This window comes from Somniosus microcephalus, chromosome 16 (genome assembly GCF_052327205.1).
Source record: "Somniosus microcephalus isolate GS21.2 chromosome 16, FLI_Smic_1.0, whole genome shotgun sequence".
NCBI lineage: Eukaryota > Metazoa > Chordata > Chondrichthyes > Squaliformes > Somniosidae > Somniosus > Somniosus microcephalus.
Genome location: NC_141002.1, coordinates 64,017,435 through 64,161,613, shown reverse-complemented (window position 1 = coordinate 64,161,613; position 144,179 = coordinate 64,017,435). Strand labels below are relative to the sequence as shown.

General features: G+C 44.0%; 1 protein-coding gene across 4 annotated transcripts; it reads right to left on the bottom strand.

The window, feature by feature from the left end:
* Positions 1–46,238: 46,238 nt before the first annotated feature.
* On the bottom strand, positions 46,239–107,961 carry mdfic (MyoD family inhibitor domain containing). 4 transcript variants are annotated; one of them, XM_086009161.1, is made up of 6 exons: positions 107,319–107,949; positions 106,888–107,022; positions 98,049–98,186; positions 60,532–60,807; positions 49,275–49,561; positions 47,496–47,582 (listed from the first exon to the last, which is right to left on the bottom strand). In XM_086009161.1, the coding sequence occupies exons 2-5, from the start codon at positions 106,970–106,972 to the stop codon at positions 49,296–49,298; spliced, it is 765 nt and encodes a 254-aa protein (XP_085865287.1). In that variant the 5' UTR covers positions 106,973–107,022; positions 107,319–107,949; the 3' UTR covers positions 47,496–47,582; positions 49,275–49,295. The 4 variants fall into 4 exon arrangements, with proteins under 4 accessions (XP_085865289.1, XP_085865287.1, XP_085865290.1 ...); XM_086009164.1 differs by lacking the exon at positions 107,319–107,949 and adding an exon at positions 101,810–101,911 and having other exon boundaries at positions 106,888–106,973; XM_086009163.1 differs by lacking the exon at positions 49,275–49,561 and having other exon boundaries at positions 46,239–47,582; positions 107,319–107,939.
* Between the last annotated feature and the right edge of the window lie 36,218 nt (positions 107,962–144,179).

Below are 144,179 nucleotides of genomic sequence, written 5' to 3'. Positions count from 1 at the left end.
ACTGAGCTTATGGCTGCAGTGGGGAGGATGCCTCAGTCGATAGAAACACTGGCAAAGAGTGTGCTGGACTTTGGCGCTGCAATGGAGAGGACTGTCCAGGGCTTCGAGGCCGCTATGGAAAGGACTGTTCAGAGCTTCGGACAATCCCTGGAAAGGTCTGTCCAGGGCTTGTCCGAGGCAGTGGAACAGACTGCTCCGGCCTTGTCCGAAGCAATGGAGAACTGTCCAGGGCTTCTCCGAAGCACTGGCACCTGCCACACAGGTCCTCACTGCTGCCACGCAGTCACTTGCTGGCCTCGTCCAGACCCAGATTGAGACAACGCGAACTCTCACTGCTGCCACCCTATCTGTATCAGCTAGGATCACCCCGGGCCCTTCCAGTACCACACGAGGCCAGGAATCAGTGGAGCAGTCGCTTGTGGCGGTGGAGCCGAGCCGGTCCCCTCCGAGAGCTAGTGTGTCGTCCGACCATGGTGCAGGTGTCCTCTCTCGGCAGGTGACCATTACTCATGCCACCGCTGGAACGTCTGCAGTGCAGCTGCCACCACCTGCAGTGCACACTGCTTCCAGCCAGATCAAGCAGCCAGCCTCCGCACCCTCCAAGCCCAGAGGTCGTCCAGGCCGTCCATCAGGGGCTTCTGCGATTCCAGACAGTCACCAGGCGTCCCCCAGCCTTGACCCCGCCACTGGGGTTCAATTACGTAGGAGCAGCAGGGAGGGAAGGGGCCGACCGTGAAAGAGAAGTCGGTCTCCATCAAGGGGCCAGCAGTAGAGGGAGTTGCTGAGACGTTTCTTCCTCCAAATTCAAGGATGCCCTCACCTGTTGTGATTGTTTGTGATGGTTTGTTTAGTTTTGCGGCTTTGCCAGTGAGTTGACTGTTATTTTGTTAGTTATGGTTTCTGTTGACATGACGTTGTTATGCTGGAAGGAAGCACTTTTTTGACAATAAAGAATTTTTTTTAATTTACAATGGTACTCGTAACTATTTACACTCATGGTGGACTTCCTAGGCTTTGAACGATCCGAAGTGCGCAGGACGAATGACAGCCATCATTCCGTCAGAGGGGCCTAGAACCGAGTCCTTATGAGCCTCTGACGGACGGCCCTTCCACTTTCAGGAGCCCTCCCATCTTCCTCCTCCTCCTCGTCCGCATGCTCCTCCTCATCCGCCTGCTCTTCCTCCTCCTCCGCTGGACCTTGAGGGTCAGCTGGCATTGGCTGGGTTCGTCGAATGGCCAAGTTGTGGAGCATGCAGCAGACGACGACGATGCGACCCACTTGCTCCGGCGAGTACTGCAGGGCTCCCCCCGAATGGTCCAGACAGCGGAAACGCTGTTTGAGCACACGAATAGTGTGCCTGACAATGTTCCTGGTTGCCTAATGGCTGCTGTTGTAAAGCTCTTCTGCCGGGGTGGCGGGCAAACGGAGTGGGTCATGAGCCATGGACAGAGAGGATAGCCCTTGTCGACCAGAAGCCAGCCTCGTGGGTGAGCCGGGCCCTCAAAAAGGTCAGAAACTGAGGTCTGCCACAGGATGAACGCATCGTGGCTGCTCCCAGGGAATTGTGCGTTGACTGCCATTATCATCTGGCGGTGGTCACAGACCAGCTGGACATTGAGGGAGTGGAACCCCTTTCGGTTGCGGAACTCCTCTGGATTCTGCAATGGCGCCCGCAAAGCCAAGTGTGTGCAATCTATGGCCCCCTGCACCATGGGGAAGTCTGCAATAGCAGCGAAGCCCTGCGCACGCTCTGCCTGCTTCTCCAGGGTCACAGGGAAGGTGATTAATTGACGCCTCCTTCTATAGAGGGCAGCTGTCACTTGCCGGATGCAACAATGCACTGCAAATTGTGTTATATTCGCGATGTCCACAGTGGCTGACTGAAAGGATCCGCTTGCGTAAAAGTTCAGGGCAACAGTCACTTTGATGGCAACCGACAGAGAGGTCCTGCACCATAGACGCGGCTGCAGATCCTCAGCAAGCAGGTGGCACAGCTCAGTCACAACCTCCTTACCGAATCTGAGCCTTCGCAGACACTGCTCCTCGGACATGGTAAGGTATGACACCTGCTGCCTGAAAACCCTCGCAGCATATCGTCGGATTGGCTGACCTCCCTTGCCCCTCCTCCTTCTGGCCAATCCCGGCCCTCTCTCCTGCCGTCTGTGCCCCTTCCAAGTGTCCGGCCATGAGGACGTTCCCCTCCAAAGCAGCTCCCATTGCTATGCCAGACGGGCAACACGCAGTAATGTCTAGCGCTCCAACTGCTCCGAACAGACCTGCAGGCCCCAAGTCTTCGAAGGCTAAATCCGAAAAATAGTGTGCAACAGTAGCTCACCAACTCTCTCCACCAACGAACAGAATGAACAGGCCAAGTGCCTGCAGCTTTTATACTAGAGCTGTCCCCTTTAAATAGCGCCCCCCGACTCCAAGAAGGGCCTGGGAACGTTCCATCCAACTGTCACTAATAGCGCCAGGCGGAAAGGTTCCGGGCGCCACCGAATATCCGGTCGGGGCGCCAAAAAGGCGTTGCACACTGAAATGATGTCATTAACTGCCTGCGCACGCGGGCGCGTGCTAAGAGTTAGTGCTGGCGCTAAATGGATACGCAATATGGAAGGTGTCGCTATTGTAGGAGTCTACGTACTCCTAACAAAATATACTGAACTCGGAGAGGTTCAACAGAAAAGGTTTAATTGTTGAGACCACATGTTGCACACAAAAATGGCGTCAGAGCTTACACCAAGTCTGACTGCTTTTCATCAGTCCCCAGCGTCGACTACCCCTCCCCTGCTCTGGGCTTAACTATGTTGCAGATCGAGTTTCTTAAAGGTGTGATCCTTCTTAAAGGCATGACGCCTGATTTATAGTCTACGGACCAAAAAGTGGATTGTGTCCTTTCTGTGATCAGTACGCCACACAGCTCCCCCGAGAATCCGCTAGTAGGGAGTGTACGAACCGGCGTGGCGGCTTGATGGCACAGCCAGAACGGCTCTTGGCGGTTGGTGTCAGGAGCGGGGCGGTCGGACGCGTCGGGCTCTTAGGCGGTCTGCCCCGCGGTGGGGGTTGGCCCACTTGAACGGGTTCCTCGGGCTCTAGGTGCGCCAGCTTGAGCCGGTCGACCGTCACCTTGTCAGTTCTGCCGCCCACTTGGAGGAGGAAGAACTTGTTCCCCGTCTGGAGTACCTTGTAGGGTCCGTCGTATGGGGGCCGTAGAGGTCCTCGGTGGGCGTCATGGCACACGAAAACAAATTTGGCCATGTGCAGGCTAGGTGGTACGCGGGTTGCTGGTTCGCCGTGCTGGCCGGTGGGTACCGGAGTGAACTGTTGTGCTCGGTTGGCGAAAGCGCGGCGTTGCTGGTCAGCCGACCAGGGGGTCGTGGCGGGGGGCAGGAACTCTCCGGGTACGCGCAGCGGCTGGCCGTACACAAGTTCCGCCGCCGAGGCTTGCAGGTCTTCCTTGACCGCGGAGCGTAGGCCAAGTAGCACCCACGGGAGGCGGTCGATCCAGGCCTCGTCCTCGAGGCTGGCGCGGAGGGATGCCTTCATGGACCTGTGGAATCGCTCGCACAGTCCGTTGGCTTGGGGGTGGTAAGCCGTGGTGCGGTGAACGGCCACCCCGAGGTTTCGGGCGATGGCGGCCCACAGATCAGAGGTGAACTGTGGGCCTCTATCCGACGTCATGTCGGAGGGGACGCCGAACCGAGCGACCCAGGTCCCGATGAACGCCCTCGCGATGTCGGCGGTGGTGGTGGACGTCAGTGGAATGGCCTCGGGCCAGCGGGTGGTACGGTCCACGATTGTCAGCAGGTGCGTGTGACCTTGTGATGGCGGCAGGGGGCCGACGAGGTCGATGTGGACATGGTCAAACCTTCTTTCTGGCACGGTGAACTCCTCGAGTGGGGCTTTAACGTGCTGGTGGATTTTGGCACGCTGGCAAGCTATGCAGGATCTGGACCAGATGCGCACATCTTTGCGCAAGCCGCGCCAGACAAATCGGTTGGCCACCAGTCTAATGGACGCGCGGGTGCCGGGGTGTGAGAGGCCGTGGACGATGTCGAACACCCGTTTTCGCCAGGACGCCGGGACTACGGGGCGGGGTTGCGCCAAGGAGGTGTCACATTTGACTGACGGCGGACGGGCCGCAGGCGACGTCGGTCAGTTGCAGCCCTGGGAGGGTTGTGGGCGCGGAGAGCAGATCAGGGTCGGTGCGTTGCTCCGCTGCCAGTTGAGCATAGTCCACTGCCAGGTGGGCGCCGTGGATGGCGGTGCGGGATGGGATAGGCAGTCGGCCACCACGTTGTCTCGACCGGAGATGTGCCGGATGTCCGTGGTGAATTCGGACACCGCGGCGAGCTGGCGTTGTTGCCTGGCTGACCACGGGTCCGCAGATTTTGCCATCGCGAATGTCAGGGGTTTGTGGTCGACAAACGCGGTGAAGGGGCGGCCCTCCAGAAGAAATCTAAAATGGCGGACTGCCAGGTACAGTGCGAGGAGCTCGCAGTCAAAGGCGCTGTATTTGGCCTCCGGGGGGCGCAGTTGGCGGCTGAAAAAGGCCAGCGGTTGCCAGGCCCCGTCGACCCACTGTTCGTACACGGCGCCGACTGCGTGGTCGGAGGCGTCCGTGGTGAGGGCCACCCTGGCGTTGGGCTGTGGGTGAGCGAGCATGGTGGCGTCGGCGAGCGCCTTTTTAGTCGAGTCGAAAGCGGTCAACATGTCCGCTGACCACTCAATCGCCATTCTGTCTTTCTTACCCCGGAGGGCTTCGTATAGGGGCCGCATGAGGGAGGCCGCTCCGGGAATTAAGCGGTTGTAAAAGTTGATCATCCCCAAGAACTCCTGGAGGCCTTTGATGGTGGTAGGCCGGGGGAACTGCTGGACGGCTTGCACCTTGGCGGGCAGGGGAATGGCTCCGTCCTGCGTGATGTGGTGGCCGAGGAATTCGATCCTGCTGAGGCCGAATTGGCACTTGGCTGGGCTGATGATGAGCCCGTGCTCACTGAGCCGCTGGAACAAGGTGCGGAGGTGCTCGATGTGTTCCTGCTTGGAGGAACTAGCTACCAGGATGTCATCCAGGTAGACAAAGAGGAACTTCAGGTCCCGGAGGACCGAGTCCATGAGCCGCTGGAAGGCCTGGGCCGCGGTTTTGAGACCGAAGGGCATTCGGAGGAACTCGAATAGCCCAAAAGGGGTGATTATGGCCGTCTTGGGGACGTCCGTGGGGTGGACTGGCACCTGATGGTAACCGCGCACCAGGTCGACTTTGGAGAAGACTGAGCGGCCGGCCAGTCTAGCCGAGAAGTCTTGAATGTGCGGTATGGGGTACCGATCCGGCGTGGTGGCGTTGTTTAGGCGCCGGTAGTCCCCGCAGGGGCACCATCCCCCGTCGGGTTTGGTGACGATGTGGAGTGGGGAGGCCCAGGGGCTGTTGGAGCGGCGGATATGCCGAGCTGTTCCATTGTGGCGAACTCGGCCCGCGCGATCTCCAGCTTGGCCGGGTCCAGCCTGCGGGCGTGGGCATACACCGGTGGGCCTGTGGTGGGGATGAAGTGTTCTACCCCGTGCTTAGCAACTTTCGCGGAGAAGGTCGGGTTGGTGAGGGCTGGGAACTCAGCCAGGAGTGCTGAGTAGTCGTCCGTTGAGCGAGCGCGGCACTGCCACGCCATTTCGGCGGGTTGGGGGGGGGGGGCCATGGCGCCCGGGATAGGTGACATGGTGTTCATGTCCACGAGGCGGTGCCGAGGCATGTCGACCAACAGGCCGTGGGCGCACAGGAAATCCGCACCGAGGAGCGGGGAGAGCACCTTGGCAGTGATAAACTCCAGGTGGTAGCGGCGGCCTGCGAGGTCGATGGTGATGGTGCGGGTGCCGTACGTCCGGATGTCGGTGCCGTTGGCAGCCAGCGCAGGGCCGCGGCCGCCTTGCTGGATCTCGAGGGCGGACGCGGGGATGATGCTGCGCTGCGCGCCCGTGTCGCATAGGAAACGGCGTCCGGAGGCGCTGTCCGTAACGTACAGCAGCATGCCTGCTTGCCCCACGGCCATCGTGTAGGCCAGTGTGGGGGCGGTTGGAAACGTGCAGGGATGGCTGCAGCGGCGTGCCCGTGCGCCGAACCGGGTATGGAAGTAGCAGTAGCCCTGGGTCGGAGGGCTTGGGGGACGTGGGGGCCTGGGGGGCCTCGTGGCCGAGCTGTGTGGCCGCGCGATAGAGGGTGCAGCGCGCGCCAATGCTGCGGAGGCCAGGTCGGGGGTGACGGCGTGGTTGGAGCCGGCGGACAGGAGCTTATCGGCTTCGTCGGCCAGGTCCTCGAGGTCCGTGAGGCTGGACGCCACGATCGCCGGGCGGATGCTGGGGGGTAGTTGGCGGATAAAGAGGGTGCGGAAGAGGGAGCCGGGCGGTTTCTCGTCGGTCAGAGCAAGCATGTGTGAGAGCAAGTCTGACGGCGTGGAGTCACCGAGGCCCGGGAGGTCGAGGAGGTGGCAGTTGTGCACGAATTGGGAGGCTGTGAATTTTTTAAGGAGCGCGGCCTTGAGATGTGCGTACTTGCCTTCCTCCAAAGGGTTTTGTCGTGTTGTCCAGACTTTCGTCATTGTGGAGCTGCCCAGGGAGGCGAGGAGGTAGTCGTACATCGTTGCGTCGACGGTGATGCCGCGGAGTCGGAATTGCGATTCGGCTTGAAGGAACCAGGCGGTGGCTAGGTTCTCCCAGAACTCCGGCAGCTTCACAGAAACTGCGTTTGTGTCAGCCATGGTTACGCTTAGGAGTCGTCCTGAGCATCGGGGTCACCAATGTAGGAGTCTACGTACTCCTAACAAAATATACTGAACTCGGAGAGGTTCAACAGAAAAGGTTTAATTGTTGAGACCACATGTTGCACACAAAAATGGCGTCAGAGCTTACACCAAGTCTGACTGCTTTTCATCAGTCCCCAGCTTCGACTGCCCCTCCCCCGCTCTGGGCTTAACTATGTTGCAGATCGAGTTTCTTAAAGGTGTGATCCTTCTTAAAGGCATGACGCCTGATTTATAGTCTACAGACCAAAAAGCGGATTGTGTCCTTTCTGTGATCGGTACACCACACTATCTTCATTGCGCCCACCTGAACATTGGGTAACGCCCCAATTCTTGGGCTCTTTAGGCGCTAATCGCTGGCGCAACCAACCGAATTTCTAGGCCTTAGTCTATTAATGGCAACACACATTTTGGGGTCATTTTACCTTTTGGCAGTGGCGTAGAACAGGCGATATCTGATTGACCACCAGTCAGTCATCCACCCTGCCCAATTTTCCTTGACATTGAAGTCAACAGGGGTCATTTTAACTTTTAGCAGTAGTGTGAAACGGGCAATAGCGGATCGGCCACCCAATAGAACCCCGCCTGATTTGTTTTTCCATTAACTTCAATTTAAAGGAAAATTCGGTGGGGTATGTAGCAGGCGGCCAATCCAATATCACCCATTTTACACCACTGCCAAAAGGTTAAATTTCCCCCCTTTCAAATCAGGTGCAACATAAGACTTCTATTCTGCACTAACAGTTCTTTGCTTCAACCTCAACAGACCACCACTGCCCAGTCTTATCAATTCACACACCAGGCATCCTAACAGCTTCACTAAGATGAGCAAATTAGTGGCAACTGATACCAAATTATGGTCAGTTTAAACTATGCACCTATGCCCAGTAGTTACTGGGACAAATCTGTCCAAACTCATTTTACACCAAAACATCTTCCCCTCCACTCCACTTTCAGCATTTCCAAAGGGACGGTTCCCCCCACCACACCTGCTCCCCTTCCCATGCAAATACAGGAGATACTACACCCGTCCTTTCACTCCTCCCTTCCCACCATCCAGGGCCCCAAACACCCCTTCCAGGTGAAACTTGTACTCCTTTCAATTCAGTATACTGTATTCGCTGCTCATGATGCAATCTCTACATTGGGGCTACCAAACCCAGACTGAGTAATCGCTTTGCTGAACACCTCTATTCAATCTGCAAGCATGACCCTGAGCTTCCGGTCGCTTGCCATTTTATTTCTCTGCCCCACTCCGACCTCGGCCTCTTACACTATTCCAATGAAGCTCAACGGAAATGCGAGGATCAGCACCTCATCTTTCGATTAGGTACTTTCCAAACTTGTAGACTCAACATCGAATTCAACAATTTCAGATCATAACCACTGCTCTCATTTTTTCGTACAGCAGGTGCAGGCAATGATTCTGCTGTTGCCATTTACAGCTCCTCTCGACCCATCTTTTGTTTCCTTACTCGTCCATTACGTTTTGCCTTGCCCCATCATCCCCTTTGTCATTTAATCTCTCCTGCCTTCCACTTTATCACAGACCTACCCCCGTTGTTCTTTACTCCCCTTGCCCCTTTCCCCGCCTCTATTTGCTTAAAACCGGTTACATCTGTAACATTTTCCAGTTCTAAAAGGTCACTGATCTGAAACGTTAACTCTGTTCCTCTCTCCACAGATGCTGCCTGACCTGCTGAGTATTTCGTGCATTTTCTGTTTTTATTTAATTTTACTTGGGATAAAAGGCACCCTTTTTCTATCACTCTGGATTTGACTCAAATTCTAAAAAGATAGGGTACCAGTCCAGCTCATTCTCTCAGTTTTCTATTTACTAGCATACTGCAGGAATCACTATGGAGGGCTTGTATTCTGGCAAACTATAAACCTTTCTATAAAATTTAGGTTCTCAAAATATTTATGTACCAAAAATTCTGTGAAAAATTCTACGGCAATTTTCAAATCAAAAACCATCTATAGTGATGTCATCTTTCCATCGCCCGATGGTGAAAATTGTAATGATGCATATTGGATCAATCAGCAGCACATACTTCTGAAAACATGTTAATCATATTTGCAACTATACTACTGGAGAGCAATTATTTCTAAACAGGTTCAAGTTCTCTTTTGAACTATTTTACTGGCAACTATCTGCAGTAATAAGCGGAGAGAAGATGCTATTTTTCTGCTACGAATGCAGAATTTTAACACTATAGCCACAGGGCATCAATTAATCAATAGTTTACTTTCGTGTTCCTGCATTCATGAAATACCATGCAGGTAATTTAAAATGGCTGTTTTCAGTTGAGATTAAGGTAAAGCCATGTTGTGCTTTAACTAAATGTTTTTCTATCTTTCTCTTTCAGCTGAGCCACCCTACTGTGCTTTTCCAATACTTTTCTTCTACACTGTTGTTGGTTACTTATCTGTATCTTTGATCCTGAAAGCCTTCCAATACAATTTTAACTCCTGGGACTCATTTACATGCACTGCTACTCCTCCTGGCCCACAAGGAAACTAAAAATTCATTAAAAACACATTTATCTGGGCCTTCTGTGGCAGGATCCCCGATGCCGCCAGCTTTTCCTCATGGGTTGGAGTCTACGCGGGCCTTGGTCGGGCTCGTGGTTAAAATAGGTTATGCCTCCCAATTAACATCATCAGGATGTGATGCTGCCATTAAAATTAGGCTCCCACTTCTCTGGGGCAGGTGGCCTACCTGTGCCTGAAGCCTGAAAATGATGAGGTGGGGGACCGAACGTGGTGCAAACACCCCTCTCAGCCAACTTAACCCACCGCCCGCATCGTTCCCGCCCGGAAGGCGGGGGAGGATTAAAATCGGTCCTTCAGCTTTTCCAAGGTTAAGAAGTTTCAGCTCAGCAAGCCTGTTCTGCTAACTCACAGTCCCTTAAACTAGGTACCAATTGAGTTGCCCTACTCTGAACCTTTTCCAGAGCCTTGATATTCCCCTACATAAAGGCACCAAAACCAGACAGTGTTCTAGATATGGCTACAGCAAGGCCTTGTACAAAGTAAGGAATGTATTTCTAGTTTTACATTAGTCCTAGCTATACATCCTGCTTTTTCAACAGCCTTGCAATACTGCTTATGGCTTTTCAATGACTAATGAACTATAATCTCCAGGTCCTTCTCCCACTCAGTTGCCTTGAATGTACAACCCTGCATGGTGTCTACATGCTTGGAATTGTCCCTGCCCAAAAGCATCATACTACATTTGTCTAGACTAAAAGACATCTGCCAGACAGGTCCATTTCCCACGAGTCCAAATCCACCTGCAATCTATTTTTGTTCCTTGACGGTCCTTACACTTGCAGATATCTTTGTGTCATCTGTAAACTTGCAGATTGTTCGTGCAATGTCTTCATCCAGATCATTAATAAAGACAGTAAAGAGCAATGGTCGTAACACTGATCCATGCGAGCTCCACTAGAGACTCACCCCCATGCAGAGTCACTGCCATTAATAACTCCCTTCTGTCTATGCAAATACAACCAATTCTTTATCCAGCCTAATATCTGCCCACCATTCCCACACGAGAGCACCCTTTTGTGTGGTACTTTATCAAAGGATTTTTGAAAGTCTAGATACATAGGGCAGGATTTTCATTGGGCCGTGGAGGCGGGATTGGAGGCGTGTGGGGGGTTAAAATCCCAAAATCGGGGGGCACGAACCCATCCCACCTCCATGCCAGTTTCAAAGGAGGCGGGTACCCGACTGCCTCCCCGAGGCGGGAAGGGGATTAGTGCCAATTAACTGCCTGTTAACAGGTAGTTAACAGGCAGTTTTTAGCCTAATCCCTATTTTCATTGGTGAAATGTGGGATTCCCAATGGCTCCAAACCACGCCAAGTTAGCGAGGTGGGCTGTCGGGATGAAGGGCTTGGAGGGGTCGAGATGTCCGGTGTTCAGGTGAGTGATGGGTGCACGAGTGCAGAGGTAAGTGTGTTTGGTGTGTGTAAAGTGTTTAAAGAAGTTTTACTTACCTTTACAGCCTTCCTTCCTTCAGGTCTCGGGAGTCCCCCATCTCACCGGCACAGAAAGCAGAATGTCAAAAGTTCCAGCATTCAGCTTTCTGTTCCGGGGAGATCTCTAAATCATCCTGAGAGGAAGGAATTAACCTGGAGTACAGATTGTCAGTGTTTGACAGCTTCAAACAGCTGTGAAACGCGGATATTTCATCTGTCAAAAGGTCTTGACAAATGAAATATCAATCTGTAACGTCACCTGTTGCCGGGTGGCCCTTAATTGGCCTGCTGAGCCCGCTGGGCAGGCTCAACAAGGTCAATCAAGTCAAAATCGCATGGGTTGGCTAGAACTCGATGGAGGCGGGACTACAACCCCGAAAGTTGTAGTCCCGCCTCCTACCCACCCCCTCAATGAAAATCCAGCCCATAAGATCAACCTTTGTTCCTCATCCAGCAATTTTGCAACCTCCTCAAAAAAAATCAATCAACTTGATGAAGCATGTCCTCTTTTTCCAGAAGTTATGCGGAGATTCTTTAATAGCTCCTGTTATTTTAAGATGTTCATATACTGCGTCTCTAAAAATCTTTGAGCATCATGCCTATAACTAAAGTTAAACTAATAGGCCTATAATTTCCCGGTTCTGACTTATTACCTTATTCAATATAGGCTCCACATGGGCTTCTCTCCAGTCCTTGGGAAAAATCCCAGATCTCTGAGAACAAATAAATGCAAGAGCCTGTAACTAGCATAACACCGCACCATTTCTATAAGCGCCCTAAAGTGAATATTTTCAGTGCAGCAGCCTGATCTCTTTTAAGAGTTCTAATTTTAGTAAGGCGTATTTCAGCTTCCATTTTTATACGTTGGCATCAACCCTATGCTGCAATATTGACAGCTCATCTTCACTGGTGAAGACTGATGCAAAATAACCATTTATGACATTATCCATATCTTGGGACTCTACCCAAAGCTGCCCTGCAGAATTCCTCAATCGCCCTATACATTCCTTAATGACTCTCTGGCTCATAACATAGCTGGAAAAAGACCTTGCTATCACTACCAGATCTGTCCAGCATCCCATTGTCCATTGCCTTTTTAGGCAATCTAATAGCAGATTTCATTGCCAGGAGTCTGATATTTATCTGTATTCTATTGAGAGCTATTTACCTTATACCAATGGAAATATTTTTGCTTTAATTTGATTTGTATCATGATGTGATAAGTCATGTGCCTTTCTTTTTACGCAAGGGACATACATGGCTTCCTTCTGCCAAAGAATGGTTTCAAATATAGTGTATTTTTCATCAGCGCTGTTATTACTTAGCAGGGCCTGCAAGCAACCTTACCCAAGGCATCCACAATCTTTGCAAACTTATCCCTTTCATAATCTGGCATTAACATTAAAGTTGCAGCAGCTTTGGCTGGGCTGATCAAGTTGAATCTAATAATACATGATCACAGTTGCCCAGGTGTTTCGCCATATGGAGATCCAATACTGCATCAAAGTCACTAATAAGAACTATATTCAGGACCCAATTTCAGTCTAACCTGAAACTAATATGCAGCAAGTTAATGCACCAAAGTGCACACCTTTCCTGACACACTGCATTTGATTGTCTGCTCCCTCCATCAAAATTATAGCAATATATTTTGGGTCTAAACTACCCACTGTTTGACTTCTGACTTGGATTTCTGGATTAGTGATGGAAGCAGATTTTGACTATTATGACTAGTCAGTTTGACAAAGCTCATGTTCCAAAACATGTTGTGAAGGTCAACAACAAAGAAACAGAAGTCCACTCCCCGGGATATGCCAAGTGACAGTGTTTTGAACTGCTGCTTAATGTGATGCTGACAGCACTCTCAGTGCAGCTAACTTCAGAAAAGGGCACATGTGTTTAATGTGAAAATGAACCACAGAGCTGCCCATCGTAAATAATACAAGATCAGTGATTGCAAATAAAACTCATGGTGATTCTACACCAAGAATTCAAAGCTGATAAATGTGTTTCTTTTTCTAAACATCCTGACACTTGTAGAAGTATTTTTCTGCTGAGGACCAGCTTGTCTCTCAACAAATTCGCAAATTGCATTTAAAAAAATTATTTCCATCAAAACAATGGTCACCTCTGTGATACCATTTAAAGTGAATTTCATTGGAAGCCGAAAATACTACTGGACCCAGATTCTATGCTAAAGCCTGCATCATTCAAATGCATAGTATCGCACAGTGTCTAGGTCACAGTGATCTGAAGTAAATGTAATCAGCCATATTTAAATGCTGCCCGGTCAGTTCATGCACATAAATGACCTGCCTGTCAAGCACACTAACTTTTAAGTCACAATTAAAATTCAGAGTTTATTCACATTAGGAATTTCCAATTTTATTGCCCTATATAAACCCGAAAGGAAAAATTGCTGGCCAGTTCTGACGAAGGATCATCGACCCGAAACATTGGGGGAGAAATTCAGTTGGTTGCGCCACCCGTTAGCGCCTTAAGAGGGCGATAAGTGGGGCGCGAGCCAGCTAGCGCCCGGGCGTGGAAAGACCTGCACCTCTCGCGAAATTGAGCGGACATTTAGCGGCGGCGCTAAACCGCAACGCCCGCTCAGCTGCGCACGCAGATCCTGACGTAATTTCAGAGTGCAACGCCCTTGGGGCACCCCGGACCGGAAATTCAGTGGCGCCCCCCTCCTTTCCGCCTGTCGCTCCCAACGACTGGTTGACTGGAATGGTTCCCAGTCGCTGTGGGGCTGGGGGGGCGCTATTTAAAGGGGGCTATTCCTGGCTTCTTTGTGGCAGCCATTTTTGGACCACTCCTGAGAAAGAGAGAGATTTGCAGAGAGACAAAGGGAAAGAGCTTTCTGCATTGAGTCAGCGCTCGCTGAGGTACTTTTGGCTTCTGACCAGAACTTTGTAGTTGCTTTGCTTTTTCACCAGCATAACTTTGAGTGGCCACATACTATGGCTTCTCCATTACATTGAGAGGGCACAGAGACGCAGAGAGAGAGTGCCAATCATGGCCAGACGGAGGAGGGCCAACAGGCGTCGGCACACGAGACCTTACCGTCCCAGGGTTTTCCGCCAACAGTTCTCATACCTCTATGTCTGAGGAGCAGTGTTTTCGGAGGCTGTGATTCAGCAAGGAGGTGGTCACTGAGCTCTGCCACCTGCTTCAGCCAGATCTGCAGCCTCAACTGAGGAGCAGGACGTCTCTGTTGGTGGCAGTGAAGGTAACAGTGGCTCTCAACTTCTATGCCACCGGCTCCTTTCACTCCGCTACTGGGGACATTGCCAATATCTCCCAGTTCGCGGTGCATTGCTGCATCCGTCAAGTCACGAATGCCCTCTTTAAAAGGAGACGTCAGTACATCTCCTTCCCCATGGCCCCGGACAAGCAGCAAGAGCGCGCAATGGGCTTTGCAAGAATAGCGGGCTTTCCCATGGTCCAGGGCGCCATTGATTGCACGCATGTGGCTTTGCGGGCGCCGCAAGAGAATGCCGAGGATTACCGCAACCGGAAGGGGTTCCATTCGTTCAACATCCAGTTGGTCTGAGACCACAGACAGCTGATAGTCGCTGTCAATGCCCGCTTTCCAGGCAGCAGCCACGATGCCTTCATCCTGCGCCAGACTTCTGTGGCAGACCTTTGAGGCCCCGGCTCACCCAGGAGGCTGGCTTCTCGGGGACAAGGGCTATCCTCTGTGCACCTGGCTGATGACCCCGCTCCGTGCGCCCAGCACCCCTGCTGAAGAACCATACAATGAGAGCCATCAATCTACCAGGAACATCGTTGAGCACACAATCGGCGTGCTCAAGCAACGGTTCCGCTGTCTGGACCATTCCGGAGGAGCCCTTCAGTACTCACCTGAGCGAGTCTCCCATTTCGTTGTTGTGTGCTGCATGCTGCATAACCTGGCAATCCTCAGGACTCAGCCACTGCCACCAGACATTGGAGCACCAGCAGAGGAGGTGGTGGAGGAGCAGCAGCACCAAGACGGGAGGGAGGCACAAAGTGCAAGGGCCGTCCGTCAGCGGCTTATAGCAAGTCGCTTCTAGGCCCCCTCTGAGGGAATAGCTTCTGCCATTCAAAGAACATGAATGGAACCGTGCCGCAACCCCTAAGCCAGTCAAGGCAACAAATAGTTCAAAGAGCAAACATGCACAATTCTGAATAAAGACACTTCTTTATTTAACAAACTATGTGCCCTTCCCGCATGACAAAGTAACAGAGAGAAACCCCCCAAAAAAGTCAGTCACATAACTGGCTCTCACAACCTGGAGACAATGACCAAAATAGTAACAAAAATATGACCACAATCCTCGGCCTTCAATTAAACAATTAACAACATTTTGCCTCACCACCTACTTTTTGCCCTTCGAGGGTGATCTGCTTCGCTTCGCGAGATTGTCCCCTTCCAACCCTGCAGCTCCTCCACAATGGTATCCCAGTGGCTGTAGCAAGGCTGGGGGAAGGCTGCTGAATGTCAGAAACCGAGACTGCAGATGCCCTTGAGGGACGGCCTGGACCAGCTCTGGGCCTGGAGGGCCCGGCTGCTGACTGCTTCAACTCTGCATGGGCGGCACCAGTCTGTCCTACAGGTAGTGTCAGCTGCAGTGGAGAAGTGACAGTGCTGGCAGCAGGAATGCTGTCATCGTGAGAGAGGACAGCAACTCCCTGTTCGGCCGACACACTGGCACTCCCACAGGGCAGCACTGCAGCCTGTGGAGCAATCTGCTGAAGCACAGATTGCTGGCCTGCTGCGGCGCGATGAGGGCCCTGGCGAATCCTGCCTGATCCAGCGAGGGTGGCAGCAGTCAGTGCTCGTGTGGCCTTAATCTGCGTCTGCGTGAGACCAGCCACTGACTGCATTGTAGCACTAAGCAATTGCGTGGCAGCCGTCTGTGCTGTGCCGAAGTCCTGAAGACTCCTTGCCTGTGCTGCGCCGAAGTCCTGGACACCCAGTGACTCAATAGATTCGGGCATCCTTGCCCCTGCAGCCATGAGCTCAGTGTGCCTGTGCTCCGCCTGGGCGCTCATTTCAGCGAGGAGCCGCACCTCTTCTGCGCTCACTGTAGCAGGACTCGAGGCCAGACTCTCCCTCCGGGGAGAAGGCCGCCAAGCTTCCCTACCCCCCTCGCGTTGCTGCAGCCCGCTGGGTCCTGGAGCTTCACCCTCACCAGACCATTCCCCCCACTCCCTCCAGCTCCAAACCCATTATGCGGTGGCACTGATGGTCCGGCTCATTCTCCTGTCGTCGCCTTCAGATCAGAACTCTCACCGTGGCAGCTTTGAGGGCCCGCCTCCTCACCTGGCGAATCAGCATCTGAAGCAGCTGAAGGTCAAGGAGGTACTAGAGTGGCTTTAGCGTGAGGACAGGGTGGCAAGGGAGGCAGGAGTGCTGCAATGTACTGATTTGGCTCAAAGGTGGCAAAGGATGCTGATGTGAGGAACAAGTGGAAGGAGAGAGGTCAAAAAGGTGATGACCTTACCATTGCTGTCCATAACGGGGTCGGCATCTCCAGTGGCAACGGGGCCAATCATCCGGCCTGCCATAATCCGCTGGACTCGCTGCTCCAGATCGGTCAGGGCTTGAAGGTGAGGCCAGCCTCCCCCGGTCCGTTGCTGCTGCCTCCTGTTATGCGCCAGCTTGCCCTGCAAGAGAAAGGACGGGGTCTGAGTACAGTGTGAAGCCCTGATCTTGGATGCAATGCCTCCCATGGTGGAATAGCCCTTACAGTGTTCAGCCATGATCTTGGTTGCAATGCCGCCCATGGTCGAATAGCCCTTACAGTGTGTAAAGTGCTGAATGTGCGTGTGAGTTTCCTGAAAGGGCCATAGGTGCTAGATGAGGGCTGGGCATTGGGGCTTTCAGGACCCTTTGGCCATAAAGTGAGGTCGACATGCAGGATGAAGAGATTCTGAAAAGGGCACTCACCCTGATGACCCGAGTGAGGTCGTTGAACTTCTTCCTGCATTGCACAGGAGTCCTAGGCACCATGCTGCTGGAGGTCACTCTGTGAGCCACCTCCCTCCAAGCTTTTCGATATTCGCTGGGCAGCGGCCTCCTGCCACCGTCCGGGTACAGGATAGATCGCCTGCGCTCCACCGCGCCAACCAGAACCTCCAAGGCCCCCTCGCTGAACCGCTGCGCTCGCTCCCTGGCCCTCTCCATGGTCCTTGGCTTAAGTATGTGGCAACAGGTCTGTCCAGGCCGAGATGCAGGGCTCCGAAGCACAGGGTGTGGCTGCAATTCCAGATCGACCCTCCCCTTTAAGAGCTGACCGGCACCAGTGTGTCTGTGTCCAATCGCTAACTGGCCGCACCTGCACTGCGCCCGCCCTCGGAGGTAGCGCCTCGCTCCTCCGGCTTAGCGCCTTAAGACAGTCGTGCAGCGCCTCTTTTAGCGCTCCAAGCACCTCCTGGGGCGAAGCAGGCCAATTTACCAGTAGGTGGCGATAATTTGCGCCGGGCGCAAAATTTCGCGCCCGGACGATGCTTACGCCCCAAACGGGGCGATACCGAATTTCTCCCCCATTAACTGTAGTTTCTCTCTCCACAGATGCTGCCTGAGCTGCTGAGTATTGCCAGCATTTTCTGTTTTTATTTAAAACATTACAAGTGCTGCTGAAGTTGCATTTTACTTATTCAGAGATGGCTATTCACTCTAAGCCCCAAAGAGATGCATCATGACCTGGACATATTTCATTGCAATTATACAACTCATATGTTCAAGCTTTTAGGGATTAATTTCAGCAATTCTTTTTACAGATTCCTAATTTAACACGCCTCTTCTCACCAAAAGTGCAGTAACCTAAGCTCGCTTACTGATTCAAAGTGGAAAAATCACATCCCGCCTACATGGAAAAAGAACCTCCAAAGGATACGCATCCTTCTGATTTTCCACAATTGGACAACTTAATCTAACCAGAATATGTGAAAACGCACTTAAATAATGACTGCCACAACTCACGGTCAGTGATTCAACCTTCATTCTCCTATACTTGGCTCTTTATTACAATCTCCATGCAGTTAACTCAGGATATGTCAACAGCGGATACATTGGAAGTAAATTTCGCTTTTGGCATGCCGGTGGGATGTACAACAGGCAGTCAGTCCATAACCGCCAGGTTTCTGCCTGCACTGAAAGCACAAATGACCCCATAGTGTTTGTGTAATATAGGCAGATAGAATCGATAGGTATATTGAAGTGAAGTGAGCAATAGGGAGGCAACAAGTACAGAATTGAGAAGGACTGTCACATAACACTCATTTTTAAATTACAGTGCATTTTCAGCACTTAATAGAAATCCTTAAATAAGGATTCTCTTGAAAAATATTAAAGTTATTAAACTGTAAGATACTAGAAACAGTTATCAATTGACAAAAAAAAATCTTAAAATAGACAGAGAAAAGGTCAGTTTGGCTCCTGAAGCCTGCCGCCCCCCTGTGATCACCCCTCTATGCAATCTACTCCACTCAATCTCTTCAGGAAAAGTTCAGCATAATCTCTACTAGGCTCCCAAAGGTAAAGGTGTGAAACTCCAAACCATGCAGCTGATGTACTTAAATTTTCACGGCCTGGCCAGTTGCTTTCCATACATGCCATTTCCATACTAAAACCAGCATGGGGACCATGAAATATTTGATGATTTATATATACTCTCATCCCTATAAACTTGACTATTGCTCCTTGTCAGATATTTATCCAGCTCTTAATTAATATATCATTAATAGCTATTGAGAGTCCGCAGCCTAGGTATTCGATCACGCCCACAAATGGGTGGGCAGGGGGACGGATGCAAGCTGCACACACCTTTTCATATTGTCACAAGGACCATGTGAAATTGGTGTTGCCAGCTCATAAGGAGTTAGGCGTGCACAGTCAGTGCTACCCCGCACTATTCATTGGCTGCATGCCAGTTTAGGAGGTCCAAATTCGGGCACCTCTGATGCCATTTAAAGGCAGCCAGCTCCTCTTAAAGGGGGAGGGCACACTGGCTGAGAGCAGGGACGCTTGCAAGGAGAGCAATAGCTGCAAGTCCCGCAGTTCGTGTTCCCAGATTCTTCAGTGCTGCTTTGGAGGCTCTAGTCCAGGCGGTGGACAGGAGGGAGACCCTGATCCTCCCGGGGGGACAGAAAGCTCTCCAGGAAACACCTTTGCCTCCATTTGGAAGTCAATACCAATAATGTAGCTCCCAGGACATGGCTGCAATGCAGCAAAAGGTTCAATGATCTCACCAGAGTTGTCAAGGTAACAATACTGCTCTCTTACTCTCTTCCACCACCTACAGCCACGTTATTTACAATAAACCCCTCCCCACTTCCCTTCACTCTCCTATAATCACTGCACTACACCTCCTCCTCCTATTCACACACATCACTACTGCAATCCTCACTTTCCCGCAACTCATATCTTAGTGAATACAAACGAGTCAATCATGACAGGCATATTCTCTAAATGCCTCAAGACCATCACTCAAACACTCCCTTCCTTTCTTGCAGGAGAAGCTCGCACACAACCTGCGCAAGGGGGCTGCAATCGAAGGAGGTCGATTCCGTCTGCACACCCTCTCCTCCATGGAAGAAAACATGCTGGTCATCATGGGCAAGGGTACAGTCATGGCAACTGTAAGATCTGGATCACAGGTCACACACAGATTACCCAAAGGTTCTTCGGAGTTTTAAGGCATTTTATTAAAAAGCTACAGTTTAAAGCATAATCAGATGCTACTACATGCCATTGAAATTGATACAATAGACATACAACCCATGACAGATGAGGGCGATCTACGGCCCTGGAATGGAACAAAACAACTGGATGGATGTTTGTTGGAGGTGTTAGGCCGTTAGCCACCTCAGAGGCTAAACCTGACCAAGGAGTTAGGCCGTAGCCACCTCAGGGAAGCCTTCGCCCCCAACTGCCTGATTTTCTCTCTCGGTCATCTATATTTATAGTTATTTCAGTGGGCTGGAGATTACCTGGTGTCAATCATTTGTTCCCCATCCTATTATCCAATTACAAGGGAGAGGCTACCTATGACAGCCCCCTCCCAGCCTCATGAGGTCATATTCCTCCTTATCTCTGTTCTAAAGGTCTTGTTGCCCTCTTGTAGACAGCCTGTTTATCCTACAGCTCTTTGCTGCATCCCTTATCAGGCCTAGTTATGCCCACTCGAAGGCCTGTTTTTCTGTTCTGACCATGTAATTTAACTCTGTACAGCTATCTTTCTATGTCATCAACTTAGGCAAACTGCTGATCTACGGAACCCGTAACAGACTATTATTTCTTTCAATCCACGATTTCTTACATCTCCCCACCTTGAGAAGGAAATATCCTTATTGACTTCTCACAATCGGCTCTTGACTAATCTAGCTAGTTCTTATTGCTCTCTCAACTTGGGCGTTAGTTAGTAGGGAGTCTCAAAAATGAAGATTTCCCCCTTCCTTACAGTCCATTCCTTTGAGGGGGTGGAGCAACCTCTGACCCCTTACTCAAATTCAATTCACTGTTCCGGTGTTCCAATTCTGCCCCACTTGGGATATCCGCTGTTTCTTCTATCTTTCCTGATCTTACCCCGCCTGGGGGTCTCCTCTACGTTGCTTCGGATCTTCTCTTTCGGTGTGCTCAATTAATTTGTTGGTGCTGGTTAGTCGTAGGCATGAGTACACAATTGGCTTATGTATCAAAGTCTTACTACACATGTTACATATATCAAATACGCTATCATTACAAGTTGTAGAACTACCAAAGCGTGTGAAACAATACGAAACTAAGGGTGTGCTGATGTATTAAGCCCAATATCCCACCAGTGTGAATCTTCCCCTATGCTATCAATTTCAATATCTATTCTCGAGTTGTCTTGCTCCAAAACATAAAAATGTTTTAGGGAGGAGTTCAGTCACCTCACGAGCTCACTGAAACCCTTGGACAACAGGGGAATGTATTACACAATGCTGGAGGGGACATTGCACCTCCCCTTTAAGAAGTGCTAGCTGCCTTTAAATGGCATTAGAGGTGCCTGAATTTAATCTTTCTTGCATCTATCTCACTCTTCACATGCTGTATGACAAACTGCAGCTGTTTTCAGTGGCAACTTCTCTCTCTGCTCTCCCTTCACACGAAAATCTAACCCACATCCCTTGCTTTCACTTCAGGGGCTGAAAGTAACATTTGCGCCACACAAGTGCCACGCAATGACCATCTCCAACAAGAGAAAGTCTAACCACCTCTCCTTGACATTCAATGGTATTACCAATGTCAAATCCCCCACCATCAACATCCTGGGGGTCACATTTATCAGAAACTTAACTGGACCAGTCACAAGAGCAGGTCAGAGGCTGGGTATTCTGTGGCGAGTGACTCACCTCCTAACTCACCAAAGACTTTCCACCATCTACAAGGCAGAAGTCAGGAGTGTGATAGAATACTCTCTAACTGGATAAGTGCAGCTCCAACAATATTCAAGAAGCTCAACACCATCCAAGACAAAGCAGCCCGCTTGATTGGCACCCCATCTACCACCTTAAACATTCACTCCCTCCACCATCGGCGTACCGTGGCTGCAGTGTGTACCATCTACAAGTTGCACTGCAGCAACTCACCAAGGCTTCTTCGACAGCACCTCCCAAACCCGCGACCTCTACAACCTCGAAGGACAAGGGCAGCAGGCGCATGGGAAAACCACCACCTCCAACTTTCACTTCAGGGGCTGAAAGTAACACAAGTGCCAGGCAATGACCATCTCCAACAAGAGAAAGTCTAACCACCTCTTCTTGTCATTCAATGGTATTACCAATGTCAAATCCCCTGACTTGGAAATATATTGCTGTTCGGTCATCGGTGCTGTGTCAAAAACCTGGAACTCCCTCTTAACAGCACTGTGGGAGTACCTTCACCACAGGGACTGCAGCGGTTCAAGAAAGTGGCTCACCACCACATTCTCAAGGGCAATTAGGGATGTGCAATAAATGCTGGCCTTGCCAGCGATGCCCACATCCCATGAGTGAATTTTTAAAAATTGTGGACGTATCTCTGCCATGTCAGGAAGAGGAGGCCAGCCTTCCTGAAGATACACCATCACTTGATAGACCTTAGCATGCACCAGCTCAGATTCTGGCAGCAGGCATACTTTAAAGGCTAGGCTAGAGGATGGGTCTTCACATGGTGAAGCACCAGGCACAAGTGTGTGGGAGCTAGGGCAGAGGGATGAGACGGCACTAACGTCAGCTTGCCAGAGGGAGAGATCGCAAACTAGCCCTGCTGCAGAGGACTCCGATGCAGACGTCGAGGGCCCAGGCTACTGAAAAAGGCAGATGGGCCGCGAGCCTGCGTACAATGGTTCAGGGCATGGAGGAGTCTAGCTCCAATTTGTGTCAAGGCTTCACGCAGAGCATGGTGACCATTCTGTCCACCCTGGACCAAGCCGTCTGCTCCATGAACGTGACAGTTATGCCCACCATGATTGAGCCTTTGCCACCAGTTCTGACAGCTTCCATGGTAGCTAACACAGCATCCCAGAGCCTCATCACTCTATTCTCGTTCAGAATTGCAGGAGTGTTGAGGTGCAGTCCCAGGAGAGGGATCTTGGCTCCATGGAAGAGGCAGTTGCCGTCCTCTCTCAAGATGACAGCATGCCTGCTCCCTTGCCACCCATTCTGCCAGTGCTCTTGTTATTGACACACAGCCAGCTGGGCCAGACTGCATGGCCCATGCCAAAATGTTTTGGTCTGCAGCCAGGCACTCTAGGCCCAGAGCTGCTAGAGGTCACCCACCGTAGCCATCTGAAGTGTCCTCAATGGAAGCTCAGCAAAATTCCAAGCAGTAGCCACTGGGGAAGCACTTTGTAGGAGCACTAGAGTAAGTAAACGAGCACAGTAGTCAGGCACTAAGGATGATTTTTAATTATTACTTTTAACTATTAAATACAGCTGTCAGCTGTGGCTCAGTGGGTAGCACTCTCGCCTCTGAGTCAGAAGGTTGTGGGTTCAAGTCCCACTCCAGGGACTTGAGCACAAAAATTTAAGCTGACACTCCAGTGCAGTGCCGAGAGAGTGCTGCACTGTCGGAGGTGCCGTCTTTCGGATGAGATGTTAAACCGAGGCCCCGTCTGCTTTCTCAGGTGGACGTAAAAGATCCCATGGCATTATTTCAAAGAAGAGCAGGGGAGTTATCCCCGGTGACCTGGCCAATCAATCCCTCAATCAACAGGACAAAAACAGATTATCTGGTCATTATCACATTGCTGTTCGTGGGAGCTTGCTGTGTGCAAATTGGCTGCTACGTTTCCTACGTTACAATAGTGACTATACTTCAAAAGTAGTTAATTGGCTGTAAAGCGCTTTGAGACGTCCGGTGGTCGTGAAAGGTGCTATATAAATGCAAGTCTTTCAAGTCTTTCTTTTTTACAGATGGAATTCAATTGTTTGATAAATTTGTTTTTGGCTCTGGATTTGGAGTTGAAGTTTATGGCCCAGTAATTCCGGTCCCAACGCACGAGTACGGACGGGGTACTCACGCGTGGGCCCGTTGGAAGTGCCGGATTTCAGCATGCACAGCGCATGCGCAGGAAACCGGCATTTCCTCCAAGGGGTTCAGAGGTCCAACGCGTGCGCACAGGACTCTGCGCGCGCGCGTTGAACTTCCTTCTTTTTGACAGGTTTGCCCGTGTGTAAGGGCCTCAACTTTTTAGAAATGTAAAAAGGAGACGTAAGGACTTGATTCTTTAAGGTAAGTGGTCTATTATTTAAAATTATAACATTTTTTCCACAGCTTTATTGTTTTTAAGGACTTTACAGTAAGGTAAGTGTATTTTTAGACCCGATTTCTTAAAAAATTATTTTATTCAAATTTGATTAATTGTTTAAAATAGTTTTTTAAAGTTATTTATAGTTCATTTAATTAGTGGGATGTTTTTAAAAAAATTATTTAAAGTTGAAGTAGTGTTTTGGGCACCCGTAGTTTTCATGAGTTTGACAGTTCTTACTATCAAACTCATGAATGAAGTTTTCCCTCCCCTGATTGGCTGCCCAGTGCTCACCTGATCCCAGCCGGCACATCGAACTAACTACGCCGCTGGATCAGGCAAGCACAGCGCGCCGACAGCTGAACCGGGCCAGTGACAGGAATTCCAAGCAGGCCCAGGCTTCAGCTGTCGGCGCGCCGGGTAAGTGCACATCGGGGGCTTGCACGCGCGGCAAGCCCCCGAACCTAATTTCTGGGCCTATATTTGTAGTGAAGTGGGAGCAAGACGCATAAGGCTGGACTGAAGGGAGGCAAATCAATGGCAGTAGTATGGACAGTGGTGATAAGGATTGCAAGACTATTATTGTATTGGGAAAGGGCAGAATGGTTCAATGAGCTGCTCTGAGAGCGCTTTGGCAGCCGTGGGCACTGATGGTTGATGCCGCTCCTGCTCCTCCTGTACTTCTTGCTGCCCAGGGTAGCAAGGGCTGGTCCCTCTTGTTGGCAAAGTTATGCAGCATGCAGCTGATGACCACAAATCTGGATACCCGTTCAGGGCTGTACTGCAAAGCTCCTCCCGAATGGTCCAGGCAGCCAAAACATTGCACGAGCATGCCAATACTATACTTGTGCTGACAGTCCAACTTAAAATATTAGTTACATCTACCTTCTCTATACCATCAGCATGTAGGATTTCAACAAAATCTCTTCAGTCTTTTTTGTTCCAATTAAAACAAGTTCAGTCCATGAGTTTCTCTTTTAGAATCTGGAACGCTATAGTCCCAGCATAATCCCAGTATCACGAGATAAACAAGATGAAAAAGGCAGGAAAAGCCATTTAGCCATCTTAGCTCATTCATCCAGAAAGATTATATACTTTTATTATATCCAGGAATAGTGATGGATGAGTCTGGGATGTTGGCTAATAAATATGGCTCTGAATATGACTGTGTCAGGCTAATATTTGACTATCTGTGGGAAAACTCTTCCAATTTGGACACCAGTCCTCAGTTATTAGTGATGAGGACTTTTCAGAGTTGAAGGAGCTGGACTTGCCAACGTCTTATTCTGATCCATTGCCTGGGTCATTGCTAATAGGGCCAGCTGATATTTCTCTTATGATTCTGTTCAGTAGCATTTGTTTTCCACCTGATTGGTTGCTAGGCCAGTTCAGAGGACATTATCGCCCCGATTTTAACTCCAGGTGGATTCCCCACTCAGGCCAGAGTTAAAATTACAGTTGGGTCTCAATGATGTCATTGGGCCACAACATGCATATGTAAAGAAGGACCCCATTAGCTCTGGGCATGTGTCCTTGCTGCCTGCGCAAGAGAGCAGGTTAAAATTGCAGATGTTGTGATCATGGCGGCTTTCGGACAGGTAAGAGCCAGGGTGATTTTAACTGCCCTCCCGTCAGATTTCGGCTGAGCGAGTAGGGTTAAAATTGCCCCTGATGAGTCAATCACATATTGTGGGACTTGAATTACATGTTGGTAAGACTAGGTAGGGGCGGCAGGTTCTCTTTCCTGAAGGGTAGTAGTGAACCAGTTGGGTTTGTACAGCAATCCAGTAGCTTTTATTTCTCAATTTTCCTATTGCTAGCCCATAAATTACAAGATTTATTGAATTTAAATTCACTCTTTGCCATGGTGATATTTGAACTTATTAACACATCTATGATATCACGATTAATAGCACCATAAGATTAAGGAGTACATGAAATACCCGAGTAAATATTAACTGAATGAGTTCAATAGTTACTGGCTCAAATATAGTTTAAATATATCACTATAACTCATCATCAGCTAAATTCTATTTAATACAGCATAGGATTATGCTTAGTAGGATTACGTAATTCAGCATGGTATGAGTTACATAGGTGACCAGTTAACAGTTGTGGATAATATGTCATTCCAGGTACATTAAAGTCTATATCAGCATATTGCCAAAAAAATGATTGGGTTTGATAAATTTCCAGAATTTCATACAGCTTTGTCCTTCTGGGGTGGCCATGATAAGAGTTGGGCAGATCTGCCTCCATTTGGTCACACCTGCAAGATCAATCTCCATCTGTAGTCATTGTATTTTATCCTACTTCCATCATCTGCTTCTCTTCCTAGTAGGTCTAACTTTGCACATTCCTAGATGCATACATGTGTAACAGTGCTAACTTCTGTCGCCAGAGACTTGAACTATTACCTCTGGATGATACACTTAAATATTTGCTAATATCTTACCAGATTTCATAAAACTTTTTCAACTCTCCCTGTTAACATTTTCTCAGTTTAAAAAAAAACTTGTTTCATAAGGTACTCCAAAACCTTCCCAAATGTCTCCAGACTTACTCTTTCTCTTCTGGTTTGGGTGTTTAAAACACAATCTTTGTACACTTAATTTACAAAGTAAGGTGTCTTTTCTAACTAATGTTGATGACTGACCAATCAAGATGGTTCATTTTACTGCAAGGATTCACTTCTATGTGTCAATCACCTTAAACAAGCAATTGTCAAGGACTTGTACTGTAATGAGCAAATTTCAATTATTCAACAAAAAAAAGCTTGCTCTTTAGCTGATAACTCCTTTTGCATTCCCAGCCTTAAACAGCAACAAACCGGCCAACACCAGATACAATTGCATGCTTTTGAGTCACTCCCGAGTCCTGTTTATCTTGCCCAGACAGCATAACCCATATGTTATCTCAAGGCTTGTGACCTTGACAACCTAGATCTACCAGCTCGTCATTAATTGAAACCAGCTGCCAATTCGGAGACCTTTGTTCTAAGAGTGATGTCTGAACTTTCCAGAATACTTAGCATTAACTGTGAGTTTTCCCTAGAGTATAGATGTTTTTAAACACCATTTTTAAGGTCATATCTAAAATACCATTCTTAAAATCACTTTTACTATATGTATTACCTCAAATTAATATATAATGATCTTGGACAGCAAGGCCTCTTGAAAAATCAATTAAATAAATCGAACCAACAGATTAGACCAGAACCTGTCAAATATGCAGAGGCCTATTGCACTATGGGTACAGCACAAATATTCAAATGCACATGTACTATCAAATGAAGGTTGTGAATTTAAGCCTTAATTATTGCACTAATCATAGTGATTTTGATTTAATTCAGCAGGGATAGGATTACACAACTAACACATTAATTGATGTTAAGGAAAGGTTACCTTTTAGAAAAAGGGTATCAGAGCACCTGGAAATTCAGCAGTGTTTTTGTACCAGTGTAACATTCTTTTATGTAGATAGGAACATAAGAATTAGGAGCAGGAGTAGGCCATTCGGCCCTTCGCCTGCTCCGCCATTCAATAAGATCATGGCTGATCTTTGACCTCAACTCCACTTTCCTGCCCGATCCCCATATCCCTGGATTCCCCTAGAGTCCAAAAATCTATCGATCTCAGCCTTGAATATAGCCTTGAGATACTACAGCCCATATTTGGGTGAACGTATTATACGCCCATTATCACCAGCAGTAGAAAATGCAGGAGATGTCAGCAGAACGCACCCCCCACCCCAGCCTAATTTCCTTCCTCTATACACCCAGAAAATTGGGGTGATACTTTATGGGTGAATAAGTCTATCTCTCAAAATTTTAAATATATCTTATCCATTATGGTAATGAGCAGAGCGTATGTTGAAAAGACTGGATGTTTAAAATTGAAGAGTTCAAACAGTGCAGTCAAATAGAACAACTCACGGAAAACATTCATGGCAATTAGAGATCTGAGATTTACTAACAAATCAGACACTGAAACACAGGGATAACCACTAAGTTACTGGAGACTCCTTTTGAAATCTATCTTCCTGCCAATGTCACAAGACATTTGTCACTGTTTATAGTGCAATTATAGCTTAAAAAGTGACAAAAAGCTCATTGATACACAAGCCAAAATGAACATATAATTAACGTTAAAAACTGGTTCAGTCCCTCACCACTGTTTAATGCAGCGCCAATTGGAAAAGCTTATTCCAAATGAAACTGTTCTGTACTGGAGCCAGATTATACACTGAAGGCTAAAATATAGAGAAAAAACTGCACATCTATAGACTTGTATACTAGAGGGTTCACTGCATATCATTACTGTACTGTACAAAATGACAATTAAGGATTTTTTTTTTTTTTTTAGAACAGACAAATTATAATTCATTGTTGAATTAGAATGTCTGAACACAGAATAAATGGAGGAAACTACATTTGGAAAGCAGTCTACATTTACAGTTTCAAGTAGAATACAATATCTATTCAATACTAGTTTATAAATGCTACAAAACTTGCAAATTAAGCAAATTTTCACAATTAAACATATACATATGTGGTGATATAATTATTAAATCATGAATAAATATTTCTCTGGTTATTACTGGTTAACTTTTCTTGTTACTGCACCTCCATTTTGGATTAATTAGGTTAAGTATTAAAAAATTCTACCATTAGATTTCTTTGAATACTGAACAAAATAAACCTAAATATTAAAATGAGGGAAAACAGCTTTTAACTTAAGGGTACAATTATTCACTTTCCAAGTACCAAAAAATCTGTATATATGGAAGTTGGCAATTCTCCACCCCTCTGTGCAGGATAGCTAACTGTGCATTCATTTAACATTTGAATTGAGACAATGAGGAAAGCTTATTTGCTTTTGCAGTCATTCTGTCGTGAACACTGCAAGGAATGGTTATAATGCAAGAATATAAAGTGTACTTTTATGGTAATGGAACTTTTCGTAAAGAATCCGTGAGGGTTCTGGTTAGACTCCTGCCTCCTTGTACTCAAAGCAAACAAAAAATTGGGTCCTCAGGACAGGACAGGACAAAAAGGACACTCAATAAAGATCTTATAAATCGTATCTGCACACAGAATGCTAATCCCAATACCAGCCAATATACCATATCAATACACCTATGCAAGGTTCTTTGCCCTGAATACAGTATAATAAGTGTGTAAAAATACTGACATGCGCAAAGACACATTTGGCAAAGGAGATAGAGGGAAGTAGGAGGAGAATTGACACCCAAAACTCCAGTTAAATAATTTATACTTATAATATAAATATTGCTTTTTGACATGCATTTCATAAATAAAAAGTTAAATTACTTGCAAAAATGACATCAGGAGTCATATATAGGTTTCTAAGGCACAAATGAATACAGGATGCTGACACTGGCATTATTGCTATTTACATATTTGAAATACACTGGGAAGAATTTGCATAATATATTGTAGCTATTTACTCTTGGGAGTTGCATTCTAACATATTGGTGCTTAATGAACTCTGAAAAAATTAATTTTCCACAGAGTAAATTACAGAATGCATTATAGCTGTTAAAGCAATCTTAAGGGAAATCCTAAGTTTCCACTGCAGCGCCATGCTTGGTAAGTAATAAATTACATGTTATACTTATTTGCCTTAATTCATGCTAATTTTGCCCAATTAATGTATCATAGTAATTCAGAAGCCTGTCACAGGAGAGCTAATTATTTATTGGATTTTTGTGTTCTGTTCCCTGGGAGTTTACTAGCAAACAAACTAGGGATTGTCTTTCAGCTGGGACTACTGTGACATTCCTGGGCTCGTCTGTGTGGGTGAGTTACTTTCTTCCCCCGTTTAGAGTTTCGTATGGATCATTATTATCCAGATTAGGCTTTGTTTACATATCAGTAGTATAATGCTGACAGGCTGTCATCCAGGCTGACAAACCTAGGAGGTTGCTCCAGAATCACTTCCTGTAGATATTTCCTGCTTTATGAAAGAATGTTGATCAAAATGAGGGAAAATGATAGGGACAGTTAGAAGAGTCAAATTCTCTTCAGTAATTTCTAGAGTTTGATGAAAAGGTGGTCATGAAAGCAAAACTAAGATAAAAGTTAACTTTCAATAGCAAAAATTCAATTAAAGCCATTACATATCTAGAATCAGCGTACATCTTTATACAGAGAAATCCCAGGAGTAAATATCACCAATACATCAAACAACTATCAAAGACAACTATGACTGAGAACTAGACCAGTAACTTGTTGCCCTAAAGACAAGCAGTCTTATGATACCTTAAGCTAAAGGACAACTGCATCATTGTACTATTTAGAGCATTTCTGCTGCTACCAGAAGTAACAATTACCACCACTTACTTTATCAATTATTACTATAAACCTGGTTTTAAACTAGAAGCAATTCTGGATAGAATTGGTTATTGTTTTGTGACTTTAGTCACAATTGCAAAAGACTGACAAAAGCAGAAAATGGTGTCTCTCGTATGTTACTGCTAACATCAATTAGCAGCCAAACCTTACCAGTCAGTGGGATGTGGGCGTCGCTGGCAAGGCCAGCATTTATTGCGTATCCCTAATTGCCCTCGAGGTGGTGGTGGTGATCGCTTTCATGAACCGCTGCAGCCCGTGTGGTGAAGGTACTCCCATAGTGCTGTTAGGGAGGGAGTTTCAGAATTTTGATCCAGTGACGATGAATGACCAGCAATATATTTCCAAGTCAGGATGGTGTGTAACTTGGAGGGGAACTTGCAGGTGATGGTGTTCCTATGCACCTGCTGCCCTTGTCCTTCTAGGTGGTAGAGGTCGCGGGTTTGGGAGGTGCTGCCGAAGAAGCCTTGGCGAGTGGCTGCAGTGCACACTGCAGCCATGGTGCGTCAGTGGTGGAGGGAGTGAAGGTTTAAGGTGGTGGATAGGGTGCCAATCAAGCGGGTTGCTTTGTCCTGGATGGTGTCAAGCTTCTTGAGTGTTGTTGGAGCTGCACTCATCCAGGCAAGTCATGAGCATTCCATTACACTCCTGACTTCTGCCTTGTAGATGATGGAAAGGCTTTGGGGAGTAAGGTGGTGAGATACTCGCTGCAGAATACCCAACCTCTGACCAGCTCTTGTGGCCACAGTATTTATGTGACTGGTCCAGTTAAGATTCTGGTCAATGGTGACCCCCAGGATATTGATGGTAGGGGATTCGGCGATGGTAAGGTCGTTGAATGTCAAGGGCGGTGGTTAGACTCTCGTTTGTTATCTGGCACTTGTGTGGCGCAAATGTTACTTGCCACTTCTCAGCCCAAGCCTGAATGTCATTCGGGTCTTGCTGCATTTGGACATGGACTGCTTCATTATCTGAGGAGTTGTAAATGGCACTGAACACTCTGCAATCATCAGCGAATATCCCCACTTCTGACCTTATGATGGAGGGAAGGTCATTGATGAAGCAGCTGAAGATAGTTGGACCTAGGACACTGCCCTGAGGAACTCCTGCAGTGATGTCCTGGGGCTGAGATGATTGACCTCCAACAAGCACAACCATCTTCCTTTGTGTTAGGTATGACTCCAGCCAGTGGAGGGTTTCCCCTCCGATTGCCATTGACTTCAATTTTACTAGGGCTCCTTGATGCCACACTCGGTCAAATGCTGCCTTGATGTCAAGGGCAGTCATTCTCACCTCACCTCTGGAATTCAGCTCTTTTGTCCATGTTTGGACCATGTAATGAGGTCTAGAGCCGAGTGGTCCTGGTGGAACCCAAATTGGGCATCAGTGAGCAGGTTATTGGTGAATAAGTGTCGCTTGATACGTTCCATCACTTTGCTGATGTTTGAGAGTAGACTGATGGGGCAATAATTGGCCAGATTGGATTTATCCTGCTTTTTGTGGACAGGACATACCTGGGCAGTTTTCCACTTTGTCGGGTAGATGCCAGTGTTATAGCTGTACTGGAAAAGCTTGGCTAGAGATGCGGCTAGTTCTGGAGTGCAAGTCTTCAGCACAATTGTCAGGGCCCATAGCCTTTGCTGTATCCAGTGCGCTCAGTCGTTTCTTGATATCATGTGGAGTGAATCGAATTGGCTGAAGACTGGCTTCTGTGATGGTCAGGACCTCAGAAGCAGGCGGATATGGATCATCCACTCGGCACTTCTGGCTGAAGATAGTTGCAAACGCTTCAGCCTTGTCTTTTGCACTCATATGCTGGGCTCCATCATTGAGGATGAGGATATTCATGGAGCCTCCTCCTCCCATTAGTTGTTTAATTGTCCACCATTCACGACTGAATGTGGCAGGGCTGCAGAGCTTTGATCTGATCTGTTGATTGTGGGATCGCTTAGCTCTGTTTATAGCATGCTCCGTCTGCTGTTTAGCATGCATGTAGTCCTGTGTTGCAGCTTCCCCAGGTTGGCACCTCATTTTTAGGTATGCCTGGTGCTGCTCCTGGCATGCTCTTCTGCACTGCACTCCTCATTGAACCAGGACTAGTCCCCTGGCTTGATGGTAGATGGAGGGATATGCCAGGCCATGAGGTTACAAATTGTGGTGGAATACAATTCTGCTACTGCTGATGGCCCACAGCACCTCATGGATGCCCAGTTTTGAGCTGCTAGGTCTGTTCTGAATCTATCCCATTTAGCACGGTGGTAGTGCCACAGAACACGAGGGAGGGTGTCCTCAGTGTGAAGATGGGTCTTCGTTCCCCACAAGGACTGTGCGGTGGTCACTGCTACCAATACTGTCATGGACAGATGCATCTGCGACAGGTAGATTGGTGAGGACAAGGTCAAGTAGGTTTTTCCCTTGTGTTGGTTCTCTCACCACCTGTCGCAGGCCCAGACTGGCAGCTATGTCCTTCAGGGCTCGGCCACTCTTGGTGATGAACATTGAAGTCCCCCACCCAGAGTACATTCTGTGTCCTTGCTACTCAGTGCTTCTTCCAAGTGGTGTTCAACTTGAGGGAGGGCAGTAGGTGGTAATCAGTAGGAGACTTCATGGGGTCCGGAGTCAATGTTGAGGACACTTCTTCCCAACTGTATACCACTGTGCCGCCATCCCTGGATATGTCCTGTCCCACCTGGTGATGGAGGAGTTTGGGACATTGGCTGAAAGGTATGATTCTGTGACAATGTCAGGCTGTTGCTTGACTAGTCTATGGGACAGCTCTCCTGCAGATGTTGGTGAGGAGGACTTTGCAGGGTTGACTGGGCTGGGTGCTGAGGTTGATGCCAGGTGGTCCAGCCGGTTTCATTCTTATTATTGTGTTTCGTAGTAGTTTGTTACAACTGAGTGGCATTTCAGAGGAGAGTTAAGAGTCAACCACATTGCTGTGGATCTGCAGTCACATATAGACCAGGTAAGGATGGCAGATTTCCTTCCCTAAATGACAAGTTTTTCTGATAGTTTCATGGTTTCCATTACTGATGGAAGCTTTTTATTCCAGATTTATTTATTCCAGATTTATTTAATTAACTGAATTGAAATTCCCCAGCTGCCGTGGTATGATTTGAACTCGCATCTCTGGCTCATTAGTCCAGGCCCTCTGGATTACTAGTCCAGTGACATTACCACTATGCTACCATTCCCATCTTTTTGATGGACATTGAAGACCCCCACCCCAAGTAAATGCAACTAAAAGTACAAGAGTCATTTGAGAGAAAACAATTTGCCCCATGAATCATTACTTAATGTCAAAAGACAACAGCCTTCAGGTGACAGAAAAGTCCCAGTGCAGGCTAAGCATGTGGTATATGCAATTTTAACATTACTAATTGATCTCCCATGGCATTCCATACAGTGAGTCAGTACTCTATGGTGGCAATGGCAAAAGCTTTTTCAGTTATGTCAGGAGACAGGAGGCCATTAAAGAATGCATAGGTCCATTGAAGGACTCCTTAGTACAAATTCGAATGGACTCTCAGGGTATGGCATAAATCTTAAATAATTACTTTGCATCAGTCTTCACTTCTGTGGATGATGTTTAATTACCAGCAATGTGTTGCACTGTTAACTGAAAATTGTAGCTATAAAAATAGCTGAGGATATCTCAGATATAATAAGGAACCTCAAAACAGAAAGGGTTGCTGAACCAGATGACATCCACCAGAGGAAGCTCATGTGGTTCCGATTTTCAAAAAAACAGTAATAAGTCAGTACCATGGAATGATAGACCAATTACAGGAAACTCTTTTTTATCCGGCACCGACGGGACCGGCGTGGTGCTGGTTGATCAAAAAGTCCGGGTTACAGAGAGGTATACTTACTAAGGTACGAGAGGCCCATACACGGCCACAGATCCAGGCATCCCTGTTGCATGGCAACAGGTGCAGGAACCCAGGTTACATGGCCACAGATCCAGGAACCCCGGTTACATGGCCACTAATCTGAAGTAAAACTTACCTGAACCTACTCCTGAATTTTGCCGGTTAAGAGAGATTTCTGGTTATTTAGGTGCCGGTAAAAAAAAAGTTTCCTGTAGTTTGATTTCTATCATAGGCAAGATGCTGGAAGGGATCATAAGAGGTGCTCTCTATGATCACCTGGATAAAGGAGCTATCAGAGATACAGAACACAGCTTCTGGAAAAAAGTCTTACTAATTTGGTTGAATTTTTTGAATAAGTTACTAGGTTAGTGGACAATGGTAGTTCGGTAGACACAGTCTACTTGGACTTTCAGAATGCCTTTGATAAGGTACCTCACAGTAGGTTACTTTGCAAGATAGAATCCTGTGGAATTGGTGGGAAGTTGTTACAGTGGATTAAAGATTAAGAATTGGCTACATTCCCACAGGCAGAAAGTAGTTATTAATGGATGTGGATCTGCTTGGAGACCGGTTACTAGTGGTGTCCCTCAGGGATGTGTGTTATTTACTATCTTCATTCATGACCTGAATGTAGGTGTTGGGCGAATGGTCTGCAAGATTCATGCAAGTGTTTGGACTGTGGATGAAGCAGATCTTAATGTAATGTGGGAATTGGCCCGCGTTTGGCAAATGGTATTTAACTTGGATAAATGTAGTGTCAGGCCTGTGGCAGGACCAACACCAAGTATATTTACACCCTACATGGTACAGAATTGAAGTCTGTTGAAAAGAAAAAGATCTTGGTGTTATTGTACACAATTCTTCTAAGGCTCACGACCAGATCTGTGAAATAATAGACAAAGCAAATAGCCGGGGCAATTCAAAATAAAACAAAACACACCATTTTGTCCTTGTACAATGCTTTGGTTGAGTTCTTTTAGAACACTGGGTTCAGTTTTAATGCCCTCCCATGGTGGGTGATAAGAGGCTTTGAAAAGGTTCAGAGAAGGGCCACAAGAATGATACCCTTAGTTACCCGGATAGGCTTAAGACGCTGTTTTTTAAAAAACTTTAGAAATGCGTAAACTCAAAAGCAATCTGATGGAGGTGTTTAAAATAATTAAGAACCTAGACTGTGCCATACCAATAGGTTATTTCAATTGGATAAATTACAGAGGACAAGGAACCATACCTATAAACCACACAAGAGCAGAACTAGGTTAGACATCAGGAGGTTCTTCTTTTCCCAGAAAATAGACCTGTGGAACAAGGTGCCAGATTGTGTGTGAGTGCTGATTTGCTGCATACCTTCAAAAGAGAGCTGGACCAGTTCCCAGCTGCGACAGAGATCATGGCATACAAAAGGTAGGTGAAATACTAAGTAACACAAGTCATGGTCAACATGATCTCCTGGAATAGTCTTGATCGCCCAAGGGGGTCGAAGAGGAGTTTACATTAAATTGAACTTCATTTTTTAAAATTGGTTTTTTGCTTCTCAGGAGATTATATGGTTGTAGGTAGGTGGATGATGTTATGAATCATGCTGCTTAAGGAATCACAACAAGGTGAGGCTGACTTGATGGACCAGCTGGTCTTTTCCTGTTCTTCATTTTCATGCAGATGTTATTTAATCCCCATTTGAAAGTCATAGCTTCTGTCTTTATTTTTGAATTTCCAAAATCCATTATAAAATCCTATATCCACATTTATAATGAGAGCTGCAGATATAAATTTGTCATGTAATTAAACCCACTGCAGCACCTCCGCTGGAGGGAGGGTTTCATTATAGCCTCAAGGTTTCCCATCAGCAGTTCCCTTTATAAATGTAGACACAGGAATTTATAATGGAAAAAGTTGACAGGAAGTGTGCCCAGATGTAAGATTTTTAAAATATTAAATAACATAGATGTTATCCAGTTACATGCTCCGTAACTGCTATTGTCCGCAAAGACCAAGAGGTTTTTTTTAATCACCAAGGACTTTTCTACACTTTTATTTGTAGTTTTCTTTATTAGTATTATTTAACTGATCATGAACAGAAATTTATTACAGAGTCTCTTTTTTGTCCTTGCATATTATCAGGTATTTAAAGTAGGAGATATCAAAAACTAAAATTCAGCAAATTTATCCCACTCATGCAATAGATGTGCTTTGTTCATTTTTCCTTTTAACTTCACTTTTTAAGTAGACAAAGGCACTATCAATTTTGTGCGAAAATAGCTAATAACTTAGTTATTTTTAGCAATACTGAAAAATGTATTGTTTACTTTGTTGTCGCAATCATTCTTCAAATGATTTTTAGACTTAAATACCCAAGTTATAAGGCAAAATATATAACAAAATAAAAGAGAAAAGGGATGGTTTTGTTACTAAAATAATGTTTAGATGGAATCCATTCCTTTACCGGGTTAATAAGACCTATTGCTTCACACATTGGTTCAAATACGCTACCTCAATACATGTAGTCTATGGAGAGAATAAGACTTATGGCCTACATGAAAGGAAGGAATTATCACTGACTGTGATTAAAATCTTCATGACTAAAGTAGTAACAATTAAATTACATAACTTTTTTTTCCTGTGTCAGTGGCTAGACTATTGTAATAACCCCCAGCGCATAACCACCGTGAGGTCAGTCTAGTCATCTCAAAAGCCAAGAAGAATTGAGGGTTGGGTACTCTATAGGATTTATGTTGTACTTCTTTCAAAGAATGAGAGACCATATCAAAGGTTCATATCCAACATACTTCATTAATTCAACCTCCTCATACAAAGAGTACAGCAAAGCACAGTAGCAAAAAATTGGCAGTGGGATTCTGAAACACTACTCAGAGCACAGCAGAACTAAAGCACATACTAGCAGCTGTCTATTTGAGATAACATTGTGACAATGTTTAATAAAAGCAAACATGCTACTCCAGGTCACTACCTTGCTGAAGTGTCTCTGGAGTAACCCTTTGTACTTAGCCACAAGTAGCCATTTTAAGCACAATGAACATAAAAATCAAAACTTTTAAGGAACAAAGGCCATTATACCAAAGAATTCCTTCATTTTTTTTTATAGTTCTAAACCCGACCTACTTGTCTTCTGATCATACTCTTCAATTTCATCCCTCTGCAAAAATGCATCTACAGTAATTACCTCTTAATCTATTTGCATTCCTTGCTTTAATGGTCTTCCCAGGAAACTTTTTCTACAAATATATTATGTGCTTTTCTTCTAAAAAGACGTTCCAAGTGAGTTTCCTCGTTTCTCCCAACCGTCTAATTATTTTTTAAAACTTGGGTCATTTAATATGTAAATAATTTAATAAATTAACATTTGTGGTAGATTTTGCCCTAGTTAAAGATGAGGCCTAGAAGATTAAAAAACAAACAGATCTTTCTTGGTCAACAATGAGATTACAAAAATAAATGAGGTTTCCTTCAACCTATGGGGCAGAAGAGGAAATGCACTTTGATGTTTCCCCAAACAGGAGATCAACAGACCATTAAGGACCTTATATTTTACAAATTGGAACAGAACTCCAGTGCTCGGATTCTGGCATGCAGCATGTGCTCGGATTCTGGCACGCAGCATGTGCTCGGATTCTGGCACGCAGCATGTGCTCGGATTCTGGCACGCAGCATGCGCTCGGATTCTGGCACGCAGCATGTGCTCCGATTCTGGCATGCACCTCTTCTTTGAAGATGGCAAAGTCTGACTGCACCTTTTAATTAAGCTAGTCCCTCAGGCAATTGGGTAGAGGTGACGAGCCTGCCATGGTCTTGATCTGCCAAAAAGAATCTTGCTTCAACTTCCTGGTTGTCTGGATCATCATTTAGCAAAGGAGTCAGCTGCATCGAGCCAGAGTGCTGAATCTGAAAAGGTTTTACATTTTAAAATATTGTGCTATTACAGAGGACATTGAAGACAGCCGTTATGGAAATTATTCAGTGGGACGGACCCAGTCACTGGAAATGTTCAGCAACACTCGGCAAGTTTCAAAGCCAGGAGTGGGAAAACGGCTGTGACCAGTAGGAATCAAAGAGTTCGTGGAATTAAAGTAGGCCTTAAAGTTAAAATTATATTGGTCAAAATGGGGTTAAAACTTTGCAGGCTATATATTATAAAAATAAACATAAATTTTAAAAGAAAACATCCCTCTGAGCCAAAACCCACTGGAGAGGATTTAAGTTGTTTGGTGGTGAATAGAATACCAACCAATAATTACTGAACTTTAACCACGGTTTGGAACCAATGATAGCAGGCAAACAACTCAGAGGGTGGCTTATAAAAGAACAAAATAGATGATTGATACTACTATTTGTGTATTAGTCAGAGAAATAAAGCAGGGAGCTACAAATTTGGAAAAAAATGTTTTACAATACATACGAATTGCAATTTTTCACTATGGAAGTCATACAGCTTTTATAAAATAATTTTAGAAGGTCTCATGCATGGTCACTGGAAGAGACAGTTAATCAGAAATATTTTTAAAGTACTGAATAGCACAAAGCATAATTACAGTTCCTAAACAAAATAGGAATACCAGGCTAAGTCACTTCCCTTGCATCAGTTCATTCTTTATACTGGCGACACATTGAACTCCCAGTTTAAAAGACAGCAATTTTTTTTTATTGGAACATAATGTGATAAAGCTTGCGTACTTGTAAACGGAGGTCAAATTTATTTTGGAAAGTCATAAATTGAATCCAGGTTAGTAGGTCTAACAAGGCAAATGGAAAAACTTATGCAGTGTCTGTAATTTTTTTTTCCATAAAATAGTATGTTTGAACTTTGGAAACCCACTCTCGAGGGATTATACAACTCTTGGTTGGTACGCTTTCCATCCCCACTCTTGAAACAAAACATGTTCTGTGGTGGGTTATGCCGAGAAATAGTAACATCCTAGATATCTTATCGCAAGCCAAATTGGCAGGGGATGCATTAGATGTAAAAGAAAAGCTGTAGCATGCTTTAAAATATTTAAATTACAATTAAGGAAATACACTTCAAAAATGTCAAAAAGCACTAACAAAAATTACTGTCAAAATTACTTACTTTGTAGCAGTCAAGACAATATAAAATAGCTTTTAATGTGCATAAAACAGCTTTCTACCCTTACGTACATTTGTGAAAATATTAAACAATTTAGCAGTTCCAAAGAAATCACATTAGTTAAATACCTTCTCCTTGAAAACATTTACATTCACACTTGTAGTGAATTATTTCTAAAAGTGTAATCGATACAGCAAGTTCATGGTTAGCTATCTGCAGATAACCTGTAATGTTCAACAGCAACAGGACCCAGTTTTAAACCCATGGTCAAAATGGTACAATCCTTCTGTAAAACCACCAAAAGATTTCAGACTATAAAGATTTCTGAGCAAACAGATCACTGCTAGAATGTTTCTTCCTTTTATGTTAATTTGCACAGTGGAGTCAGCAACAGGTAACGTCACGAATGTGCCCCTTTCCCATCAATGTATACAGCATGTGTGCCATACTCTGTTGCAATATCGTTGTAATTTGTCTTCATCAATTTGAAAGATCACCCTTTTCATTTGAAAATATCTGTACTGATTAAATGAGTAGCATTTACTTTCGGCAGATACTGCAAGTCTGGATAACTTAAAACTTATACTTAGTTGGCCACAAAAGCATTGCTAACATTTCTGAGGGGATTAGAAAGCACAATCACGCCTGCATTCTAACCTGGGGCTATTTTTAATGCAGAACTTTAGCATCATAATGTGATTCTTAACAGCAGAGAGATAAATTCACCATGCAAAACTGAAATGTTGTCATGTGTATTGCTGCTCATCAGCAATCATTTAATGAACATTATCAGCAGCAGAAAAGTCCAATTTGTCGTAAAAAATGGTTTAAAATTTAATTAGATGACAGTTCAAACAAAATTTGTATGGCAGTCAACAAGTCTACAAATGCATATACTTAACAGCACTTAACCTCAAGTTACCTTGATTTTGTACTTGTTTGTCCATAGAATACATCCAGATACAGAAAAAAATTGTTATGGCAATAGACTCATACATTAAACTAACGGACAGTCAGGAGGGAGGGGGGGGTGGGGAGATGAGATAGGGATACAAAAAGAGAGCGAGAAAGAGCGTGAGAGCTATGAGAAGGAGCGCGTACAAAATATACAAGAGACTGAGATGTACGAGAGAGAGAAAAAAATGATGACTGGGTGGACAGAAGCGTTAAGCTATTTTATTTTAAAATTGTGCTTTTTATATTTTTGTAGTTAAAGGTAGGAGAAAAATGGAGCTTGAAGGGGTCCGCTGGACTCTCAGCACCCACTCTTGGGTGGATCAAGTTGGAGTGGGAGAAGTGTGGATGGAGGATTAAAGCTGAGGTGAGTAACAGTAGAGCAAGATGGAGGGAAGGATACAGGGAATGAATGGAGTGAGTAGTGGATATGATGGGGGAGAGGGGGTAGGATGAAGCCCGAGTGATTGGGGAGGTGGTGGGTAGTATGGAATGGTGTGGCAAAGAAAGAAGCCACTAAAGGCTGCAGGTCACATTTAACTTGTAACCCCCCTACCCCAAATGTGGCCTGAAGAAAAGACAGAAAAACCAGAGGACTGGAAGAGAAGCACGAAGATTTAAAGGGCGAGGAGCAGCAGAGAAGAGATAAAAGCAGAAAAGTCAGAATCACCATTACAAAAACATCAGAGACAGGCGAGTGCCCGTACTATCTGGATTGTGTGCGACTCCATGAGATCAACTAAATTTTAAAAATAATTCAATTTGCTGGACAAACTATTTTTCTCACCTTAGTCAGCTTCTCCTTTTCAGTATCAGTGCAGATATTCTTCTGTGAGGAATCCATATCATTATCAGGTGTCTTTCCAGAGTTCTTGTAACAGAACAACTTGGTGGCATAGTATTCAAAGTGCTCATATTCTACATGACATGTAGACAGAAACTGGATGCAGTTCTTCATAGTTGACAATAAAGAAAATAGTTTAACCACGCTGAAGGAACATCTGCTAATTTGACAACCGGAGAATTAAAAATTCCAAACTAGCAGACCATAAAGTGGTTTATACACCATACACAATAATGTTAATCTATTATAAGAAACTTCTTTTGAAGAGGAATGATATTTTTAAAGTACAACAGGATAAAACTCATGTAAAGTATGGATTTCTGATAATCTTTGATGCAGTCAAAAATGAAATTATTAGAATATAGGATTAAACAAATAAAAAAAAATACAGAAAGGATTTGACCAAGCATTGTCACACCCAATTAGAGTTTCCAGGTTATAACCCCATTAAGCTTGGTGAGCGAACTCACAACTGGGAATTCTAATGGAGGCGCTACCCAAAGAGATTAATTGGGTGCGACATTAAATAGACTTAAAAAAAAATACTTTACTTGACAACCTGTATTCATCATTTGATGTGATAGAAAAGTTTTCCAGATAAACAAAGGTCCAAGACTTTGTTTGAACACAGTAAGATGTTTTAAAACTAGATTAGGGGGTAGAAATTGATTTAAGCCAGTTTTCAGGTGCAGTATGAGCCATGCTCAAAGCACCTACCTGATCATGTGGATGCAACTAAGGCCCCAAAATTGGTCCCCCTGAACAGCTTTAATTAAAAAAAATGGGCTGCCAGCACTATCCGTACTGTTCATTGGCAGTTCACCAATTAGGAAGGTGTCAATCTCATGCATTACTATTGCCATTTAATGGCAGCCTACATCTCTCAAATGAGAAGTGCATTTGGCTGCAGATTGTGGACAATGGCAGGCACAGAAGGAGCTGCAAGGACCTGATCTTTCTCTCGTTCCTTTCCTCAGGGAGCAGAAGAGAGCAACACTGCAGAGCAGGAAGCGTCACTCGACTGTACACTTGCAGTCATCAGCTCAGAGACCATCACCTCACATAGTTCAGAGGGTAGGCTAGAGAGGTCTGTGCGTGGAGAGGCACCCAGCATTGGTGTTCTGGAACAAGGGTAGCGGGATAGGATGGCCTAGGGAGCATCTCACCGGAGGGAGAACTCATAGCCGAGCCCTACTGCAGAGGGTACTGATGAAGACATCAAGGGCCCATCATAGCTGATAAGACTGGTGACAATCCACATGGAGTTTCCAAGTGCACCTGCCTGCCTCCGAGCAAACCTGCACACAATATCGGAGAGCATAGAGCAGTCCAGCTCCAACTTGTGTGTCATCGGGACCATGTAACCAACCATAGAGCAAGCGATGGAGTCTGCTAACAGCACAGACAACTTCAATGGAAGCCCAGACTGTTTAGCTCTGATGTCCAGTATCATGTCTGGCTTAACAAAACGTGAAGGAGAGCATGATAGGGGCTTCAAGAATCTGTCAGCATGCCTGCACTCTATTCTCGCACAGTGCAGTGGGAGTGCCGAGGCTCAGCCCTCTAACAGTGGCCTTGGCTCCATGGCAGAGGCACCTGCTTTCCTCTGGATAATGGCATGCCTGCTTCCCCACTAGTCTCTCAACCAGTGCCCTTGTTGGTACCAGATAGCCAGCTGGGCCAGACCATCTAGTCCGAACCAATCTGCATCTGGGCGCTCCTCAATTACCCTCAGCGGAAGTTCAGTAGCGTTCCACCTCCCAAGCTGTAGTGACTGGGGAACAACCTCTTAGGAGTATTAGAATAAGTAACCAAACACAAGACAGGCACCAGGGGTTTGCACGAGAGTGATTTGTAGATAGGCATCAGTCACATAACCATTTGTCAAATCAAGACTGGAGTCTTTTGGAATAGTGAGGTAAAATGTTTTTTTGAGGGTACAGCTTCATAATTAGTGATGTAATAGGAACACCCATGAAGTTGTACAGTTTGTGGGCATTGTGGTGGGTGTCAGGACTGAGTCAGATGGAATGAAGGAGTGTTGGTGCTCTGGGGAGGGGAGGGATGCATGAGGAGAATCTCAATAACTTGCTGTCTTAGAGCTCTAGCACTGCTGGGCCGTGTACTTCCTCTTCATCTTCTGGTTCCTCGTCCCCTTCATCTTCCTGCTCCACTTCCTCCTCAGGAAGCTCCAAGGCAACTCTCCTTTGTAATGCAAGATTGTGGCGCATGCAGCAAACAATTATAAATCTTGACACTCACTCCAAGCTGTACTGAAGCACTCCTGCTGAATTATTCAGAAAGCGGAATCATTGTTTCAGGACACAAATAGTTTGCTCAATCAGAGCCCTTGTTGTTGCATGGCTCTCGTTAAATCGTCAGCCCATGTCTATGCCTGGGTTCCTGGGAGGAATCATGAGCCAGTTGGTAAGGGGATGGCCCTCGTCCCTCATTAGCCAGGCTGCCACCCGATGGTCTGGATGGAATAGAAGGGGTATTGGGGACTGGCGCACTACAAAAAGCATCATGACTTCTGCTAGGAAACCAGGCACAGAACTGCATAACTCACTGCTTGTGCTCACAAAAAAGTTGAGCATTGAGTGAAGGGAAGCATTTCCTATTGAGAATCAGTGATTTGGGCCGGGGAAGGAGGCGGTGTGGCGGGAAGAGACACAGGGCCGCATGAGTGCAGTCCATGATGCCCTGAACCTGCAGGAATCCAGCAATGCAGGCAAAGGTCAGTGCTCGCTCTTCCTGCTGATCAGCCTCCAGGGGAAGATAATGAACTATTGTTGCCTCGTAAACAATGCATTAGTGACCTGCCGGACTGGCGTGTGCACAATACAACAGCTTCCGACCACATATCCGCAGCATAACAAAGACCGTCTACTTCCACCTCCGTAACGTCGCCCGTCTCTGCCCTTGCCTCAGCTCATCCGCTGCTGAAACCCTCATCCATGCCTTAGTTACCTCTAGACTTGACTATTCCACATTCCACTCTACGTAAACTTGAGGTCATCCAAAACTCGGCTGCCCCTTTCCTAACTCGCACCAAGTCCCGTTCGCCCATCACCCCTGTGCTCGGCGACCTACATTGGCTCCCGGTTAAGCAGCGCCTCGATTTCTAAATTCTCATCCTCGTTTTCAAATCCCTCGATGGCCTCGCCCCTTCCCATCACTAATCGCCTTCAGCCCCACAACCCCGCCCCCTCCAGAGATAGCTGCACTCCTCTAATTCTGCCCTCTTGCATAACCCCGATTATAATCACTCAACCTTTGGTGGCCGTGCCTTCTGTTGCCTAGGCCCTAAGCTCTGGAATTCCCTGCCTAAACTTGTCCGCCTCGCTACCTCTCTTTCCTCCTTTAAGACACTCCTTAAAACCTACCTCTTTGACCAAGCTTTTGGTCACCTGCCTTAATTTATCCTTATGTGGATCGGTGTCAAATTTTGTGTTTTAAAATACTCCTGTGCAGCGCCTTGGGATGTTTTACTATGTTAGAGGCGCTATATAAATACATTGTTATTGTAGTAAACTGACATGCTGCTGATATCACCAGTTTGGAAGAAGCCAGAGGCATTAAAGTTTATAGCCACGGTGACCTTCACTGCCACAGGCAATGTAGTGCATACCCTGGCATGGGGCTCCAATTCTCACTCCAACAGGTGGCATAGGTAAGTGACTGTCTCATTGTTGGAACACAGCCGCCTTACACACTGCTCCTCACCGTTGCGTCCTTTGCCCTTTTCTTGCTGCTGCTCCTTCTGATTTGAGAGCCTCAAGGGTAAGCCCAGCAGCATTCCCACGTTCAGCAATTAAGAACAAGCAAATCTTGAGAACCTTCCCTCCACATACTCACACTCAAATGTATCTCAAACACTGGCAAAACAGCCAAAAACATGGCCCAAAAGCACCTTAGAAGCTTAAAGCAAATAACCAAAGACTTACCTTATTGGAGGGGATGATCCCTTTAAATACCACTCGTGAAAGCTGCTCACCAACTGTTCCTGCCATGATTTGCTGGGCGGGTTAAGGAAGTGACGTTTCAGGCATGCACACCAATTTCACAAATGGGTTCCGATTCAGGCGCAGGACTCGGATTACCATGTTTAAATTACGTCTGCATTTGTTTCAGGCGGCCACTAGGAATGCTTCTAGTGTACCTGAACCAATATGGCGTCATGCACCATTTCAGTATGGAACGTCATGTTACAGAATTTGACTTTTTGGAACTTGCTTTGGAGCCAGAAAACATACAAAACACATACCAAATTCTACCCCGTGGTTTCGGTCACTCATCACAAGGATTTTCTCCAGAATTGATTTGAAATCAGATCGACTATTTTGTTATTTGAAAGAATGGGCATTCTGACTGATTTCATGGCACATACTTAATGGTTACGTAGATATTTCACAACCAAACATTTAACCTAAAACCATCATCTTCCAGTCCATTACTCTCAGGATCTGAATCCCAATACTGATTAAACTGTAAATGGAATCGTAGTTTGTTGCCATCCAATCAGGAACATTTCTTCTGAATCCACTGTGGCCTGATCTGGCAATCTGAATTCATACACCAAACCGAATAATGATACCATTGTAAATTTTGTGTTGGTCTGCTGCAATACAATCAGGCACAAGCATGGCAACAGCATCTATGGATCAATCAGCTGAAGGAAGGAAGGCAGATTAGTAAACTTAGCAGCATTTTTGTAAACTATAACAACTTCAAAAATCCATTAATGAAATTCTATGGCAACAAGAACAAATCAATTGTAGGGCTTGCTTCTCCCACTCCCACCACAACCATCGACCCCCATTTCAAATAGTTATGCCTGGCCAGACATTCTTTTGAAGCCAAGAGCTTTAAGGAAGCACCAATTTCCTCTATGCAAAATTAAGGAAATATTGACCACGCAGAACCTTATTGCTGTAAACAAATTCACAAGACCAATTTGATTTGCGATACTTCTGATTTCCACCCCACACATTTTTACTGGAGTGAATCTTTGTATAAATACACGTGCAACACCAAATAACTGGCTTCGTCTCCCATTCCACCTCCCAAGTAACTTTCAAATGCAAAGCTGTTAGAAAACATTTAAAGAAAGTCAAATGTCATGCACAAATGCCAATATTCTTAGAATGAATTGAGCAGTCAAACCCCAAAATCAAACCGCACAGTTAATTTCTTAAGTGTCTTGCATTATGAATGATCCATTATGATTCATATGAAACAGCTTAATAGGGTAAAAACAGTTTGTCCAGTAAAGCTGCCTTGACCGCATACATACTTTCAGGTGTACTCATTGTCTATCCAAAAAAAACAATTTGCAGGCGTTCATTATTTATATTGTAAGACTCTCCAATTGCTGTGTAGTTCCCAATTCATTCTGTTCAGTGGGTTCTATGTTTACACAACTATCATAAGATTAACACTGGAATAAAATCTTTGTAAAGTTATTAACATTAAGAGGAAGAGAAAAAAGCAATGCTTAAGTTCTGAACATGTTCAATAAGATTCAATTTGTTTACTAGATTATACATTCACACAGGGTTGAACAAAATATAGGCAATGTTTAAATTGTGTCTAATTACTTTTATTTTGAATTTGTGTTGGTTGTTTTAGTACATGGCTTAGACCAATGTCTGTAAAAAAAATACAGAAAGCCATAAAAAATATATATCTGGTCTGCCTTGGTTTATCTCACATGAAGCTACGCACAAATTAAAAGAAAACATACAACTCATTTTTCAGAGTAAGCAAATATCTCTATCCTGCAATACTACATTGCTTTATCAACTTAATTTGGTTCATTACTACTCAACACAATAAGTTTCCAGAAAAAAAACATTTATAACGAGAAATAAAGGTTTTAAATTAATGATATATATGAGAGTATTCAAAACCCCTCCCACTTTCCCCATGCAGGTATGCTTAAGCAGTTTTCAATTTAAACAATTCATTCAGGAAAATAAGCAGAGATGAATACTTGTAACAATTGTTCTCATTTGTAGAATACAAAAAAGTAGCCTTTATACACAGTTAAATCCTTAATTTGTTTTTAAATCAAGACACGAAACACAAAGAATATACACTTAAAAGTAGTTTACAGCAATATGTATATTTCTAATAATTTAATGTAGCATTTAATACAATAGTTAACCAAACTGATTTATTTAATTTGAACCAAAAGCATTGAGAAAAATTAGGGCAGAATGTTGAACCTGGATTGTAAACCTGCTTAAGTGTATAATCCAATTTTTTTTTTTTTTTTAAAAACATCTTTATCAAGAATATACAGCATTATTGCATATAAAAGTTTGTGCAGGAATAGCTTTGGTTTTTGAAACTGCACACAACCTAATCATGCACATATACAATGTTCCGCGGCAACATCTTTGCCCAATAACAAAACAACATTTGCAAGCGTAAACGGTGAAGAACTTGTACTGCACATTTTAAAAACAAAAATGCCAAATCTATTGTCCGTATTAGTCCAGAGATGATAGAAATTTCCACAGCGATTTTTGTTAATACTAATGTAGAAGTTAGAGTGCAACTGTTTTGTTTTCATAATGTTGAACATGACCGGGGCATTTTGGTATCTCCTGTCTTGGCAACAGAATGGACATTATCTCCAGTTTGTTTTTAAAAGTCATGTTGCTTCAGATGATCATGAAGGAAAGCAAATCCCACAACATTCCATACAGATTTCCAAGCAGTCCGAGGACTCACAGCAGGCGTCCATAATGCCACAGTCCATGTCACACGGGCAGTTACAATCATCCCCAAAGTCATCTGGTCCACAGCAGCAGCAACAGTTTTCAGATGTACAGATACCACAGGAAGCTTGTCCCAGGATAATGTTGCAGAAGGTGATGAACTCACAGAATAGGCAGGCGAGAATGCAATGCACACAACCATCTTCAAGTGGGGAAAAAGTGTAAATTACCATACATCCCACAGATTGTAAAATGGGGGAAGTATAATGTCACATCATGACAAGGCAAAAGATAAAGCTAAATCAAAACAAACTGGTTTGTAGGTATCTTCTGTTCAGTAATGACATACTATGATAATTTCACTACTGAAAATATTTAAGAAGTCTGTAACTAATTAACATCAGTAATGGTTAACACAAATACTGAGGAATCTCAATATTTTATTGATTTTACCAAGTTTATACTAGATTGATTCCAATAGAGAAAAAAAAATGCTGTGTGTTCCACTCCCAAAAACACCAAAAGCAAATATTATAGGAATGTATATCTGGCTGTGGTAATGGAAACTAAAAGGAAGCATTCAATTTCCTTCCATATTTCCAAGGAAATGTGTTGGGTTGTCCCATTTCTTGTCCATGTTAAGATTTAAAAGGCCAAGATCGACAAGATTGTAAAATAATTCTGAGTGGTACTTGCAGTAAACCCAGGTACCAGTATACATGCTGTGCAAAAGACTTTCACTTAAGTTTTTGTACCTTCTGTATTCTTCCCAAAATGTTATGCACAAGCTTACAATAGCTTTGCTTAAGTTCTTCAAAGTTCCATTAATCCCTTCAAAAGTGAATGCAATGCTGATACATTGGTGACCATGCATTGTGAATGGTGAAATCATTTGCATGTGACAAGTTGGGATCATAAATTACATAACAAATGAGGTAAAGTAACTATTTGAAGACTATACATGAAAACAGTTACCCATTATTACTAAATGTCTTCCAAACTTAGTTCCAAGAATTGATTTGAAATATAAATAATATTCACCGATATTGTTGTGTGCTGGGCAATGGAACTCTTCCTATTTGGGTGCCCAGTGTCAGCATCAAACACTCCCGTGTCAGATACGGCAGACAGAGGTAGTAAAACAGCTCCCTCTACTCTACCATAACGTGCCTCCATTCCAACGTCAGAAGAGCATCATCTATTGCACCAGTCAGATATTATTTGCAATTTCAACACCCGCCATCCTAAGCAAGATTGCCAATTAGTGCCAGTTTTGGGCTGTGGGTTTGAGACCAGCCAAAATCATTTCATATACGACCCTTCCAGGCTGCAGACAGAGCACATTTTCAGCTCATCAGTCTGGGCTCGAGTTGAACTTGGGTCCCAGAGATGAAAGGCCATGTGTTTAACCCACTGCATCACCCAGTTCCCTGATCATTTATTTTTTATTAACATACAAATTTTATCTTTCTTACATACAACCAGATCTTTTATACAAGAGACAAATGAAAATAGAATTATCACTGAAATAAATAAAATTAAATCAGGACTTTAAAGAATTGCACTGGGCATTTCCTTGGGATTTCTCCCAATCAGCCAGCGTAAGTTTGCCAAAAATCAGCAGAAACTCAGTTTACATCACTTAACCGGGGTTTCCAAAGTTACACCTGCCAATCTGGAGAACTCCCAAGAAAATGCCTGCCGATGTCTGAATTGCATGCAAGTGGATTTTAGTGTACAAATTGAACGATGTGAAGATTGTTAACTAATTTAAACTTTGGACTATAATTTCTTGCTGACTGAAGCAAACAAATTCAAGGCTTTCCCTTAGTAGCTAATTTAAGGTTTGAACAAGACAGCAGCATATTGTTAAGCTCACTTATGCAACACAAACCTTGGTCCAGCTCCGTTTTAGCTAGCTATGCTGGCAGAGTTCAGAGCACTCGAAACAAATCTCCAGACACTCAGTCGTCTCACAGCAAGAATCAAAGAGTGCAAAGTCGAAGTCACAGACACAGTTGAGGTCCTCAGCAGGGGTCTCCTCAAGACAGCAACAGGCACAGCAATCACAGCAGGAATTACAGACACCATGCTGACAGGAGGAGCAAACCTGAAGAAGGCCAAGGGCGAGCTCGGTGCAGTGACAGAAGAGACAGGCCAGAACCAAAGAAGCACAGCAGTCTGATGCAAAGAGAAAGGTTTGAATAAACCAAATAAAGTCAATAAATTAAGTAAATACAGGGTCATGAAAGCACATTTATTCAAATGTTCTTTCTACACAGACACATTCAACCCACCTTTTCATTTTTGGCTTTGCATTATATATATCTTTTACACATAAAATATAGCATCCAATGTACAAGACAAATGAAGCAAACATTCAAATATTTAGACCATTTTATGGCCTAATACAAAGGAGGACAAAAGAAAAGATATAGAAGAGGTGGGAAGCCTTGTTCCTTTAAAATAGACCTATAAACACAAGTGTATGTTGCAACTTGATATTGCAAGTTTTAATTTCCTACAGCATTTAGTGGGGAGCCCAATAGCACATTCCGTAGTTTGCTGGGCTCCTAACCAGAGGGTCACAAATTCAAATTTGATGAAAGGTCATCGACCTGAAATGTTGGAGGTTATTTTACCTTAAAAAAAGAGTGGTTTGGGGTCACGTGGGATGTTAAAGTGTTAAAAATCTGAATCCTGACTAGACCCTGCCTCCAACCCATCCATTTCCTGTTTTAACGGAGTTGGGGTGGGGGGCCAGTAGCCAACCCGCTCCTAGGAGGCGGGTCGTCTATTTAAATCGTAAAATGAGCCTGGAAACCTCGGCTTTAACTTCCATTTTGAATTTAACTTTAGCTGGTCAGGTTTTGCAGGCCTAGTGAAACCCTCCAGCTAATGCAAGGTGAGGTCTGCTGGATCCAGGAAGTAAGTGCCTTTACACTGACCTCCTGAATCAAGCGTCCCTACCTAACCCAACCCCCGCGATTGGAGAACTCCCCACCCACAAAGAGGTCTCCGATCCCCCCTCCCCATGCTCCTCTGGCCGCCGCCGCTCTGGCACTTGAACCACAGATTATTGCCAACACACCTCCTCCTTGCCACAACTCCGCCGCCCACCACCCCCCCCAAAACCGGCCACCAATCATTCCCTAACCACGTGCCCACCTGCCTCCCCACCACCGGTGCTGGTTCTGGCCCCCAATCCTCAGGCAATCCCTCCCCCCCCACGGCTGCAGGCCTACCCGCCCGGAGCCAGCCAGCCTTTCAATCTGGTTGGCTGCGGGTGGGAAACAGAAGCTTCCACGGCAAATCAGGCCCCGATTTCCTGACCGCTTTGGAGGTCCCCCCTCTCCCAACCTGCCTTCCCCATTAAAATTTAGCCCGTTAACTCGGTTTCTCTCTCCACAGATGCTGCTGAACCTGCTGAGTATTTCCAACATTTCCTGTTTTTAATTCAAATTACTGTCATTGACTGACATTTATAACTCATCTACCCTGATAGAGCAAGTTTTGCCAGTTATTAGCTGGACTCTAGTTGAAGCACCATGAGGTAGCGCCAAAACTAATTAGGTCCAGTCCACACCAGAAGAGCGCAGCTTCTCGTTAGCCAGCCACTGAGAAACTCCATGGCCAAAACAGACCTGCCCTCCTGACAAGGAAAGCATGTCAGCAAAAAGCAACAGTGGGGAACTTAATAGGAAAAGAAATAATCAAATAGGTTTGAGTTTATTTTATTGCTCAGTAAGGTGGAATTTGTCAGTACTGGAGAAATTAATAGTCCTCCATGAAGTGTCAGATCAAAATCTTGCAGATCATTACACATTAAGTGACAAATGTATAGTAAAGCTTCTTTTTTTCCTGTTACAATAGCATGCCTTATCTCTCACTCTCAGGAGATGACCCTACTTCACCATCACTGAAATGCCAAAATATCAGCAACACAAGCGAGTGGATTGAGACCGCAAAATCCAACTCATGTCCGAGCCCCTATGGCCAACAAAAAGGAGAATTCATCCCATCAGCCAGGAGTGGATCTAAAAGGACAATAGGTTAATGCAATGTGTTATCTACTTCAAATGCAACTTTTAGACCGTGATTTTATGAACCTCATGGGTCCGTGGAAGGAGACATCGGTGGCAGGTCCCGACCCCACTGTTGTCTCCATCCCGGCGTCTGAAATGAATTTCCCGATTGGGCTTTTTAAACCCAACCAGCGCGTTTCCCGGCCAATTAGAGGAAGCGAGTCTGGTGACATCATTTGATGACGCGTCATCAGCCAGTTTCCTTAAGGAGCCATGGCCAACTTTATTTTGACATTTGTGCTGTCGGTGTTCTATAGCATTGAGGTGCTGCAAACACTGACTAGCACTACTCAGGAGGTGCACGGCTGCACCCAGGCTCTCCCATGACTCTCTCCATATGCTTATGAGTCACAGCACACAGGAAGTTTCACTTCCCTTCCCATGGGCGGAAGAGACCGCCCCAGGAAAACAACACAACCTGGTTGCACATTGCAGAGGAAGGCACAAGCAGGGATGTGGCCAGGAGGACCCAGGTGCAGCACCACAAACGTTTCAATGATTTCAGTAGATCAGGAAACATTAGTACAAAGCCACACTCAACCTCATCCTGCTGTGCCTCTCATCACATCCCAATCACTCTGCTTTCCCTACCCTACTCCTGCACATCCTTACTCACACCAACTTATCTTGCACCTCCACCCATCCCTCTCTCTCTATTATCCCATCCCCATCTCACTAGCCACCCCTCAAATTCACCCTCATCCTAGTGCAATCATACCAACTAACAACACACAAGGGTAGGCACTTGTGTATTTTATCCAATGTTCATGTAAAGTTTCTGTGAATGTGGTGTCAAACATTGAAACCTTTATTTTCAACACTGTGTTCTTGGACAGATTTGTGTGCACCTTTGGAAGTGGCTTAGTGAGCTGCAGTGAATGGAGAGACAGAACAGTACCCCGCCCACCCCCCCAAATGGTGCCGAGTGTGAAAGGAAAGACTTGGGCATTGTAGGGATGCTTTATGTTGTTGGTGTGGGGCAGTGCCAAGCTGGCACATCAAGTGAAGTAAATCTGGTCATGGTGAGGCCATTCCTAGCCTCCTGCGCAGCAATGTGCTTGGGTGCTGATGCCCTCTGTACTGTGCATCAGATGATTGCGGAGAAGGTTGGTGTTGGTGCTGCTGGTGTTGGGGCTAATCGTAGTGGGATTCTGAGGACCAAGGTACGAGAGTATAAAGGGTACCCATGCTGATGGAATAGATAGCAGGTGAAGTAGAGATGACAGAAGCGATGTCAATGGTGAGAGTGGTAATGAGGTCAGACTAGATGGAGACTTGTATAAAGACTTGCAGCATGGTGAATCTGTTGTGGCAATGCAATGAGGAAGAGTTTGTGGATGAGGGAAGCCATCTCCAAGGTGGGAGCTTTTACTGTATATTTGAAGCTGTCAACTCAACAGCTGATTCAATGGCCACTGAACTCCCGCCTCAGCTTGACAGACATGGTCCACCAGCGTGGAGCCTGTGGGCGAGCTGTCAAATGCAGTAGGTGAGCTGAAGTTCATTGTTAAGTGGCTCTAAACAAGCCACTAATGACCTGAATTGGGTCTCCCGCTGTGAACCCGCCGCTGTGTGTTTGCTCCGGTCTGCTCAGCGCCGACAGACCAGACATCGGGAAAAGGCGTGTGGCGGCGTGTTCACAGCAGGGTCCCAACCCGCTGGGGAAAAAAACTTTCCCATCCGACCTACCACCGATCGGGCCCGCTGACCTCCCGCAAAATCCAGCCCTTAATTTTTACTCTACACAGACCCTCAATTAAGTCAGTTAACATAAGCAAGTCACCTCATACATTTAGCAAAACAAATATTTCAATTCCAGATTCTGATTTGTGCAAACAATTTTTAAATAGTGTCAGATAGGTCCTACAGTGGTACCAGAGAGGGTGACAATTTTCACCAACTATGGAGCAATTCACTGACAGACCCACAATGTCAACTGAGTGGGTCTCACTAAGTTTCTGACCCAGAAGGTCTTTCGTCATAGAACTACCAAAATGAAATTAAGAATGCAAGTTAACCCAGGGGTGGAAACAGAAGAAACATTATACTGCAAATTATTCTTCCCCACCCCTACATGAGGTCTACACTCGCACACATTACGGACAATATTCCTGTTAGAAAGCAAATCAACCGGCAGCAACAATCAGGGGAATTTTAACCTAACTCACTGGGTGGGAACCCACAGGATCGGGTGGAATGCTGACTTTATACTCCGCACAATAATACTCTCCAATGACTTCAATGGAGAATAAAATCGGCTGTGTGTGCAACCAGCGGTCCATCCGATCCAGTCATTTTCCCCGACGGCGGGTTAGGTTAAAATTGCCCCCAATAAGCCTGCACTAACAAGTGCTCAATTCTCCGTCTCATTCAGCTGCAGCACATTAGCTACAGGATTTTCTATGTTTCCCTTTAATGGATAGTGCCTCCAGCAGGTCAAACTTGTAAGCATAAGTTAGTTCCTGGGAACATCTCACTAGGACACATCATATAGCTATCTCTGGAACACAACAGGACTGCAGCCATGTTGTCACCTACTTTTCACTTCTAGTTTACCATTCAAAGCATGCAGAAAGCCAAGCCCACTGGCTCTCCAGTGACACAGTTCTTAGACAAGACAACCATCATCCACTGCTAATCAGCATGCAAGCATAATAACTGCAACTGCATGCAGGTTTGCTTTGGCAGGCAACTGAATATTATTTTTAAATCATCTTAATATTTCAACAAAGGAAAACTACAGAAACATTTCTTTTTTGGGGGGTTGGAGAGTAAATTGCCTTCCACTTGTCCTGGAGAAAAGTGTGCTCAAATGTTAAACACTCAATGGCTGTGAGCTCTTGTAATCCTGGAAATCTGACAATATAAAGAGGTGATGAATGTAGTTCAAGTAACTTTTCTTTTCCTTGCAGACATAATCAATATGGCAACAGACAAATGAAAATCTGATTGCAATTACTGGACAAAAGCCTAAATGCATCTTGCATGCATGCAAAGAGCTACCTCAAGGAATTAATTTACAAAATTAAAGTAAGCTTTGGTCAAATAAATCACAATTTAAACATTGCACTCAGTATGGGGAAATATTACTATACTAAACAAAACTATTCCCCAGGAAATATCCTATTTTGCAACCTTCAGCAGTTCTGTAGTTTAAATCGTTAGGTGTTGATGATGATTCTGGTATTGCTTTTGAAATGAACTACAACAAAAATGTTGCTCTTTCTTAATTTGAAATAATTAAGCATACTGATATATCATAACTGCACGTGAAAACAAAGGTTTTCTTCTCCAAGGATACTCTATTTTCCATCCCTCCCCCTCTTCTGCTTCATACACTCCCTGATCACATGTAGACATACAACCTATTCTTATGGAAGGAGACAAGTGTACATTTTAGGGACCACAAAAAAACTGCACATTTGTTTAATTTTTTCTACAGATTCTGGAAAATATCTATGATTTGTGGAACAGTTTCCAAATTTATTTCCCCCCCAAAATACTACAAATGTTGGAACTTTAAAAGATGATATAGTCAACGTGATAATGAGTTTAAGTCTGTCGATGAAGGCCAACAGACAGGGATATTGTAGTTTTAAAAAATTCAGTCATTAATATGCTGCTTCAAATAGAATCCTCAACTCACTTCCTTTATGTCTTGTACATCCTGTTTTGATTTCCTGAAAAATTAGTTGCTCCCTGAAGCCTATTAATTATCGTTAATATAACTGACTGTTAGGCCCTGAAGGCAGAAGCAGTAATTGACTCATCAATTTATCTCCACTTTCAGGTATTACCCAAGTTCATGACATCGATTAAAACATTATAATGCACTTTCTAGCTTCACTAAACCTGAAGTGATTTGAAAAAACAAAAAGCACACCAAGGACTGGAGTTAACTGGCATTTCATTGGTTAAATATGAATGCAGGAAATATGTATTACTCTCTTGCTCCATTATTAAATGCAAATAAGGCACTGGTAAAATAAACTACTGGCTATGGTTTAACTGAGAGAGAAATTCGCACGCATGAATAAATCACATTTTTATTCAATACAGATCAGAAACTGAACAGACCGTTCTCTGTTTAAATGCAAATTAGAAAAGGATCTAACTAAGCATTTGATTAATCCCCTATATTTTAAACCTAGGGAAGGGATCTAGTTCAGAGATTTTCATATTTAAGCAATAGACATAGGAGTCCCCTGCAGTGGTGAAAATAAAAAAAATTAACACACACCTAGTTTAGGTGCAAAAAATGCACAGTACCATCAGACCAATAGCAGTTTTGAGTTCAATTTGCTGGCACGTACAGGGTTAAACAAGCACACTACATGACGTACTTCTCTCTATAGACTGTAGGTACATCCAGTGTGCCGGAATTTGGGGTTTCAGACAGGCAGTATCCAGTTTACACTGCCTGGTTGATAAGTGAATTCCGTTGATCACGCACAGCGCTCCTCCCCAAACAGTTACATTCTAAATGTTTAGACTGTGCTCGCAGTAGTACCTGCAATCTTCAAATCATTTGCAGGTAGTTAAAGTGTTCCAGAAGTCCAAGGGATCCTCTGGCCACCTTTGTTCCAGAATCAGGACCAAACACTGGAACCACACTAGTTCTAAAATAAAAAGCCTTGATTTTCCAAGGTTATGTTGAAGCTAAGCAGCCTCACCAGTGCCAGGCAGAGATTGGAAAATCAGGCCTCATGCCCAAATTGTGCCTGAATTTCCAAGATGCAATTTGGGGGTGGAATTCAGGAAAAAGATGAAGCTGTGCTACTGGCAAGTGTGAGACTCCTTTAAATGTATTAATTACTTAAATAAGGTCCCTTGTCAAATTTCCTCACTTCGGGTTAAGCTCCACCTATATAAGATAGGCAAATCAGCAATCTGATGTAAACTGTCCTTTTAGCAACCCTATAAATTTATTTTTTCCTATAGAATTTTGTTCTTCAGAGTAAATAAAATGTCATGTCAAAGGTTACCTCACTTAAAATCCCTGATGACATGTACGCAAAAGCATCAACAAGGGAGACATGTATTAATAACAATGTAAATTTAAACTTCATCTTAACTTGGTAAATGTGTCAATTGTCAGCTGTCTGCCACTGTCACATTTGGGATTTTTGACCATTTTTTCCCAATAGGAAGAATATTTAAGTGTTATTTTAAAATTAAAGAGAGAGTCCACACAGGTTTAAAAACAGATATATGCTGAAGCTACTATGACAAGGAAGGATTGATGTGTTAATGAGCCAACTTTCCTTAATGTTTACCATTATGATCACAGATGATAAGTAATTCATTATCTCATTTCAGACCATCAGTAGGCTATTCCCTCTAGATGGTTTTCTTGGAAACCCAGCAAGGAGTTCTCTGCTGAGAATGTACTCTTGGGAGGAAGTTAGCTGGCTGGGGTTGACGGGCCTACTGGTGAATCTCTGAATGGGGAAGAAGTTCGCCACTTCCTGTGAACAGAGGGAGAAGTACAAAGGGATACATGTGAAGGCTATCAGGATGGTCTGTTAAGTGAAAGGCAAGAAAGGCCTATGCAATTTATTGCAAGACTTGTGCTGACCAAGCCTGTGCAAGCTTTGCCCATTTCAATGCTAAGATGGCTGAAAAGCTGCCATATTTAGCTGACGAACTGGGATATCGCTGTGTAGTTTAATATTTTTCTTATTCACAAGGAATGGTCTGAAGTTAAGTGGCAAGTTTTTTTTTTTTTTTTTTAGAACCGTCACTCTGCACATTCACTAGTTGTCTGTACAATAAAGTAACTTAATGATTTTGTATCTGGCCTCGTCTCACTGAAGTGCTTTAATCGACCGACTGAAAAATTGGGAGAAACGCATGTGAGGGCATAGGTGAAAGGCAAAATATCAAGTTCAGATCACAAGTATTATTGTTATGCACCCCCCCTCCCCCTGCATGAAATGCCATGGTATTATGACGTATTGGTCAGTATGGGCACATCCCCGAAAGTAAGATGTGGGAAACACTTACTGAGCGACAAATGCCACTGAATCCAAGGGAATATTTAAGGCAGACCCAAATGTGCAACAGTTACTCCAGTATATATTAGACAGAACCAGTTGTACATCAAAGTTTAAAATAATGCAGTTAAACACCAAGGGCAGGATTTTCATTAAGCGGTCGGGAAGGAGGCGGGACTACAACTTTCGGGTTTTAGTCCCGCCTCCATCGACGTCTGGCCAATCGACGCGATTTTCCCTTGATTGACCTTTTGAGCCCGCCCAGCGGGCTCAGCAGGCCAATTAAGGGCCACCCGGCAACAGGTGACATCACAGACTGAAATGTCATCTGTCAAGAGTTTTTGACAGATGAAATATCAGTGTTTCACAGCTGTTTGAAGCTGTCAAACACTGACAGTCTGACTTCTAACCTGAGTCCTTCTACGCAGACTCAGTTAGAATTCTCACCGACACTGAAAGCTGAAGGCTGCCACTTTTGACAGATTGCAGCCATTCAGCTTTCAGTTCCGGCTGAGTGATGGACTCCCGACGCCTAGAGAAAGAAAGGCTGTTAAGGCAAGTACAGGTAAGTAAAACTTCTTTACACACTTTAGACACACCAAACACACTTACCTTTGCACTCATGCACCAAACACTCACCTGAACACCGACATCGCGACCCCTCCAACCCGACGGCCCGCCTACGCTAACCTGGCGTGGTTTGGAGCCGTCGGGAATCCCACACGACACCCCTCAAAATAGGGATTAGGCTAAAAACTGCCGGTTAACTGACAGTTAATTGGCACTAATCCCTTCCCGCCTCGGGTCGGCGGGTCCCAGTGCGGGGCGGGTACCCGCCTCCCATGAAACTTACGTGGAGGCGGGTTTTGGGCGGGATGGTGTCGGGACCCCCGAATTCGGGATTTTTGCCCCCCGCACGCCTGAAAGCCCGCCTCACGGCACACTGAAAATCTGGCCCCAAGAATCTTTTAGTCACTTGGTCAGTATTCAAGCATCCTAGGAATGTTAACTATCACTGCCTAAACTTATATGCAATCAAAGAGTGCACTTCTGCATTTGCTCTTTGAGGACAGTTTATGTTATCCACACCTGCAAAGCATATCACACTGTCCAATTATTTATCACATGATAGGGTGGAGAACACAACAATCGAGTCTGAAAATATTTCTTCAACTGATTTCGGTGTTAAAAAGACGGTGCATGGAAATTGGTTATGGGTCATTTTTGGGTCCCTAACCAGTGGCAGGCTGACAGCATGCACCCCACCCAGAAGGCTCGCAGCCGGCCTGAAATTGGTTCTCGGGCCGTATTAACATTCCTTTTAGTGGCGGTCACTGCTTAGGCCGCATCGGCTGCTTAAGAATTCCGAGCGGAGCATTGCTGGCTCCTGTTCTGTTCTATCAAAACCAATTTCTGCAAGACTGCCTAAAACAAGCAGTAGGTCCCTCATTTACTTACACAATGAGCCTAATGCCAGTTTTAGGCAGCCACCTAGGAAGCCTGCAAAGCTGCCTTTACCAATGTGGCGTAATGCAGGAAGTTGCGCCCCAAAAAAGAAATTGGTCCTTTTTGCCCCCATTTTCCGCCAAGAAAACTGGCACAAGGACCAATTTCTACCCCATCACTGCATCTTCATTAGTTGTGCAAAAGGAACTATTCCATCTCATAGTATGGAAGTGTCTGAAGGCCAAGTAAGTTTCAGTAATATTGTAACCTACAGAAACAATTGCCCTAGAATAGGTTGCTAAATGTAATCACAAGGTAGGTTTGATTATCAATAGTAAAAGTTATTAAAAGTAAACAAGACAAAAATACACTGCAGTGTTGTAATGAATGATTATTGATTATAAAGCAAAGTTAGTGGTTTTGCATCAATTAAGATTCAATACATTTTGCACATTAGTCTGCAATTATTGCCAAGCTCCTCATTTCTGTGCAATTGCAGAAATGTTGACTTTTATTTTATTGTGAAAACAGAGCTTTTGCTCCTCACCAGGAGCAAAAGCTAAGAGCTATCATGGTGCCTATGCATGCTGTAGTTGAGTGTTGGATACAACATGCTCACCATCACTTTTTTGATCTGCAAACAGATTCATCTGATGGGAGAAACTGATTCGGTTGCCCTTAAAAAAAAAAATGTTTTCCCCAGCGGCACGCTACGGAGACATATAAAGCAGGTGATTTCCAAGTTCAAATCTAATTTTGTGCTGAGTTAGCTGATCTCAGCCAGACAATGATAGGTGCATTACATTCAGTCTCATCATCCCTGGGATAGGGAGGGGAAAATTGACCAGAACTCCTGAGCCTGAATAGCATCCAACTGCCCTGCTCCAACTGCACATGAATAGCTGGCAAGTGAGGAAAGGAATGGGCTTGGCCGTTATGGTGCAGCAGTTGTACAGTCTTGCGGACACACTATATGGCTTACATATTAAAAATGTGTACTTGGGTGAGGTGCCATACTTCGGTATACAACACTGTCCTTCAGGAAAGGAGAACATTTTTAAAAAGACATCAAGGGGATACAAGGAAAAATTCATTTTGAAAGGAATTCAGGTCCTTGAATTTAGATTATGTAAGATGTACACAGGTTTTAAATTAACAAAATGATGGGATTTTGATGCTCACACTCTAAACACATCTGCAAAATTTGTGCATAATTCTAAATATACCATTAAGTAATCTCATTGATGATCACATAACAAGCAACCAGATTTGCATGATGCTAGATCCTTACATTATATTGAAATATATCCAATTACTCCCTGCTGGTGGGTCAGGATGACCAGATAAAGTAAAATGATTCATAATCCTACAGGTAACTAAATCATTTTTCAATCCGATTTGAAGAGTTTACTGAATGAATTCTTCCTTGGCAAACAAAGAAATCATGCTGTAATTCTTAAGAATTCTCTTCAGAAGAACTATAAAAGCTTTTTTTTTTTTTTTTTTTAAAAAGCCACTGTAGAAAAATCAGCACAGATAAGTAGTTCCTTCTAGTCTTGTTCCATAACATTATTTAAAACAAACACCGGAATGTAATAAAATAATTCTGCATAGTTAAACTTACCTTCTGGTGTGGATGCTGGTTTCTGAGAGTTTGTAGAGCTTAATTTGCTTTTCCTGCTGCCATTACTACTCACAGAAATGCTTGATTGGAGTTTTCTGTGCATTTTCTGAGAGACTGGAGCAGAGAGCTTTCTGTGATCAGAAATCCCATGCGTGACCCCGTTGTGGATTCCAGTTACATTACTCAGACTCATGTGGCCATTTTGTAATTTGCCAGTTTCCCCCTCAGTTTGTTCCAGTGCTGAAGCAGTTGGCCAAGGCAGTGATTGAGGTTGAGCTGAAAGAATATATGCAAGGAAGAATAGTGAAAACTCTTCTTTTTGTTTGGAAAAATAAAACTGTTGATATTAATTTTTGGTGCAAATTGAAGATTAGTAAAATTTCATAATCGAGTTCTGAAAGTCAAACTGCTGCAACAATCTTTGAACAGCAGCTTTTAATCCAACATGCGAGTACTAGAAAGAACTGTGTTGCAAAATATATATTTTTTTAAAAACAATTAATTTGCTACAAAATAACATTGGTTTCAATATAATTTAGTGCACAAATGTTACACAGTCAACATATAATCTAATGGCACTTAAAAGGACAATTAAAACATTTGACCAGCACGGTGGCATAGTGGTTAGCACTGTTGCCTCACAGCGCCAGGGACCCGGGTTCAAATCCGGCCTCGGTTGACTGTGCAAACTCCACGCAGACATTCTCCCCGTGTTTGCGTGGGTTTTCTCCGGGTGCTCCGGTTTCCTCCCACAGTCCAAAGATGTGCGGGTTAGGTTGATTGGCCATGATAAAAATTGGCCCTTAGTGTTAGGGGGGATTACGGGGTTACGGGATAGGGCTTGGGTGGGATGGCTGTCGGTGTAGGGACCGGGTGCTAGGGTTTGGATGATCAGCCATGATCTCGTTGAATGGCGGAGCAGGCTTGAAGGGCCGAATGGCCTACTCCTGCTCCTATCTTCTATGTTTCTATGTACCGTGAATGCCAGAGCTGGAGCAGGAAGCAAAAGACTTGTACAACAGGGACTGCACTTCAAAAGTACTTCATTGGCTGTAAAGCGCTTTGGGATGATCAGAGGTCATGAAAGGTGCTAAATAAAGTCGTTATTTTTCTTTTAACCATTCAAATTTGGTAAAACTAAAAAAGTACAAACTATAGGTACATACAAACACAGCAACAACAACTTGCATTTATATAGCACCTTTAACATAGTAAAATGTCCAAAGGCACTTCACAGGAGCGTTATCAAACATAATTTGACATCATAGAAACATAGAAAATAGGAGCAGGAGTAGGCCATTCGGCCCCTCCAGCCTGTTCCACCATTTAATGAGATCATGGCTGATCATCCAAATTCAGTACCCTGTCCCTGCTTTCTCCCCATATCCCTTGATCCCTTTAGCCTTAAGAAATATATCCAACTCCTTCTTGAATATATTTAATGAATTGGCCTCTACTGCCTTCTGTGGTAGAGAATTCCACAGGTTCACCACTCTCTGGGTGAAGAAATTCCTCCTCATCTCTGTCCTAAATGGCTTACCCCTTATCCTTAGACTGTGACCCCTGGTTCTGGACTCCCCCGCCATCAGGAACATCCTTCCTGCATCTAGTCTGTCTAGTCCTGTTAGAGTTTTATAAGTTTCAATGAGATCCACTCTCATTCTTCTAAACTCTAGCGAATATAAGCCTAATCAACACAATCTCTCCTCATACGTCATTCCTGCCATCCCAAGTATCAGCCTGGTGAATCTTCGCTGCACTCCCTCCATGGCAAGAACATCCTTCCTCAGATAAGGCGACCAAAACTGCACACAATACTCAAGGCGTGGTCTCACCACGGCCCTGTACAACTGCAGCAAGACATCCTTGCTCCTGTATTAGAATCCTCTCGCTATGAAGGCCAACATACCATTTGCCTTCTTAACCGCCTGCTGCACCTGCATGCTTACCTTCAGCGACTGGTGCACAAGGACACCCAGGTCTCGTTGCGCTTCCCCTTTTCCCAATCTATTGCCGTTCAGATAATAATCTGCCTTCCTGTTTTTGCCACCGAAGTGGATATCCTCGCATTTATCCACATTATACTGCATCTGCCCAATCACCCAACCTGTCCAAACCCAACATCGAGTCACATAAGGAGATATTAGGACAGATGACCAGGTAGGTTTTAAGGAGCGTCTTAAAAGGAGGACAGAGAGGTAGAGAGGCAAAGAGGTTTAGAGAGGGCTTTCCTTAGTTTAGGGCCTAGGCAGCTGAAAGCACGGCCACCAATAGTGGAGCGATTAAAACAGAGAAAACACAAGAGGCCAGAATTGGAGGATCAGAGAGATCTCAGAGGGTTATAGGGCTGGATGAGGTTACAGAGATGGGGAAGGGTGAGGCCATGGAGGGATATGAAAACAAAGATGAGAAATTTAAAATTGAGATGTTGCTAGACTGGGAGCCAATGTAGGTCAGTGAGCACAGGGTTGCTGGGTGAACGGATGAGGGTTTCAGCAGCAGATGAGCGGAGGCCGGTGGAGTCAGGCAGTTAGAGGTATGCAGTCTTGGTGATGGCGCGGATGTGTGGTCGGAAGCACATCTTGGGGTCAAATACAACACCAAGGTTGCAAACGATTTGGTTCAGCCTCAGATAGGTGCCAGGGAGAGGGATGCAGTCAGTGGCTAGGGAACAGCGTTTGTGGCGGGGACCGAAGACAATGGCTTCGGTCTTCCCAATATTTAGTTGGAGGAAATTTCTGCTCATCAGTACTTGATATCTGACAATTTAGACAATGGAGGGATCAAGAGAGGTGGAGAGGTAGGGCTGGGCGTCGTCAGCATACATGTGGAACCTGACCGTTTTTTAATGATGTCACCAAGGGGAAGCATGTAGATAAGAAACAATGTAACCATAAAATCTGAAAATGTATTTAATTGCACATTGAAAATATATGCTTGGTATACCAATTGGAGTTATAAGAATTAATTCAGTAATATTCTCTGTAAAATGTCTTCAAACTCTCATCAATTGTAATCCTTATATAGTACCATCATCTTCCAAAAACAATCCCTGTTCTAGTCACGTGCCCATCAGACATCAAGTCATGGATGAACTGGAACTTTCTCCAACTCAACAGCTGCTAGACAAAGAATCTTTTCAGCCCTCACCAGAAGCACTGCATCTTGGCCCCAGATTTCACCACCCCCCACCTTCCTGGCTGCTTGCTCAGGCTGAACCGGACAGTGTACTGGTCTCCTCTTTGATCCAAAGCTGAACAGCAAGACCACTTCCACCTCGGCAATATTGCCCATCTTTGCCCCTACCTGAGCCTCACCACCGCTGAAACCCTCGTCCATGCATTCTTCACCTCCAGACTATTTCTCTGACATATCCCTTGCCTTATAAAATCCAGAATCTCTAACTCATCCAGAACCTTATCATCTGAATTCTATCCCACACTAAGTCCCATTCACAGATCACACCTGCCTTTACCAAACGCCAACAGAATTCAACTGTGCAACATACTGATGTTCAAAATTCTCATCCTTGTCTATAAATCCCCGTACGGCCTTGCTCCACTTTACTTCTGCAACTTTCTCCTGCCTTATTCTCCAGTTTGCACCCTGTGTTTTTCCAACTTTTGACCTTCTGTGCAACCCTCCCACTCCACCACTGGCAGCAGAGCCTTTCATCATCATGCCTTAGCACTTTAAAACTGCCTTCACAAATCTTTCCCCCTTTCAACTGGCTCCTCGAAACCGGACCATTAAACCAGCCCTTTGGTCACCTTCCGAACCCTCCTCCCAAATCCTGCCCAATTTCCCTTTGTAAAGTGTCACGAGCCATTTCACTACATTAAAAGGTGTCATATAAGTGCAAGTTGCTGCAACAGACACAGCAAAATCTGGTAGCAAAGAAAAAATTACACTGGTAATAAAACTCAATAAAAGTTCTACATTTATACAAAAATTTTTTAAAAAAGGACTGCTGCTGTGCTCAAGGCCAAGTTAGCCTCTGGGGTTGTGTAATTAAAATTAATTTTATGACATGGGCGATTAGTATACCTCATTCTTCATATAGTTATATTCATTATACAATGGATAGATCTCAAGTTAAAAGCGAGATCACATATGATGCTCATCACGAGAGTGTTTGACTCAGCATGAACAACAGGCCCTCCCTTGCCTCTTCCACAGGATTGCCAAATAAATGCTTTAAGCAGGAAGCAGCTGAATAGCACAAGGTCAAGCCAGAAGTCCTGAATAGGTTACTAAACCATTCCCACTTCTGCCCCCAAGCCATTTGAAAATAATTGTTTAATTATAAAACACACAGATTTTGTCCAGTTTTTTCAGATTTGTCTGGAAGCTAGAAATGTATTCAAGATAGAAACACATTTAAGAAGTTCACATCTCAAGAATCATGTGTGTGTCAAGTCTTCAATGCACCATCTGCCTTTAAAAAAAAATGCAGTGTAGTAATGTTTGGATATGGATTCACTAACATTTATAACTACGCCAGAACGGTGGCATTGTGGTTATGTTACTGGACTAGTAATCCAGAGGCCTGGACTAATGATCCGGAGATGCGAGTTCAAATCTCACCACGGCAGCTGGGGAATTTAAATTCAGTTAATTAAATAAATCTGGAATTAAAAAGCTAGCATCAGATAGTTGTAAAAACCCATCTGGTTCACTAATGTCCTTTAGGGAAGGAAATCTGCCGTCTGTACCCAGTCTGGCCTATATGTGACACCAGACCCACAGCAATGTGGTTGACTCTTAACTGCCCTCTGAAATGGCTATGAACAACAATAAGGACAAAACCGGACCGACCGCCCGGCATTGACCTCGGCACCAGCTGCGGACATGAACAGCACACCCAGCCCAGTCAACCCTGCAAAGTCCTCCTCACCAACATCTGAGAAATTGTGCCAAAATTGGGAGAGCTGTCCCAGACTAGTCAAGCACTTATTCACAAATATCCTGCTCACTGATGCCCAGTTTGGGTTCTGCCAGGACCACTCGGCTCCAGACCTCATTACATGGTCCAAACATGGACAAAGGAGCTGAATTCCAGAGGTGAGATGAAAGTGACTGCCCTTGACATCAAGGCTGCATTTGACCGAGTGTGGCATGAAGGAGCCCTAGTAAAATTGAAGTCAATGGGAATCAGGGGGAAGACTCTCCACTGGTCAGAGGTCAATCATCATAGCTGCAGGAGTTCCTCAGGGAAGTGTCCTAGGCCCAACTATCTTCAGCTGCTTCATCAATGACTTTCCCTCCATCATAAAAAGGTCAGAAGTGAGGATGTTCGCTGATAATTGCACGGTGTTCAGTGCCATTCGCAACTCCTCAGATAATGAAGCAGTCCATGCCCACATCCAGTAAGACCTGGACGACGTTCAGGCTTGGGCTGATAAGTGGCAGGTAACATTCGCGTGTGCCAGGCAATGACTATTTCCAACAAGCGAGAGTATAACCACCGCCCCTTGACATTCAACAGCATTACTATCACCGAATCCCCCACCATCAATATCCTGGGGGGGTCACCATTGGCCAGAAACTTAACTGGACCAGCCATATAAATACTGTGGCAATAAGAGCAGGTCAGAGGCTGGGTATTCTGCGGCGAGTGTCTCACCTCCTGACTCCCCAAAGTCTACCATCTACAAGGCACAAGTCAGGAATGTGATGGAATACTCTCCATTTGCCTGGATGAGTGCAGCTCCAACAACACTCAAGAAGCTCGACACCATCCAAGACAAAGCAGCCCACTTAATTGGCACCCCATCCACCACCTTCAACATTCACTCCCTCCACCACCGGCGCACTGTGGCTGCAGTGTGTACCATTTACAAGATGCACTGCAGCAACCCGCCAAGGCTTTTTCGGCAGCACCTCCCAAACCATTTGACCTGAACCACCTAGAAGGACAAGGGCAGCAACAGGAGGTGAAACAATTGTTCCCTTTCAGCCAAGGTTGAAATATATAGTATGAACAATAAATCTTCTTTATATGTCTTAAAACAGATCAGTAGATTTTCTAACACTTTTTATCCTGTCCAATATAATGACAGCGAACTCTTACAAACACAAGACACCATTCATTCTATTTCAGGTTCACATGGAAGATGAGAAAGATCACATAAACCACAAATAATGCATCTGGGACACAACATTTGGATCCTGCTAAGCTGCTAAGCTTAATGCAAGACAAAGTTGCTTACTAATGAGGACATATAGTTTACTCACCCTCTAAGCTTATACCAAATCCATTCGGAAAATTCTTTTTTCACCTCTGGAATTTTATATTACATGATGCTACTGGTACATCATGAAGGGTACATTCATTATTTTTTACAATACTAGATTCTGGTCCCACGCTGTGTACTATTAGCTGCTACTTCAAAAACAAACGAGCATGAGTTTCCTGTGAAGGTAGAAGTGTTTGTGCAGAAGGAGCTGGCTGAGATACTGTGTGTGTTAACTGAAGGCACCAGTTTATTCTTTAATATGTTCCTCTTACAGTTCAAAAGAACAGAAACCTGGCAAGCCTTTACACATGCTGTACCGAGGAAGTTTAAGGAGGCTACAGATATCTAGCTTCCGCTTTTATGAATCAGGACACAAAAAGGATATTCCCAAGCTGTGCCTCTGCCTCCTAATATATTAAAACAGCACTACAGCTGCTCATGCACTTTTCTGGGTTTAACAGGTTTAGCACACCAGCTATGTAAACACAACTGGACCTTAAGAGCTCCACATTTGTAGGATCATCTTCTCTATCTAAGCACACATTAGATCAATCTCTTCTTAGACACTGATGCCAAAATAGCATCAATCAGATACTGTAGTGGCTCTTGGGTATATCCTTTGGACTTTTAAATAACCACGCTATTTTGTGTTATTAGGACAGTAGAGATCCTTCATGTAGCCAAAAAATAGACACCAGAGGCACACAGGATCAGAGAATCACTTTTTTTTTTGGGAAGAGTGGGGGTATACAACATTTTTGTAAAATATAAAATTATCTTGAAAGCCACTTTTGCTGTGTGTGTATGTATTTGCGTGTGTCTGATCTGAGAGGAGGTAACGAGATTGGGAGGGAAAAGGTTGTAAAACTTACAACGTTCCCCACCAGCATACATTTAGGATCTGTAGCCAGGCACTACGGGTGCTATTCCTGGAACTAATCAGTTGTACTGAAAAGATTACCAGCTACCCATTCGATAATGTGATATTTATAATGCAATGTCAACTTATGTTGCCCTGTCATGGTCTTCTCAAACAGTCTGCCTGAGTTACTTCTAGATTTAGAGTGCCAACGACATGGATACAGAAGAAACCAAATGAGCATAATGGATTTGGTCTCTCTCTGCTGATTTATGAACCTTAACATTATTGTGTAGTCAAGCCTTGAAGCAAAAGGTAGAAATGGTAAAAGACTGATAAGGTGGCTTTCAGTTCAACCACTGAATAGTATAGTGATTCTTGCCTAGACTATATAGCCTAAGCTCATATTTCTCAAGACTTTTCAACATACTGGAAAACTATTTATGGTGAGTATAAGCATAAAGGAAGGTGGAGGTACCTTAATCTTAACTGTCAAGTTCACAGCTTCATCTTTCTACCTCTGAGGCAAGACAAACTGCACCCATTCATAATACTTAACAGAACATACATTGCAAAGTTGTGATCATTTGGTTATATACAAAGTCTTCCTGTAATCAACACAAAAGAAAGCTGGCCATTAATTGATCTTTGTCACTAAGCTTTACAATGGTAATTTTCTTTTGGAAATGTTGAAAGAACAGATTCTGCCCAATGTCAAACAGAAATTTTAGCAACCTTCAGAAAAAATTAAACAAAAAGTAATGATAGAGATCAGGTTGGCCATTCAGCTTAGCCTTCCAAAACAACTAGTGGTTTCTTCAATGATTTCAGCTTTTTCACCCCCGCTACTGTACCCAGAAGCCCATTCCATGTGTTGATCATTCTAAAATCAGTTCTAAATTTGCCATTTGCTCATTTTTTCCCCCCTTGTCTTACTTTTAAGGTTGAAGGGGTTAAAAGTTAGATTAGCAGCTTAACTGACTAGCTGGCTGATGTAATAAAGCAGAAGTCTGGCAGAACAAAGACAGTTGCTGACGGTTGGAAAAAAGCATATTACACGATGACTGGGGGAGTGAAAGATGGCAAGGAGGCCATACATTGAACAATGGGCCGCCAATGTGGTTAAGTGTATGAAAATGGATAAGAGCTAAAGAGTAGAACAATGGCAGATGTGGAAACAGGGCAAATGAGATAATCACATCTCCACAAAACACATCTTGTTTAAGTGTACGTGACTTGGACAATTAATTGGCCAAGTCTCGAAGATGTGAAGGAAACAAGATTGTATATAAGCCAACTGCTCGAATGTAAAAATTAGACTCCCGTCTCAGCTCAGACTGAGAGGGCCTCTCCCTGCATGTGCTTGAATAAAGATCACTTGGAACCAGTACACGCTTGTCTCCATCTGTTTTGGGGCAGAGAGAAATCCCACAAGGTTAAGTTTATTAGAACAATACTAGGGGCCATAAATACAAGATAGTTACAAATAAATCCAATAGGGGGAGAGAGAGAGAGAGAGAGAGAAATGTCTTTACTCAGAATGTGGACTCACTATCATAGGAAGTGGTTGAGGCAAATAGCTTAGATGATTTCAAAAGGAAACTAGACGAATACACGAGAGAAAAGGGAATAGAAAGTTATGATGAAAGGCTGAGACGAGGTAGATGAAATGAAGAGACTCATGGAGTATAAACATCAGCAGACACTAGTTGGGCCGAATGACCTGTTTCTGTGCTGTATATTCTATGTAATTCTATGTAATAATATGGCAACTGCCCTGCAGTACTTGATTTTTTTCCCCATTGCAACTGACAAATGTGAAATGAAAACAATTGATTTCTTATCCACATTTTATGAAAATCACAGCATAGAAGAACAGCAGCAGTCTTTGTGAAGACAGTTCCATGAAATGGGAAGATGTTCTAATCTAAGTATGGTATGTTCTGGATTCACTAAGCTATAAAAAGAAACCATGAACCTTGGCTAGCAATTAAATTACTCTATCAGCATAAATTTTATTATCCTAAAAAAACCATGATCCATATCTTCCATCAGGTCAAGTAAAAACACACACTACCAACTACAAAGCCTCTACTAAACTGGCTCTGTGACTACAAGGTGACCATCAGACTCACATGGAAGCAAATCAAGAAAGTTTTCAACAAACATTTAAAGGAAGAGAACAGATATTTTGAAACAGATAGGGCAGGATTTTCATTGGGCCGTGGAGTCGGGATTGGAGGTGTGTGGGGGCTTAAAATCCCGAAATTGGGGGCCCGACCCATCCCGCCTCCATGCCAGTTTCAAAGGAGGTGGGTACCCGCCCCGCACTGGGACCCGCCTCCGAGGCGGGAAGGGGATTCGTGCCAATTAACTGCCCGTTAACAGGTAGTTAACATGCAGTTTAGTGCCTAATCCCCACTTTTATTGTTGAAATGTGGGATTCCCGACGGCTCCAAACCACGCCAAGTTAGCGAGGCGGGCCGTCGGGCTGAAGGGGGTCGAGATGTCCGGTGTTCAGGTGAGTGATGGGTGCATGAGTACAGAGGTAAGTGTGTTTGGTCTGTGTAATGTATTTAAAGAAATTCTACTAACCTTTACAGCCTTCTTTCCTTCAGGTCTTGGGAGTCCCTCATCTCACTGGCACAGAAAGTAGAATGGCCGCGAGCTGTCAATCTGCAGCCTCTGCTTTCTGTTCCGGGGAGATCTCAATCATCCTGAGGGGAAGGAATTAACCTGGAGTACAGATTGTCAGTGTTTGACAGCATCAAATAGCTGTCAAACGCTGATATTTCATCTGTCAAAAGGTCTTGACAGATGAAATTTCAATCTGTGACGTCACCTGTTGCCGGGTGGCCCTTAATTGGCCTGCTGAGCCCGCTGGGCGGGCTCAACAAGGTCAATCAAGTCAAAATCGTGGGGGTTGGCTGGAACTCGAGGGAGGCAGGACTACAACCCCAAAAGTTGTAGTCCCGCCTCCTACCCGACTCCTCAATGAAACTCCAGCCCTCCGACTGCACGAATTAACTGAAATTAACTGTTAACTTGCCAGTCAAGCAAGCATTGAAATTGGTGGCAAAAACCATAAGCATATCTTCTCTGAGCCTACCACTCAAGATGGTAGGGAAGCAACAAAAAGAAAACTCAACCAACATGGACAGAATCCAACTGCAGGAAGAGTTACCTCCATCCATATGGAACAATTGGGCTGCTTGCCGAGGTGTGTCCAACCCAGTTAAAACTGACCAAGTGTTCACAGTTATCAGATTTTGTCTTAAAACTCTACACAAGCTTCTGAATGGGATTTTACATCACAGCTAGTACACAGTTAAGAGAAACTCTATAAGGAAGTAGTTTAAAAAGAAAAGCAGTGTCCCTTATGTTTTGTTGTGTAATTTTGGGGGAACAAATCTCCAACCAATCAGCACCACACTACATCCCCAAAGAGATCCAGTATTTCAAGTTGGGTGTAGTCTACGACAAATGCTGTATGTCAACAGCAAACAGCGCCACTGATCAGCACCTTTTTGTTCCTGACTGTTGATCCAAAGTCAGACATTCCAGGACTCGGGGGACATTTGTTGCAGTGGATTAACATGAAGGCAAACATCTAGTTCACATTTTAGTTGACACGAAATATTTGAGGACAGTACCAGATGCTAACATTGAGGAATTATTACCTTCCCCAGCAGACTTCCCTCCCCTTGATGAGTATAAAATTAATATATAGTGCCATATATTTGGGCAGTTTCAACAGGTTTGGCTCAAAATCCAGAAAAAGCGTGCAGATCCATGTCTAATCAATGGAGACACTTAAGGACAAAGATCCCATGATAAGGCAGAGTGCTGGTAATGAACTGCGTAGTTTCCTTTAATAAAAATCTTTTCCAAGTTTATATATGGCGGAGTCATTTGGGTGTTGTACTATGCTTCCTTTAGAGTAAGTTTCTCCTTTACCATAATTTTAATTGGCATTTCTGAATGAAACTCCTACAGTCAAATCCAAAACATCATATAGTTTGAAAAATCAAAAGACAGAGGGGAAAGAAATCAGTCTTCTGTTGGTTTCACAATCGTGTTATTTCTGGACACTTGCATGTGCAATTTTATTCAAACATTTCTATTAAGATGGTACTTTTGAAACAGCATAGAATTGTTGTATTGCAAAACCCATTGCAAAGTTATGTTTGATTCCCCTTTAATACTTTGCTCTTGCAACTATTTGTATACAGAAATTCTGGGTTGGAACTGAAAAGAAGTCCACACATGCACAAGTACGAAACTGGAAGTTGGAGTGTCTCATGTCTCAAACATCTGGTTGATCTTACAATAAAAAGGTGACCAACCGTTAACCAGGCTAAAGTCTGTGCTACCTTTTGAAACTATTCTCTCCCACTACTTGTAATTAGAAGCACACATGGCTACCATACAAAACCTTTTGCCAAAGACCAATCTTCCAAAACCACCTCCTCTAAAAACCTTTTGCTGTGTAAAAATCAGAGCTTTATACTGGAACATTTCTTTTATCCATTCCTCTCATTCTTAGATGAAAAATGTTGGCGTCTATAATTTCAAATACCGACCAATTTTACAGTTCAGGTTAAAAATAAAGTTCTGACTCTCATATTATTGACATATGTTTGTTTTTATGATGTTGAAGAGTCACAATGAATGACTTTTAAATGTTTTCCAGTTGCTGCACTGTCCTTTGCTGGGCATTTAGAAACACTCCCATTTAACCATCTCCAAGCTAAATGACATTGCTCAGTCAGAACAGGGAGACTGTGTCTTCAGGAAAGTTAAGTGCTGTATATCTTAAATCACAAACAGACGTGGAAAATCAACTGTTCACAGTTTTGCAGAATAAAAACTCAAAAGAAAATATTGCTCAAAATATGTGGCTTATTTTATAGTTAACTTTCAAAATGCTCCTGTATTTCTGTACTGAACAGTACACAAACATCTGCTGTGAACTTTACCAGTTATTCAATATCCCCAAAACAGAAAATAAATTAATCGTCAACACTTTTTTATTGCACATCCTCCAAGGAAAAGTATAAGTATACAGGCAAAGAAACATTGATGTGACTTTAAAGTCACTTAATAAAGCTATCATACAGTGTCTCTAGTGACACTTAGTGTACCACTGGTGGCAGGCTTGTAGAGCGTCTGTCACCAGTGACACATCATCATAAATATAAAGATGATGAACATCAAACCTCTAAATGTGCCCAGGATCTGCCTTTTCAGGAGTCCAGAGTGCTGCAGTCAGTGGCAGTGGAAAATGTTAGCCTTTAATAAGAACTGTAGAGAACGGATGCTTAATGTCGATTTAAAAAGGCCTTAAAAACACACACATAAATGAGAGCTTTTACAAATAAAAGTCAACCTACTTCCTTGATAAAACATTCAGCAGTGGTGACAGTATAGTACTTCCTTCAAGATCTTTTTCCTCCTGTTCATTTGGCACACTGTCTTGCTGCTTTCAAGCAGTTGGAAGCTTTCAAGCACTATATAAAGTTACACCGTGTGTCAATGGAAAGCTATCTACATAAGCAAAATGCTTCCATAGGTTTTATGAGCTTTAAATCCAAAAATGACAAGTGAAGAGTAATTTAAATACTCAACACAACCAATTTTCTTATTGGACTATTGAGAAAAGTAATTTTGATCCAATCAGTAATCAAAGAGTTTGCATCTAGACCACACTGCTCAATTCTGAATTTAATAAATATTGTAATTTGTGGGCTGGCACCAGAAGAAAATGACAATGAATGCTTCCATTAAATCTCAACCGGTTCACAAATATCCTTAAGGGAAGGGAACCTGCCACCCATATTCAGTCTGGCCTGTGTGTGACTCTTATCCTCTGAGTTGACCTAGCAAGCCACTACATTGTAAAAGCAACCATTATCGAGGCGAGGCTGTATATGTGGCCTTGCCAGTGTCGCCCACATACAAAGAACAAATATGAAAAGACCTTACTCAGCATTACCCTTCTGATACGAAGGGCTGGATTTTGCCAGCGCACAGAGGGCGAGTTTGGAGGCAAGTCAAAGGGTAAAATCGTTTTGATTGACGGAGGGTTACGATCCCGCCTCCAAACAATTTTCCCAAGTGTCGAGTCCCCAATTTGCGCACGGACCAGACACCTAGCGGCGGGAAGAGGATTAAAGCCAATTACCAGGTAGTTGCTAGTAATTGACAGGCTATTTAAAAAAAAAATTTGCCGCTTCTGCCTCGGGTTTCCCGACGTCCGGACGCCACGCCAGGCAAATGTAGCATGTCGTGAGTCTGCTGTAATGTTTCTGCATTGATGACAGCTGCAGAAGTGAAGGATCCAATGGTGCACTGGTGAGTCTCAGAGGTAAGAAAATGTTGGGAAATTCATTTTTAATGCATTTACACATTTCTTTAGGTAACAAGTTTTGAAATCTATGTCCTGTACCACCTCATTGGGAAAACCTCTCTCACCAGTGACAGATCGCTTCTGTCACCTCACCTGCAGTTGCCATCTATTCCAGCCTATGGAGGGAGTCATTGGAGAGCCTGGGTGCAAGAGGTCACCTTTGTGCAGTGATTGACAGCACTGAGGTGCTGCAAACACGGAGAAATCAGCAGTCAAAAAAAATTGTGCATGGTCCCTTTAAGAAAACCAGCAGATGACGCGTCATCTGACCGGCTTCCTCTTAATTGGCTGGCAAGCCCGCAGGGCTTAACAAGGTGAATCAGCATAAAATCACATCAGTGGGCTGGATGCAGTTGGGGGCAGGACTGGAAGCCCGAAATCACCTGACCCACTCCCAACTCGTATCTATTTACAACATCGTGGCCCAAGAGTTTTCTCTTTGCCTTATGCTTGTCTCAAAATATCAGACAGCAGCCAGCCCCTCCCCCACCAACCCCCGCGACCCTTGTTAAAAACCAATCACTAAATAATAATATTCCTACATTTGCTCTATTCATGTGTTTGAATCACCGTACTGTCTGAGATAAACTGCAGAGCTTGGTGAGGGAGGAGGGATTGGATTTTCTTTTTAGTGCAACATTTTAATTGAGTTTGAAAGCAAGAAATTAATTTTGCTTCATAATCCCAACTCTAAAACCTGGCCTATGAACAAGGTGGAACGTTGTACGGTGCCAGTGGGATCGATAGCAAGTATTAGGCCGGATTTTTGCGTGACCAAGATGGTGCATGGGTAACATGTCAGAGTGAAACACCGTTGCCAGTGGAGTCCCCAAGGGATTGATGTTGGGACTGCTGCTATTTATTTCAAACTTTTGAAGTCAGAATACTGTGCAGGGTGCCTAAAGTTTGCAGATGATGCCAAACTAGGTTCAATCAATAATGATAACCAATGTTTGATAATCCAAAGAGATCAGGACAGGTTAGGGCAGAGAGTTGGCAAATACAATTCAACATGGATTAGGAAGAGAGAACGTGGATGACAAATTAAATGCCGTATGCTTGAAGGCAACGGGAAAGAGATATTGTGGTTTTGGTGGATAGGCTATTAAAACCACTAGTTCAGTGCTCAAAGGCTGTGAAGAAACTAAAAAGTAAATGTGGGGATGTAACTTTTAAGTCTAAGAAGATGACATTGAAGTTGTATCAGGCCTTGGTGAGATTGCATCTGCAGCTAGACATTAGTTTTTGTCTCTATATTATCAGAAACATGTAGATTTACTGAAGGGAGTCAAGAAGTGGGCTACAAGGTGGATTGTCAGCATGAGATCATAGTTATGAGGAAAAATAATCTATCCTGGGACTTTATTCTGTGAAGAGGAGGTGGAAGAGAGATTTATTAGTGGCTTTTTATATGAAATGAAAATTTGGATTCAGGAAAGTTCTGTCAGGCACAGGTTGAGGACTCGGGGGACATAGTTAGGGGTGCCAAAATATAATAGGAAATTCCAGCAACATTTTTTAGATAAAGCACAAAAGTGAATTATGAAACAGATAATCAATAAGGCAAAACAAAGCTAGAATTCTGGAAAGCTTAAAAATTTAAATGTATTGGAACACTTCCTGCACCTCATGTATTTTTACATCATACACATATATTTGGAATTTTTCATTTCTCTACTCTCCTTGCCACATTGAAATTTATGCCAATGCGGCTACTTCTACTGCTGATTTCCCTAAATACCAGAAAGAAATATATTGTAATTTACGTGAAAGTCAAATAATGACCTAGAAACATCAAAAAGATTACATTTGTACTAAAATTGTGAAATTTGCACTGCAACAAGGAAAACTAAGCCAAGTTTTCATCTTGCGCGTCTTGGGAGCACATAATGGGAACTAGCGTGTGCAAAGCCCACAATTTCCCATTTGTGGATGGAAAAAGCATGGGATGCGCACTTGCCTGTAATTTCCTAAAATCCATCATCGGTGGGCAAGGTTCTGCTCCAGGAACGCACAATCAGAAAATTTCCCCTATAATTCCAGAGGAAATAATCCCTTGCTTCCGAGACACACATTGCAGAAAGCAGCACTGCACCGAGCAGCTGGAAATGTCAAGGATAGTATCACATGGATCTAGATTATATTTTGCTGCCCTTTGCTGTTGTAGTTGCACCTAGCCTCATACATCAATCCAGATGGACAAACTCAGCCGCACTTGCACAGAATGGGAACAAAGAAAATTTTCATTTTGAAATGCAGCAAGTAATCTCCTGTAATTATATACATCAATTTGACATTTTAATAAATTATTAAGACCCAAGCAATTTGAAAATAACTACTTGTGCCACATTCACTTTTTTTTCGCACCACAGATAAGCTTTGAAAATAATCTCACAATAATCTCTGTTGCATTTTATAGAACTTGTCTACCAAAGTTCTCCGTACAAATTTATTTTTTAATGAACATAACCACAGCTGCTAGTTGTATAAATTCTGAGATGAGAATTTTTCAGATTTTTTATGCTACACTGACAGCACTGAAGTATCTGCTGACTTATGCATCACATGCCCAATTAACAGCAAAGGAAGCACCTGGACAACTACAACTCAATTAATTATTTTGAAATTGCATCAAAAATATTTCTATATTTAAACATAAGAACATAAGAACATAAGAAATAGGAGCAGGAGTAGGCCAATTGGCCCCTCGAGCCTGCTCCGCCATTCAATAAGATCATGGCTGATCTGATCCTAACCGCCAATCCACTATGACAGGACTATCTCCTGAATCTAACAGCATTAGACACACGAAAACAGGAGCAGGATCAGGCTACACGGCCCCTGGGCCCGCTCCGCTACCCACAGGGCCATGACCTATCCGAACCTAGACTCATGTCCAAATTCCTGCCCGCTCCCCGTAACCCTTAATTCCCTTTTCTACTAGGAAACTGTCTATTTCTGTTTTAAATTTATGTAATGATGTAGCTTCGACAGCTTTTTGGGGCAGCATATTCCATGGACCTACCACCCTCTGAGTGAAGTAGTTCCTCCTCATCTCAGTTTTGAAAGAGCAGCCCCTTATTCTAAGACTATGCCCCCTAGTTCTAGTTTCACCCATCATCTGGAACATCCTCCCCGCATCCACCCGATCCAACCCCTTCACAATCTTATATGTTTCAATAAGATCGCCTCTCATTCTTCTGAACTCCAATGAGTAGAGTCCCAATCTACTCAACCTCTCCTCATATGTCCATCCCCTCATCCCCGGGATTAACCGAGTGAACCTTCTTTGTACTGACTCGAGAGCAAGTATGTCTTTTCTTAAGTATGGACACCAAAACTGTATGCAGTATTCCAGGTGCGGTCTCACCAATACCTTGTACAACTGAAGCAATACCTCCCTATTTTTATATTCTATCCCCCTAGCAATGAAAGCCAACATTCCATTGGCCTTCTTAATCACTTGCTGCACCTGCATACTAACCTTTTGAGTTTCGTGCACCAGGACCCCCAGATCCCTTTGTACTTCAGTACTTTCCAGTTTCTTGCCATTAAGATAATAACTTGCTCTACGATTTTTCCTGCCAAAGTGCATAACCTCACACTTTCCAGTATTGTATTCCATCTGCCAAATCTCTGCCCACTTACTTAGCCTGTCTATGTCCCCTTGCAGGTTTTTTATGTCCTCCTCACTCACTACTTTCCCTCCCATCTTAGTATCATCTGCAAACTTTGACGTGTTACACTCGGTCCCCTCCTCCAAAGCGTTGCATGGTGGGGGATGGGGAGGAAAGGATATCTTCAGTATAACAATAGTGCCCACTCAATAAACTAAAAAAGTTGGAGGAACATTCCATCTTATAACATACCACTAATTTTTCATATTTAACCCACCATTTGAAAACTTCCCTGCACAAATACAATTTAGTATCCCACTGGAGCATATAGCAGTGAGCAGCTCCATAATAAAACTTGGAATAGTCCTGGACACCAGCCCAGAGGTGGGGAGGTAGATCTCGACTTTGTGCCGTAGTGTAAAACGGGCGATAGCGAGTCGGCGGCCCGTTTTACATCTCTCCCGATTTTATTTCCATTCGGAGAGATGTAAAACAGACTGCTGACTCGCTATTAGCCATTTTACAAAATCGCACAAAGTCAAGATCTACGCTATGAAACAGCAGTACAGTTATACCCTGTATAGTGCTGTAATGTTATTTCCCATTTGAATTTCTAAATATTAACTACTGGAATCAACAGTACTCTTTCCGATGATAACCACAATTTATTATAATTCTATCCAAGGTTGAGAGGTTATCAGAGGTTAACTAGTACTGTTGGGGAGGGTTTAAACTAATTTGGCAGGGGAAGGGGAACCAGAAAATAGCAGAAAGGAGATCAGAGAGATATATAATTAACAGTAAAATTAGAAATAGATATAGAAATAAAGATGAGGAAATTGGCAAAAGTCACTAAACTATCTACATCAAAGACCGCAGTGTACTAATAAGGTTGGTGAGCTTCAGGCATAAATTGCAACATGGTATTATAATGTGGTTGCATTAATAGAGACATGGCTCAAACAAGGCCAGGAATGGGTTCTTAATATTCCTGGTTACCAAGCATTCAGGAATGATAGAGAAGGAAAAAGAGTGGCATAACAGTATTGATTAAGGATGATGTTACAGTTCTAAACAGAAAGGATATACTAGATCATTCTAGGACTGAATCCATTTGGCTTGAGTTGAGGAACAGAGGGGGAGCTGTAGATTGTGGGGAGCTGTTTTTTTTTTTTTTTTTTTAAAAAAGAGCTCTGAACAATGAGATAGAATTTGTCAGCAAATTTCAAAGGCGTGTAACAAAAACAGTAGTAATATTAGAAGACTTGAATTACCCTAATATAGACTGGGAGAAACATAATGCTAAGGGTAGAGAAGGAGAGGAATTTCTGATACACGTACAGGAGAACTTTCTCGATCAATATGTCTCTAATCCAACAAAGAAGGAAGCCGTGTTGTATCTTCTCCTGAAAAATGAAGTAGAGCAAGAGATCATCTAGCTAACATTGACCAGAACATCATTCAGTTTAAGGTAATTATAGAAAGAGAAAAAGAGACCAGAAACTATCAATGGTAAAAATGCTCAACTGGGGAAGAGCTAATTTCAGTGATTTAATAAAAAGTGATAAAATGCCACACAGGAGGCTTATTAAGAAGGAAACCCATGAAATTAAGAGGAAAGTGGCAATATGGATAATTGGCTCAGTGACAGGAAGCAAAAGGATGGTGGTGGATGGATGTTTCAGACTGGTTTGCAGTGGTGTTCCCCAAGTGTTAGTTTTTAGTCCATTACTCATTGCAAATTTTATAAATGACCTAGACTCAGGTGTAGTGTGCAGCGTTATAAAGTTTACAGATGAGACGAAACTTGGCAAAGTAGCAGATAGTGATGAGGTTAGTTACAGGCTTCAGGATGACAGCCAGCATAGTGAAATAGGCAGAAGCATGGCAGATGGAGTTCAATGTGGAGAAGTGTAAACTGATGCACTTTGGGAGGACTAATATGAAAAGACAGTATACTATAAATGGTACAATTTTGAAAAGTGTAGATGAGCAGAGAGAGACCTTGGTGTCCATATACACAAATCCTTAAAGGTGGCACGGCAAGTTGATAAGGTGGAAAAAGCATATGGGTTACTTGAGTTTATAAATGGAGGAATAGAATATAAAAGCAAAGAGATCGTGCTAGAATTTATAAATCACTGGTCAGGTCTCAGCAGGAGTACTGTGGACAATTCTGAGTACCACACTTCAGGAAAGATGTAAAGGCCTTAGAGAGGGTACAGAGGAGGCTTACCAGGGATGAGGGACTTCAGTTATGAGCAAAGGTTGGAAAAGTTAGGACTGTTCTCCTTGGAACAGAGAAGGTTAAGAGGTGAACTAAGAGGTTTTTAAAGTGAGAGTTTTTAAATAGAGTAGAAAAGAATTACTCCCTCCAGCGAGTGAGTCAATAACGAAAGGCCATAGATTCAAAATCATTGGCAAAAGATCTAAAGGGGAGATGAGGAGAAAGGTTTTCACTCAGTGGTCAGGATCTGGAACGCTCTACCTGAAAAGGTGATGGAAGCCGAATCCATAAATAGTTTTAAAAGGGAGTTGGACAGGTACTTGAGGATGAGGAACTTACAGGGTTACGGACAAAAAGCAGGGATGTGTAACGAAGAGCTAGCACAAGCACGATGGGCCGAATGGCCTCCTTCTGTGCTGTAAATTTCTATGATTCTATGAAAATGGTCACTGCACCTTGAAATAAAGTCTGCAAAGCTATCGAACAAGGCCAGAATTAGAAAAACGATTTGTTTCCTTAAGGTAAGGTTTCTCACTGCTATGGAATTAAATATTATTTTTTACTTTAAAAAAACATTTCCAGGTCAGGTGGACAAGAATGAAGCTTGCTTGATACTGTTTAAGAATTGCCTTATTTCCAATCTCAGGAGCATCCTCACATTTATTGGCCCAAAGTTAGGTGCCAAAATAACAGAGATTAACAGCACTCACCATTATTTATGGGCAAATGCCACAGCAACTTCAGGTGAGGGCAGATGCGCGATTAAACATGGAAATTGAGAAGTTATCATCGGAGATGCGCCGCTCCGCCGTTACCTTTGCGAAAACGTCTCACTTTCTGGCTCCCCATTCTAATGCATTGAGCAGCGTAAAGTTCCTGTACTTGCACAGTAGATATGAAGTTAACTCGCCACAAAAAGTTAAGAGTCAAATTATTTCAAGTCTAAAGTACCCTTTTAACAATGTGATAAGTGTTAATTACTGCCAATCAACTTCTCTGGCACTGAAAATTAACTATTACCAGTGCGGAGTCTCATTCCTTCAGGTTTTAATTGTTGTTGGAGATTATTTTTCAAAAGTAAAAGTAACACTTTTTAAAAACTCTTATCATCTCTTTTTTCCAATCTCTCTCAATCCAAATTTTCATGCCCTCTGTTTATTTCTCTTTCTGTACCCGATTTAACATTGAATTCACCCACTGTAACTTACACTTCCTTGTCAGTCCTTGCACTGTTCATTTCACAATCCTTCAACCTGATTGGTTAAGGAGATAGCAAAATACTGCAGATGCTGGAAATCCAAAATAACAGAAAATGCTGGCAAAACTCAGCAGGCCTGAGTTTTTCCAGCATTTTCTGTGGTTAAGGAGATACATGGTCGCTTGCTCTGTTCACTTCGTTCCCAGATGTCCTGTAGATGGCACCGCGCCACTTCCATCTCACACTTCCAGCAACTTGCCACGCAAAATATCATGGGAGATTAAATGGAGATTAACGGCGGACACCATTCGATAAACAGTTACAGTAAATCCTGGGCCAATGTTTTAAAAGATAATGAAAAGTCAGACAGGTTTCCCAAAGTCTCTACAGAAATTTTGGGAGTCTTAACTCAATAACTGCTTGAGAATTTAGAAGTGTATAGATTGATTTCAACATGTTGGGAACCTATCATATATTAATAGTCATCTATGATTAGTTATGTTACATGCTCAATGGAATGAGCTCAAGTAATGTGTACTGTTATAGAAGAAGAATCCAACGAGTGGTCAGACACTTACTTGCCTAAAGTGTAAATGTTGTTGATGAGAAGTGATAGTGGATTATAGAGGAGACTTGGGAGATTTCTAGGTTAGCAGAATTGTTATTTCCATTAAAAAGTTTTGAGAGACTATAATGGGGCTCTGGATTCATGGGGCTTTGGATTCATGACTTGGGATATGTCACATTGTCTAGGAATTGAGCAGAATGATACAGGCACTTGACAAAAATCACATGTTGGAGAAGAACCCATTTGTAAAAACTTGGAGGGAGAGAAATAGTCAAATAATAATCTGGAACATCGGAGAGAGGACCGCCTCCTTGTCCATCAAGTAATTTTCCTTTATTTTAAAGTTTTAGAAGAAAATTTAAAATATATTAAAAATTGAAAAAAAAATGGATTCACTGGGCTCAAACTTTTTCCAGTTACTTGTCTGTTAACTTAATTTGATTTGAGTCAGGCAGGGGTTTCCAAAACCAGAGAAGTTGTGATAAACCTCAAGCTGCCAGATTTTTTTGTGAAATACTCAAAACTGTCAAATACTGCAAGTAAGTATCTCTGCTGCATTGCTTACATTCCTGCAGATAGACAATGATACCCCAATTTTGAGGATGGCTGATTACACATCGTGCAATCAATACTTTCACTGCCCACAGTGCAGCACATTGCCGACTAACCAGAGTTGGACTTGTACAAGTATCACCAGCACATCCACTGGATTATGGGGGGTTGTACTGTTCCCTCATGTCACACAGGAAATTTAAAAAAGGTAAATCACCACCAGACCATCACCCAAGGTAGATATTGGGAAGGTGATAGAATCAAACCCATTTTGGATTTAGTGACACTATACTGGGATTTTTAAAAATCTTATTTGCACTACCAAGGCCTTAACTCTTGTCCCTGCACCTAACTCTGGAGGAACATGAAGCCAACTAAGATCTGCCAGAATACATGCCACTGGAAATTATACTAAAGGTCCTGAATTTATCAAGCAAAAAGTCCAAAGGTTGATAGATATATTTGTGATAAAAGGAAAAGGCCTATTTGGACTCCAATTATATAGTTGTGCTAATTTAATTTCACCATTGTGCATACAACCTTAAATTTAGTAATGCAGATTATTCAAGACTACTCTGCCCCTTCCTCTGCTGACAATTAATTATTTTGCAATTAAAAAAAACTGCTAAAATTTTTTTAAAACACTTAACTAATCCTGAGTAATTAATCACTTCTGTACCTCTCAACCATGCCCAAGCATCTAAATTTATGTTAAATTTATGGCGAGTGCAGTTGGCGTTGAGTGTAAGCGAGAGTTTTGGTAAGTGAGAGAAAAGCTTTTTAAGTTTATTTAGAGAATTTAAGTGAAGGGAAAATTTAATTTTTTGAAGTAAGTTTAATTTATTAAAGTAAATTAAATTGTTGGGGAGTTTAAACTGGAAGTAGAATCCGGGTTTAAAAAGGGGCAGGCCGAGTGCGGCAGCGCGAGTGTGGTCGGCGTGGAGTGAGAGAGTTCGGACAAGTGGGAGTTGAGGGGGGGTTTTTTGCCCTGTTTTGTCTCCCACTCTCAGGCTTAGCCAGCACTGCGGAAGCGGAGCAGCGAGGCGAATCAACCGAACAGGCCCCACAGACAGCATTCAAAAGGGAGGTAGGTGATCAGCTGGTTGGTAGGTCCTCTTCCTGCTCTTTTATACCTTTATAAGTTGGTAAGTCCTATTAAATAGTGGTGTGATATCATCTATAACAAGGCAGAGGGTCTTCATAACTAATAAGAAGAAATTTAATTAATTATATAGAATGGGTGAGCTGGTGATGTGTTACTGCTGCGAAATGTGGAAGCCGGTGGACCCCATTGAGGCTCACGGTGATTACATTTGCGACAAGTGTTTGCTGCTAGCAGAACTCCGGCACCGTGTTGATGTCCTGGAGACAGAGCTTCAGACACTGCGACACATCAGGGAAGGGGAAAAGTACCTGGACTCTGTTTCAGGAGGTAGTCATACCTATGAAATTAATTAATTCAGATGTAGTCCGTGGTCAGGGACAGGACGGTGTGACTATGAGTGAGGCAGGTACGGGGATCCAGGAGGTAGTGTTGGAGGAGCCGCAAGTCTTGTTCCTGTCAAACAGGTTCGAGGTTCTTACTCCCTGTGGGGGCGGGAGCAGGGACTGCAGGGAGGATGAGCAACCTGGCCACAGCACCGTGGAACAGGGGGCCATTCAAGAGGGGGGAGTAAATAGAAATGTTGTAGTGGTAGGGGATAGTATCATTAGGGGGATAGATAGGGTTCTTTGCAGCCGAGAGCGAGAGTCCCGAAGGCTGTGTTGCCTGCCCGGTGCCAGGGTTAAGGACATCTCTTCTGGGCTGGAGAGAAACTTGGAGTGGGAGGGAGAGGGTCCAGTTGTCTTGGTCCATGTTGGTACCAACGACGTAAATAAGACAAGGAAGAAGGTTCTGTTAAAGCAGTATGAGCAGCTAGGGGTCAAATTAGAAAACAGAACCTCAAGGGTAATAATCTCTGGATTATTACCTGAGCCACGAGCGAATTTGGCTAGGATAAATAAAATTAGAGAATTAAATGCGTGGCTCAAAGACTGGTGTGGGAGAAATGGGTTTTGCTTCTTGGGACACTGGCACCAGTACTGGGACAGGAGAGAGCTGTTCCGTTGGGATGGACTTCACTTGGCCAGTGCTGGGACTAGAATCCTGGCAAATCATAACTAGGGCTGTAGAGAGGGCTTTAAACTAATTAGTGGGGGGGGGGGGAGGTTTCTAGAGAGCAAATAATAAAAATGACAACGGAGAAGGTCATAGACCTAGGTAGCAGTGGGGGAATTAAAAACCAGAGAGTGTCAGGAAGGGACAGAATGTATGGAGTAAAAGGTAAAGTAGTAAAAGGGGAAAAAGCAGGAACTAAGTGTCACAAAACATATTTGAAAGTTCTTTATCTGAATGCATGTAGCATTCGTAACAAAATGGCAGAAATAACTACATATGGGTATGATCTTGTGGCCATTACAGAAACATGGCTGCAGGGTGACCATGACTGGGAATTAAACATACGAGGGTATTTAACAATCAGGAAGGACGGAAGGGGAGGTGGGGTGGCTATGTTAATAAAGGAAGGAATCACTGCAATACAGAGAAATGATATTGGGTCAAAGGATCAGGATAATGAAACGGTTTGGGTGGAGATAAGGAATAATAAGGGGAAAAAACACTAGTGGGCGTAGTCTATAGGCCTCCTAACAGTTGCAACTCTGTTGGACGGAGTATTAATCAGGAAATAGTTGGGGCTTGTAATAAGGGAACAGCTATAATTATGGGGGATTTTAACTTTCATATTAACTGGACAAATCAAATTGGGCAGGGCAGCCTTGAGGAAGAGTTCATTGAGTGTATTAGGGATGGGTTTCTTGAGCAGTATGTAACTGAACCGACCAGGGGGCAAGCAACCTTAGATCTGGTCCTGTGTAATGAGACAAGATTAATTAAAAATGTCCTAGTAAAGGATCCCCTTGGAATGAGTGACCATAACATGGTTAAATTCCATATTCAATTAGAGGGTGAGAAGGTTGGATCTCAAACAAATGTACCGAGCTTGAATAAAGGAGACTATGAAGGTATGAGAGCAGAATTGATTAGAGTGGACTGGGAAAATAGATTAAAGGGTAGGACGGTACATGATCAGTGGTGTACATTTAAGGAGTTATTTTACAACTATCAAAAAAATATATTCCACCGAGAAAAAAAAAGGGTGTAAAAAAGACAGCCATCCATGGCTGAGTAAAGAAATAAAGGATAGTATCTGAGTAAAATCAAGGGCATATAAGGTAGCCAAATCTAGAGAGAGGATAGAAGATTGGGAAGTCTTTAAAAGACAGCAAAAAATAACTAAAAGATTAAGGGAAGATAGATTATGAAAGTAAATTAGCAAAAAATATAAAAACAGATAGCAAGAGTTTCTATAGTTATACAAAAAGAAAAAGGGTGGCTAAAGTAAATGTTGGTCCCTTAGAGGATGAGACCGGGAAATTAATGGTGGGAAACATGGAGATGGCAAAAACACTGAACAAATATTTTGTATCAGTCTTTACAGTAGAGGACACTAAGAATATCCCAACACTGGACAAACAGGGGGCTCTTTGGGTTGGGGGGGGGGGGGGGGGGGGGGGAGGAGCTAAATACAATTAAAATCACTAAGGAAGTGGTACTCGGTAGAATAATGGGATTTAAGGCGGATAAATCCCCTGGACCTGATGGCTTACATCATAGGGTCTTGAGGGAAGTGGCGGTAGGGATTGTGGATGCTTTGGTAATAATTTTCCAAAACTCCCTGGACTCAGCAAAGGTCCCGGCAGATGATTGGAAAACTGCTAATGTAACACACTTTTTTAAAAAAAGGGTAGTAGACAGAAGGCTGGAAACTATAGGCCAGTTAGCCTAACATCTGTGGTTGGTAAAATTTTAGAGTCCATTATTAAAGGAGACAGTAACGGGACATTTGGATAAACATAATTTAATAGGACAAAGTCAGCATGGTTTTACGAAGGGGAAGTCATGTTTGACAAATTTGCTTGAGTTCTTCGAGGACGTAACATACAGGGTGGATAAAGGAGAACCAGTGGACATAGTGTATTTAGACTTCCAAAAGGCATTTGACAAGGTGCCACATAAAAGATTATTGCTCAAGATAAAAAAAAATCACAGGATTGGGGGTAATATTCTGGCATGGGTGGAGGATTGGCTATCTAATAGAAAGCAGAGAGTTGGGATAAATGGTTCATTCTCAGACTGGCAATCAGTAACTAGTAGTGTTCCGCAGGAGTCAGTGCTGGGACCCCAACTCTTTACAATCTATATTAACGATTTGGAGGAAGGGACCGGGTGTAACATATCAAAGTTTGCAGATGATACAAAGATGGGAGGGAAAGTAGTGAGTGAGGAGGACATAAAAAACCTGCAAAGGGACATAGACAGGCTAAGTAAGTGGGCAGAGATTTGGCAGATGGAATATAATACTGGAAAGTGTGAGGTTATGCAGTTTGGCAGGAAAAATCATAGAGCAAGTTATTATCTTAATGGCAAGAAACTGGAAAGTACTGAAGTACAAAGGGATCTGGGGGTCCTGGTGCACAAAACACAAAAAGTTAGTATGCAGGTGATCAAGAAGGCCAATGGAATGTTGGCTTTTATTGCTAGGGGGATGGAATATAAAAACAGGGAGGTATTGCTGCAGTTGTACAAGGTATTGGTGAGACCACACCTGGAATACTGCATACAGTTTTGGTGTCCATACTTAAGACGACATACTTGCTCTCGAGGCAGTACAAAGAAGGTTCACTCGGTTAATCCCGGGGATGAGGGGGTGGTCATATGAAGAGAGGTTGAGTAGATTGGGACTCTACTCATTGGAGTTCAAAAGAATGAGAGGCGATCTTATTGAAACATATAAGATTGTGAAGGGGCTTGATCGGGTGAATGCGGTGAGGATGTTCCCGATGATGGGTGAAACTCGAACTAGGGGGCATAATCTTAGAATAAGGGGCTGCTCTTTCAAAACTGAGAGGAGGAGAAACTTCTTCACTCAGAGGGTGGTAGGTCTGTGGAATTTGCTGCCCGAGAGAACTGTGGAAGCTACATCATTAAATAAATTTAAAACAGAAATAGACAGTTTCCTAGAAGTAAGGGGAATTAGGGGTTACGGGGAGCGAGTAGGAAATCGGACATGAGGCTAGGCTCGGATCGGTCATGGCCCTGTGGGTGGCGGAGCGGGCCCAGGGGCCGTGTAGCCTGGTCCTGCTCCTACTTCTTGTGTTCTAATTCTGTGTTAGATTTCAGGAGATGGTTCTATTCACAGGGATTAGTGGAGACCTCGGGAACAGGCTGCCAGCTAGGAGTCCTTCAAGAGTAAATTGGGCCTGTTCCTGGCTGGGGTGGAGATCACCTCTTACAGAAGGTAAGTACTGCAGGAAATACAGGGACAGAGAGTGATCGCCTGGACAAGTTTCGATCGCCTAGATGGGTCGGAGGGGAATTTCCCAGATTTTCTCTCCCAAATTGGCCATTGGGTTTTTTTAATCTGGTTTTTCGCCTCTCCCGGGAGATCACCTGGGTTCGGGTGGGATGGAGAGTGAAAGTAGATTTGAGGTTAGGATCGGATCAGCCATGATCTTATTGAATGGCGGAGCAGGCTCGAGGGGCCAATTGGCCTGCTCCTGCTCCTATTTATGTTCTTACATGCCCTCTAATTTTCAGAAGCGACTAATCCTAAAGGTCCACGTGTGATGGAAAAGATACCCAACTAAAACGCATCAAAACCAGTATACAACCTTTTTATGGCGAACTTGGTATATGTCAGAGTATTAGTGCTAGACATCTGCATGAAAGATCAATGCCAATTAAACAACTGGTGTGCCTCACTAAGATACTGGACAGATCCTGGCTCCTCCATACTATAATTAAATGGCTTACTGTCAGTCAGGATGTGCATATAATTCAACCAATTTCTGGTATACATGTGTAGTACTGGACATGGAATAAAAACAGTGTACATTCAGATGGGTTTGAATATCCAGCTTATTGAAGCCTTGGGATACCTTCCACCACCTGCCACGGCCAAATTGCCACGGTGGTGGCGTGGCCCTTATCACCAAATCTCACCTTGGTCTGTCGCCCTACTCCTCTAGCACTTTCTCCTCCTTTCAGCATCTCACCTTGTTCCACCCCTCTCGGTTCTCCTTTAAAATCCTCATTCTCTACCGCCCACTTAAAGTACCATGCCAGTTTCTTAGCAAAATATCTTCACTACTTTCCTCCCTCAGCCTCAGCACCAAGTGACTTCTCATCCTCAGCTATTTCAACCTCTATCTCAACTCACCTTGCCCTCGATCCTCCGAGTTCACTGCCCTTCCTTAACCTCTTCCTCCATATAAGCTCTCTTACTCATAATCACAGCTGCACCTTCAACCTTGCCATCTCACATGGGTCTCTTCTCCCATCATCTCAATCACAGAGAAGGCCATCTCTGATCACTTCCTTGTATCCCTCTTCCAACGGCATTCACCCTGGAAATAACTCTCCCCCAAATCACTCAACAGCACTTTCAAATTCCCAACTGTTTAGCCTTTGGCCCTTCATTCACCACAATATATTTGCAGCTACCGATCTGCTCAATCACAACTTCAACTACACCTTTGATGCGCTTGTCCCCACTAAAACCCTTACTCTCTACCACCTTGTTCATTCCCCCATATAGCCCCCATCTCCGCTTTCTTAAGTCCAAGGGTCGGAGCCTTGAACGTTTATGACTGACAACTGGTTTAGCCATTCATTGCCAAATCTGGCTGGACCGCATAAAGAGTCATCGGGTCCTGCTCTCCTCTGCCAAAACTGCTCACTACTCCAGGATCATCCTGGAGTGCAAAGATAACCCCTGGCATCTCTTCACTACCAACTATCTTCTTAAATCCCTCTACCCTGCCCCCTCCATCCTCACCTCCAACACGAAGTGTGAGGAGCTAATGGACATCTTTGTCTTTAAGATTAGGACCATCCATTTAGCTGCTTCTGCTGCAGCCCTCCCTTGCCCTAGCCCTAGCCCACCAAACCAAACTTCCCCCAAACATTACCCCCCTGCACTAGCCCTGAACTCACATCTTTCTCTAGTTTCTCTATCTCCCATCATGCCCTCTGTCCACGAGACCCACCTCCTGCTCTCTCAACCTTATTCCCACTAAACTGATGACTACCCAACTTTCCTTACTGGTTCCCATGCTTGCTGATATTGTTAACGGTTCCCTCTCCTCTGGTACCATGCCCCTCCCTTTCCAATCTGCCATCATTACCCCCCCACCTCAGAAAACCCACCCTTGACCCCCTGTCCTTGCAAACTATCACCCCATCTCCAACCTCTCGTTCCACTCCAAAGTCACCTCCCAAATCCATACCCATCTCTCCTGCAATTCCATGTTTGAACCTCTCCAATCAGGTTTCTGTCCTTTCCACAGCACTTATCAAAGTCACAGATTACATCCTGTGTGATTGTGCCCAGTAGCGCACAATTCCTCTTCATCCTTCTTGACATGTATACAGCCTTTGACACAGCTGACCACACCATCTAGGGTTGCAAAGGGGTGGAAAGTTTCCGGTAAATTTCCGGAAATTTTCCACGGGAAGTTTAGCTTGGGAATTTTGCCCAAAAAAGCACATGCTAGCATAATATTGTTTTTTTTGTATTTCTTTTTTTTCCCCCCCCACAGGTCCTCTCTTAAAATTACTAACAGAGATGGAATCTTAATTATTAAGGAATTTCTTAATCAATATATGTTTATCTTCTTACTTGGCTTGTTTTAATAATTACAAGTTTTGTGTGTGACTGTGAACAAATGTGTCCTGATTGGTTGGATGAGTGGATGAGCAATTAGCTCCCTCTATTTGTAATATTTGCATATCGAATTGTGATTGGCCTGCAGGCATCTGTAAGACTGCTATAGTTTTTTTAAGATCCAGGTTAGGGGTCCTGAGGGAAGTCATTTTGTTTTCTGCTGATGTTGTGATGATGCAGTAAGTAAATCAGACTTTATACCAAATAAACCAGTTACTTGTTGAACTCTGTTGTCCTTCAATTTAAAATATACAAAATAATACACTATTGGTGATGTAGCGTCGTGTGTGTACAGGTCATGCTTCCATCACATGGAGCATCAGCAAAAATGTACTCGCCCTGTTGCAATCGTGCTGATCGACCGCAGTTCGACACAGAGATGAATGCCCTTTATTTCTCTGCATAGAACAATGCCACGTTTACCGTCAGATGTGTGGAAGCATTTTACCCCAGGCATTAAAGATGGAAAGACTGTGTACATGTGCAAACACTGTAGAAAGCCATATGTAAAGAATGCCACAAAGATGCAGCAGCATTTATCCAAATGCAACAACTTCACTCAAAGCTCACAGCAGTCAGCCCAGAGTTCCTCTGCTTCCATTCAAGAAGATGATGGTTCTCATTCAGCATCAGGCTGCTTATCATCAGCAACTCCTGGCCCACTTGGAAGGTTCTTTGATACAATGGATAACCATAGCCAGAAGAATGCAGAGGAGTGCCTTGCTCGAGCTGTATATGCAACAGGCTCACCCCTCATGCTCACAGCCAATGTGTACTAGAAGAGATTTTTCAATGTTATTCGCCCTGCATACTGTCCTCCCACCAGACATGCTTTGTCTACTTATTTGCTGGAGGCGGAGTATAACAGAGTCCAAGGAAAGCTCAAAGACACGAAGGACAACAGACACACAGGCACATACATTGCTGATGAGCTGAAAGCGGTCATCAACGATCTTGGATCACAAAAGGTCTTTGCAGTAGTTACTGACAATGCTGCGAATATGAAGGCTGCTTGGGCTCAAGTGGAGGAGGCCGACCCTCATATTACGTCTATTGGGTGCGCAGCTCATGGGCTTAACCTGCTCCTCAAGGACATCATGGGTTTGAGAACCATGGAAGCACTGTACAAGAGAGCCAAGCAAGTTGTTAAGTATGTCAGGGGAAAACAGGTAGTTGCAGCAACCTACAACTCCAAGCAAATGACAAAGAACAAGAACACCACACTGAAGCTGCCCAATAACACTAGATGGGGTGGTGTTGTCATAATGTACAACAGCCTTCTGGAGGGTAAGGAGTCGCTGCAAGAAATGGCAATATCCCAGTCTGGGGATATGGAAACCACCATCAAGAAAATACTGCTGGATGATGTGTTTTGGGAGAGAGTGGTTAGCAGCCTTAAACTACTCTCACCAGTAGCATCTGCAATTGCTCAGATTGAAGGAGATGACGCTGTCTTGTCCGATGTTCTCAGGCTTTTTACTGATTTAAAAGAACAAATCCGCATTGCCCTACCCACATCCCTGCTGCTCAAAGCAGAGGAGAAGGCAATTGTTCAATTCATACAGACGCGTCAAGAATTTTGTGTCAAGCCGATTCATGCTGCAGCATACATGCTGGACCCAAAGCATGTTAGGAGACCAATACTTTCTGGAGAACAGATCAACAGCGCTTACAGTGTGATTTCTACCCTCTCACACCATCTCAATCTGGATGTGGGCAAAGTTCTGGGAAGTCTGGCAAAGTTCTCTACCAAGCAAGGTCTTTGGAATGGGGATGGGATATGGAAATCATGCAAGCATATCAGTGCACATACCTGGTGGAAGGGACTTTGTGCATCTGAGGCCCTGTCACCTATTGCATCGGTGATACTCCAAATCCCACCTTCATCAGTGGCCTCTGAACGAAACTGGTCACTTTTTGGGAATACGCATACAAAGGTGCGCAACAGGCTGACTAACAAGAGTGGAGAAACTGGTGGCTATCCGGGCGAACCTACAACTTATTGAGCCAGATACAGAAGTGTCCACCACACAGCTAGACACTGACACAGAGGAGGAAATGGACACGTCAGAGCCAGAGTCAGAGAATCAGGAGGAGCAATGAGGAGTAGAAGACTCAGAAGACTCATGAGTAGAAGACTCAAAAGGGACAAAATAAGGACAAATTACAGGCTAAATAAGCTGACGCTCTTTTTATTTTATTTTAGATGGGTCTTTTTTGTGGGGGTTCAATAAAGTTCAAAATTATAACCTAAATAAAGTTTTGAAAGCCTGTTTTTATTTGTATGGAACAGTATGTCTATTTTGACGACAAAGATAATATAAGGGTCAGAGACAAAAACCATCAGTGTGCAAAAAAACTCAAAATTCCCATAAATTCCCAAAATTCCCATAAATTCCCGAAAATTCCCATGGAAAGTTTCCTCTTTTAAAAATTCCCAGAATTTTGCAACCCTAACACCATCCTCCTCCAAAGCCTCTCCTTCATTGTCCAGCTGAGCGGGTCTACCTTTGCCTGGTTCCATTTTTATTTATCCAGTCGTAGGCAGAAAATCTCATGCGATGGCTTCTCTTCCCACTCTCACATTGTTATCTCTGGAGTCCCTCAAGAATCTATTCTTGGCCCCCTCCTATTTCTCATCTACCTGAGAAATGCAGCCTTCTCTTAGCTTGGCAATTTTTCTTTCTGCTGCTTTCCCAAAATCTGACATGTCTTGTCACAAAATTTTAAGTAAAATTTAAATGTTAACCATTAAAAAGAAAATGTACATATTTTCTTCGCTCATCAATTTGCATATGAATAAATGCAGCCAAATCCTCCTACTACGTCCGAGGTTAAGACTAATTCCAAACCCTTTCTCAACAATCAGCCGCCTACTTCAATCCCAGCCCCCCACCATCTCCAGTGCACAGTGTGACGAGTTTATGGACTACTTTATCCCAAAGATCAAGTCTATCCACACAGCTATCTCAGCCACAATTAAAAAGAAAAAATAATTGTAAATATTGGAAATCTGAAACAAAAACAGAAAATACTGCAAATACACAGGTCATCCAATATCTGTAAAGAGAAGAGGCAGGTTACCATTTCAGGTTCAAGTGTTCTGACAAAGGCTTATAACCACAATGATTTACAGATACTGATTGACCAGCTGTGTATTTTCAACATTTTCTGCTTCAGTCACAGCCTCCTCCTTCCCCTTCAGCATTTCCTTGCCCCAACCTGGACCCATATCACTCAAACTTCCCCCCCCCCCCCCCCCCCCCCCATCTCCTCACTAACATTCACCAGGCTCATCTCCTCTGAGGCCTGCCTGCAACCACCTAAATCCCCTTCCCACCAACTAGTTCTCCTTGTTCCAATCTTCGCCAACATATCCTCTCCTCCAAAACCATCATTCCTCCTTGAAAAAAAACTCACTCTTGATCCCTTCATCCTCTCCAACCATCATCCCATATCTAACTTCCCTTTCTTCACCAAGGCCTTTGCACGCCATCATCATCCAGCTGAACGCTACCCTCTCCTAGCATTCCTTTTGATAAAACCCTTCAAACTAGCTTCCATCCGACTCAACACCATGATCAGCCTAATCATTGATGGCTTTGAAAGGTTATGCAATTGCAACTATGGTGCATTATCCCTCCTCATCCTGTTCCAACCTCTCTGTGGCGTTTGAAACAATCAACCATACCATCTTCCTCCACCACCATGTTTCCCCCCTGAGGAACTGCCCTTACATGCCTCCACTCCCTACATAACCAGCACATTTCCAACAATGGCTTTTCCTCTCACCTCTGCAAGGTCACCTCATTCACAATGTTCCATCTTTGGCCCCCCTTATTTTTCTCATTTGCATGCTGTCCATTGAGATATTTGCAACAGACGTGGGGAGATAGTTTTCTGAGTTTGTATTGGCCTGCCAGCAACACCTATTGGGAAACGGAGTGCATTAAATTTTATGGACAGGAAAATCAACCGAACATTTGGACAGCAATCACTTTACTGCAGCCAAAACATTTGATATTAACAGGCCTTTTAAATTGCTGCGGGTCTTTAAACCCTGCAGCAGCATGCTATTTACGGTTTTGAAATAGGTGAGCTCCCAATCAGGGGAGTTTACAACACTTGGAGCAGACATAAATTATTCTAATTAAACTGACCTTCAAAACACCACAGAAATTACAGCAGTGTCAGCACCAGTGACATCGGGCGGGTGTGCGTCATTCTCATCCTGCCACACTTCCGGCAGGATTTCCAACCTAGTGGAAAATCCAGGCTATTGTAACAACATACAAAAAAAACTAACACTTTTTGACCCCATGCTTTGATAACGTTGGCAGCGGTGGTCACAAATTTTACTTCTTTGTAAATAAAAATAATGTTTGGCCTAATGGTAGCACACTTGCCTCTGAATCAGGAGGTTGTGGGTACAAGTCATGGATTTGAGAATATAATCTGGATTTACACTGCTGAGCAGTTCAAAATTGTAGACATGGTCATTCGGATGAGATATTAAACTGAGGTTTTGTCTGCCTGTTCAGGTGGTACTATTCAACGTTCTCGTGATGTCCTGGTCAACATTTATCCCTCAAAATCGACACCTCCAAAAACAAAATAACTAATCATTTATCTCATTGCTGTCTATGGGACCTTGCTTATGTGCAAATTGGCTACTATATTTGCCTTCAAAACAGCAGCGACTGTACTTCAAAAACAATTCATTGAGTGTAAACTACTTTGTAAGGCAAAAGGCACTATATAAATTTCTCTAACTCTGGATTACAAACTAACTAAACTAACAACATTTTTAAAATTGATTCACATTTGATCTTGCACAAAATCAAATTATCTGTGAAATTTCTCCAAACTAAATTATACTACAATTCTACAAACCTTAAATTCACACAGTAAAACAAGTGTCTGCTCAAATGATCAGATTTCCTTTCTAAATTACCTAGCACACGACAAAGCAAGAGAGTCAGACAGACAATCTCAAACACAAGAAAAAAAGTAGACAAGAATACATTTAAAATAACTAATTACTGTAGAAACTTTCAATGTAAACAAATCTATGAATCAAAATTGCTCAGTGAGAAGAGACACACAAAAAGATGACAATACATTTTGGATTATTCTTCACCAAAGAATACCTACAAAAAATTACTGTAGCTTCTGCTTTGCGAGGGGAAAAAAAGACAAAAATGTATTTTTAAAGAATTCCTATTCCTGACTTGAATGAAGAACGGGAAGGAGTAATTTTAATCTCTGGTGCATGTTGACTGGCTCAGAGCCCGGGCAACAACAAAAAAAGTACAATGGGCCCCACTCAAGATTGGGAAGAAGGAAAGAAGAGGCTTAATTGCTACTCAGTTGCATCGGTCAGAAGTGTACATGTATGAGCATTGGGTAGTGTTCCCCAGAGTCAAGCAGCATACCATCACTCATGATCCAAAATCACATGAAGAGTGGCAGCAACAGGGTTACTAGAGGTCTGTTGGTGCCAGTTACATAATACTCCAATATAATAGCTTTTATTTATTGGTGGGTTGGGGCGGGGGGAGGGGAGGTGGAGAAAAAGGGGTGGGGAGAATATGAATGGTGAATTCATAGAGTATACACTATATAAAAAAAGTGGGGGGAAAAAAAAAATCACAGAACAGATCCAGTCCTGTATGGTCTTGGACTAGCTCACATTGGCGGAGTTGTTTGCCTTATTGACAACATTAACATTTGTTTTAACACTTATTTTTATACTTAAAAATTTGTTCTTTAGAATTCTTCCAAATGAAGTCTTCATTGATTTATGATTTTGACAGCTCAGTATAACCCTCACCTTAAATTAGTTTAACTTGCGCTGGCACAGACTCAATAGCCTCCTCCTGTGCTGTAATATTCCATCTTTCTATTAATCAGATTAATGCAATGGGCACGATCCTCTGTTTTAAATCTAAACATCTCCAGAACTAAAAACAGCACTCTCTAGATATGAAATGTCAATGCAAGCAATGACCTCATGCCCGAATATAATTCATATAAGCTTGCAACTGACAGCATTTGAAATTTACTGGGGTAGAAATTCTTATGCGTTGTGCCCGTGTTTCTGCACAGGCATTGGTCCCACTGCTAAATTCGTCTGGCTCACTTTTTTTTTTAGGCATCCTGGGCAGATGCCTAAAACAGACATTAGGTTCCTTGAATGTGTTAATTAGGGGCCCAACATCTGTTGTAAGACCCAAAAGGGAGCGACTGCTGCCAACGAAGTTGAAGTAGCTGCGCATGCGAAGTTTGTGTTTTTTTTGGTTGTTCGCGTTTGATTATAATAAAACAATTCTGGGGAAGGGCAGCACAGAAGGCGTTCATTTTTTTTGGACAGTTGTTTAAAAAAGTGATTTGGGTTTCACTCCGTAAACATTTTTCACCTCTTGCTAGAGATTTAGTACCTCGTAAACAGTGAAAGATTACATTAGAAGTTATGGGGGGGTTGGTCATATATAAAAAATGTTTCGGTTGCCATGGCAACATGCGAGACCGAGCAAATCAACATAACTTATTGGGTGTGGTGAAGTCAGGCCTCTGATGTTCTGATTAGCTCATAGCCTCCAGGACTATTTGGAGCCACTATAGATTGTTTCTGATGCCAATCATTGGCTCGTGACAGCTGATTAAGTAGTTGCGAATGCGCAGTTCCCGTGTTTTTTTTTTTGTTTGTTGTCGTCGGACTTCCCAAAACGAGGAATAAAGAAGCGAATAAAAAATTGTTCAGTTTTAGTTTCATTTATTAATTGTGTGTATTGTAGAATTTATTCAGGTATCAGCCATTTGTTTGTGCACTAAATTGTGGTTGTCCAGAGTCAGCAGTTTTCAGGTGGGGTATAGTTTGGCCCTAGCACTTAAGAACATAAGACGTAGGAGCAGGAGTAGGTCATTTGACCCCCTCGAGCCTGCTCCACCATTCAATAAGATCATGGCTGATCTGATCTTGGCCTCATTTGCCAAATAGGTCTATTTTGCCTACGGGTAGTTGGGTTTGTTAATATTTTGCAAATTACTTTTGAGACTAGAAGCATTTGGAGATTCCTGTAACAATCGTAGGGACGGTAGATTGGGAATCTCTCACATTAAATGAAACTTTATTAGCTGGTGTGCTTCAGCACTTCTCAGATCCTCCGTCTGTTGTGGTGAACGTTATGGTTTAAATTTGGGACCTGACAGTTATGTGCAGAATGCGTCTGCACAGCTTCCGGTTGATCGTCAGGTAATGTTGTTGCCAATGAGTGGTGCAGGCATCAGGCTTTGCGGGTCTCACAACTTTACTTTCACATTTTTGGTTCTCAATTGGCGAAAAAACAAAATGGCCTCTCGAGCCATTTTTCAAAGAATAGTTTCTAGAACTTGCTTATAAAGTAATTTTAATGTGGGCAGAAATAGGTAGGTCACATTCGATAGCAGAGAGAGAGACACAAAGAAAATGTTACGCGATTTTGATTTAAAATAGTACTTTGTATATTGAAAGATGCTATATCGGTACAAATTTTCTTCCTACATCAAGTTACCACAAGACACTATGGAAAATGAAGTTTATAAACTAGAATTGTTCTAAACTTAACTGATCACAGCATATCAAGTTTCCAACATACAGTGTACCAGAACCATTCCATCAACAACGAGTTTTATTTGTTCTTCAAAACAATGGAAACAAATGTGATGCAAAGATCACCACTAGCACACACATAGTATCAACTATTTACAAGTTTGACACTATGCACGGTAATAAAATAGAGCAGTCCTCGCTCAGCAATACTTGTGGTGTTTGCGCAAACTGTTAATATACTCTGACAGCCATCATTCTGTTAAAGCAATTCCGTTGACTCATGTTACTTTACTGACGTTATCACAGTTGACACAAGCTAACTGTGTGTCAATATCGTCACTATCTGTAATTGTGGTATTATTGTAATACTGTCAGACAGCAATTTGTTCCAGAATGCACTACATTAGTCAAAAGACCTTCCATGAACTTACTTCTGATGAGGTCACCAGTGGTGTCATTTGAAGCCAGGTTTGATGGGTGCTGTGCATCCTGATGTATGGCCCAGTTACCTGGTGAAGGCAAGGTCTCCTGCTGTGCAACTTCTCTCCCCTCATCATGTTTATTGGTATCTGAAAGAGGCAATTATTCAATGTTTTCTCTAGCTCTTCAATTACTAAAAACATGTAAAAAGGCAAGATTGTGTTTCAATTTAAGTAAAAAAGGTCTATTAGAACATTGCCTTTATTCTGGCCATCTAGGAGGACACTAGAGATTCCGCGAACATCTGTGAACGAAAATCATATCACTCCTTGTTTAGGTGATTTGTTCTATTTTGAGGAAAAGCAATTTTACTGCATATCAGATGGCATAACAGTACACCTAGAGAAAAATCAAGGAGCGAGTTGGGGAATTTTACTTTGGAAGAATAGAAAAGATTTGGAGAAACTGCACTGCAGTAACAACTTATATCAATCCTGCGCACAATGATGGAATTGAGTCCGTAGGATAGCGTAGTAAACAACAGCTAATATAAATTCAGAAGAAGATTCTGTCTGACTAACCATTGATTTTTTTTAAGGAAGTGACATCGCAAGTGGACTGTTTCACAAAGTTCTATAATGCTTACTATTTAAGATCAGAGGGTTGGGGACTTGGGGTGAAACCTGGGAATCATTAAGAAACTGGTTGAAAGGTAGGAGGTAATGAGTCATTTTTTGAGAAGTTATGTCAGGATAGGGATAAGTGCCGAGTGGGATGCCCCATGGATTGGTACTGGGAATCCTACAGTTTTTAATGTTCATTAATAGTTTGGATTCAACCTTAATGCAACCTGCTCAAATTTGCAGATGATACTTACTGATGTTAGGAGTAGGGGCGATGGGAAGGAGAAGGTGCATCAGAGGAGACAGCTCAAGAACTACAAAATGAGTTAAACAGAGCATAAGTGGGAATATCAATGGCAGATAAAATATGAACAAGGTGTAAAGTACTACAAATATGAAGAAACAAAGGTGACATAAAAACTCCACAAATGGTGTTGAAATAGTTAAAGGTGAAATTGAAAGAAATCTAAGGCTTTGGCAAACTCAACACATATCTGATCACAGCAGGGCAAGCTGAATACTGAACTATATAGGCAAAACAGTACAAGTTAGAGGTGTTCCTGCTCAGACTGTAAAGTGCTCTGGTCAGATCTTACCTTGAATACTGTATCCAATGCTGTTCACCAAGGCAATGGGAAGATAAAAATTCAAGCCCTGAAACTGGTTCAGAAAAAAGCCAAGAGACTGATGCCTAGCATCAGAGGACTGAGTTAGAAGGAAAGATTAGAGGAAACTTGGGCTGGTCAGTCTTGAAAGACTCAAATAAGCTTATAGAGGCAGGAGATACATATATATATATATATATTTAAAAATATAGTACAGTAAAGACTATGGAGAAGGTAAATTCCGAACACTATTTAAAATTAAAACATGAAAGTAGGACAAAGGGTATAGGTTCAAGGTAGTAAAAGGCAAATTTAGGAGTGAGGTCAGCAAGTTCTTCTCCACACAAAACAATGATCAATGGGCTTCCAGGTAGAGGAGCGGAGGCAAAAATCCTTGAATCATTTGCAAGACAGCTGGATGGAATTATGGGGGTCGATAGCTTATCTATCCCGAAAGATCCCAAGATAGATAGAATGGCCTATCATTTGTACCTATCGTGCGAATTCTTGATAAAACCTAAGACTGTACAAGATTTGAATACTCTTCCCATATCTGGGAAGACTTTTCTGACACCTGTCTTGCACGCGACCAGGATGCACGTAATGCTGATCATCCGATAGGCAATTCCTGTATCACCTCGAGCCTCCAATTTTATGTCTTTTGCAACCACTCTCAATTTTAATCAATACTACTAGGTCAGTGCTGCTCCAAAACTTTTTAGATCCACCTACTGCATCCTACATGCTCTTGTTCCTCCCTACAAACAGTGTTGAATGCATGCTGGGTGTCGCTGTCTCGGACTTATTCTAACTTTTTTTCTGCCTGGGCCTCAAAATTGAAACTCCTTGCCTCCCTCAATCTTTCCTTCCTCCTCCAACCTTCAAACATTTAAACCCCAAACTTGGCATCACAACTTCCTTACTTACCTAGCATATTTTCAACCTTGCTGATATTCAGCACTATGAGATTTGGTCTGTCACCTTGGTTTTTCAATTATAAAAATCTGAATCTTCACACCTTAATGCATGCTCTCAGAGTGGTTAATTCTATATTAAAAAGTGTATGTGCAAAGGGACAGAGTACCAAACAATTCTGATGAAAGGTCATCGACCTGAAACGTTAACTCGGTTTCTCTCTTCACAGATACTGCCTGAGTTTCTCCTGCATTTTCTGTTTTTATTTCAGATTTCCAGCATCTGCAGTATTTTCTTTTTGTACCAAACAATGACACTGTCTGTGAATACCACAAGCAAGATGACAAGTCCTGTGTGAAAATTCACTGCTGATGTTCTGTGCAGATTGTTTGGATTGAGCAGGAATTCATATTGTATAGAAACACATCTCAGATTAAAAGTCCTGATTTTTTATTTGCTTGTCGGCCCCATTTTGAATACTGCTATCTCAACATTATTCATTTAAATGGATGAGTTAACAATTCATTATTTTACAATACACAGTGTGGCACATGCACAGTTCAGTGGATTGTTCATGACACTTTTTAAAGAGATGGCAAGGCTAATTTTAAAAAAAGATTAAAAACTCAGATAGCAAAGTGCTACTGCCTTCACTAATTTACCAATATAAGCCACTGTAGAGTTGAAAGCAGAGATTGCTGCTGCAAAAAAAACTGACTGAAGCATGCTGTTGCTCACCTGTCTGCACACACAAAATTGCCTTCAGAGATTGAAAAACTCAAACCCAGTAAAGTCACTGAACACTGCAACCTAGAAATTTCTGCGTGCTGGTGCCAACTGGGTGCAGCGAACGATCCCCACGCTTGACCGAGCAAGTCCAAGCCACATCTGATATTGGACCTCACTTAAATGAGATCGGCGAGCTGGCCGGACAAATGCTGGCCGCCCCCAGGCAACTCACCAGAGAAGAGGCTTGGAACGTAGGGCTGCAGTGTCACTGGCAGGGGCCTCAGGTAAATGATAAAAGGGGAAGGGAAGTCAATTTGGGTTTTGGGGGGGGGGGGGGGGGGGGGTGGCGACCATGATGGAAGGTGATCAGGAGGTTGGGGGTGGGGCAGGCAACAGTCTGCAGGACTGCAGTGGAGCTGGGAGAAGCACTCCTGCATTTTCCAGCTTCACAATCAGGTAAGTATTTTTTTTTTTTTTTTTTTTTTTTTAAATAAACTTACCTTTTTGGTGGCAACCCTTTAAAGGTCCACTGGTTAGGCCCCACATAGACCTGGCTTTCCTGAATGCAGTCAGCCCAGGCAACCCAACTTTGCACAGAAGGCCTCAAACAGGTGTTATGCCTCTTATTTGCATATACAAAGGGTTGAACGCAGGCACGGGCCCTGGATGCTATTTTTTGCTTATACCAATATGTCGAGCGGCACACTTCTGGCTCGTAATGAGCGTGAACTTCCTGCCCTCCATATTGGAGATTTGGACACCCGTCTAGCACCTGAAAAACAGGCGCAGCGCCATCAAATTTCTAGGCCAGTATGTTGACATATATACACTGAAAACATTGAACTTTTGTTAAAAGAATGATTGTATATTAATGCACCAGCCAGTCAACTAGTAAGTCACCTAATAATGTTTTCATAGTGGCAGGACTCAATTCAGGAGGTCTACCATTTGCCATATTTTTTCTCCATTAGATAATTATCTTCCTCCTGTTGGTGAAACACCCTGCAGCATAAATAAAGGAAAAACAAAGTCCTCAGAGAAACTCATCAAACTATAAGGGTCTTTCAGCAACTAATTTTGCAAGTTAATTCATTCCTATGTGCTCGAATTTGTCCAAGCAGTACCACTGATGTCATCACTATACACTACTTAAAACAAAATTATTTTAAAAAACTCAAGAGGCAAGAGGGGAGAGAAAAAAGGGCATTATAATTCCATAAAATTAATGATGGCAAAACTCTGCAGCCAGAGTCACAACACAGTTTCTGGATAGCAGTGGAAGAGGATTTACAAGGTGTTAAGCCCTTTTTTCCCTAATCAGAAATTGCGGCTTAAAATATTCTTCATATTATAATAAGCCCACCCACAAACAGGCAGGTGTATTATGAAGCTATACAACACTGGATGCAAGAGAGACCCATGTGTCCCTGGCACCAGAATTGCCAAGAGCCTGGCGGAATGGAAGCAAATTTAAATTTTTTAAAAGGCTGGTTTCCCAAAAGCAATCACAGATCAATTGATTGCTAGTGAGCAACAGCAGCAGCAATATTTTGTGTGTAAGTTCTCAGGCTGGTAATGCAGGTAGGACATGCAGCAGAATTCCACCACCCCAGCCAAAGCAAGTGCCCCATGGCAATGTAAATGGCACAAGTGTCAGCCCACAATATGCTGACCCCGGGATTTGGGACAGGGTTGGTGGTGCATCTATGGAGCGGTCACATGCTCTGTCCCAGATCCACCCCCAAAAGGTCTCTCCCAGAATGTCCGCCCCTTGATTTTTAAAAACACATCTTGATAGAGTATTTAAAGCTCCACAATATGAACTGAAATGGTGCCTTTGTAGAATTTTGGGTGTCCACGTTTTTTTTTTTTTTTTTTTTTTTGAGGGGCTGGAGAGCCAGAAGGCAGAGCAGTGTAGTAAGAAAGGAAAGAGAGCTCAATGAATGGAGTATCTAGAAGGAAACAACAGTGCAGAAAGCTTCATTACTTGAAAATGAGTTCCTGACTAATGAAGTAATGAAAACTACTAATTTTTAAATTAATATATGCAGGACCAACAATTCTGCCTCCTTCTCTGAAGGGATAAAGGGAAAAATACTGGTTGCTCCATAACAACTACTTCAGAACACCACAGGCAGTGGTTTGGGAACAATTCACCTGCCCACACTTTTACAGTAAGTGAATGGTAACGAGGGAAAAGAAAAGGGAAAATGCAAGAATGGGGAAGAGTGAAAAACACTAAAGGTTTTTAATTTATATTCCTGGATTTTCACATAAATCTCACTTCCAGCTACGAACTGAACTGTTCCCTCCTGCAAAGCATCCTCCGTGACCAAATATTAAAATTGCAAAGAAACTTGCACTTGGGTGAAACACACAGACCAGAGACTTGACAAATCACCATGCAATCATATGAATCCAAATAACGATGCTCCAATAGCTCTGTGACTGGCTACCATTTGAGACCTCAGGAAACCAAGTATCTCACTTTCTGGGCTTCATGCAAGCAAACCTTCATGTTGATAATTTCATTGATGGCATTATAGTCAGATAGCAAAATGAATTTTTCCATAACCACAGGTGGGTAGGTAGGTAGTACAGCTTCCACTATAATATCGATATCAAAACATATATCACTGCACAAGAAGGACTCTATAGAGAACTATTAAGGAGAATGTTGGAAAGGCTTGCTCAGCCCCTGGTTAAGATAAATGGCATGGCGACACCATCAACTGAAAGACTGTGGGGATATCAGGAAGCACTCCCAACAATGCATTAGTGGAGCACTTCCACTTCCCATGCAAGCCATCTCTCTGGTCTCTCAAAGTGAGATTGCCAATTTAGTGTCAAGCTCATTAGTTTTGTGCTATGGGTTGAACCCCACTGGAAACTGGATCAAGACCACTCAAACTAATTTAACTTACAGCCCTTGCACCAGCAGAGAGAGGGCTTCAGTGTCTGAACAAAGACTAACCAGGCTGGAGCTCTTTTCTCGAGAAGAGAGAAAGCTGAAATCTGACCTGATAGAGGTCTTTAAAACTATGAAGGGGTTCAATAGGGTAGACGTAGAGAAGTTTCCACTTGTGGGGAGTCCAAAACTAAAGGGCATAAATTTTAAATAATTATTAATAAATCCAATAAAGGAATTCAGGAGAAACTTCTTAGTGGTTGAGGCGAATAGCATAGATGTATTTAAGGGGAAGCTAGATAAATGCACGATTGAGAAAGGAATAGAAGGATATGTTGATGGGGTGAGATGAAGTAAATAAAGTGGGATATGGTTCGTATGGAGCATTAACATAGGCCAAATGACTTGTTTCTACGTTGTAACGTCTACGTCTGAATTTTAAGTTTCTAGTGGCGAAAGGACTTCGAGCTAAATGCCTGCACCATCCACTGCAACTGTTTATTATGAGATTCTGTGTGTGCTGAAAATTTTAAAACCTTTAAATCTAATCTGCAAAATAACTTGCATTTATATAGCGCCTTTAACATAGTAAAGCATCCCAAAGCACTTCAGAGGAGTGTTATCAAACAAAATGTAACACCAAGCCACATAAGGAGATATTAGGGCAGATTATTAAAAGTTTGGTTACAGGGGTAGATTTTAAAGAGCAACTTAAAAAGGACAAGAGAGAGGTAGAGGTTTAGGGAGGGAATTCCAGAGCTTATGGCCTTGGCAGCTAAAGACACAGCCGTCAATGGTGGAGTGATTAAAATCAGGAATGCGCAAGAGGCCAGAACTGGAAGAGCGCAGATATCTCGGAGGGTTGGAGAGCTGGAGGAGGTTACAGAGATAGGAAGGGGCGAGGTCATGGAAGGATTTTAAAACAAGGAGGAGAACTTTAAAATTGAGTCAATGTAGGTCAGTGAGCACAGGGGTGATGGCGCAAGTTAGGATACGGGCAGCAGAGATTTGGATGAGTTTAAGTTTATGAAGGATGGGAGGCTAGCCAGGGGTGTGTTGGAATAGTCAAGTCTAGAGGTAACAAAGGCATGGATCAGGGTTTCAGCAGCAGATGAGCTGAGGCAGGGGCATTGTCGGGCGATGTTACGGAGGTGGAAGTAGGCGACCTTAATGATGACACAGATATGTGGTTGGAAGCTCATCTCGGGGTCAAGTACAACACCAAGGATGCAAACAGTCTAGTTCAGCCTCAGATAGTTGCCAGGGAGAGGGATGGTGTCAGTGGCTAGGAATGAAGTTTGTGGCAGCAACTGAAGACAAAGGTTTTCATTTTTATTGGGAAGACCAAAGCCAAACACTTCTTCACATTTTCTTTCCCTGGAAAAAAGGGGAAGAGTCAAATTCTTAAAATTCAAGATGTGCTATACCCTTGCATTTGTGTCAAGTGAAAAATTCACAGGAAATTACACTTATTGGAGCCAATGAATAAAGCAACTAATTATTCACATATTCTATATGAAACAGTCACAACAAAGAGGAAACACAGTTAAAATTGCAAAGCACTCTACAGATTTGTTTAAAATGGTCTACATTCATCACAATTTATTGCAACAGTTGGTGTCTATAATCTCACCGAACTTGATTGTGCTCTCTTGTTCTTTTACTTCAAGGTGAGACACAAGCAAGATCTATTGAGTTTTAGTCCCAAACTCCACTAATAAATTGAACTCTCATTTTGTTTCAGCACTCATCAGATAATATGCTTCTGCTTTTACTGGTTCTAACAACTTATTATTTCATATTTAATAATAATGCAGTAATAAAAGGCCATTTTCATTATTCAAAAAGAGAGTGGAGGGTGAAGAAACAATTCAGCAAACTCAGGGTTTACAGCAACAACTGAAATCAGAAAGTTGAGGTTTTCTTTAAAAATAAGCAATTGAAGCACAACAGAAATAAAACAGATGCCTATTCAGTCAACAGCTGCTGAGCATATAATGCACAATGAAATGCCAAGATTTAACTTCTGGCTGTTGGTCAGGTGACACACCCAAGCACCAATTTCATGCATTCAAACTGCTATCCCTCTGGAGTTTGTCTATCTAGATTTTACATGGAATTGTTTGTCTTAAGTTGTAACTGCATTATATTGTTAGCTGGTGATGCCTTTGACAACATGTTGATAAAATCTTAGTTCTAAGAAAATTACAGGGGCCTTCAATAAAAGAAGTCAATTTCCACAAAATCAGCTTCAAACAAAGAGGCTTCTACATGATTTGACTAATTTTAAATTTCATAGCAGCCTTTTTGAAAAAAAGTTGCTAAATTTCAATGTAAATCTTTTATACACATCAGGAGGAAATCCTTTTAAAACCAATGTTATTGTTTGGGTTTTACTTTTTAAAAAGATAGATATTCATTCCACATTCTCAAACCGGATACTTATATTGCAATTTAATGCTGCATTTTGTCCCCCAATACAAATTACTTTTGGATGCACACCAATGCAAAAGTGGCATGTAACTCTGAAAACCACCAAGTACACTATAGCCCTGAGGTGCGAGACAGCTCAGTTTGAATCTCAGTCTTCAGTATAAATCAACCCTATAAAATGTACCATGCATTGGAATCATATAAAACAAACCAAATGAATAGCTTGGGGGAAACGTTTTAGATTACCATAGCAAGATGTCAAACTTCAACATACTCCCAAAGACCACGTTTAGATTAGATGCATATTTTAAAACTCGAGTTTCAACCAAAGTGCTGTCCTAAAAATATTCTAATTCTTCCAGCAACCAAATGTATATTTGAAAACATGGAAGCCTGGTTTAGCTTATTCAAACACTCACTTATTAAAAAGAGAATTATAACAAGTTCTATGGAATTAAAATGTAAATTTAGTGAAGATAGTGCCTCTAATTAATTCTTATTTTACTTGATCGATACTGAAATTTGTACTTTGCACCAAACGTTAAGTTTTTTTTAAAGTTTAGATATTTGAACATAGAAGGCTGAATTCTCTCACAGTAAGAGATAGCTTACGTTTCGTTTTTCCAAGTCTCCTTACCGTCAGTGTGGAGCAAAAGACTGTTTTCTGTGAAAGTGTCCTCTTCTGGCCCTTCAGGCCCGGGAGGCTCTTTCACCTGGGACATCTGCCAAGCAGCTCATTCAGGCACAGATCCCAGAAACGGAACCAGCAACCCTGATACACACAAGGAGAAAAACTCACAGTACCTCCCCTCAGACTTTTTTTTAAATGAAAAAGCGGTGCATTCTACCCTTTCTGGCCGTTTGTTTAATTTCTGAAACTACTTTTACGTCTCCACTGTAAGCCATTATTTGAACTACGTCAACAGTTGTTTCAACATCAGAAAAAAATTAAACAAAACTATATATAAAATAAATAGTTGTTCTTAACGAAAATAATCTAATAGTGCATTATCATACAACAGTGCGACATCGATAGGCTCGGCCCTACATTTCTCTTGGGTTACGTACCTGAAAACCATCGCAGTCCCTTGTGTTTTCCGAATGTGATTTTATTGGATTAATAAAAAGTTACAAAGTATCCCAAGGACGCCAATCGGTTACTTTCTGCAGCCTGTTATAAAATGAGGATTGAGTGAAGCGTTGCAAAGATAGCCAAGCTCCGACCAAGCCTGCTGCTCTTACATTATTTCTTCGAACTCATTTCTTCACTTTTCTTCACAGAGACCCTTTTTTTCTCCCCAGACCACAATTTTCATCATTTCCGGATGCCAATGGTATCCAGCGCTGGAGTGGAGCCACCGAGCGTGCTGGGTACCCGCAGGGTCCACATGTATGTCCGTCCGTCCGCCCGCCACTACTGCCTTAAACTACAAATCAATGTGACACTTTCCCTTTATATTTCACTCTTCGCTTAATCTGATTTATTTGCATTCCAATCATTTCTTTTCTTTCTGTATAAGATTGCAGTAGAATAGCTTTCTATATTTAAGTTAAATTCAGCGCCGTCTTTCTTCGAAAGCCTTCGTTTAAAAAGAAAATATTAATCAGGTTTAACAGTTACATACTGCAAAACAGCTGATTCATTTTCGGGCTAAAATGCTGCATGATAGCCTGATGCATGTTCTGATAATTACACATTCGCCTGACAACTGGCTGATGTCGGTTGACGCCCAGAGCTCACAAAGTAAAGGGCCCGCCTTTGATGTTTCACTCGGAAGTTCAGCAGCAGCATAACTAATAAAGTTATATTAGGTGGAATATGTGGCTAGTGATGCAAAATAACTTTTTCCATTCAATGCAGCACTTAAAAAATGTTTCATTCCAATTCTTAACAATATTATTTACGTTTTAAAGCTGTATTCAACGCACTCAAACAATGCATTTACCCGTGCAGTTGTAACAGTACACTGTTCTAAAACAAAACTTTTATTTAACGGTCTTCATCTGCTCTGCTCTTGTAGAAGAACTCTACCGCTGTGATAAAGGTGAATTCCTCTCCCCTTTCATCATGGCAAGAAAATTCCACACAATCTATCTATTCTCAGGAGGTTTATTTCAAAACAAAGAGTTTCAAAACATGCATCTGTATCATGATTTAAGGTCTATGGGGCAAATTTTCTTTAATACTACATATTCAGTAACATTTACAGGAACTTTCCTCCACCCTTATGGGCAACAATTTTACTTCTATGTCACATTTAACGTAACAAAATGTCCCACGGCACTTTGTAGAGGGAAGGAGCAAACACTGAGCAGATTGGCAGGTTATGGAGAGGTGATTTGAAGGTATGGCCAAAAAGCTAAATTTTGAGGAGGCTTTTGAAATGGGGAGTAATGCAAATCAAACAGGATGGCTTCAGTGTTACTAATACGTACTTGGAGGAAGTACTGGTTCATCTATGATTTGATGTTTGACAGACAGTCAAACAGCACAGCAACAGTTGTAAAGTTGAGGGTGGTGATGGTGCAGTGAAGCTGGATGCAATCCTGAAATAATGCTTTCAGAAAAAATTGACAAGAAGCAGCATGTATATGATGAAGGGGGGATTCCAGGACTACCATTTTGTAAGCTTTAATTTCTCATATCATTACACTAAAACAAATGCTAATATTACAGTAAGAAGCTACTGAAATGTCAAGAATAGATTCAAACTGTAATATTAATCCTATACAACTAACAGAAACAGGGCCGTGTCCTAGGCCCAACCATCTTCAGCTGCTTCATCAATGACCTTCCCTCCAACATAAGGTCAGAAATGGGGATGTTCGCTGATGACTGCACAGTGTTCAGTGCCATTCATAACTCCTCAGATAATGAAGCAGTCCATGCCTGTATGCAATAAGGCCTGGACAATGTTCAGGCTTGAGCCGATAAGTGGCAGGTGACATTTGCGCCACAGAAGTGCCAAGCAATGACTATCTCCAACAAGCGAGAATCTAACCACCACCCCTTGACATTCAACGGCATTACCATCGCCGAATCCCCCACCATCAACATCTTGGGGGTCACCATTGACCAGAAACTTAACTGGACCAGCCACAAAAATACTGTGGCAACAAGTGCAAGTCAGAGGCTAGGTATTCTGCGGCGGGTGTCTCAACTCCTGACTCCCCAAAGCCTTTCCACCATCTACATGGCACAAGTAAGGAGTGTGATGGAATACTCTCCACTTACCTGGATGAGTGCAGCTCCAACAACACTTAAGAAGCTCAACACCATACAGGACAAAGCAGCCCGCTTCATTGGCACCCCATCCACCACCTTAAACATTCACTCCCTCCACCACCGGCGTACCGTGGCTGCAGTGTGTACCATCTACAAGATGCACTGCAGCAACTCACCAAGGCTTCTTCGGCAGCATCTCCCAACCTCGCGACCTCTTCCACCTAGAAGGACAAGGGCAGCAGGCGCATGGGAACACCACCACCTCCAAGTTCCCCTCCAAGTCACACACCATCCTGACTTAGAAGTATATTGCCGATCCTTCATCTTCGCTGGGACAAAATCCTGGAACTCCCTCCCTAACAGCACTGTGGGAGTACCATCGCCACATGGACTACAGCGGTTCAAGGCGGCGGCTCACCACCACCTTCTCAAGGGCAATTAGGGATGGGCAATAAATGCTGGCCTTGCCAGCGATGTCCACGTCCCACAAAACAAATTTAAAAAAAAGATAAAATAAAAAGTAAAACTTTTAAATGATTTTCTGCTGCTCGAGTTATCTTTTCCTTTGTCCATATTATATTTTCCCCATTCTCCCTTCAACTTTTATCATTTAATTTTTACATAATATATCCCATTCCATCTATTGTGGCCCTTTTTTCTTCAAAAGAAGTTAAGAATACTGAACTTATCTTTCTTTCTGTGCCTCCCTGGTCCCAGCTGTAACAAAATATGAAGCCTTTTTGTCTATAATATATCATGGTATTGGCTTCTTTAAGTCATGGCACCTTTGAGGTTGAAAACCAGGATAACTTACAGAAAATGGTTCACCTTGTTTTGATAAAAAATCCCCGATAAACTCAGCATCCTGTGGGTTTTACTGGTGAGCATGACAGCTTGGCTCAGTGGTAATATTCTTGTCACTGTGCTGGAAGATTTGGGTTTATGACCCCATTGAGTAGATTGGGCCTGTACTCCCTGGAGTTCAGCAGAATGAGAGGTGAGCTCATTGAAACATATAAGATTCTGAGGGGGATTGACAGGGTAGATGCTGAGAGATTGTTTCCCCTGGCTGGGAGTCTAGAACCAGGGGGCATATTCTTAGGATAAGGGGCTGGCCTTTAAAGACTGAGATGAGGAGGAATTTCTTCACTCAGAGCGTTGTGAATCTTTAAGATTCTCTGCCCCAAAGTGTTGTGGATGCTCAGTCGTTGAGTATATTCAAGGCTGAGATAGATAGAGTGTTGGACTCCAGAGGAATGAAGGGATATGGAGATAGGGCAGGAAAGTGGAGTTGAGGTCGAAGATCAGCCATGATCTTATTGAATGGCGGAGCAGGCTCGAGGGGCCATACGGCCCGCTCCTGCTCCTAATTCTTGTGTTCCTATGTTCCAGGATTTGAGCGTATAATCTAGGCTGGTGCTTCAGTGCAGTACTGAGGGAGTGCTGCATTGTCATTGGTACAATCTTTTGGGTGAGATATTAATGTGAGGCCCTGTCTGCCTGTTCAGGTGGCTGTAAAAGATCCTGCGACACTTTTTTGAGAAAGGGTAATTAGTTCTTAGCACATCCTGACAAACATGACTCCCTCAACCAACACCATCAAAAAACAAATTAATTGCCCATTTATCTTATTGCTATTCATGAGATTTGTTGTATGTAAATTGTCACAGTTGCCTACAAAAGAACAATAACTGCATTTCAAAAGGAATTAATTAATTGTGTAGCACTTTGGGATATCCTTCTAAGTCAATGGAAATAAAAATCGGGAGAGATATAAAACAGGCTGCCGACTCATTATCACCTGTTTTACACTGTCGCACAAAGTCACGATCTGCCCCATTACATTCACATTATACATCTGTAAGAAAGCACGAATCGAGGTCCTTACCAGTGTCAGAATGAAAAGCAGCGGTTGCAGAAAGATGAGCCTCAGACTTTAATGGCCAGTTAGGCAATGGTGGCAAAGTGAGAGGGGGAGCCAACAGCATCGGCAAGGCTATTGGGAGCAGTGGCAGCAAGAGTGAGTTTCTTCAGCACATCAAATATAATCCTGCCTGTAGTCATAATCAGCTGTTCTGGGCGTGAAAAAGAGAAAGCCCAGGCTAGTTGTCAATAATCTCATGAGATCCAAAGCCGATGAAAAAAGCCAACTTTTGAAATTGCACAAGAAGATAACAAACCAGTACAATAAGTAATAAAAACAAAAAAGTGCTGGAAATACTCAGCAGGTCAGGCAGCATCTGTGGAGAGAGAAACAGAGCTAACGTTTTGGTTTCTCTCTCCACAGATGCTGCCTGACCTGCTGAGTATTTCCAGCATTTTCTGTTTTTATTTCAGATTTCCAGCATCCGCAGTATTTTGCTTCAGTACAATAAGTAGTCAGTCAGATAGCAACTGGTGTGGTGTTGTGGATTATCCAATATGACTTTATCTGCTAGTACTTTGTCCATGTATAATTAGATTAGCATCTAGGATAAAGTCACTGGCCTAGAAATTCACTATGGCCCCGCCAGCTGGCTAGCGCCCAAAAGTTAGCGCTGGGCGCGGAGCCATTTGGGACTGTCAGATCTTCACTTTTTGCGCCCCAAGTCGGAACCGGGCGCTATTCCAGGGTGTGCCCGCCCCCGCTTGGGGCGTTGAAACTGAATTTCAGCGCTCTAGGCGCCGCTGCGCCACCCGCTGCGGAGCGGCAGGCTGCGGTACTGCAGGCCTCCTCCTTCTCTTAAGGGGAAGGTGCCTGCAACGGGGAGATCGCCGCTGGATAGTGCCAGCAAATGAGCCCGGCACCACGGAGAAGTGCCGGGTTCGCGGAAAGCAGCCGGCAATGCCGCGGGGGGGGCGGTGGAGGAGGCCGGGGAAGGAGGTGCGGGCAGGCGGCCGCCGAAACAGCGGCCGGCCGCACCTCCACCTTAAAGCGCCCCACTAAGGCTACAGTACGGCCCCGTTTTCTGGTCGCTGTTTGCGGCCGCTGCGGAAGAGGCGGCCGCAACTAAATATGGGGATCGGGCCGGTATCGGGGCGGAACCAGGGCACTGCGCACACCGATGACGTCATCGGTGCCGGCACAGCGCTAACGGCTACCGCCACCATCACCGCTGCGCTGAATATCAGCGCAAACTCCTGTATTGGCGCAGAAGCCCTCTTTAGGCGGTAACTGGCCGCAAAGCTGGCGGCGCCTTAATGAATTTCTAGGCCACTATGTCCTAACTAATTTACAGAACAAGCAACTTGGCCTGAGTCTTGCAGGCAACCAGTCACTGATTTCCACTTTGAAATTTGTTCAGGAATATCAGCTTCCATTTTAATTCTAACTATTTTAAGACTTCTAAAATAAAAATAGAAATTTGCTCCATTTGTCACAGGACAAAAACTCTGCCTTCATAACAGTGCTTTGCTTAGCTCATGATCATCTGAGTGAGCTCTATTCACTGCTGCTGGAGGGGAAATTCTACACAACCTTGGCTGGGATTTTCCTTAGAGCTGCTCCCACTCCGCAGCTGTAACTTTCTAACAGAAGTGCTGTGGAATCCCTATACATGCGCATAAGCAAAGTTACGGCGACAGAGCAGGAGCAGCTCCGAGGGAATTCCAGGCCTCTAAAAATCTCAAACATTCTGCGCAAAAGATTCAAAGTATCAAATTATCAGGTGTCAGCCATGGGTCAGTTGGTAGCACTCTCACCTCTGATTCAGAAGGTTGTGGGTTCAAGACCCACTCCAGAGACTTGAGCACAAAAATCTAGGCTGACACTCCAGTGCAGTGCTGAGGGAGTGCTGTACTGTTGGAGGTGCCATCTTTCGGATGAAACCCAGGCCCCACCTGCTCTCTCAGATGGATGTAAAAGATCCCATGGCAATATTTCGAAGAAAAGCAGGGGAGTTATCCTCAGTGTCCAGTTCAATATTTATCTCTCAATCAACATCACAAACCAGATTATTTGGTAATTATCACTGTGCTGTGCGCAAATTGGCTGCCGCATTTCCTACATTACAACAGTGACTACACTTCATTGGCTGTAAAGCGCTTTGGGACGTCCTGAAGTTGTGAAAGGTGCTTTATAAATGCAAGTCTTTCTTTCTTTCAAACATGGGAATAAAGGAGGGCTAAGCAACGCAAATACATATATGGTCCTCTCACTCAGTCAATACATTTACAAATATGTTTTAATTGAAATTAATTCTTTAATCTGCAAAACTTTTTTTTGAAAATGATGATTTGCATTATATAAGTCTGAAAAATATGCAGAAAATGAAATGAGGTATAATAATTGGTGTGCCAAATAAACTAGACACAACCATTGCCTCATGTATAACACCTCCATAAAGGCTACCAAATCTTTTACATATAGCTGATCAGGTCTGCTTTAATATATAATATCAGATCCTACACCATTACTAGCTTAACCATAGGCTTTCGTTGAATTTGACAATGAAAGTCATGGCATTTTAAAGATCTTCTGGATGAAGCTGTACATAGTCAGTTCTTGACTTATAATTATGAACACTTTCAAAAATCCTACAGGTGACAATATGGGGCCCAAATTTCTTCGGCCATTCCACCGGACCCCGCCATAACTCTGGTGGAGGTCTGGTAGAATGGCTCAGAAAAAGACCTATCTCTGAGGGCAGCCAGGTGCCAGAGTTTTCTTAATGGTACAGGTGGACACCAGAGAGAACCTGCCATCCCCAAGCAAATGAGGTGCTCTCTATTGACCACACAAACTCCGGCACGATCAGTGCTGGAGGGCATCGGCAGACATGACGCGATAACTGCTGGGATCACGTACTGCCAATTTCAAGGCCACTGTTTTTAATTTTGTCTATTCTAACATGCTTGGGACCATAAGTGGTGTATTGACAATGTGAAGCTATGAGTGGCACTTGTACTGGCTCTATACCATAGCTTCAAACAGTATTCAATAACTGAAAACCTGCTGTAAATATTCAAAATGTTTGCATCTAGAGGAACCATACTTATATAATTGCAGGTGATGGAAGATCTGGGAAAGTACAATATCTAAATCCTATACAACTCAACATGGCTTGTGTCAGTCGTGGCTCAGTGGGTAGCACTCTTACCTCTGAGCCAGAAAGTCCCACTTTTCAGCATGGAATCCAGGCTGACACTCCAGTGCTACTGGGCGAGTGCTCCTGATATCCTGGCCAATATTAGAATCATAGAAAGTTACAGCACAGAAGGAGGCCATTTCGGCCCACCATGTCCGCGCCGGCCAACAAAGAGCTATCCAGCCTAATCCCACTTCCCAGCTCTTGGTCCGTAGCCCTGCAGGTTACAGCATCCCAAGTGCACATCCAAGTACTTTTTAAATGTGGTTAGGGTTCCTGCCTCTACCACCCTTTCAGGCAGTGAGTTCCAGACCCCACAACCCTCTGGGTGAAGAAATTTCCCCTCAAATCCCCTCTAAACCTTCCCCCACTTACTTTAAATCTGTGCCCCCTGGTTTGTGACCCCTCTGCTAAGGGAAATAGGTCCTTTCTATCCACTTTATCTATGCCCCTCATAATTTTATACACCTCAATAAGGTTCCCCTCAGCCTCCTCCATTCCAAGGAAAACAGACCCAGCCTATCCAGTCTTTCCTCACAGCTAAGATTCTCTACTCTCGGCAACACCCTTGTAAATCTCCTCTGTACCCTCTCTAGTGCAATCACATCTTTCCAAAATGTGGTGACCAGAACTGCACGCAGTACTCTAGCTGAGGCCTAACTAGTGTTTTATACAGTTGAAGCATAACCCCCCTGCTCTTGTATTCTATGCCACGGCTAATAAAGGCAAGCATTCCGTATGCCTTTTACTTGGCCTGCTACCTTCAGGGATCTGTAGACATGCACTCCAAGGTCCCTTTGTTCCTCTACACTACTCAGTGTCTTACCATTTAATGTGTATTCCCTTTCCTTGTTAGCCCTTCCCAAATGCATTACCTCACACTTCTCTGGATTGAATTCCATTTGCCACTGTTCTGCCCACCTGACCAATTTATTGATATCTTCCTGCAGTCTACAGCTTCCTTCTTCAGTATCAACCACACAGCCGATTTTAGTATCATCTGCAAACTTCTCAATCATACCCCCTATATCCAAGTCAAGATCGTTGATATATACCACAAAAAGCAAGGGACCTAGTACTGAGCCCTGCGGAACCCCACTTCCAGTCACAAAAACACCCATCAACCAGTACCCTCTGCTTCCTGTCTCCGAGCCAGTTTTGAATCCAACTTGCCACTTTGCCTTGGATCCCATGGGCTTTTAACTTCGTGACCAGTCTGCCATGTGGAACCTTATCAAAAGCCTTGCTAAAGTCCATATACACTACATCAAATGCACTACCCTCATCTACCCTCCTTGTTACTTCCTCAAAAAATTCAAATCAAGTTTGTCAGACACGACCTTCCCTTAACAAATCCGTGCTGACTATCCTTGATTAATCCATGTCTTTCTCTAAATGAAGATTTATCCTGTCCTTCAGAATTCTTTCCAATAATTTTCCCACCACTGAGGTTAGGCTGACTGGCCTGGAATTACTCGGTCTATCCTTTTCTCCCTTTTTAAATAAGGGTACCACATTAACAGTCCTCCAGTCCTCTGGCACCACACCTGAAGCCAGAGAGGATTGAAAAATGATGGTCAGGGCCTCTGCTATTTCCTCTTTTGCTTCGCTTAACAGCTTGGGATACATTTCATCCCAGCCTGGGGATTTATCCACTTTTAAAGCTGCTAAACCCCTTAATATTTCCACTCTCACTATGTTTATTTCATCTAATATTTCACACTCCTCCCCACCGATAGCAATGTCTGCTTCACCCCTCTCCTTTGTGAAAACAGACGCAAAGTATTCATTAAGAACCCTACTGACGTCTCCCGCCTCCACACACAGATTACCTCATGATCTCTAATAGGCCCTACTATTTCTTTAGTTATCCTCTTACTCTTAATATATTTGTAAAACATCTTTGGGTTTTCCTTGATTTTACTTGCCAAGAATTTTTCATGCTCTCTCTTTGCTTTTCTAATATCATTTTTAATTGCACCCCTGCACTTTCTGTACTCCTCTAAAGATTCTGGAGTATTTAGACCGCGGTGTCTGTCATACGCCTCCCTTTTTTTCTTTATCCTACCCTGTATGTCTCTAGACATCCAGGGGGCTCTAGATTTGTTAGTCCCACATTTTTTATTTAAGGGCACATGTTTGGTCTGAACCCTACGGATCTCCTCCTTGAATGCCTGCCACTGCTCTGACACTGATTTACCTTCAAGTAGCTGTTTCCAGTCCACTATGGCTAAATCCTCTCTGAGCTTAGCAAAATTTGCTTTCCCCCAATTTAGAAATGTTATTCCTGGTCTATCCTTGTCCTTTTCCATAACTACCTTAAATCTAAGAGAAATAAGGTCACTAGCACCAAAATGCTCCCCCACTGATATTGAGCCCTCAACCAACATCAGTAAAAAACAGATTATCTGAAAAGAGTAGGAAAGAACAAGATAAATGAGGAGTATTGATGCCAAACTTGAATTTTGAGAATACAAGAAGGTCTATGATAGGTTTACTGTGCATGTGTGTAAACACGCAAAGCAGGTTAAATAAGATTGGTGAGTGAAGGAGTTAAAAGTTAGATTAGCAGCTTAACTGACTAGCTGGCTAATGTAATAAAGGAGAAGTCTGGCAGGACAAAGACAGTTGGAAAAAGCACATTACATGATGATTGGGGGAGTAAAAAAATCAAGGAGGCCATTCATTGAACAAAGGGCTGCCAAGATGTGATTTGCGAAGATGAGGTTAAGCGTACGTAAATTGGATAGAACAATGGCAGATGTGGAAACAGGGCAAATGAGATAAACAAGATGTGTTTTGTGGAGATGTGATTAAGCATACGTGACTTGGCCAATTGTCCCAAAGATGTGAAGGAAACAAGCTGTAAGACTGTATATAAGCCAACAGCTTATTGACTCCTGTCTCAGCTCAGACTGAGAGGGCCTCTCCCTGCACGTGCTTGAATAAAGATCACTTGGAACCAGTACACGCTCGTCTCCATCTGCTTTGGGGCAGAGAGAAATCCCACAACAGTGAGCTGCAGGCGCAAATAGCCACATGGCAATATGATGTTGTGGCGATAACAGAGACCTGGCTTAGAAAAGGGCAGGATTGGGAACTAAATATTCCTGGATATAAGGGGCTGGATTTTCTCACTGGGGCGGGCTGGGGTCGTGTAATCCGCTTTTCATGTTAGCCACCCGATTCTAAATTGATGTGGGAGAATGATGCGATTTTAACTTAAGTGGGCAATTGAGTTCCAGCGTGTGAGAACCCATGGCTCAATTAGTTTTTTCAGTCTGAAACTCGCCTCTGATGACGTCATCATTGCTGCTGCATTTAAGGTCTGCAATAAGCCTTGCTTCTTCTGCAGACTGCCAACCTTTTGGCCTTTCATGTTAGAGGGACCTGGAGGCAGAATGACCAGCGAGAGACCTAGGTCTGCTCCCAGGTTCGATGACGTTGCCCTGCAGGCTTTAGTAGAGGGAGCAAGAGCCAATAAAGAGGTGCTCTTCCCTTCTTCAGGGAGGAAGAAGCCTCCCCAGCAGACCAAGGCTGTGTGGATCCAGGTGGCCCAGGAGGTCAACTCTTTGTCGATAACCCGCAGAACCTGGCTTCAGTGCAGGAAGAGGTTTCATGACCTTCTGCGCTCTGGAAAAGTGAGTATGACTTTCCCATCACCCTCAATCTGATCCCCATTGCCTCTCCGCACCAGCACTCAGCTTTAGCAATCTCTTCCTTCACATCCCACTTGACACTGACATCCATGCACCCTTACCCATTCCCTCTCTCTCTATGCTCACATTCACATAACTATTCGACTATGCAGCCCTCACACTCCCTATCACTGTGATGCTATGAAAACAACTTACAACACACAGGGAGGGCCCTTGGTCTTGCCACTTCACTCCATCTTTGTCTCCTTCTAAGCATCTATGCTATGGATTCTCTACACTCACTCCTTCATTCTCACTCAAACTCCACTTGTCTCCCTCATTGCAGGAAAAGAGAGCTCACAATAAGAGGGAAAGAGCGAGGACAGGAGGAGGGCCACCCTCAGTAGCCCAGCTCACCCCCTGGGAGGATGCGGTCCTGGAGATTGTGGGAGTGGAGGACGATGCGCAAGTGGGGGACGGACAGACAGGTGCATCACAGCAAGCTGGTGACAGAATAGTTTTCCATCTCTCTCATTGACATTGCATGAGTCACTGATAATGATTCTGAAGCTCTAACAGATGGACTTATGATCATCTGCAATATGCAATGTGCACGTAACCTTGGCATCACATCTCTGACTCTTTCCTTTACTCCCCCACAGGACCATCGCAAGCACCCGTCCCCACTAGCCAGGAGGAAGAGCCTGAGCATCCAGACTCCTCAGAGGAAGCTGCAACCTCTGCAGGCGCAGCGTCAGCAGAATTCAGCGCACCCAGCACCAGTGCAGGCTCTCACACCTCAGTGGTACCTTTGCAAGATAGTGCAGTGTTGTCACCTGGTGTATCACAGCTCACAAGTGAGCATCAGCAGATTGTTCAGACAGGGACAGCAGTGGAGAGTCCTAGTTGGAGGACGCAGGACTCTCCCAGCTCGGCTCAGCTGCTTGTCGACCCTCTGCTTCTGGGTCCATCCACAAGATCAACGGTGCTGCAACTCCAGGAACAGATGCAGGAGTCTCTGGCAGGTTTTGTCTCCAGGGTCGCTGAGAGTGTGGAGCGAAGGGAGGAGTCCATTGCGAACATGAGCAGAGCCTTTATGGAGTCATTGGCACATGAATGCATCACCATGGGAAGGATGGCAACCTCCATGGAGATGATAAGTCACCAGAGTGCAGAAAACATGGTGAGTGTTCAGAAAAGAATGACATCTCTGGAGGAGCGATGGTCATCTATTGAACAAAGAAACCAGACCTTCATGGAAGTCCTTCTGAGTAGGACTGCCAGTGCAGATACGGGTCCCCATGGCCCCCCTGATGTGCAGCAAGGTGCTCTCAAGCCACTTGCAGGCGCCGAGGGGGACCTGGCCCATGAGAGGGAAGTTGGTGGCAGACATCAAGGAAGTGGGGGCTCCTCTCCAATTGCTCACACTTCCATGCCACTGCAGAGCCCTTGGTCAGAGTCCCACCAGAGTCCCCACCCAACTGAGATTGGCATCTCAACCCCTGCACAGCCGCAGGAGCAGCAGGCTGTTGGCGAGCTCTCATAGGTTCACAACCCCAGAGGACGCCCGCCAAAGGTGTCGAGACAGGAGCAGCAAGAAACTGAGTAAGAGGCCTCCACATCTGCTGAAGCCACAGGGGAAGCACCATGTAGGAATATGCATAAGAGAAAGATACTGCACAAATAGTCACAAGGGTAGTCACTTGGGTGAAATTTGATGTTTAATGTTAAAAAGCTATCAGCTGGTTACTGTAAATAAAAAATCTGATGGCTACTGCTGCAGTTGTGGCGTGTGTCATTTCGTTAATGGGACTTCCACATTGAGGGCTTAGGATTACTTGCAATTGTCAGTATGGTGGTCAAATTGTTAGGAATCTGCTGGTTCTTGGCCATTGTCGAAGCTCTGGTAAGAAGCTGTGAGGCAAACGTGCTTGATTGGCTAGGCTAAGCAAATCTGGCCAAGATGAGTGCGTTCCTTGCATCCCAGGCAGCAATGTTCTCGCGTACTGCTGCTGCTGGTTGATGGGCCACTGCAAGGTGTTCGTTTTCGCTCTCCTCCTCCTCCTCCTCCTCCACCTCCTCCTCCACCTCCTCCTCCACCTCCTCCTCCTCCCCCTCATCTGAGGAGGATATGTGAGGAGCCACTTGGTCCTCAGGAATCTGCAAGCCACGACACTGTGCCATGTTGTGAAGTGCACAGCAAACCACGACGATTCTGGAGACCCTGGCTGCTGAGTACCGTAGGGCTCCACCTGATCTATCCAGGCATCTGAAGCGCATCTTCAGCAAACCGATGGTTTGCTCGATTATGGATCTGGTGGAAATGTGGCTCGAGTTGTAGCTCTCCTCAGCTTCGTTGGATGGGCTCCTCAACGGCGTCATTAGCCACATCTTCAGGGGATAGCCCTTGTCTCCAAGTAGCCATCCGTTAAGTTGGTCTGGCGGACTGAAGAGCGGAGGCACACTAGACTGGCGCAGTATGACGGAGTCATGGCAACTGCCAGGGTACTTGGCACAAACATGCAAAATTTCCTTCTTGTGGTCACACACCAGCTGAACATTGAGGGAGTGGAAGCCCTTGCAGTTGACAAAAATACCTGGATTGCGATGGGGTGCCTTAAGGGCCACATGTGTGCAGTCAACGATGCCCTGCACCCTTGGAAAGCCTGCCAGATTAGCCAATCCAACCGCACGCGCCGTAAAACTTGCTTGATCCTTGATGAAATGGATGTGATTGTGCACGATGGCAAAGAGGGCATGGGTTACCTGTGTGATGCAAGTGTGTGCGGCCACCTGGGAGATGCCGCTGATGTCTGCTGCTGATCCCTGGAATGAGCCGGAGGCAAAAAAGTTGAGTGTGGTGATGACTTTGATGGCCACTGGTAAGGGGTCCCACCTGATCCTCTGGGCTCCAGGTCTTGTTGCAGCATTGCACAGATGTCACCCACTACCTCTCGCGAAAGTCAGAGCCGCCTTTGGCACTGCTGCTCAGACATGTTGAGATAGTTGACCCTGTGTCTGTTGACCCTGTTTGGGGGGTATCTCCTGCGCCAACGGGCTTCCATGCGCTTGCCCCTTCTGGCCTGTGCAACTTCAGGTGGGTGAGCAGCAGCTTGGCGCTCCTGTTGTTGCTGCTGATGTTGGTGCTGCTGTTGTTCATGGTTCTGCTGGTGCCACAGCTGGTCTTCGTCCTCATCTGATATCCAGAAGCGAAGGAAATAAATGGCTCCCATGCTTCTGGTATATGCCTCCATTGAGGAAGCGCTCAGTCAAGGTGGTGAGAGGGGTTTCCCAGGAGGTCACATTGGAGATGGGTGTCAAGCTCCAAACTTCCACAGCTGTGGGTATACCTTCTAAAAGTTCCCCCAGACCTGAGATAACAAAGTCCTGCCACCTGCAAATGATGGCTGATTAAATATCCTATTTAATGGTGGTGCTGCAGTTAATAGTCAGCAATCCAATTGTGCTCCCACCAGTTTTCACCGTCGTGTTTCAGAGCAGGCGTGCTTCACGTGGGAAAAGAGTTAAAATCACAAAGGCCTTTCAAAATGGGATAATAGAGGCAATTTAGTGCTTGTTAAGGGCCTTAAGGGCTTATCCCACCTCTTGGAGGCGGGAGGCGACGGGAGCAGTAAACACGATTTCTTGAAAATTGCTTGGAGGTGGGATGGAGGTGGGATTGGGCCCGCCCGCCACTTTTTGCAATTTTAACACCCCACACGCCTCCATTCCCACCTCCACGGCCCTGGGAAATTCGAGCAAAGGTGTTCAGGAAAGATAGGGAAGGAAAGAAAGGAGGTGGGGTGGCAGTATTGATTAAGGAGACTATTACAGTGCTGGAGAGAGAAGATGTCCTGGAGGGGCTAAGGACAGAATCTATTTAGTTAGAGTTAAGAAACAATAGAGGTGCCAATACACTATTAGATGTATTCTATAGGCCACCAACTAGTGGGAAGGATATAGAGGAGCAAATTTGCAGGGAAATTACAGAGAGGTGCAAGAAGTAGTGATAATGGGGACTTCAATTATCCTAATATAGACTGGGATAGTAATAGTCTAAAGGGCAGAGGGGGGAAGAATTTCTGAAGTGTGTTCAGGAGAACTTTCTTGATCAGTAAGTTTCCAGTCCAACGAGGAAGGAGGCAATTTTGGATCTGGTTTTGGTGGGTGAAGTGGAGCAAGTGTTAGTAGAGGAACATTTAGAGAACAGTGATCATAGTATCCTAAGGTTTAGATTAACAATGGAAAAGGACAAGGAGCAATCAAGAGTAAAATAGTTAATTGGAGGAGGGCCAATTTCAGTGGGTTGAGAACAAATCTGGCCCTAGTAAATTAGAATCAAAGATTGGCAGGCAAAACTGTAAACAAATAATGGGCTGCCTTTAAAGAGGAGATGGCTTGGGTACAGTCGAGGTACATTCCCACGAGGGGGAAAGGTAGGGCAACCAAAGCCAGAGCTCTCTGGATGACGAAAGACATAGGGGTCGATTTTCGTTCAGGTGCGGGGAATTGGCGGTTTCCCCGAATTTAGTGATTCCGACATGATTGTAAATGGGTCTGTGAGATTGATGCAAATTTAACACAATTGGCCAATTGATTTCCAGCGTGTGGGAAGCCTTGTCAATTGAGTATTTCCAGTCAGAAAGTCACAAAATATGACGTCATCATTGCTGCTGCTTTTAAGGTTCACAGCAAGCCTTGCTTCCTCTGTAGGCTTCCAACCTTCCACATTAAGATGGCACAGGAGCCTGCAGGAGGAACGGCCAGCGGGAGGGCCAGATCTGCGCCCAAATTTGATGAGGCTTCACTACAGGCATTATTGGATGGTGCTAGGGCTCACAGGGAGGTCCTCTTCCCTTCTTCAGGGAGGAAGAGGCCTCCCAGCCAGACCAAGGCTGTGTGGCTAGAGGTGGCAGGTCAAGTCAACTCCTTGGGGCTAACACGAAAAATGTGGTTGCAGTGCAGGAAAAGATTCCATGACCTTCTTCGCACTGGAAAAGTAAGTACTGTATGATGTTTCCATCACCCTCAATCTGATCCCCATTGCCTTTCCTCACCAGCACTCAGCTTTAGCAATCTCTTCCTGCACATCCCACTAGACACTCACATCCATGCACCCTTACCCATTCCCTCTCTCTCTATGCTCACATTCACAGAACTATGCCACCATGCAGCCCTCACACTCCCTCTCACTCTGATGCTTTGAACACAACTGACAACACACAGGGAGGGCCCTTGGTCTTGCAACCTCACTCCATCTTTGTCTCCTTCTAAGTATCTATGCTATGCAATCTCTGCACTCACTCCTTCATTCTCAATCAACCTCCACTTGTCTCCCTCATTGCAGGAAAAGAGAGCTCACAACAGGAGAGAGCGAGCCAGGACAGAAGGAGGCCGCCCTCATTAGCCCAGCTCACCCCCTGGGAGGAAGGCGTCCTGGAGATTGCCGGGGCTGACCGAGATGTGGACGTTGGGGAAGGACAGTCAGGAGCATCCCCGCAAGCTGGTGACAGAATAGTTTTCCATCTCTCTCATTGGCATTGCATGAGTCGCTGATAATGATTCTGAAGCTACATCATATGGACTTATGATCATCTGCAGAATGCAATGTGCATGTAACCTTGGCATCACATCTCTAACTTTTTCCTTGACTCCCCCACAGGACCATTGAGAGCCCCCGTCTCCACTCTGCAGGAGGAAGAGCCTGAGCAGCCAGACTCCTCAGAGGAATCTGCAACCTCTGAGGGCGCAGCGTCATCAGTAATAAGCGCACCCAGCACCAGCGCAGACACTCACACCTCGGTGGGATCTTCGGGACATAGAGTAGAGTTGTCACCTGGTGTATCACAGCTCACAAGTGAGCATCAGCAGATCGTCGGAGGGCGCAGGACTCTGCCAGCTCTGCTCAGCTGCATGTCGACCCTGTGCCTCTGGGTCCATCCGTAAGATCAGAGGTGATGGAACTCCAGGCACAGATGCAGGAGTCTCTGGCAGGTTTTGTCTCTAGGGTCACTGCGAGTGTGGAGCGAATGGAGAAGTCCATAGCGAACATGAGCAGAGCCTTTGTGGAGTCATTGGCGCATGAACGCATCACCACGGAAAGGATGGCAACCTCCGTGGAAAGGATGGCTACAGTAGAGGAGAGGATGGCTACGGCCATGGAGGAGCTAAGTCGCCAGGGTGTTGAAAACATGGTGAGTGTTCAGAATAGACTGACATCTCTGGAGGAGCGATGGTCAGCTATTGAACAGAGAAACCAGACCTTCATGGCAGGCCCTCTGAGTAGGACTGCCATTGTAGAAATGGGTCCCCATGGCCCCCCTGATGTGCAGTAAGCTGCTCTCAAGCCACTTGCAGGCATTGAGGGGGACCTGACCCATGAGAGGGAGGTTGGTGGCAGACCTCAAGGAAGTGGGGGCTCCTCTCCAAGCGCTCACACTTCCATGCCACTGCAGAGCCCTCAGTCACAGCCCCGCCGGATTACACACCCAACGGAGATAGAGGTCTCAACCCCTGCACAGCCGCAGGAGCAGCAGACTGCTGGCGAGCCCTAACAGGCTCACCATCCCAGAGGACGCCTGCCAAAGGTGTTGAGACAGGAGCAGCAGGAAAGTGAGCAAGGGGCCTCCACATCTGCTGAAGCCATAGGGGAACCACTATGTAGGAGCACGCGTAAGAGGAAAATAAAGCACTAATAGTCACAAGGGTAGTCACTTGGGTGAAGTGTTGTGTTTATTTTAAAAATGCCATCAGTTGGTTATTGTAAATAAAATTTCTGATGGCAACTTCTGCAGTTGTGGCATGTGTCATTTCACGAATGGGGCTGGAGGTCCTCTAATGCCAAGAGGGGAAGGAAAAAAAGGCCTCCCATGCTTCTGGTAGGTGCCTCAGTTGAGGAAGTGCTGAGTGAGGGTGGCGAGAGGGGTCTCGCAGGAGGTCACACTGAAGAAGTGTGTGAGGCTCCAAACATCCACAGCTGTGGTTATGCCTTCTAAAAGTTCCCCAGGCCCTAAAGACCAGTCCCGCCTGTTGCAGGCGGGACTGATTCGGGTCAATCAGACACACCTAGGTTAAAATGGCGTGGAGGCGGGAACCAGGCGGGGGGGTTGCAACCCCTAGGTTCTGCGATTTTAACCCCTCGCACACCTAAAAGCCCGCTTCACGGCCCAATGAAAATCGAGGCCATAGAGAGTAAGATGAAGCAGATGTCAGGTTGCGAATACAAGTGAGAACTAGGCTGAATATAGAAAGTTCAGAGGGGAAGTGAAAAAGGAAATAATTGGGGTAAAGAGAGAGTACATATAAATAATAAATGGGTAGTAAGAGGAGGAGTGGGGCCGATTAGGGACCAAAAAGGAGAACTACACATGGAGGCAGAGGGCATGGCTGAGGTACCAAATGAATATTTTGCATCTGTCTTTACCAAGGAAGAATATGCTGCCAAAGTCATAGTGAAAGAGGAGGTATTTGAGATACTGGATGGGATAAAAATTGATAAAGAGGAGGTACTAGAAAGGCTGGCTGAACTTAAAGTAGATAAGTCATCAGGACCGGATGGGAAGCATCCTAGGATGCTGAGGCAGATAAATAGGCTTGCCAGCAAAGTTGAAGCCCATGCAATAAAAAGGACAGTGGCAGCATGGATACGAAATTGGCTAAGTGCCAGGAAACAGAGCGTAGTGGTAAACAGTTGTTTTTCGGACTGGAGGAAGGTACACAGTGGTGTACCCCAGGGGTCGGTACAAGGACCACTGCTTTTCTTGATAGATATTAATGACTTGGACTTGGGTGTACAGGGCACAATTTTTAAATTTTCAGATGACACAAAACTTGGAAGTATAGTGAACAGTGAGGAGGATAGTGATAGACTTCAAGAGGACATAGACAGGCTGGTGAAATGGGCTGACACGCGGCAGATGAAATTTAACGCAGGAAAGTGCGAAGTGATACATTTTGGTAGGAAGAACGAGAAGAGGCAATATAAACTAAAGGGTATAATTCTAAAGGGGCTGCATGAACAGAGAGACCTGGGGGTATATGTGCACAAATTATTGAAAGTGGCAGGGCAGGTTGAGAAAGCAATTAAAAAAGCATACAGGATCCTGGGCTTCATGAATAGAGGTATAGAGCACAAAAGCAAGAAAGTTATGATGAACCTTTATAAAACACTGGTTTGGCCTCAACTGGAGTATTGTGACCAATTCTGGGCACCACACTTTAGGAAGGTTGTGAAGGCCTTAGAGAGGGTGCAGAAAGGATTTACAAGAATGGTTCCAGGGATGAGTGACTTCAGTTACGTGGGTAGACTGGAGAAGCTGGGGTTGTTCTCCTTAGAGCAGAGAAGGTTGAGAGGAGATTTGATAGAGGTGTTATAAATCACGAGGGGTCTAGACAGAGTAGATAGAGGGAAACTGTTCCCATCGGCGGAAGTGTCGAGAATAAGAGAACACAGATTTATGGTGATCTGCAGAAGAACCAAAAGCAACCTGAGGAAGAATTTTTTTATGTAGCAAGTGGTTAGGATCTGGAATGCACTGAATGAGAGGGTGGTGGAGGCAGATTCAAACGTGGCTTACAAAAGGGAATTGGATAAGTACCTGAAGGAAAAAAATTTGCAGGGCTACAGGGAAAGGGTGTGGAAAAGCCAGTTCGACGGGCCGAATGACCTCCTTCTGTGCTGTAACCATTCTATGATTCTACAAGAGCAGGAATTTGCCCAAGAAATATGAGGGTAACTTAAGTTGGATCAGTATCTTTAGCTTTAATGTACATGTTAGGTATATTTTCTTCTTATGTTTGCACTTTAGACTGATACTGCATTAATCATTAGATAATGGTTAATACAGCATTATAGTTGGCTGACTACACTATTAACAAACCCAAAACTGTGCCTGAAAGCATTGCTGTGCATGACACAGATCTATATACTGCATAATATATTGCATCTTGGTACTTTTATTGCTTGGACCATTCAGGAACAGCCTTCTAACACATTCTGCAGAAATGTGCAGAATTAAATTACTTTATAATATACTGCATAATAATTCACTTTGCGACAGCAATTGAGAGAGACCAGGAAGAAGTTGAAAAAGAGCAAAGGGAATGAAAGCATTCTCCTCTCCAATACTGGATGTGTCTCCTGGTGGAAACCCATCGTGAACAATAGCTGTAGCTTCAGAAGCTGCCAGCGTTCAACTAACAGTCAATGTTTTTTTCCAAAAGTCTATGGCCTAGAAATTCAATGGCCTGCGCCACCAGTTTGCGCCCAAAGAGGGCACTCAGTGGCTTTTGCGCCACTGGCCACACCTACCGCGATATTTAGCGGGGCGCTAATGGCAGCGTTAGCCTGTAGCGCTGCGCCGCCACCGATGACGTCATCGGTGTGCGCAGCGCCCCGCTATCGCCCCGATGGCCATATTTGGTCGCGCCCGCCTCCTCAGCGCTGGCCGCAAATAGCGACCGGTACACAGGGGCCTACCTGTGGCGGTAGTGGCGCTAGTTAAGGTGGAGGTGCGGCCGGCCGCTTTTTCGGCGCCCGCCTGCCCGCACCTCCGTCCCCGGCCTCCTACACCCCCCCCCCCCGCGGCATTGCCGGCTGTTTCCCGAGAGCCCGGCACTTCTCCTTGGTGCCGGGCTCATTTGCCGGCACTCGCGAGCGGGGATCGCGCTGTTGCAGGCACCTCCCCCTTAACAGTGGGAGGAAGGCCTGCAGTACCGCAGCGTGCCGTGCCGCAGCATGTGGCGCTGCGGCCCTTAGCGCGCCGATATTCAGTTTCAGCGCCCCAAGCGGGGCGCGGGAAGTCTCGTTTAGCGGCCCGCTTCCATTTGGGGCGCAGAAACTGAATATCCGGATGGCGCAAGTGGCTCCGCACACAGCGGTAATTCCGGCGCCCAGGCAAGCTTGGCGCCCCAAACTGAATTTTTAGCCCTATGTTCTTCTCTTGAAGGTAACAACTGATGCGAGAGCACCAGCAGCTATCTGGTACCTCTCTGGAGTAGCCATTATGCATGTGTGAGCCCAGATAGTGAGTACTAAAAGGATATTCAACTGTAGTAACAACACAGCCTCGCCTGATACTGCCCAATTTGATGTCCACTCACATATACATTTTGAGAAACAAGAACGGTTTCTATTCATTAATTGAGCAGAAGGTCTGCAAAGGTATAACAACACATGGATGTGTGTGCCAGCTTTCACTGCCCAGGTAATGATTTGTTCATCTTCTCAGACTGAGGCCCGTGCAAGGAGAATTAGTGTGGTAACCTGTCTGATAGCTACCTGTACTGTTGTATATATTAATGATGCTTAGTTTCTCATAACTGACTTTGATTTCAGTCTGAAAATGTGACTTATGATTCTAGTTCCCAATCTAAACAAAAGAGAAATACGATGAAGTCTACCAAGCAACATGAATATCAACAGAGTGTATGCTTGGGTAATTAAAGATACATTTTACATTAACGTGTAATGAGGGCACAATCATTGTGTCATTAGCTGGTTAATATTTGACACCCAACATGGCAGCCATTTGCAGAATGCACCATACTATAGGTCATGGGCACACTGGATAAATGAGGGCACCTAGTGCAGTGTAGCTGATAAGATAAAGGGCATAACCCTATGGGCTAGGTCTGCAAATTTTAGGGATTGTGTCTCTTTAACACATTGTAATACATCTGCATATACAAAATGATTGTTATCGTACCCCTTACGGAAAATAAGGTTTGATTGATTACACCCACTTTCACATCCTGTACACCAACTTCATGCTCCAATAACTTGCTCTTAATGTTATTTTTATCTGATTTGTTGTCTTTTAATTTCATAATGCCCCACATTCCTCATCCAGAAGACCTATTTCATCCATTACAACAGTGAATCCACTTCAAAAGTACTTCATTGGCTGTAAAGCGCTTTGAGACGTCCAGTGGTTGTGAAAGGCGCTATATAAATGCAAGTCTTTCTCTTTTTCTTTCTTGTATTAACTTTCCATTGAATGTTTCTCCTTTCATCCTCCCTCTCTGTTTCTAGTATTTACAAATTGTATTACATAATTTCTGATCCAAATTCATGACCCTATCCTATTCCACTGTAGTAGGTGATTTATGTGGTCATGTATCAGGATATTTCGTTTTGCATACTTCATGGACAGTTGAGACATAAGTAAATTATGTTGGTTATTACATGGGCTATATGTAATGTATGTGCCTTTAAGTCAGAACTACTTTTACAGCTCCTGTATACTGTAGTACCGGCAGTGACCACACCGGTATATAAGCTTTGCGCATGCCTCTGTACCCCCAGTCTAGAGACTACCCTCCTCCAGTAAAGACCTGTTTATTGTTAATGTACAGCATCCGTGTGATTATTTAATAATAGCATATCCACTGAACCACGGATCCAACAGTGGCGACGAGTGTCGATTCGAATCTACCTGCAACATAAAAAAAAAATAGTCGAGGCCAGGAACACGGGCGTCGACCACGAGCAACCGACCAGCAGTCAGGCAGAGATTCAACTACGCAGGGGAGGCTGTGGAGAGCCGGGCTTGGTTCCCCAGCCACGACGAGCAGTAAGAGACCGACGACAGGTCCAGCGCAGACCCTTCCCGAGCAGCGGCGGCTGGAGACGACCGACGGCGGAGAGAAAGCCAAGCAGCGTCGACGGGGTAAGACAGAGGGTGAAGAGCGCAGGGCGCAGCCGGGGGTTGAACACCGAGCGGCGTCGAGAAAAAGATAACAAACCGGAGAGAGAGAGGGTAAAGAAACAGCCGGATTCTAGACTGAGCGGCGTAGAAAAATATAAAAAGAACGCGCAGAGCACAGCCAGGGCTCACGGGCTGAACAGGGTCCGCGGGGCGAAGAAAAGGGAGACGCCATTGAGCCGCGGAGAAGAAGGAAGAGTGGGGGAGGCGCCATTTTTAGAAGCCGCAGCGGAGTAGAAGGGCGAGCGCGGGAAGGAAGGAAAGCGCGGGAGACGCCATTTTGTGCCAGCGGAGAAGAAGGGGAAGCGCGGGAGGCGCCATTTGTGACAGTTAACTCACACCCAAGGATGCCGAAGAGTGGCAGTATCTCTACGTTCAACAATGAAGTCGAAGGTTGGGCGACATATGTGGAACGTATTGAGGTGTACTGCAGGGCGAATGAAGTGCCAGATGCTAATAAAGCACTGGTTCTGTTAAATTCCATGGGTGCAAAAACTTATGGGTTACTGCGAAATATAATAGCCCCAGAGAAGCCGGTAAACAAGAATTTTGAAATCCTACAGGACCACTTAAACCCCACACCGCTGCTGATAGCAGAACGACTTAAGTTCCATAAAAGGAACCAACACAAAGATGAAAGCAATGCTGAGTACCTAACGGAACTGCGCAAGCTATCGAAACACTGCCAGTTTGGAGCGGGACTAGCAGATACGTTAAGGGACAAGTTTGTGTGTGGGTTACAAAGTGAAGGAACCCAGAAACGGCTTCTATCAGAAAAGGACCTTACGCTGGACAAAGCTTTAAGTATGGCAGTATCACACGAAGCAGCCGCAAGGGGCGCTGCAGAGATACAACGGAGACCGCAAGAATATGGTACCAATGAAATGTCCTATGGAACAGGGAAGTGCTATCGCTGCGGCAGAACAACACATGACCAGAAAGATTGTTGGTTCAAGGACCAAGTGTGCAGACAGTGTGGGAAAGCAGGACACATAGCAAGAGTCTGCAGGTCTGGGAAGAAAACCAACAGTAAGAAATCTCCACAGGAGAAGTACAAAAAGGTACACCAGGTGATGGACAGTGGTTCAGATGAACAGAAAAGTGACGCAGACTCCGGGAGCAAGGCGCTGGGTTGTCTGAAACTACACAAGGTAACAGAAATGGAGGATCACCAGACTATCTGGGTTACACTCAAGATAGACGGAGTCCAAGTGAAAATGGAATTGGACACAGGGTCAGCTCTAACAGTCATAAATCAAAGAGACTACAAGCGGCTATTTTCACACATACCCTTGAAAGCTACAGAGATTGTCTTGAAGGCGTATACGGGGCAAAAAGTCTACCCCAAAGGAAAAATAAGGGTGAAATAGAATATAAAGGCACGAAACAGCATGGGAACGCTGATGGGCTATCGCGCCTGCCACTGCCTACTGTGGAGGAAGCACCAGCAGTGGACCCTATCGAGATATTTTATTTGTCAATAATTGAACGATTGCCAGTAACAAACGCGGATATAGAGAAGGAGACCCGCAATGATCCGACGCTGTCGCGGGTATATGAATTGACGGTGAGGGGATGGCCAACACATGGCGACTCACTGTTGCCAGCATTCTCATCCAGAAGAGAACAGCTGTCAGTATGCCAGGGGACAGTGATGTGTGGATCCAGAGTGGTGATTTCACCCAAGGGAGAGAGTGCTAAATGAGCTACATGAAGGTCATCTGGGGGGAGTGAAAATGAAAAGCCTTGCTAGGGCTTATGTGTGGTGGCCGGGAATCGATCAACAAATCGAAGACCTAACTAAGAGCTGCTTAGGATGCCAGAAGGTCCAAAATGCACCACCACATGCCCCTCTACACCCATGGGAGTGGCCCTACTCTCCATGGCAACGGGTGCATATTGATTTCGCTGGTCCATTCATGGACTCAATGTTCTTAATAGCAGTGGATGCTCATTCAAAGTGGCCTGAGGTGATAAAAATGTCTTCAACCACTACAGAGAAAACGATTGCAGTCCTACAGACCATATTTGCCAGAAACGGTTTGCCAGAGCAGATTTGCTCTGATAATGGACCACAGTTTGTGTCCGACGAGTTCCAAAAATTTATGAAAAGGAATGGGGTAAGGCATTACACATCCGACCCGTATCATCTAGCCACAAATGGATTGGCTGAGAGGTTCGTACAAACCTTTAAGAAGGCGATAAAGGCCATGTGCGACGATGAAATTCCACTACAGCATAAGATGGACAATTTCTTATTAGCCTACCGAAACGCGACACATGCAGTTACCAACCAGACCCCGGACATGATGTTCTTTAACCGAAGGTTGAGATCTCGTCTGGACTTGCTCAGACCAAATGTGCGAAGAAATGTTGAGGACAAACAATTCCAGCACATCAATGAGAAGCCGACAAGGAGCTTCAATGTAGGGCAACCAGTCTTGGCCCATGACTATCGAACAGAGAAATGGCAACCCGGAACGATATGTACAAGGCAGGGGCCATTAATGTACACAGTGGATGTTGGGGAGAACATTGTGAGATGCCACGTCGATCAGATCTTAGCGTCACAGGAATGCATCAACCCCATGTCTCGAGTACCTGGGGATGAACCCGACATACCGGTAGCATTTACTTCAGACCCAGGAGCAGTGGAACCCGATGAACTACCTGATGAAAAGGGGTCAGAATCGCCTCTGCACCAAGAACAAGAACCTTCGGAAAGGCGCTATCCCGAAAGGGTCAGGAAGTCGCCCCAAAGACTGAATCTATAAATGGACTTTTGTTGTTTAATGTACATGTTGAAATGTTAATTGTTATTTGAATATTAGGGGTATTACTAATCTAAAAGGGGAGGAATTGTAGTGTGTGTGCCTTTAAGTCAGAACTACTTTTACAGCTCCTGTATACTGTAGTACTGGCAGTGACCACACCGGTATATAAGCTTTGCGCATGCCTCTGTACCCCCAGTCTAGAGACTACCCTCCTCCAGTAAAGACCTGTTTATTGTTAATGTACAGCATTCGTGTGATTATTTAATAATAGCATATCCACTGAACCACGGATCCAACAATATACAGCACAGAAATAGGCCATTCGGCCCAACCAGTCCATGCCAGCATTTATGTTCCCCTCGAGTCTCCTCCCATCTTTCCTCATCTAACTCTATCAGTATAACCGTCCCTTCTCCCTCATATGCTTATCTAGCCTCCCATTAAATGCATCTATACTATTCGCTTCAACCACTCCCTGTGATAGCGAGTTCCACATTCTCACCACTCTCTGGGTAAAGAAGTTTCTTCTGAATTCCCTATTTGATTTCTTGGTGACTATCTTATATTGATGGCCTCTAGTTTTGCTCTTCCCCACAAGTGGAAACACACTCTCTGTATCTACTCTAAACTTTTCATAATTTTAAAGACCTCTATTAGGTCACCCCTCATCCTTCTCTTTCCAAGATAAAAGAGACCCAGCCTGTTCATCCTTTCCTGATAGGTATACCCTCAAATTTCTGGTACCATCCATGTAAAAAAATGTTGCGCCCTCTACAGTGTCTCTATATCCTTTTTATAATATGGCGACCAGAATTGTATGCAGTATTCCAAGTGTGATCTAACCAAGGTTCGATACCAAGTTGAGCATAAGTTCTTTACTTTTCAATTCAATCTCTCTTGAAATAAACCCCAGTGCTTGTTTTTTTATGGCCTTGTTAACCTGTGTCACTACTTTTCGTTATTTGTGTATTTGTACTCCGAGATCCCTTTGCTCTTCTACCCCACTTAGATTCGTATTTTCCAAGGAATATGTGACTTTCCTATTGTTCTTACCAAATTGTAATAGCTCACATTTATCTGTGTTGAATTTCATTTGCCAATTATATGCCCATTCTTCTAGTTTATGAATGTCTTCTTGTAATTTGTTGCAGTCCTCTTCAGAATTGACTATACCCACCACCCCCAATTTAGTGTCATCAAGCAAACTTAGAAATTGTGTTTTTGTTTCCAAAGTCTACATCGTTAATATAAATTGTGAACAACAGTGGTCCCAGCACTGATCCTAATGAGTGGTTTGTTTTTTATACTCCATCATCACTATCCCAACATTTATTTTGTTTATATCACATAGTATGGTTTTGTAAGGGCTTTAATAACAAAAAACTTTTTATTTAATGTTTTATTTAAAATACTGCCCTATATTATACAAAAAAGTAGCATTTTGGTAGAGCGGCAAACAGACTTTGCTGGGAACACACATGAGGTTAGTTAAAACAGACAGGTCAATGTTTCAGGCCAGGTCTTTAGAACTGCAAAATGAAAAGTGAAGTTCCCTGTCCCTTTTTTTCTCTGTTTCTATTAAAATGCTTGTTCCTCTGAAACATTAATTTTGTCCTCTCCACAGATGCTGACTGGCCTGATTTCTAGCAATATCTGTTTTTGTTTTAGATTTTCAGCATTTGCAGTTTCTTTGCTTTTTATTGGTGCAATTGGTAGCCTGATCCATTCAAGCTCTGGATGTTTATGGGTCTAGTGCGCATTTAAAAAACCTCACTATTCATACTCAGGTGAAAGTAGAATAGACAAGTGCAGACAGTAGAGAGCCAACAGAGAGAAATAGAGCGGGAATAATGACAGAGGCTGAACCTGCAGAAATACAGAGAATGAAGTGAGAAAGGAACAAGCTATGAGAGACAGGGAGCACTAGTCAGGAGAGTGAGTGACCATTAATGGATAGGGGAAATATTTAGCACACACATAGATTCTTAAAACTCTAGTTGTACACCATTGCTGGTAATCCCATACATGTCATACAAAGAGAATAACATGTTAGTCCTCCACTTATTTCTCTGAAAATCTGCATGCAATGTATATCACTAATAAAAGTATCAGTATGAAATGATATTGACAAGCAAAAGTTGGCACATCTTCATTGAGGCAACAAATTAAATGTTGGTATTAAAGTTGCGAGAGAATGTGCAGTGTTTATAATATGGTGCAGTATCTGATTAATGACTGGCTTCCTATTCCTCTAAAGCTATACAATGTGAATGGATACAAAAACGCAACACTCCCCACTCACAGCACTGCACAAATGAAGCTGGTATGTCAACAATGGTGCTGGTAATGGTAGTAATTCCAATGATTTTACTGCACATCAGTAAACTTAGTAAATATCCAGTAGTTCTAATAGTTGGACATTAAACCCCCAGTAAATTCAGTTTCCAGCCTTAACTGATATTCAAACAAGTCTGCTCTCCTTGGACCACTAGATGGGACACATTTGGCTCAAGGAAAAACAGCTGGAAGTATTCTCCCATCCCACAGAAGTGAACCAATTCAGGAGTGGAATTGTTTTGGCTGGGGAGATGTCTTGTTGTGCGAGGCTCCTTGGGTCGGAGTGATCATAATATGATAGAATTCTTCATTAAGATGGAGAGTGAAGTCGTTGACTCAGAGACTAGGGTCCTGAATTTAAATAAAGGAAACTGCGATGGTATGAGGCGCGAGTTGGGTAGGATTGATTGGGGAATGTCACTCAAAGGGTTGATGGTGGATAGGCAATGGCAAACATTCAAAGATCGCATGGATGAACGACAGAATTTGTTCATCCCAGTTTGGCATAAAAATAAAACAAAAAAGGTGACTCAACCGTGGCTAACAAGGGAAATTAGAGATAGCATAAGATCCAAGGAGAGGACATATAAATTGGCCAGAAAAAGCAGTAAACCTGAGGATTGGGAGCAGTTTAGGATTCAACAAAGGAGGACAAAGGGATTAATTAAGAGGGGGAAAATAGAGTATGAGAGTAAGCTTGCAGGAAACATAAAAACTGACTGTAAAAGCTTTTATAGATATGTGAAGAGAAAAAGATTGGTGAAGTCCAGCATAGGTCCCTTGCAGTCAGAATCAGGGGAATTTATAATGGGGAACAAAGAAATGGCAGACCAATTAAATACATACTTTGGTTCTGTCTTCACAAAGGAGGACACAAATAACCTCCCAGAGATGTCGGGGAACATAGGATCTAATGAAAGGGAGGAACTGATAGAAATCAGTATTTGTAGGGAAATAGTGTTAGAGAAATTGACAGGATTGAAGGCCGATAAATCCCCAGGGCCTGATAATCTACATCGTAGGGTACTTAAGGGAGTGGCCCTAGAAATAGTGGATGCATTGCTGGTCATCTTCCAAAATTTGATAGACTCTGGAACAGTACCCATGGATTGGCAGGTAGCTAATGTTACCCCACTGTTCAAAAAAGGTGGTAGAGAGAAAATGGGGAATTACAGACCGGTAAGCCTGACATCGGTAGTGGGGAAAATGCTAGAGTCCATTATAAAAGATGTAATAGCAGAGCACTTGGAAAACAGTGACCGGATCGGACAAAGTCAACATGGATTTACAAAAGGTAAATCGTGTTTGACTAATCTACTGGAATTTTTTGAGGATGTAACTGGTAAAATAGATAAGGGAGAACCAGTGGATGTGGTGTATTTGGACTTTCAAAAGGCTTTCGATAAGGTCCTGCATAAGAGATTAGCATGTAAAGTTAAGGCACATGGGATTGGGGGCAAGGTATTGACTTGGATAGAGAACTGGTTGGCAGACAGAAAGCAAAGAGTTGGAATAAACGGCTCTTTTTCTGAGTGGCAGGCAGTGACTAGTGGGGTACCGCAGGGATCGGTCCTTGGACCCCAGCTATTCACAATATATATTAATGATCTGGATGAGGGAACTAGACGTAATATCTCCAAGTTTGCAGATGATACAAAGCTGGGTGGGCATGTGTGCTGTGAGGAGGATGCTGAGAAACTCCAGTACAATTTGGATAGGTTGGGTGATTGGGCAGAGGCATGGCAGATGCAATATAATGTGGATAAATGCGAGATTATCCACTTTGGTGTTAAAAACAAGACGGCAGATTATTATCTGAATGGCAATAGATTGGGAGAAGGGGAAGTGCAACGAGTGCACTGAGTGTGAGTCAGCAGAGAGTGCTGTGAGTTTGGGTAAGTGTGAGTTAGGGTAAGTGGGGTGTTAGGTGCTCTTTTCAAACTTTAACTCTGTGGGTTGTAGTTAATAAGGCCTTTCTGGTGCAGAGTGACTGTTGGTAAACCATTTAACTGGTGTAATTAGAGGGATTGATTTAATTTAAATCCACTTAATTAAAGGGGATACTAGCATCTAAAATCGGGCAGAGGGTGTCCATAACTAACAATAAAAAAATTAATTAATTACATAGAATGGAGGTGATGTGTTACTGTTGCGAGATGTGGGAGCCGGTGGACCCCATTGAGGCTCATGGTGATTACGTCTGTGACAAGTGTCTGCTGCTACAGGAACTCCAGCTCCGTGTTGATGAGCTGGAATCTGAGCTTCAGACACTGCGACACATCAGGGAGGGGGAGAAGTACCTGGACTCTGTGTATCAGGAGGTGGTCACACCTATGAAGTTAATTAATTCAGATGTAGCCCATGGTCAGGGACAGGACGGTGTGACTACGAGTGAGGCAGGTACGGGGATCCAGGAGGTAGAGCTGGAGGAGCCGCAGCCCTTGCTCTTGTCCAACAGGTTCGAGGTTCTTACTCCCTGTGGGGACAGGAGCAGGGACCTGGCCACAGCACCGTGGAACGGGGGGCCATTCAAGAGGGGGGAGTAAATAGAAATGTTGTAGTGGTAGGGGATAGTATTATTAGGGGGATAGATAGAGTTCTCTGCAGCTGAGAGTGAGCGTCCCGAAGGCTGTGTTGCCTACCCGGTGCCAGGGTTAAGGACATCTCCTCTGGGCTGGAAAGAAACTTGCAGTGGGAGGGGGTGGATCCAGTTGTCATGGTCCATGTTGGTACAAACGACGTAGGTAGGACTAGGAAGCCGGTTCTGTTAAAGGAGTATGAGCAGCTAGGGGTCAAATTAAAAAACAGAACCTCAAGGGTAATAATCTCTGGATTATTACCTGAGCCACGAGCAAATTTGGCTAGGACAAATAAAATTAGGGAGTTAAATGCGTGGCTCAAAGACTGGTGTGGGAGAAATGGGTTTTGCTTCCTGGGACACTGGCACCAGTACTGGGGCAGGAGGGAGCTGTTCCGTTGAGACGGGCTTCACTTGGCCAGTGCTGGGACTAGAGTCCTGGCGGATCATATAACTAGGGCTGTAGAGAGGGCTTTAAACTAACTAGTGGGGGGGGGAGGTTCCTAGAGCGCAAATAATAAAAATGACAACAGAGAAGGTCATAGACTTAGGTAGCAGTGGGGAAATTAAAAACCAGAGCGTGTCAGGAAGGGGCAGAAGGCATGGAGTAAAAGGTGAAGTAATAAAAAGGGCAAAAGCAGGAACTAAGTGTCACAAAACATATTTGAAAGTTCTCTATCTGAATGCACGTAGCATTCGTAACAAAATAGATGAGTTAATGGCACAAATAACTACATATGGGTATGATCTTGTGGCCATTACAGAAACATGGCTGCAGGGTGACAATGCCTGGGAATTAAACATACCAGGTTATTTAATGATCAGGAAGGACAGGCAGGAAGGAAGGGGAGGTGGGGTGGCTATGTTAATAAAGGAAGGAATCACTGTAATACAGAGAAATGATATTGGGTCAAAAGATCAGGATAATGAAACAGTTTGGGTGGAGATAAGGAATAATAAGGGGAAAAAAACACTAGTGGGCGTAATCTATAGGCCTCCGAACAGTTGCAACTCGGTAAAATAATGGGACGGAGTATCAATCAGGAAATAGTTTAGGCTTGTAATAAGGGAACATCTATAATTATGAGGGATTTTAACTATCATATTAATTGGGCAAATCAAATTGGACAGGGCTGCCTTGAGGATGAGTTCATTGAGTGTATTAGGGACGGGTTTCTTGAGCAGTATGTAACTGAACCGACCAGGGGGCAAGCAACCTTAGATCTGGTCCTGTGTAACGAGACAGGATTAATTAAAAATGTCCTAGTAAAGGATCCCCTTGGAATGAGTGACCATAACATGGTTGAATTCCATATTCAATTAGAGGGTGAGAAGGTTGGATCGCAAACAAGCGTGCTAAGCTTGAATAAAGGAGACTATGAAGGTATGAGAGCGGAATTGAGTAGAGTGGATTGGGAAAATAGATTAAAGGGTAAGACGATACATGATCAGTGGTGTACATTTAAGGAGTTATTTTACAACTTCCAAAAAATATATATTCCACTGAGAAGAAAAGGGTGTAAAAGAAAAGACAGCCATCCGTGGCTAAGTAAAGAAATTAAGGATAGTATTCGACTAAAAACAAGGGCATATAAGGTAGCCAAATCTAGTGGGAGGATAGAGGATTGGGAAAACTTTAAAAGACAGCAAAAAATAACAAAAAGATTGATTAAGAAAGGGAAGATAGATTATGAAAGTAAATTAGCAAAAAATATAAAAACAGATAGTAAGAGTTTTTATAGTTATATAAAAAGAAAAAGGGTGGCTAAAGTAAATGTTGGTCCCTTAGAGGATGAGACCGGGAAATTAATGGTGGGAAATATGGAGATGGCAAAAACACTGAATGAATATTTTGTATCAGTCTTTACAGTAGAGGACACTAAGAATATCCCAACACTGGACAAACAGGGGGCTATAGGGGGGGAGGAGCTAAACACGATCAAAATCACTAAGGAAGTGGTACTCGGTAAAATAATGGGACTCAAGGCGGATAAATCACCTGGACCTGATGGCTTACATCCTAGGGTCTTGAGGGAAGTGGCGGTAGGGATTGTGGATGCATTAGTAATAATTTTCCAAAACACCCTGGACTCAGCAACAGTCCCGGCAGACTGGAAAACTGCTAATGTAACACCCTTATTTAAAAAGGGCAGTAGACAGAAGGCTGGAAACTATAGACCAGTTAGCCTAACATCTGTGGTAGGTAAAATTTTGGAGTCCATTATTAAGGAGACAGTAACAGGACATTTGGATAATCATAACTTAATAGGACAAAGTCAGCATGGTTTTATGAAGGGGAAGTCATGTTTGACAAATTTGCTGGAGTTCTTTCAGGAAGTAACATATCGGGTGGATAAAGGGGAACCAGTGGACGTAGTGTATTTAGACTTCCAAAAGGCATTTGACAAGGTGCCACACAAAAGATTATTGCTTAAGATAAAAAAATCACAGGATTGGGGGTAATATTCTGGCATGGATAGAGGATTGGCTATCTAACAGAAGGCAGAGAGTTGGGATAAATGGTTCAGTCTCAGACTGGCAATCAGTAACTAGTGGTGTTCCGCAGGGGTCAGTGCTGGGTCCCCAACTCTTTACAATCTATATTAATGATTTGGAGGAGGTGACCGAGTGTAACATATCAAAGTTTGCAGATGATACTAAGATGGGAGGGAAAGTAGTGAGTGAGGAGGACATAAAAAACCTGCAAGGGGACATAGACAGGCTAATTAAGTGGGCAGAGATCTGGCAGATGGAATACAATACTGGAAAGTGTGAGGTTATGCACTTTGGCAGGAAAAGTCGTAGAGCAAGTTATTATCTTAATGGCAAGAAACTGGAAAGTACTGAAGTACAAAGGGATCTGGGGGTCCTGGTGCACGAAACTCAAAAGGTTAGTATGCAGGTGCAGCAAGTGATTAAGAAGGCCAATGGAATGTTGGCTTTCATTGCTAGGGGGATAGAATATAAAAATAGGGAGGTATTGCTTCAGTTGTACAAGGTATTGGTGAGACCACACCTGGAATACTGCATACAGTTTTGGTGTCCATACTTAAGATGACATACTTGCTCTCGAGGCAGTACAAAGAAGGTTCACTCGGTTAATCCCGGGGATGAGGGGGTGGTCATATGAAGAGAGGTTGAGTAGATTGGGACTCTACTCATTGGAGTTCAGAAGAATGAGGCGATCTTATTGAAACATATAAGATTGTGAAGGGGTTGGATCGGGTGGATGCGGGGAGGATGTTCCCGATGATGGGTGAAACTAGAACTAGGGGGCATAGTCTTAGAATAAGGGGCTGCTCTTTCAAAACTGAGATGAGGAGGAACTACTTCACTCAGAGGGTGGTCGGTCCATGGAATATGCTGCCCCAAAAAGCTGTAGAAGCTACATCATTACATAAATTTAAAACAGAAATAGACAGTTTCCTAGAAGTAAAGGGAATTAAGGGTTACGGGGAGCAGGCAGGAATTTGGACATGAGTCTAGGTTCGGATTGGACATGGCCCTGTGGGTAGCGGAGCGGGCCCAGGGGCCGTGTAGCCTGATCCTGCTCCTATTTCGTGTGTCTAATTCTGTTAGATTCAGGAGATCGTTCTGTGATGGTAGATTGGCGGTTAGGATCAGATCAGCCATGATCTTATTGAAAGGCGGAGCAGGCTCGAGGGGCCGATTGGCCTACTCCTGCTCCTATTTCTTATGTTCTTATGTTCTTATGAGACCTGGGCGTCCTTGTGCACCAATCGCTGAAGGTAAGCATGCAGGTGCAGCAGGCGGTTAAGAAGGCAAATGGTATGTTGGCCTTCGCAGCGAGAGGGTTTGAGTACAGGAACAAGGATGTCTTGCTGCAGTTGTACAGGGCCTTGGTGAGACCACATCTTGAGTATTGTGTGCAGTTTTGGTCACCTTATCTGAGGAAGGATGTTCTTGCCATGGAAGGAGTGCAGCGAAGATTCACCAGGCTGATACCTGGGATGGCAGGAATGACGTATGAGGAGAGATTGGATCGATTGGGCTTGTACTCGCTGGAGTTTAGAAGAATGAGAGGGGATCTCATTGAAACTTAGAAAATTCTAACTGGACTAGACAGACTAGATGCAGGAAGGATGTTCCTGATGGTCAGGGAGTCCAGAACCAGGGGTCACAGTCTAAGGATAAGGGGTAAGCCATTTAGGGCAGGGATGAGGAAGAATTTCTTCACCCAGAGAGTGGTGAACCTGTGGAATTCTTTACCACAGAAGGCAGTAGAGGCCAATTCATTAAATATATTCAAGAAGGAGTTGGATATATTTCTTAAGGCTAAAGGGATCAAGGGATATGGGGAGAAAGCAGGGACAGGGTACTGAATTTGGATGATCAGCCATGATCGCATTGAATGGCGGAGCAGGCTTGAGTAGCAGGGCTACCCCTGCCCCTATCTTCTATGTTTCTATGTCTATTGCTGTGATAGTTCAATTCTTCCAACCAAAGCATGGTAAACATGAAACAGAATTTAAGTTCTAAAAAGGCAAAATCAAAACAAATGTTTCAATAGAGCAAATAAAAAATGAAACCATGAAACTGCTCAATAACCTTCTTAACACTTAATATGGTATTAACGTTCCTCAGCCAAGCAACATTAACTGGTTTAATTATACATAGCTGCTAATCTTGGCACAATACTAGGAGGGACATTTAATGAATACAGTGAGTGAAATGGATCTTTAATCAATTTGTATATAAAAAGATGTGTGTTGATGCAGCTTGAATGAGTGAGACAGAAACAGTTTGCATTTTTCAACCATAAACAGTGAATATTACCTCAGAAGTATTAGACTTACCAGCCCTGGATTGTATTTTGCATTCTAATGCAGGTGCGTAACATTCTTAATTCACACTTATGCCCAGTTCATATTTTCATGTAGAGTTTATGTGCAGAATAGCAGATGGTTAGGGTTGAATTACAGAGGTATATACATAATGTTAAATTGGCTTGGAGTAGTATTGATCTGTAATGAAGAACGATTAGCAGGTGCAAGGAAATAATGGACATTTGACTTTAGAGGTATAAATTTACATAAAATATTTTCCACATCCTGTCATGTGAATTTACAATTTATTAGAGATCAAATATCAACCTGATTTTACAAGATTCTGCCACTGATCTTGGACCTTGCGGCTGGCAAGTGCAAGTCATAAAATAGGAGGCATCATCTTGATGCCTGATAGTGTGTCATATTTTGCAAGTCACAATTTTTCAGGCAGAAAGGAGGTAGCCAACATCCATTAGATAGTAAAATGATTCAAATGAAGTCCCTGATGAATTTTGCAATGTTCACCCCCAGCATGCACCTCACCCATATCAAATGGGTGCAGGTCTGCTGAAAAGCTCGGCCTGCTTTGACCTAATTCTTAAAGCAAGGTTGCTATTGTTTCAGTTAGCGTTTTTTTTTATAACAGTGTGCACAGCTCTGATTTTAACTTGGGCGGGTTTGGGGGGTGTGGGGTGCAGGACAGGCGGGAGTCCCCCACCGGTCATTTTAACTCATTTTATCTACACAGATGAAGCCATGTCACACAATGCAGTGGCTATTAATACCTGCTGTTTGGCATTTCATCTATTCTTTGCCGAGTTTGGCTGAGTCTGGAGGATATGCTGACACTCTAACAGGGAGCCGTCTCATCGGCCCTTTCTCCTGCCATGGCACCAGTGCTGGATACCCCAGCTGGATGACCAGCAATCTGCATGACAGCAGTGCATGGGCTGGCTCCAATGTGGGTTAAGTCCACTATCATTGCTTTTCTCAACCACTCACTCATTCTGTCAAATTTGGCAGCGAGAGACTCCTATAGAACGGTACACAAAGCCTTAATGGCACTAGTCACAACCTTCATGAGAGAAAGTTGCTCTGCTTTTGCACTCCTCTCCAGATATCTAGGAAGTTGCCACTTGGTCTGTGGTACTCGGCATTCCAGTTAAACCCCCATGCATAACTCTAGTGATGTCAAAGGTGCAATGCTGCACATTCTCCATCAGCTGCTGCAGGCATGGCATGGCATGCTCAAAGGATGTGGAAAATGACTTCTGCTTCTGCATTCATTTCTGTCTGATACCGATCCCTTACCTTTACAGCAGGTATATTTTGTGGGCTGTCAGGCTGGCCAGATCTCTTCTCTTCCACCCCTGCTACCTGTACTTGCTTGTCCTCATTTGTGAGTTGTGAATTACCCTAGAGCATCTTTCTCAAACTCACTACTCACATTCTCCAGGCTACCAACATGTGTGCTGGTGAAAAAAGGGAGCGGATTTCCAATGCATCCCCCTAACAGTGCCTTCAAAGAGAGGTAAGATAATAAAACATTTTGTGCATTATGTACCTGCTTTGCAAATTTAGCTCCTGCCATGAGGGTTAAAAAAAAGTCAGTGTAGAAAGATAATAAATGGTGAATACTTGCTGTGTAGCAGTACCACACCTCCAAGCTCGCACTTGAAAACTCCATCTGTTGTGTTCTTATTACTATGTAATACAGACACTTTTAACTCATTTTAGTTTACAGCTTTTACTCAATGCTTTCATGATGTTGCTGCCGCATGGTGCGGAGTGATACAAGATGTCCGACCTTGCACT

Coding starts and splice junctions, on each gene's coding strand:
- mdfic (XM_086009161.1), bottom strand. CDS start 106,972: ATGTCCCAGGTGAAAGAGCCTCCCGGGCCTGAAGGGCCAGAAGAGGAC. Junction 60,808..98,048: donor CACTGGTGACCTCATCAGAA/GTAAGTTCATGG, acceptor ATATTCTTTCAG/CTCAACCTCAATCACTGCCT. Junction 49,562..60,531: donor ACCAGCATCCACACCAGAAG/GTAAGTTTAACT, acceptor TCTTTGCATCAG/ACTGCTGTGCTTCTTTGGTT.